This window comes from Podarcis bocagei (genome assembly GCF_964188305.1).
Source record: "Podarcis bocagei genome assembly, chromosome: 9".
NCBI classification, from domain to species: domain Eukaryota; kingdom Metazoa; phylum Chordata; class Lepidosauria; order Squamata; family Lacertidae; genus Podarcis; species Podarcis bocagei.
The window spans coordinates 61,789,149-61,925,546 of record NC_138134.1 but is presented as its reverse complement, the minus strand read 5'-3'; the positions used below and the strand labels follow the sequence as shown (position 1 = coordinate 61,925,546).

Below are 136,398 nucleotides of genomic sequence, written 5' to 3'. Positions count from 1 at the left end.
CAGGCAAGCAAGAGGGATGGCTAGAGCTCAACAAAACATCAATTGGCAAAAGCGCTCCAGGTGGGTGCAAAGCAGACCTGCTGAGAGGTGTGGCCTGGGGAAGGGGTGTGTGGCTGAAGAAGTGTAGCCTGGAGTCTCGGGGGTCAGACAGAGAAGACTGGAGGGCCACATTTGCCGCCGCCCCGCCAGAAGCAGTCTTTCCAGAACTGCTATATGCCTTATATGTATTTTTTGTCTCTGATCACCTCTCACTCTGAATGCTTCTTCCAGCCTGACCTATATTAGAACTCAATTACTAGCACATCCTCTCCCTACCCCAGTCTTTACCTTCCCGCCTCCTTTCTCCCTCTTTCACATTCCTTTAGCACCACTGCGATTTTTCCCCTTCAGTGTCCCACTTTCCCGGCTTTCCCCTCCCTTTCAGCATGCTCATCATTTTGATCCTCCTGACGTGAGTTGCTGTGCCCCCCACTCCCCTTTTGTCCGCGTTAAAGCCGTTTTAATAAGGTGGGCAGAGGTTAAGCCAGCAGAGGTCACGTCCATGTTAAAGCACTCACGTGGGCCCCAAAGCCTCATTCAGTAATGGTGCAATCTCAGCAGAGTAGAGAATGGGGGGGGGGACTGTTAGGTTAAGTGTGTGTTTTCCACCTCCCTAGTGTGCAGAAATAATGCTTCATTGCCTTCCTCTTTACCTTCCCCTGCTTGCAAAGACAGGCTCTGGCAGATTGAACGGGCAAGACCAAAAGTGGGTCCAGATGTCAAGAAGGCGGTTTCTGCATCTGCTGCAGAGAGAAGTGAGGGGCAGATGGGACTCGTCAGCCTGGGAAGGTAGCCCATCTAAGGGGATGGAAAACTGAACCTGATGCTCCACTGCCTTGCAGGACCGCTGCAGGAGAAGAAAGGGCAAGGGACTAAACACTACACAAATCCAGAGTGGAGTCCCTAAGATGGTTTGATGGTGCCTTGTATGCCTCCTTCCGGCAACTCCTGCAGCCAAGCCATATTGCTCTGCTTTCCTTTAGACCACCTTGGTGAGGCTGAGAGGGGGAGTTTTGTCAACTGGGCAGCACAGGCCCTCCACACACACGGCCCATGCTTGTCCTGAGGAGGTCACTTCACTGCTGCTAAGGCAGCTGTTTGTCTTCAGCCCTGGAGGTGCATCTCCACCCCCATCTCCCTTATGAACCACCCCATAGATCCTGTGATCATCATCTGTGGCCCTTCTTCGTGTGCCACCTCCATGCGAAGTCCCGGAGGAGGGTGGGAACAAAACCAGAAAAGGCCTTTTCTGCAGTGGCTCCCTGCTTGTGGAATGTTCTCCCTACAGAGTCTCACCTGGTGCCTTTATTACATAACTTTAGACACCAGGCCTTGGGCTGATTCAACAATCTATGGCCTTTGAAACTGTTGGGAGGTGGTATTATTTTTGTTTGCAACTAGATTATGTATAGGGACGCGGGTGGCGCTGTGGGTTAAACCACAGACCCTAGGGATTGCCGATCAGAAGGTCGGTGGTTCGAATCCCCATGATGGGGTGAGCTCCCATCGCTCATTCCCTGCTCCTGCCAACCTAGAAGTTCAAAAGCACAAAGTGCAAGTAGATAAATAGGTACCGCTCCAGCGGAAAGGTAAACGGCGTTTCTGTGCACTGCTCTGGTTTGCCAGAAGCGGTTTAGTCATGCTGGCCACATGACCCAGAAGCTGTACGCCAGCTCCCTCGGCTAATAAAGCCGCAACCCCAGAGTCGGTCACGACTGGACCTAATGGCCAGGGGTCCCTTTACCTTTTTAGGTTATGCATATTTGTGCCTTTCTGTTGCAAACAGCTCTGTGATCCTTGGATGAAGGGCAGTATAGAGATTTAATAAATAGCAATAACCTCTGTCTCCAGATCCTAACTGCTGTGGCATTGACAGGGTCTCCTATGTTCCAGGTTGGGGCCCTGAAATCTGAGGGTCTGGGATGCTCCTGACCTGGCAACCCTAAACTCACATGTGGTATTAATTCTTACTCGGAAGCAATGGGTGAGATAGCCATTCAGGTAAGTAGGGCACTCGTGGTGTCAAGAACCCTCAACACTACATCATTGTGCATTGGTTGGGCATGGCCGTCTGCCATGAGCAGCTGTTCACATTCAGAGGCTCTGTGACCAGGACAGTATGGCCTCGGGCTTTTAAAGTGAGTTTATTTGTTGTAGTTTTTTTTAAGTGAAACTAGTGCTTGAGCCTTCTCTGTTTTATAGTATCTTCTGCAGGCAAAGCAGATGCTCTGCCACTGAACTTCAGCGTTTCCCAAAGCATTGGAAGGCACCAAGTAGGGGGAGGCTGCATCATTATCCGGACCCATCAATGCAACAGCACTCCTGGTACGTGTTTTCTTCACCACTAACTCATAAATGCTTATTTCAAGGCAAAACGGAGCCAGCAGAAGCGCTGTAGAGGTGGCAGGCTGTCATGAGGAAAGGGCAAGGAGGGTTGCAAGGAAAACAGTTAGTTATTTACCTGGGCGTCAGATGATGAGTCTCTTAAGATTTGCCTGCTTCTCACTATGGCAGAATGAATTATCATCACGCAGAAATTGCCACTCTCTGCAACTTTGCCTTTGGGCATATCAAACACACTTGGCAGCCCTTCTATATCTCCTAAGAAAGACTGTTAAGTAGTGGCTTTTTTTAGGATCCCACAATAGCAAGGGAAAAGATATGCAGCCCCCTGGATCCATTTTTAAAAATGAGAGTTATTGGGAACAAAGTGTCATGAAGAAGAAGAAGAAGAAGAAGAAGAGTTTGGATTTGATATCCCGCCTTTCACTCCCCTTCAGGAGTCTCAAAGCGGCTAACATTCTCCTTTCCCTTCCTCCCCCACAACAAACACTCTGTGAGGTGAGTGGGGCTGAGAGACTTCAAAGAAGTGTGACTGGCCCAAGGTCACCCAGCAGCTGCATGTGGAGGAGCGGAGACGCGAACCCGGTTACCCAGATTACGTGACTACCGCTCTTAACCACTGCACCACACTGGCTCATGGGCCAGGAGTCGGCTTCACCTGCCAAGCAGCAGCCTGAAGGAGCAGAAGGCAGAGTGACTCTACCTGCTGCTGATCAGCCTTCTTGCTCCTGATGTTAACCAGCTGGCTCCAGCTTTCTTAAGGAAGGTTTCCAGCCTCAGTCAGTTGCTGGAAACGACATTCGTTGTTCCTGGCCAGACTTTGCTGCTTCTTGCTTCTCGTGACCTTGGACCCTCGGCTTTCTTGACCCCCGGATCGTCTGACTACGTGAACTGAGATACACCTGACCTTAGGACTGGGCTAAAGCTTGCATGCGGACTCTGCCTCCAGGCAAGTACCCCCTGAGACTCGGCTGGTTGGCTGGCCGCACAGGACTGTGACATAAAGTCTATGAGGAACTCATTTCCTATTCTCTTCTATAGTTTTTCAAGCTACATACAAGCTGAGAGCTATGAATAGAAAACACTTGAGAGAGTACAGCTCTCTCCCAGCTCCTTGGTTGGGGCCCACATTGCTTCTTCCAAGGAAGATGTTGCAAGCATTTTCATTTCTCTTTGCTTGCCTGCCCAAAGGCATGTCCTTTATATCATTCTGCGTCTGGTTCTCTCTTGTTGAATCCCACTGGGTTTCGAAGGGACATTTCCCATGTTCCCTTCCTTTCATTTTCAGGTTGTTCTCAGGTACAGAGTGGGCCTTTGGGATGGCACCATTTTAAGAGCTGCAATGTGTGAATGCTAAACATTATCACCAAAGGCCACTTGATTGCAAAGGCAAATTCCAGTTGGAAACTTGAAAGAAGTTTCTCAGCTGTCATAAATCTGTAGATTTATGGGATGGAGAACATTTGCAGAATGAGGGCCACATTCTCTTCTGGGGGCAGCGTTGCCAAAGAAAATGGTGGAGTCAGAGAAAATGTGAGTGGAGCAATGGATGCAGCTCTTATCTTTGTATAATCCAGCCATGCAAATCATACCCTCCAACATTTCTCTGAGGAAAATATGAACGTCCTAAGGAAAAGTGCAATGTTTCAGGATCAAATCAGAAACTGAGACTGCTTCTGTAAATCTGGGACTGTCCCTGGAAAGTAGGGACACTTGGAGGGTCTGTGCAAATGTCAGAGGTTTTTACACACACACACACACCTCCCTCCCTCCATTCAGGCAAACAAAAGACATTATCGCAGTTCCTTTAGCTTTTGCAGTGAGGGTTGTGGACTGGTGAACATGGCCATGGTCTTCTAAATCTAACCAGACAAGCATCAAGGAACACCAGAAAAATTCTTCAGGGCATTGAACTAGACACCAAAATGGAAGGGTGAGTAATTTAAAGCAATTTAAAGAACAACAAAAGAACCTGTTCCCCAAAACATCACTTTAATGAGATTCTTATTAATAACAGGGGGTTCAAAAAAGATGCAAGACGACAGCCAGCCTCTTCCTTAGGCTGTGGAGAAAAGCTGGACAGGGCTGATTCAGCCAATTCTCCTTCTTTCTCCACAGCCAAGGGTAGGCCTTTTGGTGGAAATGTCACCTTTAATTGCATTTTCCGCTCTTGCAAATTAGTTCCTACAAACCATGTTTGTTTATGCTGCAGCCATCATTAGGAACAAACAATCCCTAATTGTCAGAGCACCCAAAGGGCTCCTTTTTCACAAAATTTCAGGCAATTAAAAGGTCATCCATACTTGGAAAGGAGAAAAGAAAGAAAAAAACTAGTTTATTAGGGTTGCCATATTTCAAATAGTTGTTGAGATTTTTTTGGCAAAATCGCCAAAAAAGAAGCCGGTTTTGAGCTATTTTTATGGGAAAAGACACTGCTGATGACATGAGCTGCCATAGGTCTGGATTATCCTGAACATTTTGCTGATTCCTGCCTGGACACTGCTGCCAAATGCAGTATTCTGGATGTGTCTGGGAAATTCCGGACGTATGGCAACCCTAAGTTTATTTTTATGTAGCATATATATTTAAAGGTCTTGTAAAAAGGTCTTGCTCCCACTCATTTGGAGGACAGAACTCTATGATAACCTCTTTGACTGCATTCACACTCAATTGCTCTGCATCCAGTGCCCTTCCAATGTTTATTTAGAAGGGGGTGTACTCACAACATTAACCACAATCCACATCTATCCTACTTTTAACTACTATGATCTGATGATCAGCTTTGATCTGAATTTTAAAAAGGTAAACCTAGCTGTGTCTTAAGCTGCTTTGATTCTTAGCACAATTTTGTTTTAACATGTAATTAGCTGGGGTGTTAGGGGTGTTAGGAGATTAAGATTGCTGGAAGAAATATCAACAACCTCAGATATGCAGATGACACAACCTTGATGGCAGAAAGTGAGGAGGAATTAAAGAACCTTTTAATGAGGGTAAAAGAGGAGAGCGCAAAATACGGTCTGAAGCTCAATATATATAAAAAACAAAACGAAGATCATGGCCACTGGTCCCATCACCTCCTGGCAAATAGAAGGGGAAGAAGTGAGAGATTTTACTTTCTTTGGCTCCATGATCACTGCAGATGGTGACAGCAGTCACAAAATTAAAATACGCCTGCTTCTTGGGAGAAAAGCAATGGCAAACCTAGACAGCACCTTAAGACAGAAGGAAGTGGGACTCATCAACCTGGGAAGGTAGTCCATCTAGGAGAATGAAAACCTGATCCTAAACCTTCACTGCCTTGTGGGATATCTCAGAGAGAAGAAAAGGCTAAGGAGTAAACCCTACACAAATTCAGAGTGGAGTTGCTAAGACAGTTGGCTGGTGCCTCATACTCCTCCTCAGTGCTGCTAATTCAGTGGCTTGACTTCACCCCCATAGGCACACTCCATTGTCTGTCTTGGCAGATGGATGCCAATATGTAATTAGCTATCCTTGTAGGGTAACCACTTGCACATCACCCCAAAAGGGGACAACAGGAGACGTGGATTTGCATAAAATGGGGACTTGCCAATTAATGTGCTTTGATGCACGTTCAGAAATAGTTACTCTAAATAGAAATGCAATGCATGTGACTATAGTGGGGAAAACTGTGGCCAGATGATCTGTATGCCTTCTCAGTCTGCTATGCAGGTGCTGTTGATGGGCAACCTCAAAGCTTCTGTTTTCTATACCCCTTCATATTTTTAAATCGGGCCTGGATCACACCAGTGGAGGGTGGTCCATAAGGGTGAATGGCACACTGCCCAACTCACTCTGCTGACAGCCCCAATCTGTTTTCCTTCCACGACAAAAGCAGCCTACAGGATGGTGTTGTCTGTCAGCTTCCTCCTGTTTCAGTGCTGCCCTCATAGATCTTAGCAGGCAGGTGTATGGGGACAAAATAAGAATAAGTTGGTTCTGCCTCTCTTTGGCTCTGGCTGCGCCTATTGTTGGTCCCAGTTGGCACTGGCAATCACTGGATTGAACAGCCTTTCAAATAGAGGATTGTCTTCTGTAAAGCAAGGCACTTGTTCACTCAATACCACATTTATCTTTTCACTGCTAAAGCTCAGATGATTTCATATGCTAGTATTAACATGCAGAAATGCATGTTAGTGATGTTGCTAAGCTTGTAATCGCTTGATTTGACATGTGACCTGTCAGCTTGTAATGCCGTGCTACATTGCTGCCGGGGTTCAGCGAGGTCAAAAACAAGTAATATAATCAACAGTGGGCTGGTGTTCAGGTCCCAGAGTAGATAGATAGACAAGGATTCAAAAAGCCAGAGATCAGCTTCCATAGCAGCAGATATTAACCCATGGACAAGTTGCCCAGACTGAGGAATAAAGTCAGGAGCAGCAGTTATATAAAGCCAGGCAGGTTGCTATTAGTTCCTCAGGCTACCTGATCAGGCAAGGCTAATATGCTTTAGTAAACCTCTGCCCATTACATAGGCATTGTGCAACAAATAGCAGACAAATAACTTACTCAGCCTTAAAGGTACTCTGGTGGTGCAGGGAGTAAGATACCTAAGCATTTTGGGGGAGAGCTGTGGCTCAGTGGTAGAGCATCTGCTCTGTAGGCAGAAAGCCCCCAAATCACCCTCCCCCCCAAAAATCTCCAGATACAGTTGAGAATATTCCCTTTCTGAAACCTTGGAAAGACATTGGCAGTCAGTGCAGATAGACGGTACTGAGCTCAACTGGTCTGACAGTGTCCTATGTTATTAGTCCCCATTTTGATTCTCCTGGTGCCTTACATTTACAAAATGGAGTGTCATTTCTCCCAGAAGTAGAATTAAGTGGCAGAGATGCCCAAAGCTGGCAGCTTTCTAAGTAAATGTGCAGGCCTTTTTATTATTATTATTGAACAAATGCTTTGACAAAACGCTCAGTCACCATGAAACTAGAAACCAGCTGCTCTGTAGATCATGTAGAAAAAAATATTTAATGTAACCTCACCCAAACTCTTGTTTGGAATCAGACCACCCAATGAAGCAACCTTTTCTTTGGTGAATGTCTTTTCTATTTAGGTCAGTTCCCTTGACTGTTTCTTGAAAATATTCTGTATTGTCCCCAACTGCGGGCAAGAGCCCTCTTATTCCCAAGAAGAACAGCCTAAAAATACTGAAAATAGAAACTGGTCTCACTGGTTCACCCCAAATGTCTGGAAGAATAAGAATGTGGATGGGAAAAATTTATCCTTCCCTCATAACAATAGAACTTACGAACATCCAGTGAATGTTGGAAGATTTGGGACAGATAAAGGAAAGTACTTCTTGCAGTGTGGGGGACTCCCTGGTCCTGAATGGGGTAACTGTGCCCCTGAAGGACCAGGTGCGCAGCCTGGACTCACAGCTGTCCATGGAGGCGCAGGTTAATTCTGTGTCCAGGACGGCTGTCTACCAGCTCCACCTGGTACGCAGGCTGAGACCCTACCTGCCTGCGGACTGTCTCACCAGATTGGTGCATGCTCTAGATATCTCCTGCTTAGACTATTGCAATGCACTCTGCGTGGGGCTACCTTTGAAGGTGACCCGGAAACTGCAATTAATCCAGAATGCGGCAGCTAGACTGTTGACTGGGAGTGGCCGCCGGCACCACATGACACCGGTCCTGAGAGATCTGCATTGGATCCCAATACGTTTCCGAGCACAATTCAAAGTGTTGGTGCTGACTTTTAAAACCCAAACAGCCTTGGTCCTGTATACCTGAAGGAGCGTCTCCACCCCCATAGTTCAGCCCGGACACTGAGATCCAGCGCCGAGGGCCTTCTGCTGGCTCCCTCATTGCAAGAAGTGAGGTTACAGAGAACCAGGCAGAGGGCCTTCTCAGTAGTGGCACCCACCCTGTGGAACACCCTCCCTTCAGATGTGAAGGAAATAAGCAGCTATCTTATTTTTAAAAGACATCTGAAGGCAGCCCTGTTTAGGGAAGTTTTTAATATTTAATGTTGTATTATTTTAACACTTGATTGGGAGCCGCCCAGAGTGGCTGGGGAAACTCAGCCAGATAGGCGGGTTATAAATAATAAATTATTATTATTACTATGGAACTCATTCCCACAGGAGGCTGTGATGACCACCAACTTGGATGGCCTTTAAAGGGGATTAGACCAATTCATGGAAGATAAGGGTATCTGTAGTTACTAGCCATGACAACTATGTTCTACCAGCACTGTTGGAGGCAAAGAGGCTCTGAATAAGAATAAGAATAAGAATAAGAATAAGAATAAGAATAAGAATAAGAATAAGAATAAGAATAAGAATATCTTTATTGTCATTGCCCCCTTCAGGGACAACGAAATTACTTGACTGCTCCATAAAAACACTAATTAGACAATACAATATAATATAGCAAGGGAGATTAGATGACTTTCAAAGTCCGGGCTTCCCATTCAGGGCCGAGATCGCTCTGGAGAAGAAGCTGTTCTTAAGACAACTCGTTCTTGTCTTCATCGTCCTGTATCTCCGTCCCGACGGCAAGAGCTCAAAGAGACAGTGACCAGGATGCGATGGATCTTTTACTATGTCCAGTGCCTTCCTATGGCACCTTGTGGCATAAATCTGCTCTAAGGTGGAGAGTGGGCAGCCAACAATGCTCTCTGCTGCCTTAACAACCCTGCACAACCCCATCCTGTCCTGGGTATTACAGCTTCCGTACCACACACATAAGCCATAAGTGAGCACGCTCTCAATGGCACAGTGATAGAAGGCAAGCAGCAGTTTCTGCAGAAGATGGTTTTTCCTTAGTATTCTCAAAAAGTACAGTCTCTGCTGCGCCTTCTTCACAAGCCCCCTTGTGTTGACACTCCAGGACAGATCCTCTTGTAATTCAATGCCCAGAAATCTGAACGTTGTTACCCTCTCCACACAGACCCCATCAATCAAATGCCAGTTGCTAAGAATCACACATGGGGAAGAGCACTGTTTCACTCAGGTCCTGCTTTCAGGCTTCCTACAGGCGCCTGGTTTGCCACTGTGAGAACAGGATGCTGTGCTACATGGGCCTTTGGCCTGATCCATCGCGACTCTGCTTATGTTCCCAGTAATTAGGTAAGCTAAATCAATGGAACCTGCTTCCAAATAAGTGTACTTAGTCTGGCTGAGTTTCCATCTAACTAGTGTCACCATGCTTAGAGAGACCCGAGTTTCAGCAAGTACCAGCTAGATTTCCTTTGGTGGCAAAAATCAAGCCCCCACACCCATATGTCTGATGCCAAAGGCTGAAGCAAAAAACAACAACCAGCCCACTCATGAAATTCCGGACCATTTTCTTTACTCAGGTAACTGCTGTGTTCAATTTCTTTAAATTCCTGCTTTTTCCAGACACATTTATTGGCCTTTCTTCAGACAACAGCTTTCTATTTCGATGGGTAATTCCAGTTTCATAACTATATATGTGTTTTTTCTTATGAACCTCTTCAGGTACCTGAAATAGCACACTACTGGGAGTCACAAATCGTAGCTGCACACTTGCCAAAGAGACAGGATCTGGAAAAGTGTGGGGTGGGCTTTGTAGTTTTTGCTATAATGGCCACAAAGCCAATTTCTGCCATTACATAAACAAAGTGCTGCTGTGTTCCTTAATAGGTTTGTAGTTCAGAATATGCATTGAAAACAATTTCAAAATCACTACTGAAAAGATCTTAACAAGCCTGCTCACTTCTTTGACTGTATGTAGGAATGCAGAAAGTTGCCTTATACCAATTCAGATCCCTGAATCGTTATCCAGGGTTTCAAGTGGGGGGACATTTCCAGCCCTACCTGGAGGTGCCAGGAATCTGTTGCATAGAAAATAGATGCTCCATCACTGAGCCACAGCCCTTATCCAAAAGACTGTTTGACCTGACAGTCTAAACTCTAATGAAATGCCCAAAATGTGATAAAAAAGTTTTTTACTTTAAAAATTCTACTTATGCTGAAATTTGAAATGTGGGGGTCCAAAGATGGAGGCACTGAGCACCCTGCCAGACTTGTGTCAGCACAGGAGAACTGAGGGCCAATAGCCATTCTTGCATTCCTCTTTCCTTTTTCGATAGTTTCCTTGTTTTTCCTTGTACAGTTTCCCTCCCATTGGTATCCATCATTTGGGAAAACAATTATGGCAGCTCCAGGGATGGAGTCATTTGTTCCTTGTTCCAGGGGAAATGGGAAGGCTGTGGATTCCACAGGCTGGCACCACCACTAAAAAGGCCCTCTCTCTATCTAGCCACCAGTAACGGATCACTTCTTGTATAGCAAAAATAAAAATAAATCCCCAAAGCACCTTCATGATAGAAAATATTCAGAATACCAGGATGAATGAATTTCCTGCAGATCTACACAGTCAAACTCCAGGAGCTTCAATATGATGCCTTCTCCTTACTACGAAAAATGCCAAGCTAGTCAATAAAAATTTGTCAGTCATTCAAATTTATTTTCTAAAAACCACCAGTCATCACAAAAGCTAAGCAACCAACAAAACAAATTTGGATCAGAGTGATGTACATCCATTTATTTCCTTCCTGACTTTATCAGAACTGAAAGTACATTTGCAAAATTATGGAACACAATATATTTTCAGGAGCTGATGTCAATGCTTGTCTTCCAGCTTCAATACATTGAATTTGAAATTGAAATACAGGCTGTGGGAATCATGTCAAAGCTCAACAGACCAGTTCTATCAACCTCTCTCCTCAGAAGTAAAAACCAAAAAGAATCTTGTGGCACAATGAAGATTAACAAATTTATGATGGCATAAGCTTCATGGACTAGAGTTTGTTGGATGCATAAACCTTAGAGCCCCTCAGCAGTGCAACTCACATTTAAAAATGGCCAAAATTAGAGTGAGTGAGAGAGAGAATTTCTCAGTCAACATGAAGTGCAATGCATAAAAAATCTCTCCTGAATGTAGGTGTCAAAGCACTTGCTCAGTCAAGTACATCTAAATGCTTGTTTACTTCCCATTTAGTGTTTTTTTAAAAAAACTGTTTCCAATGGGGAATCTGCAGAGATGCTGTGCATATCCTTTTTTTTTCAAATGTACTTCCTATGCATTTCAAAGATTTCCTATAGTAATTTTGCTGTTATACTGACTGTAGAGAGGGATCTGCTTTTTAAAGGATTCACATAAAAATGACCATAATTCATATTACTGGGATGTAAAATTTGGGGAAATTGCCAGCTGATGTTTGAGTCACATTTGCACCCTGTTTATTTTCTAAGGGTGTGATATACACACGAATACAGTGTTCTTCAGCACTGGGTCCTCAGATATTGTTGGACTACAATTCCCATAATTCCTGACTAGTGGCCACATGAGCACAGCAAAAACTGCCAAGTTACAGTCGGGGTTTACCCAAGACTGACGTGAAGGAGAAGATGGTGTCTCCACACATAGAAACACACACTTCCATGTACAGTACCAGGCTTTGGAAATGGGGCAGTTGGAATCCTAAGTTATGTACGTAAGACATTCAGAACATTTCAAAGAGGTTTCCAGGAAAGGATCAGGCTACTTGCTTACCGATCCCTTTGAAGGATATGCAATCATTCTCCCCTAGTCTAAGTGGTATTTGCTTAATTTATTTGAAGATAACTAGGTTAATATCCTAAATTCCTAAAACTGGAAATGATTTGTATTGTGACGTTTGAGACCAATGCACTTAGTAACGAAATAAATTATTTCTTACAGCTTAAGCACTGGGTTAATGTGATCCACGACTGCCCACTATTTCATTCTGTAGCAGATGGTTATCGAGAATGAAAAGGAGAATCCTATAATGTCTCATTCTATGTGGCAAAGCAGGCCGAGTGTGCTTCTGAAATGCTGCCGAAATCCTTAAAGCAATTTCTAACATTTGTACGGTGCCCTTAGCATTTGTTTTATCTCCACAACAGTATGCTTTAAAAGGAGGTTCCACTGAGACAGTGATTTGCCCATGGCCACCCAGTAAGCTCTATAGCTAAAGGCTGCCTCACACTTCACTGGTATTGTAAATAGGTTTCTCCTGACTTTTGCTTCAAGGCAGGCTCCCAATTCTATGCCTTCCCACGGAAGCTGACACCAGAGGAAGTAAAGATTGGTTCTGAATCTTAATGGGAACTGATGCTGAAATCCAGAGTTCTAACTACACAGATGAAATGCTCCTACCCAGAAGCTGCTGTACAAAACAAACAAAAACCCAGTCTACAAATTTATTTTCCTCCTCCAGCTGCTTTCAGTACAGTGGAACCTCAATTGTTGAATGCATTCTGGAAGACGGTTCGACTTCCAAACATTCGACAACCGAGGCGCAAAGGGCTGTTGGCAATTTCAATGGTGAAAATTGAGAAACACGCCTCGGAGGCATGTTAAAAAACGGAAGGTTTTTCAGCGTTCGGGTTCCGAAACATTCAGCTTCCGAGACGCTCGAAAACCGAGGCTCCACTGTAGTTGAATGCACTGTGCTGTGGTAGGCTGCAGTCACGGATTGTAAGTGTTTGCCCAGGCTTCATGTTTGCCCAGACTTTGAGGAGACACTGGTGTCTTTATGATATATGTTTTATTTACATATATATATATTCAACCTGAGCCTAATGTGGAGAGATTCAGAGCACTGACTCCCCAAAAGGTCTTGCTTCTCCCATAGGCACAGTCCTGGATTCAAATAGGAATCAACCGTGCTCTGTCTCCTTTCTGCATCATAAAAACAACCCATTTGGTAGTGAAATTTTTCCCATTTTGTTTTTGTAGAGGCAAGTGGTTACTCAGGTCCTCCCCATTTTAAATTACATCTCCTTATGCCATTAAGATGCAATGTGATGTCTGTGTGTCCTTTTTGTCAAGACAGAAGAATGAATCAGCTTTATCCTGACCATACTATCATGGATGTGTCAGTAAATATTATGGTTAGTGAGCCACTGGTGTGTGCTAATGATTCTCCACAGCCTTTGCTGTTCCCAATCTCTTTGAATGTGGACAGGAGGGGAACATTAAAGAAGATGAGAACATTAATTAAATGGCATACTTTCTTGATGAATTCTGAGGCTCTCTTTATTTGAAAGCACCGACTAAATCCAGAGGAAGTCAGATGGATTAAAATTAAATCCCAAGATTTAGTTGGGCAGATGTTCGTTTTGGAAGGTTTGCAGGCTATTATTGGATCAGCAAATCATGGTACAGTTCTGTACAGGCTCCTTTCTCAATAGGCCTACAAATATTGTCCAATCACTACCCTGACCCCACCTCACCTCATCTCCACTTCCCCCTCCCCTTCAATATCAGTGGTTAACGGACAAGCCATATTATTCTTAATGCTCATTCCAGTGCAATGCTTCTGAAACAAGGCTGAAGACAGTTCATTCATCTGCAAGAGGTTTAACATAAAGCCTGCATTAAATCACAGCATTTGCATGGAGGGGAGGGAAGAGAACTTGGAAAGTGTTTCTGCTCCTGTAGCTGAATTTTAGCAATAATTTCTCCTTTGAGATATACATGGAATTTGGTGCTGTGAATAAGGCGTTTTTGGCCATCTGTCACCACGAACTATGTAGGAAGCAGAATGAAAACATTGGGCTTGCTAGGTGTACAGGGGCAGAGCAAATAGCTACATGTTGAAGACATGTACAGAGCCATAAATGCACAAGGTGCATGATGCATAGAGGCAGTCAAACTGGATTTTACCCACCCTGAGTTTGAGTTTTGGGATGGTGAGAGGAAAGCCAGGTACCATGATGGACCAATGTCAATGTGGGGTTCATCTCAAAGGAAGGCACCACAAAGGATCTTCCCTTTGGTGTCTCCCATTCTGTTGGAAAAAACGCCCTGGGTAGTCCTGTAGCCCTTTCTGTCCGAGCGTCCTCCGGTATGCACAGAAAGGCATTTCCCTTCTTCTCCAGTGCGCTCAGTGACATATACCAGATGGTAAAGGTAAAGGTAAAGGGACCCCTGACCATTAGGTCCAGTCGTGGCTGACTCTGGGGTTGTGGCGCTCATCTCGCTTTATTGACTGAGGGAGCCAGCATACAGCTTCTAGGTCATGTGGCCAGCATGACTAAGCCACTTCTGGCGAACCAGAGCAGCGCACGGAAACACTGTTTACCTTCCTGCCGGAGTGGTACCTATTTATCTACTTGCACTTTGACGTGCTTTCGAACTGCTAGGTTGGCAGGAGCAGGGACTGAGCAATGGGAGCTCACCCAGTCGCAGGGATTCGAACTGCCAACCTTCTGATCGGCAAGTCCTAGGCTCTGTGGTTTAACCCACAGCACCATCCTATACCAGATGGTATATGCACACTAATCTTCTAGCATCACACAGCAAGAAGCGTGAGACATCGTAGAGCTAATCTGTGTATTTATTTACACACTATGTACAGACAAAGAATTATGGCGTCCTCTCTCATCAGCTCCGAGAGAGAACAGGCACAAGTAAAACTGAAAGTACATTACAAAGTACATACAGTGGAAGAGATAAGACTGTCTTCCGTTTCCCACACTCTTCTCAGACAGGCATGTGATTTACACCAATCACAAATGCAGCATCAGAGGAGCGAAACTGCTAACAGATATCACCGCAATGGAAGTGGCAAATAGATGCAGGAAGGACCCCAAGAGGCAAGGTAAGTGAGGATCACCCAACATGAAAGACTGGAAGAGGAAAGGAACACTTACAAGTCAGACCTGGGATAGTCCATCATTTTCTGTGGGGGCAGAGGGGATTAACAGCTACTTTTGTATAGAGAAAAAAATTGTTGTTGTTCCCTGATTTTTAGGTTGTTGGTGTTAAATATGGATTATATTTTATACCTGTACTTGAGATTAATAGGTAATAATTTACGTTACAAAACACTGCATTTTACTATGTATTTCTTCTTCTTATAAATAACATCTCTCTAATTGTTTCAGTTTTTTGTACTGTATAGATATAATGTTATGTATGGACATGCAGCATGGGATTCAAGTAAGCTGGGTCCCTCCCTGTACCCCTAAATCTGCTCTGGTTTAGGGGGATGCAGGAGACATTCTATGTGTGTACTTGATTCCCTACGTTCAGAACCCACTTAGTGCTATGTTGAACGCCACCCATGTTGTTTTTTATGGTCTGTGTTGTAAATCAAGCTGTGGCCTTCTGATGAAGGACGTCATACAAGTTTAACAACTAAATAAATACCATATTAGATAAAGTCCAAGCATCCCCTGAGTCCAGTATTCTGTTTCCCACAGTGGCCAACTAGATATCTCTAGGAAGCTCACTGTTGTTGTTGTTATCTGTCTGTCTCGAGAGGCAATGGAGTGCAACCATGGAGGTGCAGTGAAACCACTTGGGAATCACAGCGCCTGCTGTAGCTGCAGAGACCAGTAATTTGTAACTGCTGCCTCCCACATTGTTTTTGCTGTGTTAGCAGCACTGAAGAGACGGAAAAGTTTGTTTTGCTGGGAAGGTTGGATCTTCCCAAGTGTTTTCTTTTTCTTTTTCCCTGCCAGCAAATGGTTAACAAATAGCAGCTTATGATTGGCTGGGGTTCCAGGAGAGGGGGTTGAAAAGGAAAGGATTTGGAGAGACAGTTTTTAGGTTGGGATAGAGGTTGGGAGAATAGGTTGGGAGATAGGGAGTGAGAGGAGAGAGAGAGTTGGTTCTGGGTAGAAACATCCATTCTGAGGAATATATCAAAAGCTAAAGAAAGGAGACTCTGAGCTTAGTGTGAAGGACAGTGTGTGGTGTCCTGTAAGAATAATTAGACTACGAATTAACTGGGAAGCTGTGGCTGAACCAGGAGAAGTAGAAGCTGTGAGAATACAGTCTACTTAGGACTCATTCCAGTCAGGAGGGAGAGATTATTCTAGAAAGAAAAGACTCCCAAACCAGTTAAAAGGGGTGTGGTGATCCCTTGAGTCTGTTACTTGGAGTACCTCAGGAGTAGGGTTGTCAAAGGGGTGTGTAACTGACAGGAAGTACCACCTTGTTTAAGAACCAAAGTATTAAGCAGCAATAGCTGTGCAACAACTGAGAAAGAACTGAAGTGAAATAACATTATAATCTGAAGTATCCTATGGTTTACCCTCTTTGTGTCATAAACTTCCTTTGTTTAATAAAATCTTTCTTGTTTATCTCCTGCCTGAGATTCCAAATTATAAAGTTTCCCCTCACACAAGTCCCCCACAAGATAATCTGGGGTATCTTGCAGGAATTCGTGGAATTGGTGTTCTGTGAGGTGGATGCACTAATATTTAAGTGAGGGCAGGCCCAACGGTGCCAGGGGTAAAAATGCTGTTGCGTCATCGCAACCTCTCCGGGGCTCAGGCCTGGGCAGTGTGTATGAAGGTCCTGGGCTGTGCAGATGCCAAGACATCCCCACCCCTGGCCTTGCTGGTGTGGTCCAAAGGGAACCAGAGCAACATGTTTGGCATTAGCTTGACTGCAGCTTGCTTTCTTAATGGCCCGTCACCTTTCCTTTGTTTTATTAATGGTTGACTACGTCATCAGGAAGCTAGCATGGCTTATATTTTAACACTTGCTGTGTCCATGAGTTGGAAAGGTCTGGCACCCACAAACCCCTAATGCTATGTTTTCTGTTTTGTTTGTCCAAAATTGTCTGCTAATCAGTTTCATTGGAAACTCTCTGGAATTATTTGGAAAGGGAGAAAAATCTATGTTTGTCCATTTTAGTTGTCCTATATCTAAAATGAAAATTGCAAACTTTTGAATATGTGAGCCAGGCCTGAACAGAGGTAAAGGAAGAAAAGGCAGGTGATAAGGTATACCTGCAGCCTACGGACTGGTGGGGTGGGAAGAGTGGAATACAAAAGGAGATTGTCAAGGACTTAAGGTCAAAAGGCTCCCTGGTTGCTGTCTGTCTGCTGGTCTCTTCTTTAATTTTCTTAACAAACTGTAAATTCCCTTGTTGCTCTCTAATGGATGCCTTTTAGGTTATGTTATGAATTGACACTGAGTTTCCCCCTGGCACATGGCCCTTAAAAATGCATTGTCTCGATATGGTTTCTCACTTTAAAAATTAATAGCAGAATTATCTGACCTCTGGAAATGTCAAGAAGAGGGTGACATATAATTTTGCAGGAAAAGAACATGCAACAATAAATAATCTCTGCAATGCATAAAGCCCAACACACTTTGATTAATCCCTGTTTCCATGAACCATCCGATGTCAAAGGCTTCCCTGGATTTCAAACCAAGGAAGCACTCGTTTTCTTAAAGAGACAAATGTGTCAATTCCCTCATGCATTCTGCAAAGTTTTGTGATTTCACACATCCTCTTTTTTAGCTGTAGTGTTCTTAATTTTTCACCCTCCATTTAAAAGCAAGTAGGATATAATGGAGGGACACGGGTGGCACTGTGGGTTAAACCACAGAGCCTGGGACTTGCCAATCAGAAGGTCGGCGGTTTGAATCCCTGCGATGGCGTAAGCTCCCATTGCTCGGTCCCTGCTCCTGCCATCCTTTTTAGGATATAATGGAAGTGCAGCATCTCATTTGTCCATATGGACTAGTCTCCAATAAATCAATCAACAAGTTGGAAGGGAAGTTGGAGGTGATCCAGTCTAACTCCTTGCTCAGTACAGGATCTGTGATGCAGCAGGATACAACCACAGCATCCCTGACAAAAGGCTGTATAGTATTTGCCCCACATTGCATCAGAATGCAGCAATCTCCAGAGTCCAGAAGCACTTACTGCAATGATATCTCTCCTAGTGTTCAGCTGAAATAGACTTCCCAGCAACGTCCTCCCTTGGGTTCTGTGTTCTGGAGCAGTAGAGACATCTTTAAGAAGGTACAGGCAGGATTGGGTATTGTAGCTATGTGTGACTCCTGAGACAAAGATGTACAACTGGGGAGTTCATGGTAAATTCAAGAGTTTCAACCTCATTTTTTTCTTGTTATTATCCCTAACTTTCATGTCTGCAAAGATATGGGAGAAATCAGGAGTTAAGCAATCAAGCAAGCAGTAAACTATGGAGCTCTATTGTTATTTTAAACTTTATTATTATTTTTAAGGCACATGGTATAAACTGCATGATGTTTTAAGTTGCAATTCTTCTCCCCCACTTTTAGGAATAATGTCAAAATAAGGATATTTGGGAGTTGGGGTTCTTTCAGGATGCCATTTATTGGGTGGGGGAGATTAAATCACATGCTGGCAAATTAAGGTTGATTTATTAGAATTGATAGGAAGGTCTTGTGCAACAACCCACTCACCCCCAAGCTTGGACTTTCAATGGGAAGTGTGAGAAAATGCTTCTTTTGATGCATCATCAAACCATACCACAAACAGATAAGAACGAATGCTCGTTAATAGCTAGCATTGACTAATCACACTATAAATAAACTAGACTGAATGCTGAATAAACAGGTCTTCTGGGAGCATCATTGAACATGTCCTCTAACTGGCAGCTGACAAGGAGTAACATTATGAGGAAACCAGAATGGGGGAGTCCCAGACCGCCCTTTGTTCCTCCTGTATTTCAGATTACATGTAATTTCATTTTTATTTCACGTCCCGCTTTGCCACAAAAGAATTGGACCCAAATCATCTCATCGTACATAAGCATTTCATAGCATAACAGTAAAAACTCTGTCAGTGCTATCCATATCTACTCATTGAGCTCAGTAGGACATACCGTATTTTTTGCTCTATAAGACTCACTTTTTCCCTCTTAAAAAGTAAGGGGAAATGTGTGTGCGTCTTATGGAGTGAATGCAGGCTGCACAGCTATCACAGAAGCCAGAACAGCAAGAGGGATTGCTGCTTTCGCTGCACAGCGATCCCTCTTGCTGTTCTGGCTTCTGAGATTCAGAATATTTTTTTCCTTGTTTTCCTCCTCGCAAAACTCTTGTGGTCTGGTGCGTCTTATAGAGCGAAAAATATGGTAATCCCAGGAAAGTAGCCATAGGATTGCAGCTGTAGTGACATGTGGTTAACATTTCACTGAAGAACATAAGAAGAGCCCGGCTGGATCAGTACCAACCAGATGCCAGTGGGAAGCCCACAAGCTTTAAATAAGCATAGTAACAATACATCCATATGCAAATTCAATAAGCAACTAAACATTATATAAACACCTCACTGTAAATGAAATATATCACCATTTCAGTAATATTCGATCTGATCAGCTCTGCAACAGCAGCGGGGGGGGGGGGGAATGGAAGACGAAAGATGGAAGTAAAAGAAGCAAAATCATTTCCAGTGGAGTAAATTGCATATGAAAATCAATCAGCAGTGGGAAAGCTATCATATAACACTCATGGAAAAGTAACTGGCATATTTTTTCCATAAGCAAAAGTGGCGTGTGGGAAGCAGCTTTGCTTAATATGCAATTATTCCTCATGAGTGTATATATGTATACCGTGACACTGAATCAAATTATTCAAACATGCTGGGTGAAACAGAAACATTTTCAGGTGACACCGTATCACAATTGTAGGTGCCGATATGATTTCAGTAGGAACAGAGTTCCAGAGTATTTGTGCCATTATGCTAAAAGCAGGTATATATAGGAATCTGGTTAAATGCTTTGAAAATGACCCCTGCCACCACACAGATTTCTATAGTAGTTTCCCCCACACACACACCCTAAGTTAGACCAGAATGGTATAATGACTTAGATATAAACATGGGTTTTTCCTTGACCTGTGGCAAAAGAAAGAACTGAAGAGGAAAAGGTCAGTTCAGCACCTCCTTATACGTATGGAGAAGTAGAAAGAAAATCTGAAGAGGAATTTAAAGTCCAGTCTGTCAAGGATATTTGCTGTCCGCTGGAGAAGGGTTTCCAGATGGGCATTTGGGTCTTTTTTTGTCTCTGTCTGGTGCTGTTGCCATGCAGGGAGGCAAATGTGTGAAGTAGTACATCACATCTTTCCCCTGCAATATTCACCTTCCACATATCACCAAGGACAAAGTGGTGGTGTTTATCTTTTTGGCTGCCCTTGCTGGATTCAATCTATCCTTCTCCAGCTTCCTCCTCTATCTTATACCATCTGTTTACCCAGGAAATGGTTGTCTTATTTTCATTTCAAATACCTGTCTTTCTTTCTTGACCGTGTTGTAGCTTTACAGCCTATTTCCCAGATGGCTGGTGGAGATCAACAGGCACTCAGTTGAACCTCTGTTCACATCTTGCTCCACACTGTGTATAATGGGGCCCTGCTTTTGGCCCCACCGTTCCCATCCCACTTCCAGTGTTTATTAGGTCTGCTGTGAGATGCCTTCGCAAAGGGCTGCAGGTTCTCCATGCAGTTGAGAGCACTCCATGATACAGAATCCTGATCTCATGGACCAGTTGCACCTGCTCATTTAAACACACATAGCTGCCCTCTGAACAGGGAGGAGAAGAAGAAGAGTTTGGATTTGATATCCCACTTTATCACTACCTAAAGGAGTCTCAAAGCGGCTAACATTCTCCTTTCCCTTCCTCTCCCACAACAAACACTCTGTGAGGTGAGTGAGGCTGAGAGACTTCAGAGAAGTGTGACTAGCTCAAGGTCACCCAGCAGCTGCATGTGGAGGAGCAGAGACGCGAACCCGGTTCACCAGATTACGAGTCTACCACTCTTAACCACTACACCACACTGGGAGATACAGTATTACAAAACTCAGTCAGCATAGTCCTGCTCCATCCTCCACACATTAGCTACACACATGGAAAGCTATATGATTAGGGATCACGTCTCATTGCAACATATCACTGGTGCAATCACTCTTTTGAAGAGGGTGGTGAACCACCAACTCCAGGCTTTCCCACCCCACCATAGCTGCCCAGCAGAAAAATGTATTGAGTTTTTGCTAATGTGCTGAATGTCCATCCTAATCCCGATTAGCGCAGGTGGTTTTCAGCAGCATTTCCTGAAGTCAATTGCTTTTTTAAAAAATGTAAACATTAAAAAATTATTTGAAGGTCAGTTTAAGGTTGTTGGCATCCATCCTTCTTGGGAAACAGTGGAAGAGTGTGCCTTCAAGGGTAAAGTCAAACTGTTGGAGAGTTACAGCGCCTGCAGTGGCTGTAGAGCCAGGAGAGATGGGTTTTATTGCAGGTGGGGCAGATGAAGGCATCTAGTTTTGCTGCCGCAGGTTTACCATGACATTTCGTCTGTCTGCACTCCTCCCAGCAGTCATTCCTCCTCTGGTAACCACTGTGGATAAATGACCTGACTGTCTGCCAAAAGCATACAAATCAATCTGGCTAACCTGATTCAAATACATGCACACACACCACTCGCACACAAAAATAAATCTCACTACAGCCACCCAAATACAAGCAACCACAACCTAGGCCACTCCCCAACTTCTCTCACCACCAAGGAAGCACAACAAGCAAATAGTAAGAGAACCCATACAAGTAATGCTGACACAATATCCCACACATAGACTAAGTAGAAGACTGGAAACATAACCACCCCACCCCACTCACCCCCCCTTTTCTTCCTAACCTAACATTGTATGTAACACTAATGTCTCACAACAAATGAAACTGAATTTTAGAAAACAGAACTTGAAAAAAGAGACAACGCACGTGTTTTTGTACACTAAGAAATCTATATATTAATCACTTGTCTCCAGGCACATCTTCAAGGGATTCCCGTATGGTTGGGGTTAATGTTGGCAGCCTTCATATCATGTTTGCAGACTTCTTTGTAACACAGAGTTGGTCTGCCAGCAGGCCTAGTGCCTGAAGGTAAACTAGGTAAACCCCTTGGAACTATGCTGGGCGTAGGAAATCAAGCCAATGGATAAAGACTTAAAGCTCATCCTTCTTTAGAAACAGCAGGTGGGCCATTAATATAACAAAGTGCCTTGACTGCATACAGTAGCTGTTCTACAAAATCCTTTAAATATCTGTAATATTGTCTTACCAGGAAGTAAGCGCCAAGAGCTCTTTAGCATTTGTATCAGAACCTACCAGCCCTTTTTGACATTATATTTTATGTGCAGCAGCCATTGCACCACAATTCCTTGCTGCACTGGGAAGGTAATGTCAGGAGATGACATGAGAGGAGACCATTTTGCCTGCTGCAGAAACTGGTTCAGTGCTGGCATGAGAGGGACCTATGTTATGGTCATGGATTCATCCCTGTGACCTCAGACTTCTAATATTACCTCCACAATATGAGATGGAACACCACTAAAGTGAATTCCACACAGTCAAGAAAATTTCAGAAGGAGCCCTAAAAGAATAATAAAAGGTAGAAGGAGGAGGAGGAGGAGTTTGGCTTTGATATCCCACTTTATCACTACCCTAAGGAGTCTCAAAGCGGCTAACAATCTCCTTTCCCTTCCTCCCCCACAACAAACACTCTGTGAGGTGAGTGAGGCTCAGAGACTTCAGAGAAGTGCGACTAGCCCAAGGTCATCCTGCAGCTGCATGTAGAGGAGCGGGGACGCGAACCCGGTTCACCAGATTACGAGTCCACCACTCTTAACCACTACACCACACTGACTCTGAGATATGATCAAATGCAATGAAAGTTTTGCTGATAATGAACGAAGTTTATGGGTAGAGAAGATGAATCCTAAATTTATTTCAGCTGACAAATTGTTCCATGACTGGAACTATCTTTGACCTAGCTTCCTGCATGGCCTATTAAGCCAATGTTAATCAATGAGAACTAATTGTGGTTACTCATGGGCCTGTGAAAGCTCTGCTCCCCATACTGTGCAAATCGATGTAAGCATATGCAAAAGCAGCTGAATCAGAGTAATTCAAAAGATACCAGATCTGCTCAGGCTACTATTGAAAAAAGATACAACAGATATTACTCCACTTTCATTCCTTCACCAAAGGAAAATCTAACTTGTTCCTTAAATGTATATGAACATCTTTTCCAGTTAGAGTATGGAAGGGGTTTCCTTTTGAGTCTCAGACCCCAGCACATCTGATAAAGGCCTTGAGCCATAATTGTCTGTCTTACAGCCCCTCAATCCGCCAGTCATTTAAGTCCTATTCAGTCTTTTTTAAAAAAAAAGTCCGAGGAGCACTCGTGAGGGATCTAGGTTTCTGCCCTTTCCATGTGTGTTCAATAAATGCCTGAACAGAGCTTCTGCACATACAGCTGTAAATGGAAGTGGTTTCAGATGTTTAATGAACACATGTGCTGAGGGAGAGGAGGAGCTTGCTGCTGCAATGCTGTTCCCTCCCCTTCTACATGCATAAATTGAATACTGTTGTTGAATGAGTGAACAGGGCACCAGTCAGAAGGGGGATTCCTCAAAGACCTTCCGGGGCGAGGAATGCCTATTATGGCAGCTCAGGTAGAAGGAGAGACAGAATCATCCCTCCAAGGAACCCATTCAATAGTGCAAAATTCAAAGCCAGTCAACAGCAACAAAGGCCTTGGCTGTTTTCTTTTTAACTTTTCAAACCAAATACGTTTTAAGTAACTTTTTTTTGTTAAGAGAACACAACAGATTGATTTTACAACCAACCATGAAATTAGACAAATCCAATAGGTTTGTGAGAAACTGTGTCTGATCTAATTAAGATCAATGTAATGGGCTGCTTGCAGCCTAGAAGCAAATAAGTTATTCGCTTTAATTTGATTGCATTCTGATACAACTTGGGATTTTAGAAAGATTTGTCACTAAACTACAGTAGTTCATTTTAACATAGAATACTCTCTAACCTCATTATTTTTGTCTTACAACTTTACTAACAAACAGCTTTATTTATCATATTATTTACTGTTGATGTCAGTATAATGTTGATGTAATGAAACATTGATAGTATTGTTGTTCTTGGCATCTGTCTATCTTGAAAGACAAAGGAGTACGCCTCCAGGGGTGAAGTCAAACCAGGAATAGCCAGAAGGAGGCACTCTGGATTTGTGTCAGGTCTACCCCTTAGCATTTTCTTCTCTAACAATATCTGGAAGGCTATTGTGAGAACAGAATGTTTGACTGGAAGGGTCTTTGGTTTGACACATATTGGCTCGTCTTATGATCCTTGTCCCTGCTCTTAGAAAGCCCAATCCCTCTTCAGTAATTAATAAACAGTCAGAGGGAGGCATAAAAGCATCCGTTGACCACCTTCCTCCTCACACATCCTTGTTCTCATTTCATTATATCTAATGGGCAAAAAGTAATATGATAGAATAGGCCAAAAATATGTGTTCTTTCCTGTCCCACTTCCCAAAATGCAACCCTTACACTCCTTTATACACATTTATAAATAAAAATCTATTTGTTGGGAATACTAACACAGAAGCCCTTTCCTCCCCCTGCACAGTTCCAGAGGATGAAATGCCTAACACCTGAGAGTGAGATTATTGTCTCAGTACCTGGTTCTCTAATCTAACAATTGTGGAGCATTAGATGGGAAAAGGACATAATAGCACTTCTAACTGTGTCAAAGTGCTGATCCGCTTACCACATAAGCTGTGCAGCCATTTCTGCATACTTCAGCCAAAGTTATGTCTATTTCCCTGCTGACGGGCTTCCCAGGAGCACCTGTCTGGGAAACAAGATGCTGGACTAGTTGTAGCAGGACTCATATTATGTTCTTTATCTCACTTGAACCAACCCAGAACCTCTGATATTCATCTGGGACCTCTCTTTGTATGCCTATTCCATAGGAAGTCTGGAGGGTAGTAGTACAAGAATTGGCCTTTTCAGTGATGGCTCCCTGCTTGTGGAGTACTCATCTCGGAGAAGCTCACCTGGTGCCAGCTTTTTCTGTTTTTAGGCACCAGGCAAATACTTTCTTTTTTATTTGTGCTTTTGGCCATTGATTTGAAGGGATTCCTCTATCAGTGGAGCAGGATCTGCAATACCTGTCTTTTGTTTGGAGAAATGTGGTTTTAAGGTTGTGTTTGTTCTAATTGGTTTTAATGCTTATATTGTGTTTGCAGGTAGCTTTGGGTCATTATCATTATTAATCCTGCAAAGGCACTTATGTATATGCCTTATCTAAGTATTACAGTAAAAAATAGGAGCTGAAGTAGCCACTGCAATCTTCCAAGAGCAGTTCTGCCTTGACATTTTTTGAGCGATCTCAAGGGATCTCTAATCTTCTGAGAATTCTTTCCATGTGCATTTCTTTGCTCAGGTAGGCATAAGCAAAATGCTTCTGATCTTCTGCCCAGATTCTATATTTGTGTTTTGGTTTTCCACCATTGTGGCTCCTGATTCACCATCCCTCTTGATATATACCCTACAGGATATCTAATCTGACCTCAGTATGCCCTTTTGCGACCAATATTGGTTCAACAATTCATAGCCTCAGAAAGGAATTGAACAGTATTTTGCTGGCTGATCAACTTGAGCAGCTACAAGGCCAGAAGCTCAGCTGTGAGTGTTGAACTTTAGCTGCAAACGTTGAAACACTGATTCTCCCTGACTTCAGAGGCTGGTGGTAAAGAAGCAAATGGTTAGAAATAAAATGAAAGCCAGTGCTTGAAATTAAAAATATTTTGAAGAATGAAACTTCACTGTGCTACAGAAGAAGCCTTTGTCTTTTGATTCTCTAATGATTCCTGCTAGACTTCAGTTGTTATCTTGGCAGTCCCAATGAAATTTCTGTCACAGGGCATTGTCAAATTACCTCTGGCAATCCTAGCTTCCATCTTAGCTGGGATTGTGGCTCATTTCCCAGCCTGCCACCCCCACCCCAATTACCTCTGCAAGTTGCTTTGTCCCTTCTCACACAGGTCAGCCCAGCCCTTGCCTCTCCTGTGGACCCCCACCCTGCGGTGTCTTTCAGTGTCATGGGGTGGTCACTTCAGTGCTGCTAACACAGCAGTTTGACTTCACCCTTGGAAGATCACTCCATTGTCTCTTGATGCAGATGGATGCCAACAACTTACAAAATTCAGATAATTGCAAAATTTGCTATTGCAACTTGCAAAATTCAGATAAGTGCAAATTTTGAATCATAGAATCATAGAGTTAGAATAGACCACAAGGGCCATCGAGTCCAACCCCCTGCCAAGCAGGAAACACCATCAGAGCACTCCTGACATATGGTTGTCAAGCCTCTGCTTAAAGACCTCCAAAGTAGGAGACTCCACCACACTCCTTGGCAGCAAATTCCACTGTCGAACAGCTCTTACTGTCAGGAAGTTCTTCCTAATGTTTAGGTGGAATCTTCTTTCTTGTAGTTTGGCTCCATTGCTCCGTGTCCGCTTCTCTGGAGCAGCAGAAAACAACCTTTCTCCCTCCTCTATGTGACATCCTTTTATATATTTGAACATCGCTATCATATCACCCCTTAACCTCCTCTTCTCCAGGCTAAACATGCCCAGCTCCCTTAGCCGTTCCTCATAAGGCATCATTTCCAGGCCTTTGACCATTTGGGTTGCCCTCCTCTGGACACGTTCCAGTTTGTCAGTGTCCTTCTTGATCTGTGGTGCCCAGAACTGGACACAGTACTCCAGGTGAGGTCTGACCAGAGCAGAATACAGTGGCACTATTACTTCCCTTGATCTAGATGCTATACTCCTATTGATGCAGCTCAGAATTGCATTGGCTTTTTTAGCTGCCGCGTCACACTGTTGGCTCATGTCAAGTATGTGGTCAACCAAGACTCCTAGATCCTTTTCACATGTACTGCTCTCAAGCCGGGTGTCACCCATCTTGTATTTGTGCCTCTCATTCTTTTTTGCCCAAGTGCAATACTTTACATTTCTCCCTGTTAAAGTTCATCTTGTTTGTTTTGGCCCAGTTCTCTAATCTGTCAAGGTCGTTTTGAAGTGTGATCCTGTCCTCTGGGGTGTTAGCCACCCCTCCCAGTTTGGTGTCATCTGCAAATTTGATCAGGATGCCCTTGAGTCCATCATCCAAGTCGTTGATAAAGATGTTGAATAAGACCGGGCCCAAGACAGAACCCTTTGGCCATCTTCTCCAGGATGAAGAGGAAGGACGGCTATGCTTTGGTTTGTGCATTGTTTCAAGAATTAAAAATTAAACCTAGTTCACCTTTAACTGTGAACTGGTTTGGATGTCCCCCCCATCTCTAGGTAGCCAATATCATGCCAGCACATTGATGGGCACCAGCTCATTGACCATTGGCCATGCTAGCTAGAGTTCAACAATGTCTGGATGGCATCATTTGGCTGTCCCCAGAACCATTGTCTTGCCATTGTCTTCACTCCCATTGATCCACTTTTGCCTGAAACCTCTTAACAGTGCTTTTGAGTTTTAGAAAACGTTGACGGAACGTAACCCAGGATTGGATGTAAGAACTCATTTGGCAACTAAATAAGCCAGAAAACTGAAGGAGAATTTTGGATGAGGGTGAAAAAATGACACAGCATATTTTATAGAATTCTCTCTGTGTGCCAGTTTCCCTTTATATGAAAGAGACTTGGTTTCCTGCTCAGTGAAATGTTGGCAGTCCCCTTCTTTTTCTCTCACTGTAGATGAATTCATTAGCTTGCTTTTTGGTCTATCTTGCTATTGCAGCATTCATTAAGCCTTTCCAAAGCTGTGCCTGGCTGGTTGTTGGTATTCAGAGTGCAGCCTGGTTCCTGGATTGATCCTTGTGTTACACTAAAAAGCTGTAATTTTCAAAATGACGGCTCCTATTAGGTGGCTGCTTGCTTTAACTAACTGTTCAGTGCTGGGCATACTGAACATAGCCCAGGGAAAATTAACTGCATATTAAGTCTCACTGAAATAAGTGTCCAATTTAAAACTTTATTATGATTTATTTTTGGTGGGAACTCAAGTATTCAGGCATTGTGAAGTAACTGTGCACTGCCCCTTAAGGACAACCCAGCCTGCAGGCTTGCCTCCATCTCCTTCTCATTTCATCCTAGGAAAAGCCCTGCTGCAGTCCTGGATAATGAGTCCTGCCAGTGAGTTGTATAGAATCCTGTGTATAAACCATTTAAGTTAGAATCAGCATGGAGGCTGCCCATTCTTACACTGTATTTGGAAATAATTTCAGCCAAAGATTTCATAAGTTTCATACTTAACCACAAGTTTGTTTTGTGAGTTGTACATCTCAGGCAGGAGCAATTATGAAGGTTAATAGTGCCGCATTTTATAATCACAATTTAAATGGCGATGTTATTCATATCACAGCAGGAAGATGTATAATTTGATCTGAATAAATCCCATGGTAAATGTTGATGGTGTGTGGTGTGTGTGTGTGTGTGTGTGTGTTACTTCAGTCGTTGTTGAGCATCACCCTCAATGAGATGGAACTTTGGCCTAGTTTATTTGGTTAAAAGAACATCTTTATAAACTATCTGTCTCCACCGGGAATAGCGAATGCATCCTCTGTAAATCTGTTCTTTGGCTTTACAAAAGTTCTGCTTGTGTTGGAAGCAGCTGTATCTTAAACCACTAACTTCCTATTTAGGGTTCTGCAGAATGGGACAGAAGTGCTATCTATTTTAGCACCCAGCATATCTCCACCAAAAGGAGGTCATTAGTCCTCCCTAACACGGCCTTAGAGGATCAGACAAAATGATGGTGATGATAATAAATGTTAGGCCAATTCTATCATAGAAATTAATACTCCGCCTTATAGGCTTTGGTCCTTTGCACACACCCCCATAAAATATTTGAGGGAGCTGGGTGCCCCCAAAGTTGATGGGCATTGCCATTCAAATGGTGTGCATATGCTGCATCTTCTGATTATGTGGGGTGGGGCTTCCCTGCCCCCCCAAAAAATATTTGATTCAAGTTGGCATCCCTGCTCACACTTCAGATAGTAAAGCTGTCTGGGAGTATACTAGATCCTTGTCATAACTATGCTCTTGCCATGGTTAACAGCATTCTTGAGCAGCATGGTGGCCTAAGAGAATACTTAGTTCTGAGCTTTATTGATTAGTCTATTGAACTCTCCGTGTGTGAGTATTTACACAGCATGTACAGGAGCCAATTGTGCAACAACGTAAGGCTAACTCAGAAACCTTCCATGAGTTCTCTGCAGACAACAGGCCGCTGATTTTATGTTACAGGAATTCAGGTGGCAAAGTCGTGGGGCCTCTTTTCTTTATATTTCACAATGAACAAAAGACATTTCATAACCTTTACAAATAAGGAAGAGGAGGGCCAACTTGTGCCACCGGCATTCTGGGCTATCTGGCATTGTATGATTTTTTTTTGTATTCAGCAATGTCTTTGTACTTAAATTGCTTAACCCATGTAATGAACAATACTTACCTTGGCATTGTTGTGTGCTGCATACTGTTGCCTGAGGGGGGAGCTGGGCTTTTACTGTAAACCAAATAACATATAAATAAATAAAACAAGGAACAAAGCACTAAGATGCTCTCTTTTGCATGCCAAAAGTCCCAGCTTCAGCCCTCAGCATCTCCAGGTAAAATTGGGACCCTGGAAACCATGGAGAAATGCTGCCAATCAGTGTTGACAATACTGAGTTAGTAGACCGATGGTCTGATTCGGTATAATAGAGGAACCTCCTATGCTCCTGACAGAACTGCTGCTTTTAAAAATGGGGCGGGGGGTTTCACCTCTAATGCTGTGGCCTTTATAGCTAGAATGACTTTATTAGGAGTGAGATAATTTAAAGACAAGGGACGTGGGTGGCGCTGTGGGTTAAACCACAGAGCGTAGGACTTGCCAATCAGAAGGTCGGCGGTTCGAATCCCCACGACAGGGTGGGCTCCTGTTGTTTGGTCCCATCTCCTCCCAACCTAGCAGTTCGAAAACACGTCAAAGTGCAAGTAGATAAATAGGTACCTCTCCAGCGGGAAGGTAAACGGTGTTTATGTTAGGATATTTCCGTTCCACCTTAAAAGGGAGCAGGCTTTGTGAGTTACAGAGTCTGCGTACTTCCGGCTCACAGGAAGTTTCTCTTTTGTATATAGCTTTTGTTTCTCTCTCTGTGCCTGGACATCGAAGCAGGCAGTCATGTTTTCTTTGTTCTGACCAACGCTGAATAAAGTTGTAAATAATGCTCTCCTGAGTGCATCTTTCGTTGTGCGAACTCTGCAAAGGGCATGCACAGTCCTTGGAATGTGGAAAGCTATTTCTGAGGCTTGTGTCGCTAATTGACTGATACTGCGTTTCTACGGGAGGTTGATGGATCGTCCGGAGACGGCGTGGAGGCATGATGGCCTTTGTCTCCCTGGCAGTATCCCAACAGTTTCCGTGTGCTGCTCTGGTTCACCAGAAGCGGCTTAGTCATGCTGGCCACATGACCGGGAAGCTGTACGCCGGCTCCCTCGGCCAATAAAGCGAGATAAGCGCCACAACCCCAGAGTCAGCCACGACTGGCCCTAATGGTCAGGGGTCCCTTTACCTTTACCTTTAATTTAACGGCAAGAACAAGCTTAAGGATCCTGGCTGGCCCTGTGGGAGGAGAAGAAGGTAGAGGGAGTCTGCATGACCTTGAGGCAGATTATGGCTCTTTCTTGCTCATGCATGTTGTGTCATGTCATGCCGCATGCACATTGGACCAGCAAATGAATACAGTATTGGAACAGGAACACAATTCACTTAGTTGCTTGCTGATATCTAGTCCTGATAGTCAGTTGATGTTATTTTCTAAAGCAAAACTGAAGTTGCTTGTTCAGTGGCTTTCGATGGGTAGATTTTTCTTCAGTAAGATTGTTTCTAGTGCTTCTAAATCTCACAGTATATAAACTCAGGGATGCTAAGCCTTATGGTGCCTGTCCCCTTTACGTTCTGGGCAGGCTTCTCCAATAAGGGGGCTCCGTCAGGTATTTTGTATCAGCTTCTCAGCTGGCATATTGGCTTTCATTTTAGAAATAAGCAAAACTGTACCATTTTGCTTCAGGGGACTTGTTCGGAGCCTCTGGTTTGCTGCTGGAGTGCTAAACTGATAGCACTCTGTCAATGTCCCTGTCCTATAAGTGCCAAAAAAAGAAAAACATCACCACAGAATTTTAAGAACCATTTGTTTTGAGCAAGGAAAAAAGGAAGAGATAAAATCTTCCCCGCATTATACTGGTGCTAAGTGTTTATAGTGAACAGTTGGAATTTAGCCTACAGGGTTTGTTGCTTTTGGTGTCGCTGCTGAACGAACAGAAGCTGGGCTGCTAAGATCCCTGCAATGCACAGTGAAGTCAGTGTGATGTGGGGGGGGGGGCTGGAATATTGAGTCCTATCGAATTCAGTGGGGCTTGCTCCAAATTAAGTGGGTTTAGGATTCCAACACAAGTCATGCTTAGCATACCCCCATTGAAATCAATGGAACATAATGGCGCACTTAACTCCCACTCACTTCAAAAGGTGTACTCTAAGCATAGCCAAGTCTGGATCCAATCCATTAATTGGGCAATGCATCTGCCTCTTGTTTAATACAGTGGTGCCTCGCAAGACGAAATTAATTCGTTCTGCGAGTTTTTTCGTCTTGCGAATTTTTCGTCTTGCGAAGCACCTCTTCAAGCAATGCACCCTGGGTATTAACAGTTTTAAGAAAAAGGAAACAAACTTGCAAGACGTTTTCATCTTGCGAAGCAAGCCCATAGGGAAATTCGTCTTGCGAAGCAACTCAAAAAACGAAAAACTCTTTCGTCTTGCGAGTTTTTCGTCTTGCGAGGCATTTGTCTTGCGAGGTACCACTGTATCAGTGTCTTATCAATGCATCTGCCTCTCATTTAGTATCAGTGTCTAAAATAACATGTGATTCTGCCATGTGATCATCAGAAACTGTAGGTCAAGCTGATCTTCATTTTTTTTAATGCTATTCTTCCTGCTTGCATTTATGCAGTGTTACTCATTTGCCTTCTGTGAGGCTTGATAAAAATTTAAACCCGACAACCCTTTTAAAAAAGCAGATTCAAATATATCTAGAACACAACTGGAAACTCAATGGGGTAGAACTATGTGATTAACATTCATCTGATTAGCCTTTAGGGCTAAAACAAAATCAATGAGTGTCTGTTTGGTTGATGGGTTTTGGACAAGGAGGTAATTTTTAAGGATCGTTCCAATCAGATCTGCATCATTGCTAAGACATTTTAATCACCTTCTGCAAAGAGGTGATGGCGATTATGAGAGTTTACTATGGAAAGTGTTTTGCTTTTAAAATCAACCAGCGGAAGCTTGGTGCATTGTTAAGTCTACTTGTAGGACTCTTCTGACATAAATCGGTGCTTCTACAAATTGCCAGAAATCAGGAGCTGTGATGTCATACCTCTAGCTATGCCCACTCAGCCATGTATTCTTGGTCCTGACAATCAAGTGAATGATTTATTCCACCTTCCTCGTACTTGTTACCTTGGCATCAACTTGGAAAACATAACACAACCACAGCCCTGCACATGATGCACATTACACTGAAGCATTGGATTACTTTTATATGGTAGGGACTCTGCACAATATAAGACTAGGGGAAAAGTAATGATTGCAAATGCTTTTTACTTTTTGGTGATATAATGGGAAGGGGTATAATTTATGTGCTTTTTTGTGGCACCTACTAACTTCAAATTGTTAACATAACTCAGAAGCTGTGGCTCTTTGAGGAGCTGGGTGGGAAACTGCTGTTTTGCCAGCACAGATAGGGCATGCCTTCTATAGGATGGTTTCATTCTTTCCAGGTGTGCAGCTGGAATGCAGATGAGGTCCCTTGAAAAGGTAGGTGCATTTGAAATGGAGTGACCATTGCAATCGCTCAAGCTGCGTATGAGAGAAGTAATTTGTCACAGATCTTTGCCCTGCTGCTAAGCTGTTGGACCAAGAAATTGTGGCACCTCTTGAAAAACATTCATATGCAAGCACTTCATTTGCAGCTGGATCTGCTACTATTTGCAAAATGTATATGAATACATCTTGGCAAACACATATCTATAACAAACACTGGGGCACTATCTTAGATAACTATAAAAGGAATAATTGCTTGAGAAATATTCATATGCAGTATTTCAGATGCAACTATAGCAAATAGTTAAGAATATAAAGACATAAGAAAAGCCTGCTGGATCTTTGCCTCTTTCACCAAAGTTGTACTCTGAGGTCACGTTTACTAGAGCCCAATGGTTTTTGTCCCACTGTGAGATGAAAGGCAGCACCCCATGTTGATTTGATTGCCGTTCTGGGCATTAGTACAATACTGCTCACACTAATAAGTCATACATTAAGACAAGCACCCCGCACATCAGCCTATCGACTAGATAGAATAACTGCTGCTGCTCTAATCAATTAATGCTCATTGCAGTCACTCCAGCTGGATATGAGAAGTAATTTGTTGCAGATCTTTGTCCTGCTGCTAAACCGTTGGACCAGGAAATTGTGGCACCACTTGAAAAATATTGATATGCAAGCACTTCATTTGCACCTGGACCTGCTACTATTTGCAAAATATATATGAATGCATCTTGGCAAACACACATCTATAACAAACACAGAGGGCACTATCTTTTTTAAAAAATAATAATCATCAATTAGATAACTATAAAAGAAACAATTGCTTGAAACAAAAAGAAAAATAAATCACTTCTTAGACTACATAGCTATATTAACCCGTTGTTTCTATTGGACCAACACCTTGGCATTTTCATGATTTAAAGCACTGCACCAGAACTACACCAGATGATTGCAGTGCCTGGAGGGAGACAATCAGGTTGTGTATCCAGAGCAGGAATGACAGCTGGAAGGAGTGCAGAGAGAAATGTCATAGTGCATCTGCACCAGTGAAACTGGACTCCTTTATCTGCACTACTTCTACAGCCACAGCAGGTGCTGTAACTCTCCAATGGTTTGCTTAACCCCCGAAGGAATCCTATTCCGTAGACAGACAGGTGCCAACCAACAACCAACACAGACACCTGGTCATTTCAGGAGTCTTCAATATAAAGTCTGTGACCTCTATCCAATATATAAAATTAAAAGCAAAGGCATAAAACCTTCTAACAGTATAGAGACAGGAGCTACAGTAGTAGATTTAGCAGCAGGACCATATTCTGATGGATGCGTAGAAATCCTGCAGTGCTTTCTGCTAGATGAGGAGTGATAACCCACTATTCTGAACAAATTCCACTGGTGGTAACTTTACTAAGCCTTCAGACAGTTACTCTGTTGTCTTCATTGGACAGAGTAGTCTCCCAACTGCCAAAATGCACCCCAGTGAGGACAGCTTTCTGGAGCTGATGAAATAATATTCCTTGCTAAATTTGCTAAGTACTTTGGAGGTCTTCAGGGGTGAGAGGTGCTATAGAAATGGAGACGCCTTCCTGATTCGCTGAACTTTCTTTTCCAGAATGAAAATAAAAATTGAAGGGATGTTGTTCAATATGTGAACAAGAGTGTTACCTATGCACATTTTTTACAACTCTAAAAATTCTGGAGTTGGATTTTATTAATATACACATTTTTTCATCACGTGTTGAAGCATGTGGCAGTGAGAGAGCGGGGCATGCAACATTCTGAATCCAAAACTGTCAGGGAACTGCCATCGGCTCAGGGGCGAGAGGGGGAAAGCCGAATGGATTACAGTGAGCCCCCAAAGATCGTGGGAAGCAGCACTTCCTCAGCGGAGGAAGGTAGCCACGCCTCTAGTGGAGAGGAGATGCAGGGCTCGGAGGGGGCGAGGCAGTGCCAGGACACCTCGCCTGAGCAAAGCGGGGAGGAGAGAGGTCCCCTGTTACCCATGGCTTCCTTGCACAGTAGGCTTCTGCGCAGAGAGGGGAGGCGCAGACTGGGCGTCAAGAAACTACTCTGCTGGGGAAGGTTTAAGGACTGCCCACTCTCAGATTCTGCCAGTGAATGAGCAAGACACAGGATAGAGGCGCTCCGCTTTCCAAAGGCTTTTATCACTGATAAGAAAGCTTTAAAACAGACTATTGCAGCATATTGCCTGATTGCTCTCGAGCAACCAACCTATACCTCTAACAAGAACTCTCAATCCATTAGGGATAGGGACCCTCCAGGACTCTCTGTCTTGCCCACAAGACTCTCCTCAGGCCACACTCGCACTGGTCCTGCTCCACACCCTCCTTGACCTGTAATAACATCCTTCAGCTGTGAAAATGCCTCTGGCATGCCAGGTGGAAGACGAAAAGTTAGGGGTGTGTGAGTCATTTGGTAAAAATGCATACTAGATGCACTCCACCTTTCATCTTGCTTTGAGATGCCATTTCCTTCCCTTCAGCTGGGGTGGGAACCTGTGGCCCTCCAGATGGTGTTGGACTTCAATTGGCATCAGTCCTAGGCAGTGTAAGTTAGTGGTAAGGGATTAGGGGATTTGTTGTCTCCCAACTTCTGCAGAACAAGTTTCCTCAGCCCTGCTTCAGAACATCACTGGTTGGACAAAACATTACCACTGGACAAGAATATTGGTGATACCCAAAATTACTCATACTTATAGTAGAGTACATTGACATTAATGAGTTTAACTAACAATGAATTTCATCCCCCCCAAAGGAAAAATCTGTGGGTAAACAAATGGGATATGATTTCCTTAATGTTATCTTGAAATCTGCCTTCACGTTGGTAGCTTTGATGTTATACTTCAGTGCCTCATTCTGTTTGTTGATACTTGATCAATTAATTTCTCATTTTGCTATATCTAAAAGGTCTAAATCATCTTGCAAATGATAACACATATTTTAAAAATATTTTTTTCATATAATAATTATAATAAAGGCAACTTTTTACCACATTATTGCTTCAAATACCCTCCTTCGCAGGGCCAGCCCAAGACATTTGGCTGCCTGAGGTGAAAGACAAAATGGAGCCTCTCTCCATTGCATGTCCATATGCTGACCAGGCTGGTCATAAAGCACTGGCAATCAATAAATGTTCTCCAGTACACCTGAGTGCAGCAGGTTTTCTTAGGGGACATAGGGCAGGAAGTACACACCACCTTCTGTCTAAGGCAGCTGCCTCACTCTGCCCAATGGTAGGGCCAGGCCCACCTTGCCACAAAGCTTCAGTGGTATTTTATTCAGCACATCACAGCACTGTTTGTAAATTTAAATTTCAGAAAAATCTTCCTGGAATGATGCTAAGCAGATGAGGAAAAATCTTGATCTAGAAATGGTTCATTCAAAACATGTACTTTTCCAACTTGCAGTAGCTTTGAACAAACAATGAAAAATAATGATGAATGGCTCTGAAAAGCAAAAATGTGGATCATGGGGATCAAGGAGACAGATGTGAAGTAATGCCTGAAGCCTGAGGAACATGCCAAGGCACAGCTGGCTGCAAAAAGGGAAATTTAATGGAAAGAATAAGCTGTCAAGTCAAACAGTTGATTGGAAATAGCCTTCAATAGCTCATGAATGGTGACAAACAAGGTGAACAGTAATAATATATGCCATTCTTTCTTACAGTACAATTTGTCTACTCAGAAGTAAGTTCTGCTGAATTCACTTGAGATTCCTTCCAGGTAGGTGAGTAAAGAATTGAGCAGACATGTATAGGGTTGTGCTCCTAATGTTGTAAGTACTTGTGCCATTACAAAGTACTTAAGAAGCAATATATATGTGTGTACGTATACACACACACACACACACACACACAGAGAGAGAGAGAGAGAGAGAGAGAGAGAGAGAGTGTTTCCAAATTAATCTTAACTGGAAGGCTTCAAACTTGTTATCAACTTGCATAAAAAAGTCCCATTTGTTTTTGATGAATTATAACATAACACCCTACACTAAATTTAAGCAGAAAGTAAATTTAATCTATTCATTTCCTATTGAATTCAGTGGGGCTGATTTCTGAGTAGGCATGAATAGGATTGTGCGCTTAGATTGCAACAGTAAATTGATTGTGGAGGTGAGTGTTATCAATAGAAAGACTTGTTCATTTATGTCAGGGGTGAAGCGCCTGTGTTCCTCCAGGTATTTTTGGACTCCAACTCCCATCTTCCCTAACCATTGTCCAGTCTGTCCAGGACTGAGAGGAATTGGAGTCTACCAACATCTGGGTCCCCATACCCGGTTTTTATTTAAACTTTAGCCCTATATCACTCATCATTCACCCTTATTTTATCTGTAGCCCCCTTTTCTTTACATCCAAAAGGAAATCCAAAGCAACAAATACAGCAACAAGAAGCAAATGATATGAAACAGTATATGAAAATTCAGTTAATCACAAAATACATAAAACAACAACAATTTATTTATACCCCACCCATCTGGCTGGGTTTCCCCAGCCACTCTGGGCACCATCCCAAAAAAGATTTAAAATACATTAAAACATCAGTCATTAAAAACATCCCTAAAGAGGGCTGCCTTCTAAAAGTCAGGTAGTTGTTTATTTCCTTGACATCTGATGGGAGGGTGTTATGTACTGAGTTGAACGTTCCACAGGGCGGGTGCCACTACCAAGAAGGCCCTCTGCCTGGTTCCCTGTAACTTTGCTTCTCGCAGTGAGGGAACCACCAGAAGGCCCTTGGCGCTGGACCTCAGTGTCCTGGCTGAGTGAGGGGGATGGAGACGCTTCTTCAGGTATACAGGTATAAACAAGAAAGGGATCATGAAATAATACCCCATATTTTAACCAAAAATGCACACATATCCCTTCTCCAAAAAGTCAGCATGCAAAACCATTCAGATACAACACTCAGGAAGACAAATGTACCCTACAGCCAGTGAAAGCCAATGGCTGATAAGGATAAAAATGTTCACTGCATACCAAAAAACCCTTCATTTCACAACAACCTCATACACCACAGCTGAATACAGAGACTTCATATTTAGTACTTTTTAAAGTGCTTCCTGAGATTGAACTTTGTGTGAACTTTGCGGAACGGAGACAGTTCAGTAACCTGTTGGCCTCGTGCCACTAAAAAACAGACGTAGTGCACTGACTTGAAATCTTCATAAATGGGATGGCAAAGAAAAGGCAAAGGGATTATGTGTCCATCAAAGCTTCCCCTTCGGTACTATAGTTGTGCTCTGCAAGCAAGAGAAACTCTAAGTTGCCTTTTATTATATTGTTATAAGTTTGCAGGTTGTGCAGATTTCCCAAGATTCTTAAATTTAATAAATGCTAGACACTGGATTAGCGAAGTGCTAAAATATAGGTGAGACCAATTTCCTGGGACCAGGAAGCTGCCTGACAGAGGGCCCATGAGGAAGTGATTAACCTAACAGGAGAAGCAGAGAAGTGATCAGCACAACTAAGGCTGTGCGCCAGCCAGCAAGTGGCTGGGTAGTTTGGAAGGCGGAAATTGCCAAGGTTACGGGAGTAATGGCACAGGAAAATTGTGCCTTTTGCACCAAGTTTGGAATGGCTGAGGCTGAAGGGGAGGGGCTGCATTTGGCAGGGGTTCTGGCAGGAAGGACAAGGAGTTGGGGACTGAAGGGAAACAGACATTAGATCTGGATGGAAAGCAGGAATAAAGGGATGGTGCTTAGGATGGCTGTGTTTCCAAACTGAGCTGCTCTGCAGGACTCTGAGTATATTTCAGCTGCTGTGAAGAACAAGCTGCTCTTGAGATGACATTGCTGTAAGATCTGCAGCCCCTTTATCTAAATTCAAGCATAAATATGTGTAATTAAACCATATTTCTTAAAGGCAGCCTTCAGTGCATCTTACTTCTCAATGGAAATGTGGCCCGGGGTGAGACCCTGGGACCCCTTGGTATCTTGGCAAAGATTGAGGGAGTGGCGTGAAACCTTTGTAACAACAATAGGTGCAAATAATGGTTGTACAGTTAAGAGTGGCAGACTTGGGGTTCTCAAATGTCAGTGGTGCCCATGTGCAATGCTAAAATCTGGTGCAAACCCCACAACCACCACCACCTCTTGTGCTCTGTTCTACAGCATTGTTGTGGTGCTCCCTGCAGCATGGCACCCGGTGAGGCCAATCCAGTTGAGTTACCCTAAAACCACCTCTGAAGTTAATTATTGGGTCTATAAACATTAAGTACATAGAGCCCGTCCACACCATACATTCGAAACCTAATGCTTCCCCCAATGAATTCAGGGAACTGTAGTTGGTCATGGGTACTGGGAATTGTGCTTTAAATGTATGGTGTGGATATGACAGAGAGCGATCGACTAGCCAAAGGTGACCCAATTAACTTCATTGCTGAGTGGGCATTTGGATTTAGGTCTCCCTAGTCCTGCATTCTGTTATGCCATTGATATATGCACAAAAATGTTAGGAAGATAATATTGCCATTGTGATATGTGTTGCTCCCAGTCCATTACTCTATATGTAAAGTGAACATAATAAGTATAGATTCAACTATTATTTTAGACAATGGATAAGATTAATGGATAACTTTCCTAACTAAAAATAGCATGACATCAAACTTTACAGGACATTTGGGCAAAAAGTGAGACATATGATGATATCAAAATGATGGATTTATTCTCTCCTAAAATCTCTCTGACCAAGTTTTGATCAGTTCAGCCAATATCTTTGGACTTTAAAATCTCTAGGGACTTGTTATTTTCCCAGGAATATGATTCGAGGGTCTGACTTTTCTTGCTAGGAAATAAGATGTTGAAAATAGAATAAATACTGGGGTGAAACAACAAACACTTTCCACAGTTCCCATTATCTGCAAAAAGAATATCTGCAAACCTTACATCATGAGACACTTCCCATTATCTGCAAAAAGAATATCTGCAAACCTTACATCATGAGACACTTGGGGTTTTGTATGCAGCTACTCTAAGTACACTAAATGAAATCAATGGGCTTACTCTGGGTATTGTTATGAGGCACAGGTATCACCCCACTTAGGTGGGGGATATATCCCAGGGCCCCATGTGCATAAGTGAAATCGCATAAAGTGAGGACCCTCAAAAAAGCCTCTAAATGTCTATTTTCTCCTGCTATCTCTCCAATCCAGAGCAAAATAACTAGAGTTAAAGCTCTGGGACCAGCTGGAGGCTGGAGGATGCATGGAAAACCAGATATCAGCTGCTAAGTGGAGAGGGTGAGCAGCTTAAACAAAGCCCCAGTGTGCCTCAGGTCTCTTCAGGGCTTCCTCTGCCCTCTTCGGGCTCTGGGGTCTCCTCGCAAGCCACGAGGACTTTCCAGCTGTCTCCCACCATTTTCTGGTAGGATTCTATTTATTTATGTATTTTCCAGCGCTGCAGATATATGCAGCCTTGTATGAGTAGAACACAACTAAGTGCCTGTATACATCAGATCCACATATGTATCCACCATGTTTATAGATCCAATGTACACTTCTGAGAGGAATGGAATCTTTTGTGGGGAGTAAGGACATTTGTCCATTAAAAATACACCTTTAACCGTTATGCCCAATAAAGAACTTGTCACACCAGGAAAGAGAAGAAGATTGGTTTATTTCTCAGAAATGATAGAGACAAGAGAATATTGGTGTTACTTTAGACAGCAAGGTTGCAGGTATGTGGGGAGCAAATAATGCTTCCCCCACAATTTTGAAATCCTGTATCAGGAAGGCAACAGAGTCTCTCACCAATTCCTTTCATCTGTGTGGTTCAGGAAAGGGTAGGGTTGATCCCTGAGATCACTGAAGAGCAAAGAGGCCCAGTGTGCTTCAGGTCTGTTTGGGGCTTCCTCCGCCCTCCGCCCCCTTTGGAACTGTGAGCTAACTAACAATTGAAAACCTGTAATTTAAGTATACCTTGATTCTAACTTCCATGGACAGGGGAAGGGGCTTCCTTTGAATTATTGTGTCTTCATTCTAGTGTACTATTGTGTTTTGTGAGATACATTTGAATTGAAGAGGACACTGCCTTAATTTTGGGAAGACCACATCTTTATCTTTGCAGTTCCTGAATCATAAAGTAACTTTAAAAGAGATTTTCATTTTCTGTTCCTGCTAACAGGAGATTGGTAACTAGATATTTCCGGCAAATACAAGGATTAGTGTTCCAAACATTTCTGCAATCTGTACGATCAGGGTGTTATCATAAGTGATAGGAGCTTGCACCAGGTTCACATATAGCTCATGAGTTTTATTACATACAGTGGTACCTCGGGTTAAGAACTTAATTCGTTCTGGAGGTCCATTCTTAACCTGAGGTACCACTTTAGCTAATGGGGCCTCCCGCTGCCGCCATGAGATTTCTGTTCTCATCCTGAAGCAAAGTTCTTAACCCGAGGTACTATTTCTGGGTTAGCGGAGTCTGTAACCTGAAGCATCTGTAACCTGAGGTACCACTGTATTAGGTATTTATTTCTTGCATTTATATCCCAACCTTCTTCAAGGAGCTCATGGTTCTCCCCTCCTCCTTTAATTCCCACAACACCCCTGTGAGGTAGGACAGGCCGAGAGACAGTGAGTGGCCCAAGGTCAACCAGTGAGCTTCTTGGAATTTGAACCCTGGTCTCCCAGGTCCTCCTAGTCCGACACTCTAACCTGCGCGTGTCTGAAACTCCTAGCAAACGGCTAGAACCAGCCATAGCAAGCCAAGGGCTGGACTAGAACTTCGCTGCCTGGCATGTGTGTGTGTGTGCTGCTTTTTCAACTCGCAGGGAGAGTTCCTCATAAGCGAGAACATTTTTAAAAAACTGTTTCGCTCTCAGGCGGCCCAAGGGCTAGAGCGCTTGAAACCACCTCGTCGTGTGACATTGACACAAGAGAAGCATCTGGCGCTGGTGCTTGAGACTGAGCGCGCCACGCCTCACGTCCTTCCGCGGCGGCGGCGGCGGCGTCTCCCTCTCTCCCTCCTCGCAGCTGCTTCTGCCCTCATTTGCTTTCCCGCCTGATGGGCCCTCGGGGAGTTTGGAGGCGCGCGAAGCGGCGCGCGCGCAGGAAGGGGGGGGGGAGAAGTGTGTGGAGAGCCCCGGCCGCGCTTTTGCCTCTCATTTATTATGATGACCAGCGCGCTGGCGAGGTTAAATAGTCGCCAAGGCGCCAGCAGCCCGACTCCATCTCCTCCTCCTCCTCCTCCTCTCTGTCCGGGCGGGAACTAACGACCCCACACAACAACTGCTGCGAGAGGAGAATCACGTTGTTCGAAACAGCTTCGCCTTCCTTCTCCCTGAGGCACTTTTCTCCCTGGCCGAGCAGCTCGAGGCGGCGGCGAAGCCGGCCACGGAGGTCTCCGCCCCCTGCCCCCTGAGGAATGGAGTCGGGGGAAGAGTGAGAAGGGAAGCGGGTGTCGTTGGCTTCGCTCCTCCGGCGGCGTCTGCGTTGGGGCTGCGGCGGCGGCGCGGGAAGCATGGCAGAGGCGCACGAGCAGGTACAGGCGAGGCGCGCGGGCAGGTGGGAAAGGGCATTCGGGACGAAGAGGCTCCCTCTTCCTCCTACGGGATCCAGAAATGGAGTTTTCCTCCTCAGACAGGGGCACGTAGGTGGGCCGAGGGAGATGCATGTCGGGGGGTGGGGTGGGCGACGACTTTCTTTCCCCACCCACCGGCCTCTTCGTGGGTCTGGGGCGGGAGCGAAGGAGTTTCAGTGTGCAGAAGAAGAGCGCCCCAAACAGCCAATCTCAGGGGCGCGCTGCGCTGCGAAAAAGTGTCTCTCACTGCGTCTTTTTTTAAAAAATGCATTATATATTTATTTAAAGGGACTTGCTGCCCTTCTCTCTTCAGTTTGAAAACGAGACGGTCAGAGCAGCTGGCGTCGAAACGCAACAATTAACCATAAGGACGAGGTTTCTGCGAAGTTCCTAACATCGCAGCAGACTCCAACAAGCTGCACACACTCTTGGCCGCACCTGGAAAACTTGTTCCACAATAGCACAGTGCGTCTCTGGGTGTGGTTGCTCAGAAGTAAGTCCAGCTGGGTTCAGTGGGTCTCCTTTCCAGGTAAGTGGGTACAGGAATGCACCCCGGTAGTGCAATTCTAGCCATGGCTATCTGGAAGGAAGCCCCATTGAGTCCAGTGGGATTTACAGGATCACAGCCTTATTCTTTTAGTCTTTAAGGTGCTATATGATTTAATGGTCAGGGGTCCTTCATCTTTTTGACTCTTGCACACTGTGCATTTGTCTTTGCTGGTAGGATAGAATCCCATCTGCTCTCATTCCTACTGATGAGCAATTAGAGGTGTTTCTCCTGAGCTGGGGATTGCTTTAGAGGGAACTTGGGCAATTTCTTAGGGAAACAAGGTTTGTGCCACTTGGCTTCATAGCTCAACATTTCCGTTGACTTTTATAGGGAGACTCTGCTCTGCACCCTTTGTGAGTTGTAGATCATTTTGAGGAGGAGTCTTCAGAACTTGGTGGTGATGAAGTGGCAAAGTGATTGAATTGTTGCGTGGCATCACTGAGCTCATCCCTCAGACTGGCTGTGGTGTCCACTTCGGTAAAAAGAAAAACGTTACATAAAAAGGACATGAACATTATTCAGAGCGTATTCATTCATTCATTCAGGATTGATTTTTATGCTGTATTTGAGAGCATTCCTAAAAATCTTCTTCAAAGCAGCAAGATAAGTGACTGCACTGTGGTCCTTAAGATGTTGCAGGTTTCCCACTTCTATCAGTCCAAGGCAGCATAGGAGGTGATAAGGGATCATGGAAGTTGTTTTCCATTAACTTCTGGGAGGGGTTTGCAGGTTCTCCCCCTTTTTTAAAACAAAGAATGGCTTACTCTCTTTCCCTGATTTTAAATAAAGAACTGTGATTATGTGATAATATTTTTTTTAAAAGAAACAAAACAAAAACCAACCACAGGAATATTCACTAGGAAAACTTAGATGGTTTATGGGTCAGGTCTGCAGCACAGAAGAACTCCTGTCCTAGAGTGGCAGGGACAACCCAGTAAGATGGGCAGGATATAAGTAATAAATTATCACCATCATCATCTGTCAGGCTAGTGAACCATTGCAACTCCTTGTGTCCATGTTGTGGTTTATAAAGTGGATGGGAGGATATGAATATTTTTGTTGTTTAGTCTTTTAGTCATGTCCGACTCTTCGTGACCCCATGGACCAGAGCACGCTAGGCACTTCTGTCTTCCACTGCCTCCTGCAGTTTGGTCAAACTCATGCTGGTAGCTTCGAGAACACTGTCCAACCATCTCATCCTGTGTCGTCCCCTTCTCCTTGTACCCTCAATCTTTCCCAACATCAGGGTCTTTTCCAGGGAGTCTTCTCTTCTCATGAGGTGGCCAAAGTCTTGGAGCCTCAGCTTCACGATCTGTCCTTCCAGTGAGCACTCAGGGCTGATTTCCTTCAGAATGGATAGGTTTGATCTTCTTGCAGTCCATGGGACTCTCAAGAGTCTCCTCCAGCACTATAATTCAAAAGCATCAATTCTTCGGCAATTAGCCTTCTTTATGGTCCAGTTCTCACTTCCATACATCACTACTGGGAAAACCATAGCTTTAACTATACAGAACTTTGTCGGCAAGGTGATGTCTCTGCTTTTTAAGATGCTGTCTAGGTTTGTCATTGCTTTTCTCTCAAGAAGCAGGCGTCTTTTAATTTCGTGACTGTTATAGAACCCCTAAAATGATTTATAGACTAGTAAGCTGGGAATAGCATTAACTGATCTGATGGAAAGTAGCTATTAATAACTATAATGATTTTTTTAAAAACCACGATTGAAAACAAACATTGTTCAACTTATAATGAATATACAGTCGTACCTTGTATCCCAAATGCCTTGGTATTCAGACGTTTTGGCTCCCAAACACTTGGAAGTGAGTGTTCAGGTTTGCAAACGTTCTTTGGAACCTGAACGCCCAACAACACTTCTTTGGCTTCTGATTGAGTGCAGGAGCCGTGTCTTGGTTTCCGAACATTTTGGAAGTCCAACGGACTTCTGGAACAGATTCCATTCAACTTCCAAGGTATGACTGTACCCTCTTAGGTTTTCTAGAAGTTCAAAATCTAAGGGCAGCATTACTGGAATCATTAGTATTTTTTATTAAATTTGTATATCACCTTTCATCTGTAGATCTCAGAGCAGTTCATAACATAAAAATACAGTATAAAAGAACAGCTTTACAAAGCCTCACAAACCATCATGATGATTATTTTGTACTTTTTAAATGGTGTTTTAATTTTTATTGCAAACATATTGTTGCACATTGCCCTGACATTTTATGAGATGGTGGGGTTTAGATACTTTTATAAATAAATAAATAGTTTTACCAGCAAGGCTGCAGCTATGTTCGTTTGATTTAAACAATTTTAATGCTGTATTTTATGTTGTTCTAACCCACCCTGGGACCTTCTCATGAAGAGTGGGTGGTAGTAGTTGTAGTTGTGGTAATAATAATTAATAATAATAATAATAATGTAGACTGTGTGTTTAAATAGGCACTCTAAATAAGAATACGTCTTTAGATTTCTACTCTGTCCTGACACAAGATTTTTTCTTATATCCTTTCAAGTTTGTTTTTAAAAAGAAGAGAGATGGATGTTGCTTTATGCATGACTTAGAGCAAAATTTCTCTATTTCATAAATTACCCTGCCAGGAACAAATCTAGGTTTATTCTGTGGACTCTCCAAGGAGCCAGTTCTCTGATGTCATATTTGAATTTCAAAAACACATACCTAAAATAAATAGCAACATATGAAGAGGCCCAAAGTGCCAAGTGAATCTTGTTTGAGAGCTGCAGACAAGTGGTTAATTTTCACCCCCTTGTGTTCATTGAATGGGCTGGAAGACCTTTCCATTCTGCTCATCACAGGAGTCTGTACCCCTATGCTTTGTGTGAGTTATCTGTGCTGGGAATCAGTGTTGAAATGTTCCTTTTCTTCATAAGGTTTTGTTTCTTTTGGACTTTATCCCTTCACATTTTATACTTTCCTAGGTTCACCAGGCTCTGTTCCTTCTCTCAACCTTTACTTTGATTTCTTTTATACTCTGGGCAAGGGTAACCACTGGCAGGTTAAAACATTTATCATTGTTTTATCCCATGCTTGAAGAATCAAAGAGCACAAGAAGAATCCTCCTGGTTCATACCCAAGGGTTCGTCTAGTCCAGTATCCTGTTCCAGTCATCCGGTTACTTCCAGGAAACCTACAGGGTTTGAAGGCAACAACTCCACACTGTCCTGTCTACACTGCCTTTGAAGTTGGAGCTTCCATTTACTTATCATGGCTAATAGAGGTTGATAGGCACCCTCCATCAATATGTCTAATTCCCCCTGTAAATCTATCTAAATCAGCAGCCATCACCATGTCTTGTGGTAGCAAAACTCGTACTGTTTCCCCCTGAAGATTTTGTTTGTTTAAAGGCTGTTTAGGAGACAGGCTTGGACTGAGTTGGCGAGATCTATGGACCAGCAAGATCACTCTCTGCTTATATAAGAGAAAATGCACATAAGGTTTGTCACGGGTGGTGTATGACCTTGGTCAAAATATTTCGTGTTACTTCCAAACTAGCTCCAGAATATTGACATGTCTGTGGAGGCTAGGGTACCTATTTCCACCTGTGGTGGGGGTGTCCTCCAGTGCAGAATCTTTGGTCTGCACTATTCCGGGAAATCTGCAATATAACAAGAGACCATATACAGGTTACACTACATTTACCACTTCTGCCTGTGTTTGAAGATATATGGATGCTCAGTTTAGGGATAGATTGGTTTCTTTGTTAACCATAGCAAGGTTGTCAGTTCTGACTTGAATCTTTTTCTTTAGCTTAAAAATATTTGGAACTTGAATCATTTCAGGAGAGGGGGAATACATGCCACCTATGAGTGCTAAAAGGTACTGCAACACATGATGCATTTCATGGTGTTTGGTGGAACAGCAACATATGTAATAATTTACAACAGGAATCACCAGCATTGTGCTTTGAGATCTGGAAGCCTTGAAGAAGTAATATACACTGATATTATATAATATTTTATTTCCTTTGATTGCATGTTTTGTACTACTGCATGCCTTCCCCCACACCTGCTAATATATTTATTTGTGCTTGAGTGATGCCAGATTGGCTAATTAGGAGCAGTGTTCGGAGAACTGAACTCTAGCTCCCCTTTAGTATGTGATCCTAAAAAGATGCTTGTCCAAGGAAATTGCCCTGTGTGGAGGCTTTCCTGGGCAGGTGGCATACTGAGGCTGTTGGTTGCTGCTGTCCTAGTATAAGAATCATTGCTAGCTTCCTGCACCAAAGTAAGAAGGTGTTTTAATCTAGCTGTATCCCATATACATTTGTGGACTGTTCTTATAGCTCTGGTGAGGGGATGAAAAGCTTTTGTGTATGAAGGAGCCCCTGATAGTTTAACTGGCATGTCTTCATACAATAACACTCCAAAATTATACGTCTCTTTTTAACATTAAAAATATTGTTTGCTCGCAAGACTTCTGTAGATGGGCTGGTCCATGTTATCTTATCTTGTTGCAAAATACAGCTTAAAAAATCTTCTGTTGTTGCTGTTAATGAGAAAAAATAAATTATTCAGTCCCTTGGAAAACTTTAAGCATACCAGGGTTGGGTGATGGTAATCTCTTAAATCTTACCAGTATGATTAATTGGTCTTGGTTCTACTTCCATTCAAAGATAATAGAAAATGAAATCTTTACATATCAGAAGATAAGACTGCTGGAATTGTGGTTCTGACAGAATGAGCATGGTGGGAAGTTTGCCATTTAATTAAATAAGAGAGCTGTGATTTTATCTGTGAAACAAAAATGGCAAAAACTGATCAGCTACAATACATTCTACTTTTAGAAGCATCACTGTGGTCTGTTCACAAATGGATGTTGGTAATAAGCCTGGTTAAATTTAAGGACAACAGGTGAGGGAAAGCTGTGCAAAAACTGCCAGCAGTACAATCAGACAGTGCTTAAAATACTTAGGCTCCCTCTAGATTCTTAGAAAAGCTGTCATTCTCCAGCCAGACATGCTTGTTAGGCACCATTAAGAGTTGGCTGCTAAGTAGTGCAATTCAAAGCATGTAGTCAACAACTTGCCATTACAACTTTACAGTATGATGAATTTTTTTTTGTTTGGCATTTTTACTCAGATATAATGGAAAACAAGAGTGGAAAAAAAAATCCTATTGCTCATGCAGTCACAGTTTACTATTGACAAGTTTGAATAAGAACAAAACAATAAGATGTGTGTCTTAAGTACTAATTAATATAAGCAGACATTGCTCAGTTATCTGATCCTAATGGTAAATATTTGTCTCCTAGCTCAATCTGCCTACAGCACTGGAATAACATTTTTACAATGCCATACAACTGTGTAGTTTGTGCCATTACGCTTGTGCAGAATCAGTGTGCCCTAGTCTAACATGCTTCATTGCCTTGTTTAAATTTATGTATCCAGTTCCTGTGCTTTCACTACAGAGTTATGATGACGGAGTTGCACCTTCTCTCTAATAGTATCACAGAAATAAGTTTTTCATGCAAACATTAGCCCTTAGTTTCTTATATTGAACTCTGTATCTACCTTAATATGAAAGAGTCAGGAGGATTTTTATTGACTTACAGAATGAATCTCAATAGTCAAGAACAACTTGTGATCTATGTAGTTAAACACAACCCATGAGTCATGTATGGCAACCCAGCAGAGTTTTGACAAACTTTCTGTATTTGCTGCCTAATTGAACTTCAAAAAGAAAAAGAAAAAAGAAGGTTTTAAGCACTTGGTGCACTGCTATGGATGGTTGAAAGGCTAAATTCTGCATATTGAGTCAAAGAATGTTTGCAGATGTTGCTTTAAAGTATTATGCCCTTATTGTAAAGTTTTTGTACAAAAGACATGTTGCCCCTTTTGTACTTGTCTGTTTATTTGGTTCGGTTTCTGACCTCTACTATTTTTATCCTGAAGTTCACATACAAGAAGCAGCTATATTAACCTTGGGAATAGTCACATGGATTGGTTTGTGACCCAAACCTTGCTGATAATATTTGGCAGATAGGAATGTAGATGGGGAAATGACACATTTCTAGAATAACTTCAGTTTAGGGGCCTGTATTTTCCTGCAACACCAAGAAACCATGGTTTAATTATCATGAATAAGCCCAAGTCTTGGGTTTCCAACATTTCTTCTCTCTTCATCATTTGTGTGTGAGAGTGAACTATAGTTTCATGTAACATACACACTTAGAACTGTATTTTGTTCTAACTCTAGTCTGTTTACAAATCTGGTTATCAAACCATTTTTTTTATTAAGTGGAATTCTTTGCTTGTTTGCCATAACCTAAACCATGGCTTAGGAGATCTTTTGAATTTAACTTGTAATTTGCAGTGAGTAGTTTATATTAGTTAAGCCAAAGTAATTGGATTTAAGCTTATGTTGTCCCATTGATAGAATTAGTGCAAAGGGATGATATTACTTTACCCGGGTTGTAGATCAGGATGAATGAAGGCTTTTCTGCTAGGGTTTATTCCAATTTCTGAATGGAGGTTAAGAGAAACAACTGGACAATGGCCAGCAAATCCCACTGTATTTGCTGTTCTTACAGTTCTTTGGAGTCGGTGGCGGAGCTAGCTGCTCTGGCACCCGGAGGGCAGGGCAAGCCACCCACCCAGGGGGGTGATCGGCATAGCGATGGGTGCCCCTTGGGGGCGATCAGCACAGCGATTGGTGCCCAGGGGGGTGGTGCGGCGATCCACCCAGGGGGGATTTTGTCACCCTCTCTCAGGGATGACACCAGGGGCAATCTGCCCTCACCGCCCCCTTCCTATGCTGCTGTTTGGAGTGAGCTATGGCACTTGTACTGGCTCAGATTTGAACCATTTGCCTTACATAAATCATATGCATTGAAGTTAGTAAAACTTCTAGGTATGTTACGGGCTACATTGTTATTTACAGACAGGACTACGAGAAACTAAGCCAGATATACCTTGTGGAATTATGTTGGGCTAGACTGAGTTAAATCAAACCCTGGTCACATCATTAGTCAGACCAGTGGTAAATTTGGTATCTACACTGTCTTGCTCAGACTTCCTGTTTCAGACAGAAGTCTTTCCCAGCCCTAAGAGGAAACTCCAGGGATTGGATCTGGGGCCTTTTTCATGTGGTGTATCAATGAGGTACTCCCCCACCTCAGATTGTCACCCCCGTGCCTGAACCAGTGTCCTATCAAATTTTAGCACTTTAACTTACCCCCCCAGTATTGTACAACACTTCCTTTGACATGTATCTATGACCCTGCATGCAACACTTTAGTTTTTTTAAAATCTATTTTATTATTAAACAAACAGTGGCCAGTACAAAGCTTTATCTAACTCTTTCCCAGCTTTGATCTAATGGAAATATAGGCTCAAAGGAAAGCAACTGCAAACTTGCTTCAAAGATTGCTTCTGTCTCCAGAGATAGCAGAGTTCCCAAACCTAAATACAAATGAAGCAGAAATATAAACCACTCTTTGATTATCAAATTAAAAACTTTCTGATGTCTGCAGGCTTATTACTTTTAGTTCTTAAGCTCTAAATAATTATGTTGCAGTTTTTCTGTTGTTGATACTGGCCAAGAACCAAAAATAGTGTGGATTTCTGCACATAACACAATGGCCTATTTTGTATGTAGTTTCAAACCATGAATTAGCACTATGTATAAAACTCTTGTCAGTCCTGCAGTCTCTGACTTCTTCCTCAAGTGCAGGTACAAGGAGTCTGAATGTGTCCAATTCTGCCCTAGAAGCTAGAATTTGTCAATGGCTGTTTGTATGTAAGGCTGAACCATGGTTAGTATTAAAAGGACAAGCTATAGTGAACTTGTGCTTCTTTTTTTATATTAACTGCAGCTTGTGATGTCTGGGCTTTGAAAAATTGCAGTTAGTCTATGGTGAGCTAGCTTATTCTCACTAAACATAGTTATGATAAACTAGTTAATACAATTTAGGGTTCAGGAATAATGCTGAAAGAGAAATAAAAGCTTCATACTTCTTTGTAGCTGCACTGGACTAGGGGAAAACGAAGAATATGAGCTAGAAACACCTTGTAGCTCATTTTTGTTTTGCTAAACGACAGTTTTGTATTGTGTGCAAACTTGGTGATTATATCCAAACTTAGGAGAACACCGGTTAGTTGAAGCTTTGGATTTCTTAATGAGTATGAACCGTGGTTAACGAACATAACTGATGGTTTGATGTTGGCTTTCTTGAGCAAATCATTGTGTCCACGCTCATTCCTGTAGTGCTTGACAATAGTTAACATTAGTCTCATCAAGAAGGTTACCCTCAGCAAATCTTGAAACAAAGTGTTTAGGATGAGACAGTGTCTAAGACACAGATGGGGAACCTTAAAGTAGAAGTGGGGAACTTGTGGCCCTTAAAACATTGCTGCGCTGCAACTCCCATCAGCTCTAGGCAGTGTGACCAGTGGTCAGGAATGATGGGAGTTATAGTCCAGCAACTTCTGGAGGGCCATGAGTTGTATATCCCTGATCTAAGGTGTGTTGAGCCCACCCATGAGGCAAGGTGAGATGACCACCTCAGGGATCAAGATCCACATGACAGCAGATCCCAATGCAGATCTTTATTCCCCACCTTGTTTCTGATGTAGATCTTCACTTACTCCATCTTCCCTGGTGCAGGGAGCAAGGGGGTACCATTTTGTGGTTCGCCTTAGGTGCCAAGGTATCTTGGGACAGTCCTGGTTGAGCTTTATCCTTTTAGGGATTAAAACTCATACCCTGGATGTTGCCCAGAGGAGGACAGAGAGTCAGTGCAGATGTTGGAGTACTAGCATAATACACTGACAGATACTCAGCCCATTTACAGGACATGCTCGTTTTTGCATAAACTAAAGTTTCCAAGTGGATTTCAGAATGTGTTTAAGACACTACAAATGTAAATGAAGAATGTAGGGACTTCACAACATAGAAATGATTATGCATAGTGGGTAGGAGGTGTTCCTGGCTATCTCTGCACCTGTCATAACATTATTTTATCCCCTGATTGATCCTTTGCATTTTGAACATAGAAGACATTTTCAAATGTTCTTTCTTGACAGCTATATTTCATTTCCAGCCTCTCCCCCTCAATTCTCTCTCGCTTCTCGGCAATCCACTATGGTTTTGTCATACCTCTTACCCAGAGCACTCATTAAACAGCTGTATAAAGTAACAAGCCATATATTTAGTGCAATCTAGTGCCTTTAAACGCTGCTTTCTTAACTCAGTTGAGTTGTACTACAGAGAAAGTGCAAAGAAGATGAGGGATGTGTGAATCAAAGATTTGAAGTGACTGCTAAAGAGGCCTTAAAGACAGCTACTACACACATAAAACACTGTAAAGAAAAGCAAGATGAACACGAGTAAGGTGTCAAATGGAATAAGAATTTGTTTGGGTGCAAAAAGAGAGAGAAGGAACTCCAAATTCTCACTGGCTAAGGGTATGTGCTAGCTTTAATTTGGACATGCACAAACATCTGCACACTGGCATAATAAAACAACCTGATCTTATGTATGATTACCACCAGTCACCAAATCCAGTGAGGCTCACCAAGTATAAAATCACAGCCAAAATCCTTTTGAGGCCTTAGTGGGAGAACAGTTATAAGTTAAGAAAATCATGTTCTCAAATAGATGCCTTGCAAATATTTGCAATGAGCATGCAAAATTCTGCCTTCACTCGCCTTTCCCCTTTCCTCTTCCTTCAATTTCCAGTTTAGAATTCAGAGTTATTTTTATTCACATGCTGTGGTAATTGCATTATAGGAAAAGCTGGGGGCTGAGAAGTAGATTTTCTGGTTTGCAGTGTAGTTTGCAAATCCATGCTTTTTTTGGAAGAGATTGTCACAATTGTGGGCCTGTTCCCCTAATTGTTTTGCCTGCTGTTTACAAATAGAACCATCACAGAGAATAAATCCTCATTTCTTGTGATACGCTCCATGCTGCATGAGACCTTTGATATGCCTACGTAACAGGATTATATACCATTTATCAATTTATGAATTGCATGTGTTCTTATGTAAATACAATTTTATTATAATGTATTTTTGTTTATGCTCATAAATATGTTGTGACCAAGAGTCATTTTTTGTGTAATGAGCAACTAGCAAGCTATAACAATGACAATCTCAAGGCACGTTCTAAACTCACAACCAGCCTTGGACACGGAACTGAAGAAGTCATGTGCTTGCAAGGAGAATGAAAACTAATTTAGAGATAAGCAGGTGGAATCCTTTGTGAAGAGCCTGTCTATCATTTGTAGACCCAGGAACCAGCAGTCAAGATGACATAAGTTTTACAAGCAATCACTTTGCCTTTTGTCAAGATCTCTTGTTCACCTGTTCTTTCTTCCCAGACATATCAGTAGACCTACAGAGAAAGTGCTGAATAGCAAAGAAGTGCTTGGCATTAGGCTGGAGTACTGAGATCCATTCATGAATGAATTTAAGGTGCTTGAATGGTTTCTTGTTGCTCTGGAACAAGTTGTCTTCTGCCTGGGAACCCTCCACAGATCTGCTGATTACCTGCTGCTGCTACCAAATTTCCTTTGGTGGTGGGCTTCCTGGAAAACTATTGCCATCTCTGTGGAGCTCTGCCTCTGGGTCACAGCCATCTGCCACCGCCTATTCATCTCTGATTGGCTTTAGTCAGGCTTCAAGGGCTTTGTCGTGCTGCCTGTAGGGCTTTGGCTAGCCAAATCAGGCACCAAGCCAGCTCTCCCCAGCTGTTGACAGGGATAGAAGAGGGGTTATGTTACTGTTCGCCTGCTTAACCCCTGTGCTTCTTTCTTCTTGACCTACATTTGACTCAAGTAGGGCTGGGTATGGTGCAGCCACATCAGCACAGTTGAATTTGCATGCATGAAATGCCACCACTTATTATTTTGCATTGGTTCAAGTGTTCCTGAATTTAAATTTAAATTTGCACTCTAAACAGTAGGATCAGATTCTTACGATTGCAACTTCACACTAAACATTCTGGACAGAACATTTAAGATACACTCTTTGCAACTTACTTCTAGATAAGCATGTTTATAGCTGAGTAGTAAAATAGTGTATTTTGATGTGTATAACACGTCCCCATGTATAAGACAACCCCTATTTTTTTGGACCGCAACAATTTTTTTGAGCTTTTTTGGGGGAGAGATTTCCCAGAGAATTCCCAGCCTGCCTGCCAATGCAAATCGCACGCATCGCCACAGCCACCAATCATACAAACGATCGCCGCCAAAACCCCACCTGCCCATTCAACGCAACCACAGCTGATTGCATGCACGCCTCGCCACTGCCATAAATCGCACACCCAATTGCCGCAGCCAATTGTCAGCAGCCCTTATCGCAGTGACTAATCACACGCCCAATTGCCACTGCCAGTCTTCTGGCTGCTGCCACCAATCACCCGTCGCTCCTCTGCTATCCGTGTATAAGATGACCCACAATTTTTGCCTACTATTTTTAAGGGGAAAATATCGTCTTATACATAGAAAAATACGGTACTTCTACTTTCTATTCGTGATCTACTTCATGAGCTTAGATTTCAGTATATTCTAAATCTGAAAAGAAATGCTGTATGTGTGAACTTTGTCAAGTCTTAATGTTAACTCTGTATACCTAGACCATGCTTTGAAGGACAAACAGGTGAAAAACAACTGACCCTGTTAGAGTTCATTTTGCTGAACTCAATATATTTTAGCTTCATGCTCATAAAAATTCATGAATACTCAAGTTCTGTTGGATATCTGATTGACAGGATTTGGACAATAAATGTTTAAATGGCAGACCTTTCCAAATGCCATGGAAACTCATAAGCGAAATTTATTGTTGGCTCTAGATAGCACTTCCACAAAGTACTTCTATATTATTAAGGTCATCATCTGATGCACAAACTATAAACATACCTTCTGCTACAATTAATCTTCAGTAGATGTTAAGTAACTTAAATGCACTAATGTATGCCAGAAAATGTTAAATATTCTTCAAAGATGGTGAAAATATTAAGTGTTGGGTGTTTTTCTTTGATTGCTGCCATTTAGTGAAATAATGCCATTCAAACTTAAGCATAATCAGCTTTTGGCAGAGCTGACCCTAACATGAAGCTGGCTGAAGTGATTAATTTGGGTGGCACCATGAGAATTGGAAGAAGATCACAGAAGGCAGGAAATGGTGTCTGAATGGTACATCAAATGCTTGAATAGCTCAGTTGGTACTCATAATCTCAGGGTTGTGGGTTTGAACCCCATGTTGGGCAAAGATTCTTGCATTGCAGGGGGCTGGGCTAAATGGTCTTCATGGTCCCTTCCAAATTTACAATTCTATGATTCTTTATTTTTAAAAATGTTGGTCTACTAGACTGGGGGCATTTGGGCTGTGCTTCTGTGGCACAATGTTTTGATTCAGCCCTAGCATTCGGCCGGTAGAATGAAGGGCCAACAGTGTAGCCATAAGTTGCTCAGGCACGTGAAATGTTATAAAAGGGAAAAACAGATGCAGCCACATCAAAGCCCTGCTCTATGATACTGTACAGCAGGCTTCTGATCTCTTTGGAATTTTCTGGAGAAGCTGTCCTGCAGACTGCAGTTCCCTACTGTAGCCCACTATAAGTGAGAGGGAAAAGTTCTAGTCCTGCATCCCCTAGTGATCCATTATGGTCCAGTTGTTCCTCATAAATTGTTGTTAAATTTGAAACTGATTTAATACAGAGCGTTGGCTTCATGAACCCTCTTCCCTCCAAAGTATTGTCTGCTTCATCACTGAGCACATGATTGTTCTGTTTTTTAAAAGGTTATTCCCATTGTAGCAATATCATTCTCTCCCTCCTTTCCTCTCCTTGTCTACTCCTTCATCATGGAAAACAGGCCTACTGATGCAAACATCCAGCTCTCGTGAAACAATGGGAGAGGATCTTTGTCCTGAAAATGCCCAGTAGGCCATATTGGATGTGGAAGACATAGAAGGTTTTTCCGTAAAAGCTCATTATTCATTACTGAATATGTTAGTCTTAAGACATGTAAATTAGCACATTGCAAGAAACCAAGCTTCAAAACTCACATGCTTCTAAGGTGTTTAATTGAATATGCAGCTTAGTTTCTGGAAATTTATCAGCAAAGTTCTCATTGGATTATAATAAAAATGTATTATTTGTACTCCGCCCATCTGACTGGGTTGCCCCAGTTTTACTCTGAAATGTTTACCCTAAATTTCAAAAACAAAAACAAAAAACAATTCTAAATTATCTCTGATCTGAAGAGTGGTAAAAACAATACACTTTGACAAGCCGTCAGAAATAAGGTAATAAAAGAAATCACTTTACTGTCACATGTGCAGTAACCTGCATTTGTGGGGCTCCAGAAGTGGTATTTTTTTAAAGTGAGAATTGGGATTTTGATGGCCGTTTTAAATCATCATTCTGACATGATGATGATGATAATGATTTAGTGCATCAAGTGGGGCTGTTTGGTGTTTCATATGAGTCATATGTTCCTGTTCCGTGAATTCAGTTGCTGTGCAAGGACAGCTCCTGAGCTTGGAAAATTGGGAGGAAGCTGTGCAAGTGGGGGAAAGGGGAACAGCGTTGGTTAGATGGTCCTTCAGTTTCTTGTTTATTTAGAAAGTGTATTTAGAAAAGATATGTCCCATCCTTCCACTAAACAGATACAGTGCTGATAATGGGTTGCACATTGATAACAGGGCTAGGGAACCCTAGGGTCCATTTTCAGAAGAACTGATCGTGTTGGAGTGCTGCATCCTTTCTTCTCTGCATCAAGCCCCTTGCAAGATCTTCCCCTGAACAGTGTCTTAGAGCCCTGAACAAGGGCACTCAAAGTATATGCATGACAACATTTTGTTGCAGTACCTAAAGTGTGTGTGTGTGTGTAACCCCTTTCCTGAGTTCCTAAATAAAAAAGTGTGTTAAAGAGGAAGAACTCAACAAACAGGAAAACAATAACATCAGTAGGTGCCTTCTTTTATTTGTATTGATCAGGTCTGTGCACCGTGATGCTTTGATGCGAACCACATTTATAGCTGTCATGTTCTATTAAATACAAAACAGCTGAATTCAGAAAGAACCTCACACATTGATTCATGAGCGTCAATATCTGAGGGATCCTGGGGTTACTGCTGGGTGATGTTGGTTGTATAAATTGAGCTGCTCTGTTCGTGCCCTGCTAAGTTGAAATGCAGTATTAATTGGTATCATTTGTTAATTACAGTTATATCAGTTTGCTTGTCTCAAAATAGAGATAATGCTTTGCAGCCATTGTCTCTGTATGATCTTGTGCAGCATCATTATTCTCATTGAATAGGTTGGTAATTGAAATTTACCAATTAACTCACTGAACCTTTTATTGTTATGGTTGTTGTTTTGTTCCCTCCTTTCCCAAGTCCGAGGCAGCTGAAAGAAAATAATTTTTAAAAAGAATTTATTTTATTTCACTGCATTTCCATCAACCACACTCTTGGGGTAGTTTGCAAAAAATCAAAAAATATAAAAATGCAACCCAAGCATCAGAATAGCATACAAAAACAGCACAAAAGGCATAAAAACAGACCAGCACAATATCAGGATAAAAACTGGGAAGTAATTTAGTGCCCATAGCTTACTGCACTAAATCATATAATTAAAATGACTAGAAGAGTACAAAAGAAAGTCTTCACCTGACACCAAAAAGCCCATAATGTAGGCATCAGGTGATTGTTTCTGGAGAAATGATAGTCACCAACCTGGATGGCTTAGTATAGGATTAGACAAATTATGAAGGATAAGGCTATTAATGACTACTGGTCTCAATGAATTTTGCATTCAGGTCCTGCTTCTGGGCTTTTCATGGGCGTCTGATTGGATGCTCTGAGAAGACGCTGCTAAGTAGATGGACCTTTGGGTTGATTCAGGGCTCTCCTTACAGTCTTAACTAATGTTTTATACATTAAAAACCTAGAGCTATAAAACAAAGGGTGTTGCTTGTTTGTTGCATTATTAAGAGCCACAGCAATAAGAAATGTTTCTGCTTAAAAGCACTATAATAGTCTGTGGGCGTGTTTGTGTGGTAAAATGAGTTACTATAGTAATGCTGTAGTAACTGCTTTTTTAAATCATTTTTATTAAGTTTCCCATTTTAACAATCCAATCAAGTCACATTGAATGTTCCAAATTATAAAAATACATATCAAATATTCTGCCTAAATTATAATTTTTTGTTGGGACTTCCCATGCTTCAAGTTTGGGGGGGCTCTGATCATCTCATGTCTCTGCTGCCTTGAATAGTCTTTCCAATAGTTCATTTAAATCTTCCTGTTGTTAACCTTCCTTCTTTCATGGCCTCTGAGTTGTTTCCACAAGCAAGTAATGCTGTAGTAACTCCTGATCTCTGCAATCCACTACTGAAGTCGTATGGTAGCAGAATGTTTGATTCTTCTATTTCCGTTGCTCTCTTGCACTACTCTTTTAAAGTTATATGGGTATGGGAAGTGTGTGCCTGTGCATCTGTGCTGATCTTGCTATGAAACAACAGCACACATCACTAAATTCCCAGCATGTTCTGGCAGAAATATGTATGTGTAGGGCTTTTACCAGAAGTGCCTTTTCTTTGCGTCTTCAACAGCTTTCAGGGTGTCCTGGTTTTTACTTTTTGAAATATAGCAACCCGATTTGTGCATTCGTGATACTGGATTAGGCAGCTACTGTTGCATTCCAATAAAATAAATTCTTGAACCAGGGTATCTTGTAAATATATGTATTGGGGATAAATGCTCCTTGGTTTTTATCACTTACATCTGACATAAATTGCCAACCATAGCTTTTTCATGGTGGTCTTTAAAAGTTAGCGTTTTTCAGTTTTGTTAAAATAAACAAGAACCAATTGCCTCAAAAAACAATACCCCCCTATATTATTATAGCCACATGGACCAAATTCTATGAATCTTTGCAAACAGGGAGAGATAGCAAGAGAATGCTGTGATTTAACCCTCTCCTTCTCAGCCACTTGTCAACTCACTCTGTTCCATGCTTTTATCCTTGAGATATCATAGATTCATAGAATTGGAAGGGAACACAAGGGTCATCTAGTCCAACCTCCTGCAATGCATAATTTTTTTTGCCCAACATGGGGCTCGAATCCATGACCCTGAGATTAAGAATCTCGTGCTCTACCAACTGAGCTATTCCAGTATGGCCTTTATGTTTTATGTCTCTGTGAGAAACGCATCTTGGAAGTGGTTGTTTTGCTTCCTATATCTGCCATTCCACTGGTCACTCTGAAACTCCCTGTTCTCTCCCTGCAACAGCTTTGCTTGCTAGAAAGAGACCCTGAGGAAAAGAATAGCAATTTGCCACAAAAAGGTGTTCTCCGCTGAGATTTTATATATATTATATGACTGAGGAGTTTTCCATTTGTGTTATTGAAACTTGAAGGTGGCAATTCCATCTAAATGTTTTTACATGATGTTTTGATTGATGTAGCAGCCAGCAATCTAGTCTTCCTCTTCTTCTTCTTTTAAATCATTCTTTGACAAATTAGAGTATGTAAAGCTTTCTGGCATGCAAGCAGTCCACTGACAAAAGGTTTTTAGCCATGAGTGCATTACAGCGATTGTGACATAAAGTAGAGGTTTTAGCACCTCTGTATTATATTTTGGCTCCCACACCCCTTTAAGCTTCATATTTCAGGCAGCTCTGAATGGGAAAATACATGGATTCCTCAACTCTTACCACCAGCATTTTTGTGCAGTGCTCTAGGTGCTTATAGAAAGGAAGATACAGACTCCTCAGGCGTGTGTGATTATTTTTTTAAAAGAGATGGTACAATTGGCTGCATGAGCATGGGCTGCATAGTTCATAGAATCATAGAATCATAGAGTTGGAAGAGACCACAAGGGCCATCGAGTCCAACCCCCTGCCAAGCAGGAAACACCATCAGAGCACTCCTGACATATGGTTGTCAAGCCTCTGCTTAAAGACCTCCAAAGTAGGAGACTCCACCACACTCCTTGGCAGCAAATTCCACTGTCGAACAGCTCTTACTGTCAGGAAGTTCTTCCTAATGTTTAGGTGGAATCTTCTTTCTTGTAGTTTGGCTCCATTGCTCCGTGTCCGCTTCTCTGGAGCAGCAGAAAACAACCTTTCTCCCTCCTCTATGTGACATCCTTTTATATATTTGAACATGGCTATCATATCACCCCTTAACCTCCTCTTCTCCAGGCTAAACATGCCCAGCTCCCTTAGCCGTTCCTCATAAGGCATCGTTTCCAGGCCTTTGACCATTTTGGTTGCCCTCCTCTGGACACGTTCCAGTTTGTCAGTGTCCTTCTTGAATTGTGGTGCCCAGAACTGGACACAGTACCCCAGGTGTGGTCTGACCAGAGCAGAATACAGTGGCACTATTACTTCCCTTGATCTAGATGCTATACTCCTATTGATGCAGCCCAGAATTGCATTGGCTTTTTTAGCTGCCACGTATGTACTGCTCTCAAGCCAGGTGTCCCCCATCTTGTATTTGTGCCTCTCATTTTTTTTGCCCAAGTGCAATACTTTACATTTCTCCGTGTTAAAATTCATCTTGTTTGTTTTGGCCCAGTTCTCTAATCTGTCAAGGTCGTTTTGAAGTGTGATCCTGTCCTCTGGGGTGTTAGCCACCCCTCCCAGTTTGGTGTCATCTGCAAATTTGATCAGGATGCCTTTGAGTCCCTCATCCAAGTCGTTGATAAAGATGTTGAATAAGACCGGGCCCAAGACAGAACCCTGTGGCACCCCACTAGTCACTCTTCTCCAGGATGAAGAGGAACCATTGATGAGCACTCTTTGGGTTCGGTCAGTCAGCCAGTTACAAATCCACTGAGTGGTAGCATAGTCAAGACCGCATTTTACCAGCTTCTTTACAAGAATATCATGGGGCACCTTGTCAAATGCCTTGCTGAAATCAAGGTAGGCTACATCCACTGCGTTCCCTTCATCTACCAGGCTTGTAATTCTGTCAAAAAACGAGATCAGGTTAGTCTGACATGACTTATTTTTCAGAAATCCATGCTGACTATTGGTGATCACAGCATTCCTTTCTAGGTGCGCACAGACTGTTCACTTAATGATCTGCTCCAGAATCTTCCCTGGTATTGATGTCAGACTGACTGGGCGGTAATTATTTGGGTCCTCTCTTTTCCCCTTTTTGAAAATAGGGACAACATTTGCCCTCCTCCAGTCTGCCGGGACTTCGCCTGTTCTCCAGGAATTCTCAAAGATGACTGCCAGTGGTTCTGAGATCACATCTGCCAGTTCTTTTAATACTCTTGGATGCAGTTCATCTGGCCCTGGAGACTTGAATACATCTAAACTGGCCAAGTATTCTTGTACTATCTCCTTAGTTATTCTGGGCTGTGTTTCCTTTGTTGAATCATTTGCTCCAAATTCTTCAGGTCGGGCATTGTTTGCCTTATCGGAGAAGACTGAGGCAAAGAAGGCATTGAGGAGTTCAGCCCTTTCTGTGTCCCCTGTTTGCATTTCACCATCTTCTCCTCTGAGTGACCCCACTGTTTCTTTGTTCTTCCTTTTGCTACGAACATACCCATAGAAGCCTTTTTTGTTGCTTTTAACCTCTCTAGCAAGCCTGAGTTCATTCTGTGCTTTAGCTTTTCTGACTTTGTGTCTACACGTGCTGGCTATTTGTTTGAATTCCTCTTTGTTGGTTTCCCCCCTTTTCCATTTTTTGTACACATCCTTTTTTAATCTTAACTCAGTTAAAAGTTCTTTAGATAGCCACCCTGGCTTCTTTAGGCACCTTCCATGTTTCCGTCTCATTGGTATTGCCTGACGTTGTGCTTTTAGTATCTCCCTCTTAACAAACTCCCAGCCATCATGAACTCCCTTTCCTTTTAGTATTACTGTCCATGGGATCTCACCCAGCACTTCCCTAAGTTTTATGAAGTCGGCTTTCTTAAAGTCAAGAAATTGAGTCCTAGTATGCTTGGCTGCTCCTTTCCGCTGTATAGTAAACTTCAGAAGAGCATGATCACTCTTCCACTAATGATCCTTCCACTTCTACCCCACTAACCAGATCATCAACATTGGTTAGGACCAGATCTAAAATGGCTGTTCCTCTTGTTGCTTCTCCCACTTTCTGGACAATGAAGTTGTCTGCAAGGCCAGTGAGGAATCTGTTTGACCTTATGCTCTTGGCTGAGCTTGACATCCAACAAATATCCGGGTAATTGAAGTCCCCCATTACTACTATCTCCCTTCCTTTTGCGTGCTTGGCCATCTGTTCCATAACTTGGCCATAGTTATCCTAAAGTTGTCTTAATTTGGTTCTGGTTCGACCAAGAAGGGTTTAGTATCCAGTTTGGCACACCTTAACTAGTTCAGCTTCCATGGGGAAAAGTAAGCATAGGAATGTGAATTGCAAAGTAAGTTGAAATAAGTTAATGTGCCTAATTCTTTGGCAAAACAACTATAACTATTCCAGCCTTTAGGTCAGAGAATAGAAATAAAAGGTTTTGTCACCAACATTAACAGTTACAGAGACGGAGTGGTCATTATGGCATGGTAGAGGCACACCAGAGTTCTTACCTCATTTCTCTACCGAGCTTTTCATCTTTGCAATAGGCAGGGAATTCCAACAGAGTAGAATTCTGGAAATGAGTAGACTGTCTTGCTGTCTTTTCCAGCCCATTAAGAGCTCTGACTACAGAAGTCCAGATGAGCCATAAAACTATATTATTCAAACATAGCTTTATCCAGATACTGGGTTTTTGTGTGGTCTGTATTCTGTTTGAAGCTAGCAAGTACACTACAATATCATTATTTAGTTAGCTAGTCCTGTGCTTATTCCACATCATTATTTATCCCCCCCCCAATTTGGGTTCAACGATGTAAATACGTTCAGGTTCTACTACAGCTAAAAAAACAACAAAGAGTTTGCACCAGTTTTTAGTTCCCTGCTGATTAATTACGCATAATTTTCATATATTTGTGGAATACTTCACTTATTACAGTATTTTCTTTTATTTGAGACAGTGGGTGTCATCACTTTTTATCTTACCTCTGATATGTTCACCAAATAACAGGTTAGTTTGGTCTTATTCACTCTGTGTAGCTAGGTACGCAAGATGCTCTCCAGAAAGATGGGTTGCAAGCTTCCTCCTGACCCATTTCCACACCTCTCCTCCCATGTACCAGTCTGGTGTCTCCGATACCTGGTGTCTTCCCATCAACCCTGATCACTGGCCATGTTGGATGGAGCTGGTGGGGGGTCCAGGCATCTGGAGGGCATCAGGCTGGAGAAAGCTGCCATATGCCATTGCATATGGAAAATAATGTCTAAATAAGGAGACCCCCCCCCACACAGTTATTTGATTTGGGATACGTCTTGCCATGGATGTTGTTGCACTTAGACACATTTAACTTGTGTGCATTTAGCTTTATGTGCTTGGCAAAAAGGGGAAAGGGGGTGGGTGATCGGAGTGGGGAAAAGTTTGGCAATCCCACCTGCTATTGAACACAATGTTTTTTGGCTTTACATGACTTTGTAAGTTGACAGTAGGGATACCGGTAGCGCTGTGGTCTAAACCACTGAGCCTCAGAAGGTTGGCAGTTCGAGTCCGCGTGAGCTTCCATTGCTCTGTCCCAGCTTCTGCCAACCTAGCAGTTCAAAAGCATACCAGTGGAAGTACTGTAGATAAATAGGTACCACGGCAGAGGGAAGGTCAGTGGCGTTTCTGTGTGCTCTGGCGCTCTCCATGGTCCTCCGTGTGCTAGTATTGATTTAGTCATGCTGGCCACATGACCCAGAAAATCTGTCTGTGGACTAACACTGGCTCCCTCAGCCTGAAAAGCAAGATGAGCGCCACACCCCATTGTCGCCTTTGACTGGACTTAACTGTATTTCATAATAAACTCCCAACAGCTGCACTGATACCATAATCCATAGAAATTAACCATGTAAAAAGTCCAGACCAGCACCCATTGTTACATATCCATTCCAAGGGATTAATGAAGTGTGCTTATATGAGAATAACATTTGTCAGCTTTTCTGTTGTAAACTCTCCTTTCCATGGTTTTTTTTTAAAGCTATAAATATTTGATTGACTAAAATACTGCAGTTATCTGTGGGTAAGTAATGTTGCATGGCATGTTTTAATCATTTCAATGAAAACACATAGATTGGGGTGACATTTTGTTTCCTCTTCTGTTCCCTCCCCCCTCCTGCTTTCAGACACAGAATATGGGAACTCAGCACCGAATAAAAGTAGATGTTCCTGATCGTGTTCTTTACACTGTAGGCTCCTGTGTTCTTGTCATTGGTTCCATTGGAATCACAGGAAATCTCCTTGTTCTCTATGCATTTTACAGGTATGGTTTTCTCAGGCCGGGGATAAGTTTGAATAGGGGTTTTTTTTGTACTTTTTAAATGAAAGGGGGAAATCAACAACCTGAAGGGCTGTTGAGGTATCCATGTGTCTCTCGTCTCACCTCCACATGCAGGGAGATACGGCTCTTATACCTACCTGCAAGTTGAACATTCAGGATCAGGGTATATCTCAGGATATATCCCTGCTTACTACTGTTTGATGAATGAAACAGTGGTGCTGTATTCAAAGGGATGGTGAGAAAACAAGAGGCTGGTTCAAAAGCCTGCTTGGAAATATAACCAACAGGCACCAGAAAGCAACAAAGTGAATATGAGAGAGGTATGACTAGGCAGGAATGGGAGATGTGCAGAATTTCAACAGGCACTCTGAAAAGCACCATTATACTAGAGAAGAAACATACACAGGATTGCAACTTCTATGTGAAAAGGATGTGCTTGAAAATAAATAAATAAATAAATAAATAAATAAATAAATAAAATACCAAAATACTGGCAAGCCCTATCTGTTCTAGCATTAATACTGCCAACACAAGTAGGTATTTGCACATATAATTGTGAATAAGATTTTTAGACTGTGTATATCGTAGTGGAATGCTTGATGAAATTCACATTCCAACTTTCTATTATGTTTTTGTTACCTCAATAATATACAATGGTAAACAGAAATACAGTGGCCAAGTTAACCACTCGTATAAGAATTTCAGTTTTGAGACTTTCTGTTGTGAGAGATTGAAATGACTTATTTTAAAAACATTTTCTCTGATTCCATATAGGAGGTCAGAATTTGCCCTGATTTGTTTTGTCCAGGTAATGGTTTTTCTATTGCTGAAACAAGTTGCTCATTATCTTTTAACATTGCTCTGAGCTCAGGCACTGAAAATAAAAGCATGTTTTGTTTTAACATCTTACTGGTGTCACATCACAGTGTCACATATAATCTTTATGAAAGGCTACCATAAAAACAGTGATAGACTGTTGTGAAAATATCACTAGAAATTGAGGGTGATACCTCCTAGGTTCTAAAATTGTCACAATATTTTGAGCCGGTGATGGGATGTTCTTTTGCACAACAGCCTTGTTCTGCATGTCATGTGTGCCGTTCTTTTAAATCTCATCAACATTTCCTCCCAGCAAATCACACATTTGCAAAATATATCTATTTAAGTGGGAGAGAGACGACTTGAGCTTGGGATATTTTAGAATTTGAGTTCCAAAAGTAGTAGCAATGGGGGCAAATGTACCTTCTGAACATTAATTTGTTTATGACTAGGTTGCCTTCCAGATATAAGGGAGTTCAGGCGCTGTGCCCTGATATTCTGATGAACTTTCTGTGGACGTTGACAGCTGTGGCTTTGAGTTCTAGGTGAACTGAAACTGCTGAGTAATGCCACATGGATCACTGAGCAGCAGTCAGATAGTAATGACTTTTGGTCATGCTTAAACAAGGAAAGATTTGACCTAGTGACCTAAAGAAGCAGTACTAGAGTTCATAATTTATTCTCTTTCCTTCTTATTCCTTCTGTTTTGTCTTTGCCTGCTAACGCTGCAGGGTCTGTCAAAAACAAGCACAACATCAAAGAGTAGTATATCATGCCAGCATCTGTAAAGATGTGGCTCAGGAGCTACCCAGGCTGCCTGCTGAGAAGATGTAATGTGGTATGAAAGCAATGCAATGTTGTAGAGCAGGTCTATAAAAACAATTTATTTGGTAAATTTTCTTGTATTGTGATTTTCTATGCAGGTAGGATTCAGAAAGTCAGGGACAATTTTTCCACCAGGGGACAGTATTCCTATCTTTTTAGTGAATGAGAGCATAAGTTGATCCATAGGAATACTAATGTGAAATGATGCACCAGTAGCACCCATGGCAAATAAATGGTGGATGGTTTTAACAGTTGCGCCAAGGGATAGTTTAACCTACCGATTTTGCACTAATGTTTCCGATTCAAAAAGTAGATTCACACATGCCTACAACATACTCAGGTTGATGCCCCCCTCCCCAATTTCTTTGTAAGTATACATTACATACAGACATTCAGGCAAAGGTTCAATTTCCATTCATTTCTTCATGCATAGAGAGATCAAAGCAATGAAAAGCAACTTGTATTATCTCCATGTTAGCAGAAATGATCCAGTCACACACATACCTTTATATGTGGAGGGAGAAGCATTTCCCAAGCATTATATGTGGAGGGAGAAGCATTTCCCACCCAAGATAGATAAATATGTAAAATTCTGCTAAGCTGAATCCAGTATAAAACTACCTTGATGGTGCTTTGAGTTTGAAATAAAAATATGGAATAAGTTGCTGTTACAACATTTTAGTACTATGATTGCCAAGGTGATACTATGTTTGAAGCATCCGCAGTGTCCTGTTCTGTGGATGCTTAAGGCTGTGAAGGTAAGCAAGTATATTGTACATGGTTCGAGTGAGGGGTCATATAAGAATACCTGTATAAATGAATGAATGTCCTAGAAAGTTGAGGCATGTGGAGTCAAAACAGGCAAAGTCAAGTGAGTCAGAAGCTCACTTCAAACAATGATCAAGTTGAAACCAAAGTAGGACCTTGGATAGCTCCAAGTGGATTAAGCTCTCTTCTAATAAGGTAACTGTAGGAAAATATTGTCCATGTGGAGAGGAAAATCCAGCTGAACCTTTTTTAGGCTGATAAGCTCCCTGGTATGGTTAGCTCAACAACCCTGGCTGGGTTGTTGTTGAAGAGGTCCTATCTAATTTTGGAGTCCTTGACATTTGTGAGTGTGGGGAAGTTGCTGTAAGGGACCCATCCAATGAGTCTTGAGTATGGTGACAGGGTTTATTTAGCAAAACTAAATAAATGTGGTTTATTTTATTTTATAAACTGAATTATAATTAAAGATAAACTCACTCTTTTGCTTTCTTTCACCTTTTTGGGGGCACCATGATGATGCTTATTAAGCAACAAGCGGCTGAGGACACCGGCAAACTATTTCATAATGAATTTAGCGGCAAGTGATTTTCTGATGTCTGCAACTCAAGCTCCAATCTGCTTTCTCAACAGCATGCACACAGAATGGATACTCGGAGACATAGGTACTTTTCCAATGCTGTTTTGCACATGAACCTCTCCCTATTTCATGGAACTTGTCTTTGTGGCATGAGAAAGTTGTTGAAATCTATTTGCTGCTATAGACAAACTGACCCTGTTTTAAGAGTTACTGAGCATATCTGTCTTTTTGTCACTAAAGTCAGTTCCTCCTCCCTTCTGCTTCTTTTTAATGAAACCGCCTGTGAAAGGTGAACCAGGCAGTACAGTGTCCCCACCCCAGTACCATCATAGTATATAAGCAACCATGTCAGTCTGTGAAAAGATATGCACGATTATTTTGTTTTGTACCTTCTCCCTCCCCGCATTTCAAAAATGAAAACCTTGCACTCTCTTCTTTCTGTTTTAGGTTGTAACTTTTATGCTTTTTGTGGGGCACTCTTTGGAATAACTTCAATGATGACTTTATTAGCTATTTCAGTTGATCGCTACTGTGTGATTACTAAGCCTCTGCAGTCTATAAAAAGGTCTTCAAAGAAACGCTCGTGCATCATCATTGCCTTTGTCTGGCTCTACTCGCTGGGATGGAGCGTATGTCCTCTCTTTGGATGGAGTATGTTACTTACTCTTTTCTTAATGTATATACTGTCTTGTGTGCATTGTCTTTGCTTTCTTAAATATGTGTGGGACGGCTAAGTGACATTAGCAAATGGGGTGACAGTTAGCATTTCTAGGGCATTATTGCCAATGAGAAATCTGGTTCTTTTATAGTGGTGGAGTCCTTATTTTCAAAGTGAATCAGCTGGTAAAAGTAGATGAACAGGTTTATATTAACACTTGTCCTAGATAGCAGAACCGGTAGGTGTTCCTCAGGTTCCTCATTAAGAGAGCTGCTGCATCAACAGAATGCCTAAGTGGAATCTGACTTACTCTATGTCTGCATCTCTTCATGTAGCTATTTGAAAGAAGAGCAGGAAGAGGAAGACTTTAATAAAGAATGGGGGAAGCCTTATAATCTATTTGAAAAACTGTTGTAAACAATGACACAGATTGGTAGGATTAACATAAAACTTGTAGTAAAAATTTGAACTATGGAATGATAAAGGCTTTACAGGAATAGAGTTATGAAGGAGATGCAGAGGGGGAAATTGTTATATTAAGATTCACAATGGGGTGGGGAGGGAAATTAAAGGGGATTTTATGTTTGTTTTTATTTTGCCTGTATATGTAAAATAGAAAATGGAAAGAAAGAAAGAAAGGAAGGAAGGAAGGAAGGAAGGAAGGAAGGAAGGAGCAGGAAGGCACTAGCTGCAGAAAAAAAATAAGGGAAAGAAATCTCAACGTGTCAAGTTATTTTTCATGGGCAGTCTTGCAGCTCTGTGAAGTATCCAGGCTGTAATTGAAACACATTTTGAAACACATTTCCTGTGAACCTGTTGTTCTTCTTCCTTTTCTTTCACCTGTATCTATTAAATTGTCATATTTAGATAAGCTGCTTTGACAGGCAGGTAAGATAGCCCTCAAGATCCTTTTCATCTCTATAGTTCTATGATACTTGCACTGGGATAATCCCACAGAGGTCCCACAGTTAATAGACAGCATATATCTAGTAGCATAGCCGTCAATGTTGCCAGAAACTATGGTTAAGGGCTCTGTGCAGTCAGGTGTGGGATAAGTAAGAGGGATGGAGTGCCTCTCATGAAGACTGGAGCAGCAGAATGGTGCTGTTCCGCCCACCGCTACCTTCATAGATGGCACATCCCAGTGAGGAAGTGATGCCCTTCCTCAGGGTTGTATCCAGTACTGAATGAGCAGCATTCTGCTTGTTCAATGGGACTTTCTGCTTGTATGCCCCCAAAATCTTATTCAGAGGGTCCCCCAACCCCCTGGAGCAGATTTTGAGGGTTCACAGGCTGCTGGGGAAGACAATGAAATTGCATTGCACAAGCAGACAGATGTTGCACAGGTCGAATGGCAGAGTTGCACACAATCCAAAGCTGCCACTTCTCTGTGGAAGCTTTCAGCTTCCTTCTGCCCCCACCTCACCATCTGCCACTGGTTGTATATGGAGGGAAAACCCTAACAGCTGAAGAAGCCTATGGGATTTTGTTCTTGAGTTCTGCTGTGTGTTCCTGCTATGTCTATTTTGTTCCATTGTTAGTGTTTTTAATCTGATTTATATTTTTTTACTTGTAAGCCACTCTGGAGTAGTGAGAAATTTAACACCCATAAATGTGAATATATGACAGATAATACCATAAATATTACAAATATTTGGAAACTAAAGATATTTATATCTTTTTATTTTTATCTTTATCTGTTTTATTGTTGTTAGCCGCCCTGAGCCTGGCTTCGGCTGGGGAGGGCGGGATATAAATAATTATTATTATTATTATTATTATTATTATTATTATTATTATTATTATTATTAATATTATTATCATCATCATCATCATCATTATAAGAAGCACAATGGCCAGTTATTATGCACATTAACCTCTCAGTTTAACATCCCCTATAGATATAGAAAGATAAATTTCCAGCATAACTTTTTGAAAGTTCAGGGTTGTCAAATCAGTGATTTATGATTTAATTTAGAACAAAAGCCCCTGCTAGAAAAGCCTTGAAAGACCCATAATGAAAATGGCATTAACCACTAGGACATGCAGAGCAGCCTTATTAATAAATGCTATCAAATTTGTCTAAGAAAAAGGAGCTGACCCTATCTCTATTTGCCAACATCATTTTCAGAGGGTTTCTTGCCTCCCAGGAAGCTTTCAGCGTGACCATGTGAAGATTTTCAAAGGTTGCTCATGGAAGATTGGCAGTTTTCTGATTACTTGTGCATAATACATTTGTTCGTAATAAGAACTGATCTTAATAAGGCCCAGTTGGGTGACTGAATGCATGCCATTTTTAGACAGCAGAAGCATAACTGCCTTTTCTAAGACAGACTTGAACTCTTCAGCAAGAAAGCAAACATACTTCTCCCTGAGACTGAAAACTTTTGCGGGGGATGTACCGTCGAGCTTCAGACAAGTGTTTGCATGACTAGCAGGTGCAAACCTATGCACATTGATTGTACATGTCTATTCAGAAGTAAGCCCCATTGAGATCAATGATATTTACTCCCAGTTATGGGTAGGATTGTGGCCTTAGACTATCATCCTGTGTGTCACTTACCTTAGAGTAAATCCAACTGAACTCAAAGGGGCTAACTGCCTAGTAGATATGTGCATGATTTGATGCACGTTATTGATTTTATTCAAATCAGGGGCAGTAGACACAGTGGCCTCCAGATGTTGCTTGGATGCATTTCCCATCATCCCTGATCATTAGCCATGCTGGTGGGAGTTTGGGATATCAGAACAACACACAGCCAAAATAATAATAATAATAATAATAATAATAATAATAATAATAATAATAATTTTATTATTTATACCCTACCCATCTGGCTGAGTTTCGCCAGCCACCCTGAGAGGCTCCCAATCAAGTGTTAAAAACAGTACAGCATTAAATATTAAAAACTTCCCTGAACAGGGCTGCCTTCAGATGTCTTTTAAAGATAGGATAGCTGCTTGTTTCCTTCACATCTGAAGGGAGGGCGTTCCACAGGGAGGGCGCCACTACTGAGAAGGCCCTCTGTCTGGTTCCCTGTAACCTCACTTCTCGCAATGAGGGAACCGCCAGAAGGCCCTCAACGCTGGATCTCAGTGTCTGGGCTGAATGATGGGGGTGGAGACGCTCCTTCAGGTATACAGGAAAAGCAGCAATTAGATTAAAAGTGAAAACCAATCTGCAGTATGAAATGGCACAGCCAATGAGAATTGAACCTAAGACTTGCTTTCTTACAAGTAACTTCCACTGAACTATTTCTGAGTGACTATGCATAACAACTAAGTTATGCCAATGTGCCATTATGCTATTGTGGCAAAATGGCTAGAAGCTGTCTTTCACAAGAAGTGATCTCTGGCCCTTGAAAGCTTAAGCCACAATAAGTTAATAGTGTCACAAAATTATTTATGTTTACTGCAGCAGACTATAACAGTCTCCTGTGAAGTAGTGCTGTTTTTTCTTAATAGTCAAGCTCCTGCATCTGTTCTTATTTATGCATTGTATTAATAATCATGTTTATTCTCAGGTTCCTATATACCTGAAGGTTTGATGATATCTTGTACATGGGACTACGTATCCTATTCTCCAGCAAACAGAAGTTATACGATGATGTTATGTTGCTTTGTGTTCTTTATCCCTCTGATAATAATCTTCCACTGCTATCTATTCATGTTTCTGGCCATTAGAAGTACTGGCAGGTAAGCAGAGCGCTGAAAAATATTCATATAAATAGATAATTATTTTGTTGGTTGTTTCTTCTTTTTAATCACAGTTAACTTGCTGCTTATGGCTTCAAGATTTTGTAAAGGAAGAGGAGAATCAATGGCAAGAAATATCTATTTTTGTGGGAATTACTTTCCTTTCTGTCCCTGATGACTTTTGACTGGGGCAGAGCAATCCAAATTCCTGATCTGCTGGAATGGAGGGAGTATGGATGAGACTTCTGGAGGTGTCCCCTCTGCCTGGCTCTACCAGTAGGGAGACTCTACAGCAGACATCCCTCTGCTAACTGCCCAAAACACAGATGGGCAGAAGCTACTGTCAACAGAACCCTTGTCAGCGATAGTCAGGAAGTGGGTGGACCTGAGTCAGCCAAGGAGCTGCTGGACCCTAAACTGGTCTAGCTACCAGCAAACTGTGGTGAGGGGCCCAATCCAGGCTTGTTTGGGTGCAGGAAACATGCACACTTTCCCTTCCTCTCCACCTTCTTCTACCTTGGTTGGTATGAGCAGTGGGGGGGGGGTCTGAAACCTGCTGTGGCCTACCAGAGGTTAGACGTCTGCCCTTAATTGGGCAGTCTTTTTGAAGGTGTTTGGACTTATTGGTTGGTTATATTTATTGTATCGGTCTAAGAGAATGTGGATACAAAGGAACTTAGTTAATACTTTTCATTGAACCATTTTCTATAAATATGGAAGAATCTCAGCTTCATAGAACTAGGCTGGAATAGTGCAAATAATCCTTGTACAGTGGTACCTCGGGTTAGGAACTTAATTCGTTCCGGAGGTCCGTTCTTAACCTGAAACTGTCCTTAACCTGAAGCACCACTTTAGTTAATGGGGCCTCCCGCTGCTGCCATGCCACCACCACACGATTTCTGATCTCATCCTGAAGCAAAGTTCTTAACCTGAGGTACTATTTCTGGGTTAATGGAGTCTGTAACCTGAAGCATCTGTAACCCGAGGTACCACTGTATGTATACAACAATTCCTTGTTCTGCTTGCATCTTTTGCAATACAGTGGTACCTTGGGTTACATATGCTTCAGGTTACATACGCTTCATGTTACAGACTCCACTAACCCAGAAATAGTACCTCGGGTTAAGAACTTTGCTTCAGGATGAGAACAGAAATCGTGCAGCGGTGGTGGCACGGCAGCAGCGGGAGAATCCATTAGCTAAAGTGATGCTTCAGGTTAAGAACAGTTTCAGGTTAAGAATGGACCTCTGGAACAAATTAAGTACATAACCAGAGGTACCACAGTACTCCAAAGTTCCGCAGCCATCTTCATTGTGTGGTGTGCATGTTTTTGATGCAAATCTCACCATGTGTAAGAGCCACTTTACAAACCTTACGCTGAATGTAGGGAATGGAAGGAGCAATTAGTTGTACTTCCTGTCCTGCTCTCATCCACCTCAAAGCTGCTACCAATGTAAGCTAGCTCACAAAAGTTCATGAGACCAGTATATCAGGTGGGGGAGGGGAACTAAATATAATTAGGAGAACACACATACACGTTCTCTGCCTCTTTTTCTGAAGTGCTGTTTTAAGAGAAGCTATGCACCATTGCATTTACTGCTAGTAATGCCTTTCATACGCTGAATGAAGTGTTTTTTCCTTAAAATACCTCCTGCTGTTTCTTTCATAGGAACGTTCAGAAGTTAGGATCAACCTATAACCGGAAGTCGAATGTTTCGCAGTCAGTGAAGAGTGAATGGAAGTTAGCAAAAATTGCCTTTGTGGCTATTGTGGTGTTTGTTCTGTCCTGGTCCCCATATGCTTGTGTCACTCTGATTGCGTGGGCAGGGTAAGTGGCAAGCCACCAATGAATCAGTTTCAAGGGTGGATAAGGATTATGGGTGTGTGTGTAAAATATCAATCCTGAAACTTCAGTTCCCTTGAGGAATGTAAGAACTTTTTTCTCCCTCGTTTGCTTTGTGAATGAGGCATAATTGTAATAAATGCTACCATCTACAAGGCTAAACATCTTTACAAGTGTCCCCCCACTTAGGCGCAATAGACTCATGTGCGACTGCATATATGCATGATGCCAGGAAGTAAATGAATAATTCGATTCAAACCTGGGGATGGTGGGAGAGACCTGGAGAGTCCTCGTTACTCACAAGGAAACCCTCCCTGGAGCCCAAAGAGGATGTCAGTGATGGCAGAGGAAGCCCCAAAGAGACCGGAGGTGCAGCAGGGTTTTGTTTAGGCTGCTCAGCCTCCCTGCCTAACAGCTGATGCTCGCAATAGCGCAGCAGCAGCCGCTTCTCCATGTGTCCTCCAGCCAGCCCCAGAGCTTCAATTCTAGTTGTCAATATTTTTGGATACAGTGTTTTTGGTCCGGATTGGAGAGAGAGTGTCAGAGAGGGCTTTTAAAGGCTGTTTCGAGGCTGCTCCCCAATTAAGCGATATTTGCTTATTGTATAAGAGCCTGGAACGTAACCCCTGCATAAGTGGGGTGGACAACTGTATACAGAAGCTAGAGTAAACACCTAGTTAGAGGTGAATTACCCACCCCCTTTGGAATGTTCCTGCAGAGAAAATTGAGTGTGATGCACCATTCTACTTCACATTAAAGTATCTGATTTTCTACCTGTTTTCCTATAAAAATGTCCACCCTCACTTTTGCAGATTTGTAGATAATTGCTTGTGCATGTAATAACCCACACATTCTGATTCAAAAACAGAACGCTGCAAGCAATTGCAAAATGCCTATCATCTTTTGTTTGGAACCTATAATGTGATATGCAGTGAAGAATATAAAAAGACACCTAGAGTGCAGTTGATATTGAGCATGTTTCCATACATCTGGAGTAATTGCTCTTTTCGCAGAAATCCTGATGTTTAATACCAGAAAAAAATATTAAATGTGGTCCTCCACCCTACAGCATTTCAACCTCACATCAGTCAGGAAATTTTCAAATAATTTTGTGCTTCATTGATAGCGTTGGTCCTTTTAGTTATTACCTTGTATTTTAATGCTGTGGGTTTTTTTCTTGTTTCTAGCTACGCCAAGACCTTAAATCCATATTCTAAATCTGTGCCAGCTGTTATTGCCAAAGCTTCTGCGATCTACAATCCCATAATCTATGCAATCATTCACCCAAGATACAGGTAGTGTGTATGCATCCCTATGGTAATATTTTATACAGAGATATGTATTGTTTTGAATGAATTCACCATTGGATGGTAAAGAGAACGTATTACTTGAATCACTGCACTGTGAGTATTTCCTTCCATTTGGATGTGTGTACACTCATGGGCATTCATTCTGCAGAATAGAGTTGCACGCTGGGTATTTGGTGAAAAGCGTGTCACAGACCTTGCAAGACCGGGCAAATTCCTAAGTATAGAAACCTAGTAAGCTTCTAGCCAGGCCATTGGTCCATCTAGTTCAGGGGTCAGCAAACTTTTTCAGCAGGGGGCCAGTCCACTGTCCCTCAGATCTTGTGGGGGGCGGACTATATTTTTTTTGGGGGGGGAATGAACAAATTCCCACTGTATGTCCCACAAATAACCCAGAGATGCATTTTAATTAAAAGCACACATTATATGCATGTAAAAACACCAGGCAGGCCCCACAAATAACCCAGAGATGCATTTTAAATAAAAGGACACATTCTACTCATGTAAAAACATGCTGATTCCCGGACTGTCCGTGGGCCGGATTTAGAAGGCTATTGGGCCGCATTCAGCACCTGGGCCTTAGTTTGCCTACCCATGATCTAGTTCAATTTTGTCTACACTGGTGAGCAGCAGCTCTTCTGCACTTCAGGCAAGAGGCTCTTCCAATCCTACCTGGAAATATGGAGGACAGAACCATCTGCATGCCAGGCATATGATCTACCACTGAGCTAGAGCTCTTCATTAAGATACTTCACTAGCATTGTACACTTCACTCCTCCTTAGTACAGGGCTGCTAGTACGATGGCCTGGTGCATACCAGTGATATAATCAGAAAGCCTAGAAGCCTCGACACCCATCAGCCTTCTCTGCTTCCCTATGGCAGGGTCCAAGATAAATTGGGACAGGGAGCAGCACTTTGTACCATTAGGATTATACAGTGGTACCTTGGTTCTCAAACACCTTGGTACTCAAACAACTTGGAACCCAAACACTGCAAACCCGAAAGTAAGTGTGGCAGTTTGCAAACATTTTCGGAAGTCGAACATGCTCCGATTTGAGTGTTATGCTTCTGTTTTGAGTGCCACACTTTCGTTTTGAGTGTTATGCTTCCAATTTGAGTGCCACACTTCTGTTTTGAGTGTTACGCTGAGGTCTGTCTGTTTTTGCTATTTATTTTGCGTTTTTGTTTGTGACTGTGTGGAACCCAGTTCACCTATTGATTGATTGATTGATTGATTGATTGATTGTGTGACTGTAGTACATTGTTTATTGCTTTCATTTTATGGGTCAATAGTCTCATTAGATAGTAAAATTCATGTTAAATTGCTGTTTTAGGTGTGTTTTTTAAAAGTCTGGAAAAGATTAATCCATTTTGCATTACTTTCTGTGGGAAAGCACACCTTGGTTTTGGAAGGGACCTCCGGAACGGATTAAGTTTGAGAACCAAGGTACTACTGTATTAGGTTCTATGGCTCTGAATGCTTTTGTAAGGATCATGTGAATATGATTTGAAATCTTTTACTCCAGTTTGCTATCACTCCTTTTTCAGTTCAGCAGCCAAGTCTGGTTAACAATTAAAGACAAGTAATTTGTAGTGTCGAAACACAGTCAAACTGAGTTTTCTGCTGAGCTTGAAATTGCTTCTATATTCAGAAATTAATGGATTCTGTTAAAGTACTTTACAGTTCAGGTATCTCCCTTTTAAACTCCGCCCCCCCCCCCCCCAGGGATGTGTTCCTATTTTCCCAGTTGCTGGGAGATTTTTCAACACAGAATCTTTATTAGCCCAAATACTGCAATGCATTTTTCTCCCATTTAGGGAAAAGCAAGTACAAGAACAGAAACTAGAGGGGCCTCCATTATTCTTAACTCTTTGCCATGACTAACAGAGAAACATTAATTGTGCACGACAAGCAAATATACAGTATGCATGTTTGTTTGATCCGTATATAGAATTGGTTTGCCTTGGTGTGCAGATTTTTGATTATTTTTTATTGCTTTAAGTCGAGAGGGGGGAACATATGGCTTGCAGGCAAACTTGGTTTTCCAGGGATTCAAATTTTGCCTTGAAGGGCATTTTCCTCAACTACACCTGACAGAGATACAGCTGCCAGTGCACAATCAGAAGCCTTAAAGCATGGATAGGCAAACTATTTTTTTTTTAAAAAAATATTTTTTTATTACATTTTTTCCAGATAAAGATATACAGTACAAGAAAACAAAGAAAACAAGAAAAGAAAAGAAAAAAGATAACTCATTTCCAAAGCTTATCTCAATCTTATCTCCTCTCCAATCTTATCTCCACCCTACAGCATTTCAACCTCACTTCAGTCAGGAAATTTTCAAATAATTTTGTGCTTCATTGATAGCGTTGGTCCTTTTAGTTATTGGGTGATTTGTGGGGCATAGGAATTTGTTCATTTTTTATTTTCAAAATATAGTCCGCCCCCCCCCAAGGTCTGAGAGACAGTGGACCGGCCCCTGCTGAAAATTTTTGTTGACCCCTGCCTTAAAGTGTGCTCCAAATTGTTCATTGGCAAAGGAAAGCAGGCTTCAGCTCTCCTGCCCATCATCTGGTTGAGCTGAAGCCATGTGGCTTGGTTGCAGGAGCAAGTTTCCCATCAGGAAAATTGCAGATGGGAAGGGTGCTGTTGTGCTGAGGTGTTGATTGCAGGCATGGAGTGGTTGCCCACTGTAATAACAGGATGATGGACTAGATGGGCTATTGACCTGATCCAGTAGGCTCTTCTTGTGTTCATAAATGGTGTGTATGTGTGTGTGAGAGAGAGAAAAAAGAAAGAGAGAGAGAGAGAGAGATTCTGATACTGTCACAAACAAACACTGTCAATGCACCATCTCCAGAGTTATTAGATTCAAGGACACATAACTCTTTTGAATCATGGCCAATAGATAAATGACTTTGTTTTACTTCTGTTTTACTAAAAGGAAATGCCGCATAAAAGTTTTAAACAATAGATACATGATTCTGCCACAAGGTGGCAGCATAAATCATCTGTGTGATTTTAGCCTCGGCAGCAAATGTAACCACTTAATCTTTTAATGGATATAAAAAGTTTGTAGTATACTAACAGCATTCTGTGACACATAAAGGCCATTCTTTTCATCACTTGTTTGGGTGAATTTCTTCATAACTTTTTGTTTGTTTATCAAAACATTCATGGATTTCAGAATGCAAAGTTTCTTAAATTTGGGTATAACAACAGCAACAGTAACAACAACAATTTATTATTTGTACCCCGCCCATCTGGCTGGGTTTCCCAGCCACTCTGGGCAGCTTCCAACAAAGATTAAAAATACATTAAAATGTCACACATTAAAAACTTCCCTAAATAGGGCTGCCTTCAGATGTATCAGATATTTACGTTGCCATCCTATATTCCTCTTAGACCAGCTGGATGGATGCAGGATTAATTGAAACATTAAATTTGAATTGCGAGAGCTTGATATTTCCTTAAATGTTCAGCTGTTTCTATACGTACTGACTGATGCATCCTAGTTTTATTACTACTGATGTCCCACAGATTCCTGCGGTGATTAAGCAAGCAATCAGTTACAGAAGTGCAGCCTTTGGGCTTCTCTAAACAACCTATGTATCCCTTATTCATCCTGATTTGTTTCAGCAGAATTTATGTGGAGATTAGATTATATCTTGTCTTCCATTGAGCATTTGTTCTGGTGTGTTTGTAGGGCTATTATGAGACAATGATTATTCTGCACTTATCATGGTTTGCTTGCAGGTTGTTCACATGTCTTCCCCTTGGTCATTTGTTTATCCTACACTTTTTGAAGCATTTCCCCATCACATTACAAACCTCAAAAGTCTTGTTATTTTTAAAGGGGGGTTTGTATTGCACTTTAACCCTCTTTAACTATGCAAAGCTAAAGTTCTGGTATGTACTTGAAACCCTTCTGCAAAATAGTGATAGACCAGAGGCGCTCTTATATTTTTACTCTATTCCATCTCCCAAAGAATCAGGGCATGTAACTATAGTTACTGAAAAGCCCCTTAAAAATAAATATTGGGATGGATCTAAAGGTCTCCTTTCACTCACAGAAGAGTTATTTTATATCTTGAGCTAGAGAGGGTTGCACAATACAAGTGACAGTCTCAGTTGGCAGATCATGAGACTCTTAATCCTAAAGTTCTGGTGTTGAGCCCCATGTTGGACAACAAGATTCCTGCATTGCACGGGGGCTGGACTAGATGACCCTTGTGGTCCCTTCCAACTCTACAATTCTGTGATTCCAAGCTCTGCTTGTGCAAATGGAAGAATAACTTGTTTATGGAACATACACACGATAGCACTGTGTGAATTACCTCTGAAGCACAGGCACTGAGCTCAGAACAGGTGTGGAGGGGAGAGAGGCTATTTACATAGACTCATTTATTTGCAAGTAACTTATACTGATATATATTTACATAAGCCATTCTTCTGCTAGTTCTGATTAATGAAAAATATCTAAATACTGTTGTTTGGGGGCTTGTTCCCAAATGGTGGGAAGAGGTTAATTTGTCACTCGACTTCGTTGGAATGAAAACCCACCCCACAAAGAACTAAAGAAACGCTCCGTTCCATGCACAGCCAGCAATCAATTATTCTTTAGTAGCTTACAGACAATTTTTGCCTTCACTGTAGAATGGTGCAGTGGTTAGAGTGCCAAACTATGACAAAGGGAAGCTGAGTTCCCTAGGAAGCCCCCTGCATGACCAAACTTCCTCTCTCAGCCCTGTCCTCTACCTCACAAGAGCATGAAAGGGAATGCTAAGCATGTATGCTGCCCTAGGGCTGCTTGAAGGAAAGCTTGAGATAAAAATGAAGTCAATAAATAATACGTGGAAAGGAGGCACAGGAAATGTCATTGATAAAAAGTTCCCATACAAGTTCATTCTGTTTCTGTAATGCCCAAGGAAGTGACTGCTTTAGATGAACTTAATTTTAAAAAATGTTCAAGGTTTAAGAAATAGCGAGGTTGCAGTCCTGGGGAAAAGGAGTGTATTAGGACCAAACTGTACACAATGGGATAGCCACACTTGCTTATTCATACACCTGACATGTTAAGCTGTGAGCAGAAGCTTTGTTTGTTTTGTTTTTGCAGATGAAGTGTAGCTCAGTAGCAGAGCATTTGCTCTGCATTCATAAGATCTTTGGCTCAGCCTACAGGTAGAGCTAGGGACATGGGTGGCGCTGTGGATGCATTCTTCAACGTGTCCTTGATGCAATAATAGCGCATTTGTGGTAGATTCATAGTGGCCCATCATCCATGCATCATTCTGCTTTATCAGTTGTTCTTCAATGTGTGCCTAGAGTTATCATATTTTTGCTGCCTGGCAGGGCACTCTTACATTGTAGCACAACAGAAACGAGGCAAAAGGAAATCTGGAACGTTTCTGGTATAAAATGTTTCAGCAAGAAGTTACAGGACTGATTGGAAATGAAGCAGTACGTCCATCTCAAAACATTTTCAAGCCTTTTTCAGCATTGAGAAGGGGATTGCATGTAACACACCCACCCACCCACACAATACCACCACCCGCAATACTGCCACAAGAACAAACAATCATGAAGAGACAATAAAAAGGACTTCTGGAGATGCCTATAGTCTTTGAACTGGCTCTTATATACATGGGGTTAAGAGAACCAAGACTTAACTCTTTTCTATACCATACAGCTAGGTCTCCTGAAATGTGCAGTCTGTTGTTTCTTTCGAAGTATTCTCCAAACTCTGTTTTCATTCACTGCGTTTTTATTTATTTTTTGCTGTTCTGTTTCACAGTATTTTTATTATGTCTTTTAGGAGAACTATTCGAAGTGCTGTCCCTTGCTTGAGATTCCTTATACGGATCTCACCAAGTGATCTTTCAACAAGTTCTGTGAACGAGTCGTCATTCAGGGCTTCTATGTCCAGCCGTCACTCTTTTGCTGCCAGGAACAAGAGCAGTTGTGTTTCTTCCATTTCTGCAGCAGAAACTGTAAGTTTGGCGTGGGTGACAGTCTCCCAGGTCTCATCCTTTTGCTTCACATAAAGGTGGCAGACTAAACCGCTGGATGGCACTCACCAACTCGAGTTCACTATTAGAAGGAGTGATGATAGGAAAATTCATATTCATTAAGCACTTCTTAACCTCACTGAGAATCCTTGGGATCCCTTACAACTTTACAGTTCAATGGTTCTGTGATATTAGTGGTAGAATCAGACATGTGCTTCGTTTTAACCTTTAAGCAGCCACAGGATTCCTTGCTCCCCGCCCCCTTGCAAAAAGGTTAGCATGGCTACACACTCACACAAACACTTACTTTGCAAGGCTTTGTGTGCCTGATAAAGTTTGTCTGGTTAAAAAATCAATCTGTGGGGAAATGGATTGACTGGGTGGGGTGGGGTGATTGCCACAAAAGCCAACTAATTAGATATTAATATAACAGGATTTTGTGAGAAAGGGGAAGAACCAGTTTCTCCCAAGTTTGGTTCTTCAGGGAAAGTTTCCCAAATACTATGAAATTTGCGGCAGCTAGACTGGTGACTGGGAGTCGCCGCCAAGACCACATAACACCAGTCCTGAAAGACCAACATTGGCTCCCAGTACGTTTCTGAGCACAATTCAAAGTGTTGGTGCTGACCTTTAAAGCCCTAAACAGCCTCGGCGCAGTATACCTGAAGGTGCGTCTCCACCGCCATCGTTCAGCCCAGACACTGAGGTCCAGCTCCGAGGGCCTTTTGGTGGTTCCCTCACTGCGAGAAGTGAAGCTACAGGGAACTAGGCAGATGGCATTCTCAGTGGTGGCACCCGCCCTGTGGAATGTCCTCCCATCAGATGTCAAGGAAATAAACAACTACCTGACTTTTAGAAGACATCTGAAGGCAGACCTGTTTAGGGAAGTTTTTAATGTTTGATGTTTTGTTGCTTTTTAATATATTCTGTTCAGAGCCGCCCAGAGTGGCTGGGGAGGCCCAGCCTGATGGGCAGGGTATGAATATTATTATTACTATTATTATTTCACAGATTTCAGCTGCATGCAGCCTTGAGACTCCTTTGTTTGCATATACCATCAACAAGCAGCTTTCCGTTGTAGTTTTCCCACAGCAAACTAAATGAGGGAGATTTTGTTTTTAAAAATGAATTACTACAAGAGATTGATTGGTCAGTGAACTCCAGCAGCAAAGGAATTGAAGTTATCTTAAGAGGAAAAGGGGTTATAAGCAACCCAGTTATTCAAATACTGGAAACCCATATACGGGCTTACTGGTAAAATACTGCAGGGCAAGTTCATTAAGGAAGATGTGTAAAAAAGAAAAAAAGTTGACAGTGTTCATAAAGAAAATATGAACAGACCATTATCCATCAAGAAAAATAAAGTTGTATAAAAAAACACTTTGAGAAATAATTGCAGTTATGAATAGTTTCTAAATAATGAGTGGTCTTTAGAAAGTTTTAAGGATTGTGAAATATGACTGTGGTTCTGCACTAGGTTGGTTTCAGTGGCTCTGTACATAAATGAGTGCAGGATTACAATGCAGATAGACTGAAATCAAAGGTTCCTGAATCCTAGAATTTAAATACACCCACTGAGACAAAGCTGCACCAATATATACTGATACAGTAGGGATGTGAGATGATTTCTCTGTTTCAAAAAAACTAATCTATCAGAGTTGTGGTATATTGTGATAACTTATCAGCCAGGTCCGTCTTAAGGAGAGAATGATCACTTGCCAAGGTCGTTGGAGCCTCTTCTCTCACCATAAATTATAGACCAACCTGCCGTAGAAATTGCTCTCTAAAATGATTTCTTACAACAGACATGGAGAACCATTGGCCCTCCAGATGCTCTTGGACTGTAGCTTCCATAATTTATTTTTACTTACTTACTTACTTACTTACTTACTTACTTACTTACTTATTTATTTATTTATTTATTTATTTATTTATTTATTTATTTATTTATTATCTTGCTAATTCATTAAAAAAGAACAATTGTACATAAAAACAGTGTTGATCTCTGAATGCACCCCTGAAGATACAAACAGATCCACCGTAATAATACAGTGCCTCTGATATCCTTCCCACTGTGTCAGTCCAGGAAGATACCATGGTCAATGGTACCAAAAGCCACTGGGGAGATCAAGCAGGGTCACAGTGTCCCATCCCTTTCATGATAAAGGTCATCCATCAATGGGGCTGATGGGAGTTGTTGCTTGTCTAGAAGTCATTAGACTCCATCTTAGATATAGCTAGGCACCAACATCCTGGAGGTTCTGATGTCCTAAAGGTAAAGGGACCCCTGACCGTTAGGTTCAGTCGCAGACGACTCTGGGGTTGCGGCGCTCATCTCGCATTACTGGCTGAGAGAGCCGGCGTTTGTCCGCAGACAGCTTCCGGGTCATGTGGCCAGCATGACTAAGCTGCTTCTGGCGAACCAGAGCAGTGCACGGAAATGCCGTTTACCTTCCCGCTATAGCAGTACCTATTTATCTACTTGCACTTTGACATGCTTTCAAACTGCTAGGCTGGCAGGAGCAGGGACTGAGCAATGGGAGCTCACCCTGTTGCGGGGATTCAAACCACCGACCTTCCGATCAGCAAGCCCTAGGCTCTGTGGTTTAGACCACAGCGCCACCCGCATCCCGTTCTGATGTCCTATTCAACCTTAAAGCCGAATTCTATGCATCTTTACTCACAAGTCAAGTCCACCGAATTAAATGCAATTTCTCTTTCCCAAGAAATGGTATATAGAATTGTAGCTTCCAGGGATTTTTGTTCTAATTCAGCATTTGTTCTATGTGTGATAGCTCCAGGATAGCTCCCAACAAGGAGCATATTCTACATTTTCTGTAAGAGAGGGGTGTGTGTTCTTTTAATATATTCTTTTGCTTGCGGGACTCAGGTCGCTCTGTTTAATTTAAAGAGGACTGGCAGGAAAACACATGAGGATAAAGGATCACACAGAGAATTGGGGCATTTATCTGCAGTGACCCGCCTTGTTATGAGAATCAGTGAAAGTACTTTGCCAAAATAAATTATGGTAGCCATAACATGGGCTGCTTGAATAAAAAAGCAGGCAAAGAGAAAAACAGTCATGCACTTAACTACTTTATTGACTTTCTTTCTATTATTTCATCCTATACTTAATTTTCTTTCCAATCACCAAGCATCAAATGAGATTCTAAAGTGTTACACAAGAGTGTCTTACTCCATGTTTCTTATCCGTGCTCAGGCCTTGTAAAACATGTTCCCTTTCATCACAATGGATAATGTTTTAAGGTCTCAGTCTTGTCTAATCCTTGCTCACAGGGTTCCAATAAAAAGACTTACTGGTGCAGCTCTGTTTTTAAAGCTTTTTGAGTCAAGCATCTGTGTTGTATTTCAGTCTAACGGCATACGTTTTGCATAGGTAAGATATTGGGTTCAATACCTGCTATCTCCAGGCAGAGCTAGGAAAAACTCCTGCCTGAAACCTGTAGAACCCCTACCACTAGATGTTACTGTGGGAGGAAATATAAATATATTAATCCCTGTGGGCCCACATATGTAGGTGAACAACAAAAGAAAATGGCTGGGTGCCTAGATTCAAAATGTGGGGCTTTGCACTTTCTCCTGCAGGGAGAGAGCTCCAGTAGAAGAGATTAAATTTACAAAAATTAAGCAGCAGTATAGCATTATGAATATAGGTTGTTAAACCTTTTTACCCCATTCAGCTGCACATAGCAGCTGACTCCTCTCCTACCCCTCTCGCAATGTGCAGACCACACACTGTTAAGTATGCTTTACTTACAGATTCAAGGTCTCAGTCATGCATTGTTCCATGCAGCAGCAAGGATAATACAGGCAAAATACTCTTGGGTAGACAATACAGAATATAGTTCTAAACATGTGCTATAAACTTGGGAGCAAGCTTACAGATGTACTCCTTCATTGGTTACATGATGCAGAGAAAAAGAGAGAAAAAGGAAGAGTAAAGAAGCTTCCCTTCCTCTCCAGAGGAGAGGGCACATGACCTATCTAGCAATGCAACTCTGTGTTCCTTAATCCCCTGCTGCACTAACCAGCAGTCATGCATGGTTCTGTTTAGGGTTGCTATATTTCAAAACGTAAAATTTCTGACACCCGCAAAGTCGTTGAGCTTTTTCTATTTTAGGAAGACCCCAAACATTTAAACTATAGTTCCCATGATTCTTTGGAGGATGCTTTAAATGTATGGTGTGTATGTAATCCTGGTTTTAATTTTATGGGAGGTGGGGAGAGGTCTGTTCTTCCTCATGCTACCCGGTCTGCTTTTTTTTACTGTTCATATTTATATCTTACTGTTTACATCCTCTGTGGATGGTTTGATTTTTGAACTAGAAATATGCAATATATGTAACTACGTACTTGCTGAAAGACCTGAGGACCCAGCGTGTTATAGTGGTTAAGAGTGGTGGACTCGTAATCTGGTGAACCAGGTTCGCTTCCCCACTCCTCCACATGCAGCTGTTGGGTAACCTTGGGCTAGTCACACTTCTCTGAAGTCTCTCAGCCTCACTCACTTCAGAGTGTTTGTTGTGGGGGAGGAAGGGAAAGGAGATTGTTAGTCGCTTTGAGACTCCTTAAGGTAATGATAAAGCCAGATATCAAATCCAAACTCTTCTTCACTTCAGAACCACATTTTATAGGGAAATCTCACTATCCTACCAGGAAAGGTTGATGGAACGCATTGTGCTTAGTCTACAGAATAAAAGATTGAGCTGGAGTGGGATGAGTATATGATAGTATTCTTAAAAATGTAAGAAAAGCCTGCTGGATCAGGACTGCTCATCTGCTCATGCATGTTTCCACGCCCTTGCCAAATCTGCTGTAGAAGCCCCACAACAAGTGCAAGGGAAGTCCTGCTGCACAAGTGTAAATCTTTCTGCTGGTGGTGTGGCTGCTTAGCGCTACATTTGATACAAGCCTATGATTCTACATTTCGGTAGTGGAACACCTCATGTACCCTTGTTCCCAGTGTAGTGCAAGAGCAATTATATATATATAATCTCAGTGGGCAAGAGGCAAAATTGCAGCCTATTGATTGTTTGTGTATAAACATCTCAGTTTCCTTTTTTAGGCTTGGAGTGACATGGAGCTTGAGCCTGTGGAGGCAGCCCATAAGAAACAGCAACCCCATCGAAGCCGCTCTTTCTCAAAACAAGCAGAAGAAGAGACTGGGTTGCTCCTAAAGACCCAGAGCTGTAATGTGCTGACTGGAGAAAAGGTTAAAACAGCAACCATTTTTAATTCTCCTTAATAATAAAGTGACTGATCCTCAGCATATACATACAACCTGGACTCAGTTCTCCCTGATTATTCCTACCCAGCCCATTACAGTGATGTCCATATGTTACTGTATTAGAAGCAGTTTACTAATCCATTTCAGTATGCTTTTGTCTTGTGTTGCCCAAAAGGGCAAGGCAAAACATATTATCCAAAAGTCAAATCAGATGCTCCTCCATATATAGGTGAGTCCAACAATCATATTGCTTCTCCGTGCTTTGATCTCCAACATTTCCATTCTCTGTAGTTCATTTACTGAGTTTCCAGTAAAGTTAGCTTTACCTCCCATCTCCTTCAAATCCCATCTTGGGAATTGATACAAAATGGTGGGACCTGCTTTTTTTAAAAAAAGAAATCTTGTCTTTGAGGGGGAAGATGAAAAAGAAATTCCTATTTCTCACTGACAGTGGGAGACTCTGGCAACTTCCACCTTCATGAAACTGAAAAGGGTGAGTACCGAACGCATCATGCATTGATGCAAAGAAAGGAACTGATGGCTTGTTGGCCACAGTTCAGTGTCATTTTCTGAAAGGTTCCTTTGCACATTTGGAAACTTCAGGCAATGACATTATGGCCCGTGTGCAACTTGCACACGCTGAATCCAATTCAGGTAGCGCTTCTGTGTTCCTTGTTTCATTTTGCCACAAAGGTGTAATGTCGATTAACAGTAATTATATTCGTTGTCTTCTTGCTTCTGTATTTCCCATACAGGCAACTCCCACTTAAGAAAAACAAGTGGGGGCCCCATAGCAGATAAGAACCACAGGAAGAATGTTTAGTTTCAAAATTCCTGGGTGAAAATTGCTCTGCTGTCCTCCAAAGTTTAGCCTTGACAAAAGAGTTGTCAGCTTCAAAAGTTGGGTTGTTTTTTTTTTTTTAAAAAAAAAAATAGAGCGAAAGATAAAGGCTGGTATTCGTGTTCCCATCCTTGTTTATTTGATTTGACAATATTTTTTATATTGCTTGGATAAACAAAACCCTCAAGGGGGGGGAATCAAAAGTTTTAAAAAGCAAACATAAACAATAAAACTTCATGTCTGGGGTGGCATTTCTAAACTGAAAACAATGCATTGAAGACAATCTCAGGATGCTGGTGAATGTTGCACAATTGCACTCAGTTGCACAAACATTGTTGGCCCCATAAACTCCCAGAGGCCAAAAAGCAGGGGTTGCCACTGTCAGCTGAATGAGCCAACTGAATATGACAGGTATGTAAAATATGTAGCAACTGTTCTGGAAGGACTGTGTAATTACTGCTGAAGAAGGCTGAGTATGGAATACTGATTCTCTCCCCATCCCCATTTTCTTTGCCATAGGTTGCAGTGTCCTCCATCAGTCTGCATGACCCATTTGAGAGATCATTTGGAGAGAATGCCCCAGAACTGCTGCTCAAACCCAGTTGTTTGAGAACATCATCTCTTCCATTTGGCTTGAATAGTAGCAGCACAGAAGAGGATGCAAACACTTCTGACATGGAAGTTCAAGAGCAACAAACAGATGGAAGCCTCAACTCATTAATGAGCCCCACTGTCCCACAAATAGTTATCGTTTCTACCTCAGAGACCACCCTCTCTGAGGGGCAAGATGAGCTGGAAAATGGACAGGCAGAAAATTCCGGTGTATTATTTTCTCCAGGAAAGAATCACCTGTTGGACATAGGAAGGCTTAGCCCCTCTACCAACCTCATTGAAGCAATTGAGAAGCTTCTGTCCTAAATATGGAAGAGAACAACTATTTGGTCTTTTTGCTGCTTCTTTGCATTATTATACCAAAAAAAGGGGGGAGGACCCACATGAAGAACTCTGAGCCTTGTAGATTAAGCAGATAACTTTATATATAATTTTTTTGGTAATGCAATCTTTAGCCCTTCTTGAATTTTATGCACTTTGCAGAAGCAAAACAACAGCAATAGATGCTGAAGGCGCAAAGCATCCATAGCGTAGATAACAAGTGTTTGCCAGCCAAAACACCTAGTAAATATTTCTCTGTATCTGTATTCAGGATAAGTTTTCATGCTTTCCAAGCAGTTCCATGGAGTGCCCAGCAACCACAAGCCCTGCTGTATTGCCAGATACTAAGATTGGTTCCGGAAAGAAATATCAGCTACGCGTTCCTCAAGAAACCTGGTCCAAGAATTGGTCATTCTCCACCACTTTAGCCACCAGCTGAAAGATGGTAGATCAAGTGGAGATGTTTGAGGTGGCACAAGCAGCCATTGTCTTGCAACCAGAAACCAGTTGACTTTTTGTCCTGACTCAACACAACAGCTAGTTTGCCATCTCTTCTACGTAACTGAAGCTATGACTAGAGGAGGAAGAAATGAAGATGAGCAACCTTTAAGACTAAACTTCCCAATTACTCACAGGTTAAATGAGTCCACTTTGAAAACAATAGCCCTCAGGAATGAGGCCAAAACTATGCACAAGAAATGTAATATAGCATAGCACTTGTTAAGTCCAATGTAAAGATCGATGTCAACCCTTCTCAGTCACAAGGGAAAGTGAGACTGTTGTGCAAAGCTATTGCAGTCATTCCTGTCTTATCCCCATAGGGTGTCAACAGTGGCAAAAAAAATAAAAATCACCTTAGGTTGTGGTTAACAATATGTGTCAATAGTAATGAGCTCACTGTTGAATTCTCACAATAAGCTTTACTCACGAATATCAATAAAACCACTTAACTGCTATAATACAGTTGTTTCTTTAGGACTGATTGCAAGCTTTTCATGTTTCCCTTGGGAGTGTTTTTTAAAAATATATATAATCCACAGATTTTGCTCTAAAGGAAGAAACGGGGACAACTGTCTATTTCAGCCTTCAGACTGCATAAGGAAGATGGAACAAAATATGGGTGGCCTACAATTAGTTACAGTTCTGTAACTTATAATACTAAAAGTGGAAATTTATTGGCTGTATACGTATATGAAACAATATCTGCTTGGATCAGTAATTCCCAAACTGCGGTCCAAGTATTGACAGAGTTGCCAATGTACTTATCACTAGGGAAAATAACCTATAAAGTTGTAAGCAGGTCTTTTATCACTTATACAGTGCTTTTTTGGGTATAATAATAATAATAATAATAATAATAATAATAATAATAATAATAATAATAATAATAATAATAATAATGAGGTGCTGGTACTCATATTTTGGATGCCAGCACAAAATGACTGGCATGGGCAGCAAAAAATAAATAAATGCTGGTACTCTACTGTGAATACTATTATGAAAAAGCACTGTACCTATGTCACTAACTTTATTGTGTACTCTGGTTCTTTGGTAGTTGACAAAACGGCAGCATCTTCAGCAACTTTGCTGTGCCTTTCCCATTCCCTCTCCTAAACTGGATAGATATATGATTGTGCTCACTTGCAGTGCTTTTGATGCCTTCTTGTGAGGGAAGTGGCTTAGCTCTGGTGCTGCAAACCTCTCTAGAGGCCCAACAGTATTGGAAATCATCATGGACTCCCCCACTTTCATCTTTACCCACAAATAATAGCCACAATAAGAATATCCTTATGTTGAACAATAATGGAAACATTCAGGCCTCCTTTTTGAACAATTTGTTCAATTATGAACCAGTTAAAATGAGGTTTTACCATCGTTTAGGTATTCTGCTTTGGCAAACATCCTTGGGTTGGGAAAGGCTACCTTAAGGGGTATCCCTGATCAATACTATCTCTGATATATTTGACTCTAAATTGGAAAATAAATTATCCGGACACTGTGTTCCCTTCTAGTGCTATTTCCTTCATGATCATCTCTGCTCTACTGTCAGTAAAATAAGCCAGCTACAAAACCAGATTCCAATTTCCTTTCTAAATTCTGATGAGGAAATGCTTCCAAAACAGCACCCTGGAGGTTGAGACTGATTGCATCATCCCTTGTAAGTAAGGATCAGAGTGAGCGAGAGAATAATTAAAAGGAAATTGATCGTAGATAAGCTTCAGCAGCTGATGAGGATTTATTTTTTATGATGCTACACTAGACCAGAGTAATTCCACATCTATTTAATCATCAACAAATGCCACAGAAGTTAATGTGATATACCTACATACCATATTTTTCCGTGTATAGCACGCCCCCTATTTGGGGGGACTCCAAATTAAGAAAATGGGGAGAGATTGCCCAGAGTTGCTATGCTCTTTAGGGGGAGGTTTGCCCAGAGTTGTTGAGGTGCCACTCACACGAGTCGCAAAAGCCAGCTATTGTTTGTCCCATTCCCATCGCAGACAGGAGCCGCTGATCGGCTGTCCAATTGTCGCAGTGACAGCCTATCAACACCAGCCCTTGCAGCAGCCACCAATAACAAGACCAATAGCCACTGACAATCTCTGGCTCACAGCAGCAACCAATCTCACAATCCCCCCAATGCACTATCAATGTATAAGACGACCCCAATTTTTAACATCATTTTTTAATTAAAAAAAACCATCTTATACAGTATAAAAATCTTATAAAGTATGGTATATATCTGTTGCTGATCTGTATGGAGGCAACATTTGTACAGTCCTTACTGAGAACGGAATAAGTCCCCACCCAGAAACTTGGGATGCTCCACCTGTGATCCTTCCCTTATATCTGTGCTTTCAGTGGAGGACACGACTTGTCTTGAGATTTTTACAGATTGCAATGTAGTAGGAAGCCTAATCCTGATACTTTCACAATTTAAGACGATTAGAGTTCAATTTGCAATGTTGTAATGCCCTTCCCTCCCTCTTACACATGAACATTCCTACATACAGTTGCTCCTAGGTCCATTAGACCCACTATCCATACCTTTGTAAATGTTTGCCTTTGCAAATGGCAAAAGGAAAGTGGAAAAGTAGCTCTAGATTCCTCTTCAATTATGCCTGCTCAAAGTACAGTGGTACCCCGCAAGACGAATGCCTCGCAAGACGGAAAACCCGCAAGACGAAAGGGTTTTCTGTTTTGGAGGCGCTTCGCAAGACGAATTTCCCTATGGGCTTGCATCGCAAGACGAAAGCCCATAGGGAAATGCTGGCGGTCGGGAGCAAAGACTTTCGCCCACAGCCGGCCTTCAGAAGAGGACCTCTTCTGAAGGCCGGCGGGGGGCAAAAGTCTTTGCTCCCCCCGCCTGCCTTCCCCCCCGCCTGCCCCGGGCAATCTTAAAATGCTGGCGGGCGGGAGCAAAGCGTTCGCTGCCGACCCCCAGGATTTTAAAATCTCCAAGGGACAGCAGAGAAGTCTCTGTCCCGGGGAGATTTTAAAATGCTGGGGGTCGGGAGTGTTCGCTGCCGACCCCCAGCATTTTAAAACGCTGTTCCGAAGCGGGGGGCGGGAACATCTGCCCCAGCCGCCCCACTTCGGAACGATGTTCCGAAGGGGGGAGGGGGGGCGGGAACAGCTGCCCCAGCCGCCCCACTTCGGAACGATGTTCCGAAGGGGGGAGGGGGGGCGGGAACAGCTGCCCCAGCCGCCCCACTTCGGAACGCTGTTCCGAAGTGGGGAGGTGGGGCGGGAACAGCTGCCCCAGCCGCCCCACTTCGGAACGATGTTCCGAAGGGGGGGGCGGGAACAGCTGCCCCATCCGCCCCACTTCGGAACGATGTTCCGAAGGGGGGAGGTGGGGCGGGAACAGCTGCCCCATCCGCCCCACTTCGGAACGATGTTCCGAAGGGGGGAGGGGGGCGGGAACAGCTGCCCCATCCGCCCCACTTCGGAACGATGTTCCGAAGGGGGGAGGGGGCGGCGGGAACAGCTGCCCCAGCCGCGCCACTTCGGAACGATGTTCCGAAGGGGGGAGGGGGGGCGGGAACAGCTGCCCCATCCGCCCCACTTCGGAACGATGTTCCGAAGGGGGGAGGTGGGGCGGGAACAGCTGCCCCATCCGCCCCACTTCGGAACGATGTTCCGAAGTGGGGAGGGGGGGCGGGAACAGCTGCCCCATCCGCGCCACTTCGGAACGATGTTCCGAAGGGGGGAGGGGGGGCGGGAACAGCTGCCCCATCCGCCCCACTTCGGAACGATGTTCCGAAGGGGGGAGGTGGGGCGGGAACAGCTGCCCCATCCGCCCCACTTCGGAACGATGTTCCGAAGTGGGGAGGTGGGGCGGGAACAGCTGCCCCAGCCGCCCCACTTCGGAACGCTGTTCCGAAGTGGGGAGGTGGGGCGGGAACAGCTGCCCCAGCCGCCCCACTTCGGAACGATGTTCCGAAGGGGGGGGGGCGGGAACAGCTGCCCCATCCGCCCCACTTCGGAACGATGTTCCGAAGGGGGGAGGTGGGGCGGGAACAGCTGCCCCATCCGCCCCACTTCGGAACGATGTTCCGAAGGGGGGAGGGGGGCGGGAACAGCTGCCCCATCCGCCCCACTTCGGAACGATGTTCCGAAGTGGGGAGGGGGGGCGGGAACAGCTGCCCCATCCGCCCCACTTCGGAACGATGTTCCGAAGGGGGGAGGGGGGCGGGAACAGCTGCCCCAGCCGCCCCACTTCGGAACGATGTTCCGAAGTGGGGAGGGGGGGCGGGAACAGCTGCCCCATCCGCGCCACTTCGGAACGATGTTCCGAAGGGGGGAGGGGGGCGGGAACAGCTGCCCCATCCGCCCCACTTCGGAACGATGTTCCGAAGGGGGGAGGGGGCGGCGGGAACAGCTGCCCCAGCCGCGCCACTTCGGAACGATGTTCCGAAGGGGGGAGGGGGGGCGGGAACAGCTGCCCCATCCGCCCCACTTCGGAACGATGTTCCGAAGGGGGGAGGTGGGGCGGGAACAGCTGCCCCATCCGCCCCACTTCGGAACGATGTTCCGAAGTGGGGAGGGGGGGCGGGAACAGCTGCCCCATCCGCGCCACTTCGGAACGATGTTCCGAAGGGGGGAGGGGGGGCGGGAACAGCTGCCCCATCCGCCCCACTTCGGAACGCTGTTCCGAAGGGGGGAGGTGGGGCGGGAACAGCTGCCCCAGCCGCCCCACTTCGGAACGATGTTCCGAAGGGGGGAGGGGGGCGGGAACAGCTGCCCCAGCCGCCCCACTTCGGAACGATGTTCCGAAGGGGGGAGGGGGGCGGGAACAGCTGCCCCAGCTGCCGGGCTTCGTAGCGCTGCTGCGAAGCCGGGCGGGGGGGTGGGAACACCTTCTGAAGGCGGGCAGGGGGCAAAAGTCTTTGCTCCCCCCTGCCTGCCTTCCCAGGGGCTTTTAAATCGCCCCGGACAGCGGAGAAGTCCTCCGCTGTCCGGGGCGATTTTAAAATGCCGCCCGCCTGTATTCTGGTCTGTATTCTGTTTGAAGCTAGCAAGTACACTACAATATCATTATTTAGTTAGCTAGTCCTGTGCTTATTCCACATCATTATTTATCCCCCCCCCAATTTGGGTTCAACGATGTAAATACGTTCAGGTTCTACTACAGCTAAAAAAACAACAAAGAGTTTGCACCAGTTTTTAGTTCCCTGCTGATTAATTACGCATAATTTTCATATATTTGTGGAATACTTCACTTATTACAGTATTTTCTTTTATTTGAGACAGTGGGTGTCATCACTTTTTATCTTACCTCTGATATGTTCACCAAATAACAGGTTAGTTTGGTCTTATTCACTCTGTGTAGCTAGGTACGCAAGATGCTCTCCAGAAAGATGGGTTGCAAGCTTCCTCCTGACCCATTTCCACACCTCTCCTCCCATGTACCAGTCTGGTGTCTCCGATACCTGGTGTCTTCCCATCAACCCTGATCACTGGCCATGTTGGATGGAGCTGGTGGGGGGTCCAGGCATCTGGAGGGCATCAGGCTGGAGAAAGCTGCCATATGCCATTGCATATGGAAAATAATGTCTAAATAAGGAGACCCCCCCCCACACAGTTATTTGATTTGGGATACGTCTTGCCATGGATGTTGTTGCACTTAGACACATTTAACTTGTGTGCATTTAGCTTTATGTGCTTGGCAAAAAGGGGAAAGGGGGTGGGTGATCGGAGTGGGGAAAAGTTTGGCAATCCCACCTGCTATTGAACACAATGTTTTTTGGCTTTACATGACTTTGTAAGTTGACAGTAGGGATACCGGTAGCGCTGTGGTCTAAACCACTGAGCCTCAGAAGGTTGGCAGTTCGAGTCCGCGTGAGCTTCCATTGCTCTGTCCCAGCTTCTGCCAACCTAGCAGTTCAAAAGCATACCAGTGGAAGTACTGTAGATAAATAGGTACCACGGCAGAGGGAAGGTCAGTGGCGTTTCTGTGTGCTCTGGCGCTCTCCATGGTCCTCCGTGTGCTAGTATTGATTTAGTCATGCTGGCCACATGACCCAGAAAATCTGTCTGTGGACTAACACTGGCTCCCTCAGCCTGAAAAGCAAGATGAGCGCCACACCCCATTGTCGCCTTTGACTGGACTTAACTGTATTTCATAATAAACTCCCAACAGCTGCACTGATACCATAATCCATAGAAATTAACCATGTAAAAAGTCCAGACCAGCACCCATTGTTACATATCCATTCCAAGGGATTAATGAAGTGTGCTTATATGAGAATAACATTTGTCAGCTTTTCTGTTGTAAACTCTCCTTTCCATGGTTTTTTTTTAAAGCTATAAATATTTGATTGACTAAAATACTGCAGTTATCTGTGGGTAAGTAATGTTGCATGGCATGTTTTAATCATTTCAATGAAAACACATAGATTGGGGTGACATTTTGTTTCCTCTTCTGTTCCCTCCCCCCTCCTGCTTTCAGACACAGAATATGGGAACTCAGCACCGAATAAAAGTAGATGTTCCTGATCGTGTTCTTTACACTGTAGGCTCCTGTGTTCTTGTCATTGGTTCCATTGGAATCACAGGAAATCTCCTTGTTCTCTATGCATTTTACAGGTATGGTTTTCTCAGGCCGGGGATAAGTTTGAATAGGGGTTTTTTTTGTACTTTTTAAATGAAAGGGGGAAATCAACAACCTGAAGGGCTGTTGAGGTATCCATGTGTCTCTCGTCTCACCTCCACATGCAGGGAGATACGGCTCTTATACCTACCTGCAAGTTGAACATTCAGGATCAGGGTATATCTCAGGATATATCCCTGCTTACTACTGTTTGATGAATGAAACAGTGGTGCTGTATTCAAAGGGATGGTGAGAAAACAAGAGGCTGGTTCAAAAGCCTGCTTGGAAATATAACCAACAGGCACCAGAAAGCAACAAAGTGAATATGAGAGAGGTATGACTAGGCAGGAATGGGAGATGTGCAGAATTTCAACAGGCACTCTGAAAAGCACCATTATACTAGAGAAGAAACATACACAGGATTGCAACTTCTATGTGAAAAGGATGTGCTTGAAAATAAATAAATAAATAAATAAATAAATAAATAAATAAAATACCAAAATACTGGCAAGCCCTATCTGTTCTAGCATTAATACTGCCAACACAAGTAGGTATTTGCACATATAATTGTGAATAAGATTTTTAGACTGTGTATATCGTAGTGGAATGCTTGATGAAATTCACATTCCAACTTTCTATTATGTTTTTGTTACCTCAATAATATACAATGGTAAACAGAAATACAGTGGCCAAGTTAACCACTCGTATAAGAATTTCAGTTTTGAGACTTTCTGTTGTGAGAGATTGAAATGACTTATTTTAAAAACATTTTCTCTGATTCCATATAGGAGGTCAGAATTTGCCCTGATTTGTTTTGTCCAGGTAATGGTTTTTCTATTGCTGAAACAAGTTGCTCATTATCTTTTAACATTGCTCTGAGCTCAGGCACTGAAAATAAAAGCATGTTTTGTTTTAACATCTTACTGGTGTCACATCACAGTGTCACATATAATCTTTATGAAAGGCTACCATAAAAACAGTGATAGACTGTTGTGAAAATATCACTAGAAATTGAGGGTGATACCTCCTAGGTTCTAAAATTGTCACAATATTTTGAGCCGGTGATGGGATGTTCTTTTGCACAACAGCCTTGTTCTGCATGTCATGTGTGCCGTTCTTTTAAATCTCATCAACATTTCCTCCCAGCAAATCACACATTTGCAAAATATATCTATTTAAGTGGGAGAGAGACGACTTGAGCTTGGGATATTTTAGAATTTGAGTTCCAAAAGTAGTAGCAATGGGGGCAAATGTACCTTCTGAACATTAATTTGTTTATGACTAGGTTGCCTTCCAGATATAAGGGAGTTCAGGCGCTGTGCCCTGATATTCTGATGAACTTTCTGTGGACGTTGACAGCTGTGGCTTTGAGTTCTAGGTGAACTGAAACTGCTGAGTAATGCCACATGGATCACTGAGCAGCAGTCAGATAGTAATGACTTTTGGTCATGCTTAAACAAGGAAAGATTTGACCTAGTGACCTAAAGAAGCAGTACTAGAGTTCATAATTTATTCTCTTTCCTTCTTATTCCTTCTGTTTTGTCTTTGCCTGCTAACGCTGCAGGGTCTGTCAAAAACAAGCACAACATCAAAGAGTAGTATATCATGCCAGCATCTGTAAAGATGTGGCTCAGGAGCTACCCAGGCTGCCTGCTGAGAAGATGTAATGTGGTATGAAAGCAATGCAATGTTGTAGAGCAGGTCTATAAAAACAATTTATTTGGTAAATTTTCTTGTATTGTGATTTTCTATGCAGGTAGGATTCAGAAAGTCAGGGACAATTTTTCCACCAGGGGACAGTATTCCTATCTTTTTAGTGAATGAGAGCATAAGTTGATCCATAGGAATACTAATGTGAAATGATGCACCAGTAGCACCCATGGCAAATAAATGGTGGATGGTTTTAACAGTTGCGCCAAGGGATAGTTTAACCTACCGATTTTGCACTAATGTTTCCGATTCAAAAAGTAGATTCACACATGCCTACAACATACTCAGGTTGATGCCCCCCTCCCCAATTTCTTTGTAAGTATACATTACATACAGACATTCAGGCAAAGGTTCAATTTCCATTCATTTCTTCATGCATAGAGAGATCAAAGCAATGAAAAGCAACTTGTATTATCTCCATGTTAGCAGAAATGATCCAGTCACACACATACCTTTATATGTGGAGGGAGAAGCATTTCCCAAGCATTATATGTGGAGGGAGAAGCATTTCCCACCCAAGATAGATAAATATGTAAAATTCTGCTAAGCTGAATCCAGTATAAAACTACCTTGATGGTGCTTTGAGTTTGAAATAAAAATATGGAATAAGTTGCTGTTACAACATTTTAGTACTATGATTGCCAAGGTGATACTATGTTTGAAGCATCCGCAGTGTCCTGTTCTGTGGATGCTTAAGGCTGTGAAGGTAAGCAAGTATATTGTACATGGTTCGAGTGAGGGGTCATATAAGAATACCTGTATAAATGAATGAATGTCCTAGAAAGTTGAGGCATGTGGAGTCAAAACAGGCAAAGTCAAGTGAGTCAGAAGCTCACTTCAAACAATGATCAAGTTGAAACCAAAGTAGGACCTTGGATAGCTCCAAGTGGATTAAGCTCTCTTCTAATAAGGTAACTGTAGGAAAATATTGTCCATGTGGAGAGGAAAATCCAGCTGAACCTTTTTTAGGCTGATAAGCTCCCTGGTATGGTTAGCTCAACAACCCTGGCTGGGTTGTTGTTGAAGAGGTCCTATCTAATTTTGGAGTCCTTGACATTTGTGAGTGTGGGGAAGTTGCTGTAAGGGACCCATCCAATGAGTCTTGAGTATGGTGACAGGGTTTATTTAGCAAAACTAAATAAATGTGGTTTATTTTATTTTATAAACTGAATTATAATTAAAGATAAACTCACTCTTTTGCTTTCTTTCACCTTTTTGGGGGCACCATGATGATGCTTATTAAGCAACAAGCGGCTGAGGACACCGGCAAACTATTTCATAATGAATTTAGCGGCAAGTGATTTTCTGATGTCTGCAACTCAAGCTCCAATCTGCTTTCTCAACAGCATGCACACAGAATGGATACTCGGAGACATAGGTACTTTTCCAATGCTGTTTTGCACATGAACCTCTCCCTATTTCATGGAACTTGTCTTTGTGGCATGAGAAAGTTGTTGAAATCTATTTGCTGCTATAGACAAACTGACCCTGTTTTAAGAGTTACTGAGCATATCTGTCTTTTTGTCACTAAAGTCAGTTCCTCCTCCCTTCTGCTTCTTTTTAATGAAACCGCCTGTGAAAGGTGAACCAGGCAGTACAGTGTCCCCACCCCAGTACCATCATAGTATATAAGCAACCATGTCAGTCTGTGAAAAGATATGCACGATTATTTTGTTTTGTACCTTCTCCCTCCCCGCATTTCAAAAATGAAAACCTTGCACTCTCTTCTTTCTGTTTTAGGTTGTAACTTTTATGCTTTTTGTGGGGCACTCTTTGGAATAACTTCAATGATGACTTTATTAGCTATTTCAGTTGATCGCTACTGTGTGATTACTAAGCCTCTGCAGTCTATAAAAAGGTCTTCAAAGAAACGCTCGTGCATCATCATTGCCTTTGTCTGGCTCTACTCGCTGGGATGGAGCGTATGTCCTCTCTTTGGATGGAGTATGTTACTTACTCTTTTCTTAATGTATATACTGTCTTGTGTGCATTGTCTTTGCTTTCTTAAATATGTGTGGGACGGCTAAGTGACATTAGCAAATGGGGTGACAGTTAGCATTTCTAGGGCATTATTGCCAATGAGAAATCTGGTTCTTTTATAGTGGTGGAGTCCTTATTTTCAAAGTGAATCAGCTGGTAAAAGTAGATGAACAGGTTTATATTAACACTTGTCCTAGATAGCAGAACCGGTAGGTGTTCCTCAGGTTCCTCATTAAGAGAGCTGCTGCATCAACAGAATGCCTAAGTGGAATCTGACTTACTCTATGTCTGCATCTCTTCATGTAGCTATTTGAAAGAAGAGCAGGAAGAGGAAGACTTTAATAAAGAATGGGGGAAGCCTTATAATCTATTTGAAAAACTGTTGTAAACAATGACACAGATTGGTAGGATTAACATAAAACTTGTAGTAAAAATTTGAACTATGGAATGATAAAGGCTTTACAGGAATAGAGTTATGAAGGAGATGCAGAGGGGGAAATTGTTATATTAAGATTCACAATGGGGTGGGGAGGGAAATTAAAGGGGATTTTATGTTTGTTTTTATTTTGCCTGTATATGTAAAATAGAAAATGGAAAGAAAGAAAGAAAGGAAGGAAGGAAGGAAGGAAGGAAGGAAGGAAGGAGCAGGAAGGCACTAGCTGCAGAAAAAAAATAAGGGAAAGAAATCTCAACGTGTCAAGTTATTTTTCATGGGCAGTCTTGCAGCTCTGTGAAGTATCCAGGCTGTAATTGAAACACATTTTGAAACACATTTCCTGTGAACCTGTTGTTCTTCTTCCTTTTCTTTCACCTGTATCTATTAAATTGTCATATTTAGATAAGCTGCTTTGACAGGCAGGTAAGATAGCCCTCAAGATCCTTTTCATCTCTATAGTTCTATGATACTTGCACTGGGATAATCCCACAGAGGTCCCACAGTTAATAGACAGCATATATCTAGTAGCATAGCCGTCAATGTTGCCAGAAACTATGGTTAAGGGCTCTGTGCAGTCAGGTGTGGGATAAGTAAGAGGGATGGAGTGCCTCTCATGAAGACTGGAGCAGCAGAATGGTGCTGTTCCGCCCACCGCTACCTTCATAGATGGCACATCCCAGTGAGGAAGTGATGCCCTTCCTCAGGGTTGTATCCAGTACTGAATGAGCAGCATTCTGCTTGTTCAATGGGACTTTCTGCTTGTATGCCCCCAAAATCTTATTCAGAGGGTCCCCCAACCCCCTGGAGCAGATTTTGAGGGTTCACAGGCTGCTGGGGAAGACAATGAAATTGCATTGCACAAGCAGACAGATGTTGCACAGGTCGAATGGCAGAGTTGCACACAATCCAAAGCTGCCACTTCTCTGTGGAAGCTTTCAGCTTCCTTCTGCCCCCACCTCACCATCTGCCACTGGTTGTATATGGAGGGAAAACCCTAACAGCTGAAGAAGCCTATGGGATTTTGTTCTTGAGTTCTGCTGTGTGTTCCTGCTATGTCTATTTTGTTCCATTGTTAGTGTTTTTAATCTGATTTATATTTTTTTACTTGTAAGCCACTCTGGAGTAGTGAGAAATTTAACACCCATAAATGTGAATATATGACAGATAATACCATAAATATTACAAATATTTGGAAACTAAAGATATTTATATCTTTTTATTTTTATCTTTATCTGTTTTATTGTTGTTAGCCGCCCTGAGCCTGGCTTCGGCTGGGGAGGGCGGGATATAAATAAATTATTATTATTATTATTATTATTATTATTATTATTATTATTATTATTAATATTATTATCATCATCATCATCATCATTATAAGAAGCACAATGGCCAGTTATTATGCACATTAACCTCTCAGTTTAACATCCCCTATAGATATAGAAAGATAAATTTCCAGCATAACTTTTTGAAAGTTCAGGGTTGTCAAATCAGTGATTTATGATTTAATTTAGAACAAAAGCCCCTGCTAGAAAAGCCTTGAAAGACCCATAATGAAAATGGCATTAACCACTAGGACATGCAGAGCAGCCTTATTAATAAATGCTATCAAATTTGTCTAAGAAAAAGGAGCTGACCCTATCTCTATTTGCCAACATCATTTTCAGAGGGTTTCTTGCCTCCCAGGAAGCTTTCAGCGTGACCATGTGAAGATTTTCAAAGGTTGCTCATGGAAGATTGGCAGTTTTCTGATTACTTGTGCATAATACATTTGTTCGTAATAAGAACTGATCTTAATAAGGCCCAGTTGGGTGACTGAATGCATGCCATTTTTAGACAGCAGAAGCATAACTGCCTTTTCTAAGACAGACTTGAACTCTTCAGCAAGAAAGCAAACATACTTCTCCCTGAGACTGAAAACTTTTGCGGGGGATGTACCGTCGAGCTTCAGACAAGTGTTTGCATGACTAGCAGGTGCAAACCTATGCACATTGATTGTACATGTCTATTCAGAAGTAAGCCCCATTGAGATCAATGATATTTACTCCCAGTTATGGGTAGGATTGTGGCCTTAGACTATCATCCTGTGTGTCACTTACCTTAGAGTAAATCCAACTGAACTCAAAGGGGCTAACTGCCTAGTAGATATGTGCATGATTTGATGCACGTTATTGATTTTATTCAAATCAGGGGCAGTAGACACAGTGGCCTCCAGATGTTGCTTGGATGCATTTCCCATCATCCCTGATCATTAGCCATGCTGGTGGGAGTTTGGGATATCAGAACAACACACAGCCAAAATAATAATAATAATAATAATAATAATAATAATAATAATAATAATAATTTTATTATTTATACCCTACCCATCTGGCTGAGTTTCGCCAGCCACCCTGAGAGGCTCCCAATCAAGTGTTAAAAACAGTACAGCATTAAATATTAAAAACTTCCCTGAACAGGGCTGCCTTCAGATGTCTTTTAAAGATAGGATAGCTGCTTGTTTCCTTCACATCTGAAGGGAGGGCGTTCCACAGGGAGGGCGCCACTACTGAGAAGGCCCTCTGTCTGGTTCCCTGTAACCTCACTTCTCGCAATGAGGGAACCGCCAGAAGGCCCTCAACGCTGGATCTCAGTGTCTGGGCTGAATGATGGGGGTGGAGACGCTCCTTCAGGTATACAGGAAAAGCAGCAATTAGATTAAAAGTGAAAACCAATCTGCAGTATGAAATGGCACAGCCAATGAGAATTGAACCTAAGACTTGCTTTCTTACAAGTAACTTCCACTGAACTATTTCTGAGTGACTATGCATAACAACTAAGTTATGCCAATGTGCCATTATGCTATTGTGGCAAAATGGCTAGAAGCTGTCTTTCACAAGAAGTGATCTCTGGCCCTTGAAAGCTTAAGCCACAATAAGTTAATAGTGTCACAAAATTATTTATGTTTACTGCAGCAGACTATAACAGTCTCCTGTGAAGTAGTGCTGTTTTTTCTTAATAGTCAAGCTCCTGCATCTGTTCTTATTTATGCATTGTATTAATAATCATGTTTATTCTCAGGTTCCTATATACCTGAAGGTTTGATGATATCTTGTACATGGGACTACGTATCCTATTCTCCAGCAAACAGAAGTTATACGATGATGTTATGTTGCTTTGTGTTCTTTATCCCTCTGATAATAATCTTCCACTGCTATCTATTCATGTTTCTGGCCATTAGAAGTACTGGCAGGTAAGCAGAGCGCTGAAAAATATTCATATAAATAGATAATTATTTTGTTGGTTGTTTCTTCTTTTTAATCACAGTTAACTTGCTGCTTATGGCTTCAAGATTTTGTAAAGGAAGAGGAGAATCAATGGCAAGAAATATCTATTTTTGTGGGAATTACTTTCCTTTCTGTCCCTGATGACTTTTGACTGGGGCAGAGCAATCCAAATTCCTGATCTGCTGGAATGGAGGGAGTATGGATGAGACTTCTGGAGGTGTCCCCTCTGCCTGGCTCTACCAGTAGGGAGACTCTACAGCAGACATCCCTCTGCTAACTGCCCAAAACACAGATGGGCAGAAGCTACTGTCAACAGAACCCTTGTCAGCGATAGTCAGGAAGTGGGTGGACCTGAGTCAGCCAAGGAGCTGCTGGACCCTAAACTGGTCTAGCTACCAGCAAACTGTGGTGAGGGGCCCAATCCAGGCTTGTTTGGGTGCAGGAAACATGCACACTTTCCCTTCCTCTCCACCTTCTTCTACCTTGGTTGGTATGAGCAGTGGGGGGGGGGTCTGAAACCTGCTGTGGCCTACCAGAGGTTAGACGTCTGCCCTTAATTGGGCAGTCTTTTTGAAGGTGTTTGGACTTATTGGTTGGTTATATTTATTGTATCGGTCTAAGAGAATGTGGATACAAAGGAACTTAGTTAATACTTTTCATTGAACCATTTTCTATAAATATGGAAGAATCTCAGCTTCATAGAACTAGGCTGGAATAGTGCAAATAATCCTTGTACAGTGGTACCTCGGGTTAGGAACTTAATTCGTTCCGGAGGTCCGTTCTTAACCTGAAACTGTCCTTAACCTGAAGCACCACTTTAGTTAATGGGGCCTCCCGCTGCTGCCATGCCACCACCACACGATTTCTGATCTCATCCTGAAGCAAAGTTCTTAACCTGAGGTACTATTTCTGGGTTAATGGAGTCTGTAACCTGAAGCATCTGTAACCCGAGGTACCACTGTATGTATACAACAATTCCTTGTTCTGCTTGCATCTTTTGCAATACAGTGGTACCTTGGGTTACATATGCTTCAGGTTACATACGCTTCATGTTACAGACTCCACTAACCCAGAAATAGTACCTCGGGTTAAGAACTTTGCTTCAGGATGAGAACAGAAATCGTGCAGCGGTGGTGGCACGGCAGCAGCGGGAGAATCCATTAGCTAAAGTGATGCTTCAGGTTAAGAACAGTTTCAGGTTAAGAATGGACCTCTGGAACAAATTAAGTACATAACCAGAGGTACCACAGTACTCCAAAGTTCCGCAGCCATCTTCATTGTGTGGTGTGCATGTTTTTGATGCAAATCTCACCATGTGTAAGAGCCACTTTACAAACCTTACGCTGAATGTAGGGAATGGAAGGAGCAATTAGTTGTACTTCCTGTCCTGCTCTCATCCACCTCAAAGCTGCTACCAATGTAAGCTAGCTCACAAAAGTTCATGAGACCAGTATATCAGGTGGGGGAGGGGAACTAAATATAATTAGGAGAACACACATACACGTTCTCTGCCTCTTTTTCTGAAGTGCTGTTTTAAGAGAAGCTATGCACCATTGCATTTACTGCTAGTAATGCCTTTCATACGCTGAATGAAGTGTTTTTTCCTTAAAATACCTCCTGCTGTTTCTTTCATAGGAACGTTCAGAAGTTAGGATCAACCTATAACCGGAAGTCGAATGTTTCGCAGTCAGTGAAGAGTGAATGGAAGTTAGCAAAAATTGCCTTTGTGGCTATTGTGGTGTTTGTTCTGTCCTGGTCCCCATATGCTTGTGTCACTCTGATTGCGTGGGCAGGGTAAGTGGCAAGCCACCAATGAATCAGTTTCAAGGGTGGATAAGGATTATGGGTGTGTGTGTAAAATATCAATCCTGAAACTTCAGTTCCCTTGAGGAATGTAAGAACTTTTTTCTCCCTCGTTTGCTTTGTGAATGAGGCATAATTGTAATAAATGCTACCATCTACAAGGCTAAACATCTTTACAAGTGTCCCCCCACTTAGGCGCAATAGACTCATGTGCGACTGCATATATGCATGATGCCAGGAAGTAAATGAATAATTCGATTCAAACCTGGGGATGGTGGGAGAGACCTGGAGAGTCCTCGTTACTCACAAGGAAACCCTCCCTGGAGCCCAAAGAGGATGTCAGTGATGGCAGAGGAAGCCCCAAAGAGACCGGAGGTGCAGCAGGGTTTTGTTTAGGCTGCTCAGCCTCCCTGCCTAACAGCTGATGCTCGCAATAGCGCAGCAGCAGCCGCTTCTCCATGTGTCCTCCAGCCAGCCCCAGAGCTTCAATTCTAGTTGTCAATATTTTTGGATACAGTGTTTTTGGTCCGGATTGGAGAGAGAGTGTCAGAGAGGGCTTTTAAAGGCTGTTTCGAGGCTGCTCCCCAATTAAGCGATATTTGCTTATTGTATAAGAGCCTGGAACGTAACCCCTGCATAAGTGGGGTGGACAACTGTATACAGAAGCTAGAGTAAACACCTAGTTAGAGGTGAATTACCCACCCCCTTTGGAATGTTCCTGCAGAGAAAATTGAGTGTGATGCACCATTCTACTTCACATTAAAGTATCTGATTTTCTACCTGTTTTCCTATAAAAATGTCCACCCTCACTTTTGCAGATTTGTAGATAATTGCTTGTGCATGTAATAACCCACACATTCTGATTCAAAAACAGAACGCTGCAAGCAATTGCAAAATGCCTATCATCTTTTGTTTGGAACCTATAATGTGATATGCAGTGAAGAATATAAAAAGACACCTAGAGTGCAGTTGATATTGAGCATGTTTCCATACATCTGGAGTAATTGCTCTTTTCGCAGAAATCCTGATGTTTAATACCAGAAAAAAATATTAAATGTGGTCCTCCACCCTACAGCATTTCAACCTCACATCAGTCAGGAAATTTTCAAATAATTTTGTGCTTCATTGATAGCGTTGGTCCTTTTAGTTATTACCTTGTATTTTAATGCTGTGGGTTTTTTTCTTGTTTCTAGCTACGCCAAGACCTTAAATCCATATTCTAAATCTGTGCCAGCTGTTATTGCCAAAGCTTCTGCGATCTACAATCCCATAATCTATGCAATCATTCACCCAAGATACAGGTAGTGTGTATGCATCCCTATGGTAATATTTTATACAGAGATATGTATTGTTTTGAATGAATTCACCATTGGATGGTAAAGAGAACGTATTACTTGAATCACTGCACTGTGAGTATTTCCTTCCATTTGGATGTGTGTACACTCATGGGCATTCATTCTGCAGAATAGAGTTGCACGCTGGGTATTTGGTGAAAAGCGTGTCACAGACCTTGCAAGACCGGGCAAATTCCTAAGTATAGAAACCTAGTAAGCTTCTAGCCAGGCCATTGGTCCATCTAGTTCAGGGGTCAGCAAACTTTTTCAGCAGGGGGCCAGTCCACTGTCCCTCAGATCTTGTGGGGGGCGGACTATATTTTTTTTGGGGGGGGAATGAACAAATTCCCACTGTATGTCCCACAAATAACCCAGAGATGCATTTTAATTAAAAGCACACATTATATGCATGTAAAAACACCAGGCAGGCCCCACAAATAACCCAGAGATGCATTTTAAATAAAAGGACACATTCTACTCATGTAAAAACATGCTGATTCCCGGACTGTCCGTGGGCCGGATTTAGAAGGCTATTGGGCCGCATTCAGCACCTGGGCCTTAGTTTGCCTACCCATGATCTAGTTCAATTTTGTCTACACTGGTGAGCAGCAGCTCTTCTGCACTTCAGGCAAGAGGCTCTTCCAATCCTACCTGGAAATATGGAGGACAGAACCATCTGCATGCCAGGCATATGATCTACCACTGAGCTAGAGCTCTTCATTAAGATACTTCACTAGCATTGTACACTTCACTCCTCCTTAGTACAGGGCTGCTAGTACGATGGCCTGGTGCATACCAGTGATATAATCAGAAAGCCTAGAAGCCTCGACACCCATCAGCCTTCTCTGCTTCCCTATGGCAGGGTCCAAGATAAATTGGGACAGGGAGCAGCACTTTGTACCATTAGGATTATACAGTGGTACCTTGGTTCTCAAACACCTTGGTACTCAAACAACTTGGAACCCAAACACTGCAAACCCGAAAGTAAGTGTGGCAGTTTGCAAACATTTTCGGAAGTCGAACATGCTCCGATTTGAGTGTTATGCTTCTGTTTTGAGTGCCACACTTTCGTTTTGAGTGTTATGCTTCCAATTTGAGTGCCACACTTCTGTTTTGAGTGTTACGCTGAGGTCTGTCTGTTTTTGCTATTTATTTTGCGTTTTTGTTTGTGACTGTGTGGAACCCAGTTCACCTATTGATTGATTGATTGATTGATTGATTGATTGTGTGACTGTAGTACATTGTTTATTGCTTTCATTTTATGGGTCAATAGTCTCATTAGATAGTAAAATTCATGTTAAATTGCTGTTTTAGGTGTGTTTTTTAAAAGTCTGGAAAAGATTAATCCATTTTGCATTACTTTCTGTGGGAAAGCACACCTTGGTTTTGGAAGGGACCTCCGGAACGGATTAAGTTTGAGAACCAAGGTACTACTGTATTAGGTTCTATGGCTCTGAATGCTTTTGTAAGGATCATGTGAATATGATTTGAAATCTTTTACTCCAGTTTGCTATCACTCCTTTTTCAGTTCAGCAGCCAAGTCTGGTTAACAATTAAAGACAAGTAATTTGTAGTGTCGAAACACAGTCAAACTGAGTTTTCTGCTGAGCTTGAAATTGCTTCTATATTCAGAAATTAATGGATTCTGTTAAAGTACTTTACAGTTCAGGTATCTCCCTTTTAAACTCCGCCCCCCCCCCCCCCAGGGATGTGTTCCTATTTTCCCAGTTGCTGGGAGATTTTTCAACACAGAATCTTTATTAGCCCAAATACTGCAATGCATTTTTCTCCCATTTAGGGAAAAGCAAGTACAAGAACAGAAACTAGAGGGGCCTCCATTATTCTTAACTCTTTGCCATGACTAACAGAGAAACATTAATTGTGCACGACAAGCAAATATACAGTATGCATGTTTGTTTGATCCGTATATAGAATTGGTTTGCCTTGGTGTGCAGATTTTTGATTATTTTTTATTGCTTTAAGTCGAGAGGGGGGAACATATGGCTTGCAGGCAAACTTGGTTTTCCAGGGATTCAAATTTTGCCTTGAAGGGCATTTTCCTCAACTACACCTGACAGAGATACAGCTGCCAGTGCACAATCAGAAGCCTTAAAGCATGGATAGGCAAACTATTTTTTTTTTAAAAAAATATTTTTTTATTACATTTTTTCCAGATAAAGATATACAGTACAAGAAAACAAAGAAAACAAGAAAAGAAAAGAAAAAAGATAACTCATTTCCAAAGCTTATCTCAATCTTATCTCCTCTCCAATCTTATCTCCACCCTACAGCATTTCAACCTCACTTCAGTCAGGAAATTTTCAAATAATTTTGTGCTTCATTGATAGCGTTGGTCCTTTTAGTTATTGGGTGATTTGTGGGGCATAGGAATTTGTTCATTTTTTATTTTCAAAATATAGTCCGCCCCCCCCCAAGGTCTGAGAGACAGTGGACCGGCCCCTGCTGAAAATTTTTGTTGACCCCTGCCTTAAAGTGTGCTCCAAATTGTTCATTGGCAAAGGAAAGCAGGCTTCAGCTCTCCTGCCCATCATCTGGTTGAGCTGAAGCCATGTGGCTTGGTTGCAGGAGCAAGTTTCCCATCAGGAAAATTGCAGATGGGAAGGGTGCTGTTGTGCTGAGGTGTTGATTGCAGGCATGGAGTGGTTGCCCACTGTAATAACAGGATGATGGACTAGATGGGCTATTGACCTGATCCAGTAGGCTCTTCTTGTGTTCATAAATGGTGTGTATGTGTGTGTGAGAGAGAGAAAAAAGAAAGAGAGAGAGAGAGAGAGATTCTGATACTGTCACAAACAAACACTGTCAATGCACCATCTCCAGAGTTATTAGATTCAAGGACACATAACTCTTTTGAATCATGGCCAATAGATAAATGACTTTGTTTTACTTCTGTTTTACTAAAAGGAAATGCCGCATAAAAGTTTTAAACAATAGATACATGATTCTGCCACAAGGTGGCAGCATAAATCATCTGTGTGATTTTAGCCTCGGCAGCAAATGTAACCACTTAATCTTTTAATGGATATAAAAAGTTTGTAGTATACTAACAGCATTCTGTGACACATAAAGGCCATTCTTTTCATCACTTGTTTGGGTGAATTTCTTCATAACTTTTTGTTTGTTTATCAAAACATTCATGGATTTCAGAATGCAAAGTTTCTTAAATTTGGGTATAACAACAGCAACAGTAACAACAACAATTTATTATTTGTACCCCGCCCATCTGGCTGGGTTTCCCAGCCACTCTGGGCAGCTTCCAACAAAGATTAAAAATACATTAAAATGTCACACATTAAAAACTTCCCTAAATAGGGCTGCCTTCAGATGTATCAGATATTTACGTTGCCATCCTATATTCCTCTTAGACCAGCTGGATGGATGCAGGATTAATTGAAACATTAAATTTGAATTGCGAGAGCTTGATATTTCCTTAAATGTTCAGCTGTTTCTATACGTACTGACTGATGCATCCTAGTTTTATTACTACTGATGTCCCACAGATTCCTGCGGTGATTAAGCAAGCAATCAGTTACAGAAGTGCAGCCTTTGGGCTTCTCTAAACAACCTATGTATCCCTTATTCATCCTGATTTGTTTCAGCAGAATTTATGTGGAGATTAGATTATATCTTGTCTTCCATTGAGCATTTGTTCTGGTGTGTTTGTAGGGCTATTATGAGACAATGATTATTCTGCACTTATCATGGTTTGCTTGCAGGTTGTTCACATGTCTTCCCCTTGGTCATTTGTTTATCCTACACTTTTTGAAGCATTTCCCCATCACATTACAAACCTCAAAAGTCTTGTTATTTTTAAAGGGGGGTTTGTATTGCACTTTAACCCTCTTTAACTATGCAAAGCTAAAGTTCTGGTATGTACTTGAAACCCTTCTGCAAAATAGTGATAGACCAGAGGCGCTCTTATATTTTTACTCTATTCCATCTCCCAAAGAATCAGGGCATGTAACTATAGTTACTGAAAAGCCCCTTAAAAATAAATATTGGGATGGATCTAAAGGTCTCCTTTCACTCACAGAAGAGTTATTTTATATCTTGAGCTAGAGAGGGTTGCACAATACAAGTGACAGTCTCAGTTGGCAGATCATGAGACTCTTAATCCTAAAGTTCTGGTGTTGAGCCCCATGTTGGACAACAAGATTCCTGCATTGCACGGGGGCTGGACTAGATGACCCTTGTGGTCCCTTCCAACTCTACAATTCTGTGATTCCAAGCTCTGCTTGTGCAAATGGAAGAATAACTTGTTTATGGAACATACACACGATAGCACTGTGTGAATTACCTCTGAAGCACAGGCACTGAGCTCAGAACAGGTGTGGAGGGGAGAGAGGCTATTTACATAGACTCATTTATTTGCAAGTAACTTATACTGATATATATTTACATAAGCCATTCTTCTGCTAGTTCTGATTAATGAAAAATATCTAAATACTGTTGTTTGGGGGCTTGTTCCCAAATGGTGGGAAGAGGTTAATTTGTCACTCGACTTCGTTGGAATGAAAACCCACCCCACAAAGAACTAAAGAAACGCTCCGTTCCATGCACAGCCAGCAATCAATTATTCTTTAGTAGCTTACAGACAATTTTTGCCTTCACTGTAGAATGGTGCAGTGGTTAGAGTGCCAAACTATGACAAAGGGAAGCTGAGTTCCCTAGGAAGCCCCCTGCATGACCAAACTTCCTCTCTCAGCCCTGTCCTCTACCTCACAAGAGCATGAAAGGGAATGCTAAGCATGTATGCTGCCCTAGGGCTGCTTGAAGGAAAGCTTGAGATAAAAATGAAGTCAATAAATAATACGTGGAAAGGAGGCACAGGAAATGTCATTGATAAAAAGTTCCCATACAAGTTCATTCTGTTTCTGTAATGCCCAAGGAAGTGACTGCTTTAGATGAACTTAATTTTAAAAAATGTTCAAGGTTTAAGAAATAGCGAGGTTGCAGTCCTGGGGAAAAGGAGTGTATTAGGACCAAACTGTACACAATGGGATAGCCACACTTGCTTATTCATACACCTGACATGTTAAGCTGTGAGCAGAAGCTTTGTTTGTTTTGTTTTTGCAGATGAAGTGTAGCTCAGTAGCAGAGCATTTGCTCTGCATTCATAAGATCTTTGGCTCAGCCTACAGGTAGAGCTAGGGACATGGGTGGCGCTGTGGATGCATTCTTCAACGTGTCCTTGATGCAATAATAGCGCATTTGTGGTAGATTCATAGTGGCCCATCATCCATGCATCATTCTGCTTTATCAGTTGTTCTTCAATGTGTGCCTAGAGTTATCATATTTTTGCTGCCTGGCAGGGCACTCTTACATTGTAGCACAACAGAAACGAGGCAAAAGGAAATCTGGAACGTTTCTGGTATAAAATGTTTCAGCAAGAAGTTACAGGACTGATTGGAAATGAAGCAGTACGTCCATCTCAAAACATTTTCAAGCCTTTTTCAGCATTGAGAAGGGGATTGCATGTAACACACCCACCCACCCACACAATACCACCACCCGCAATACTGCCACAAGAACAAACAATCATGAAGAGACAATAAAAAGGACTTCTGGAGATGCCTATAGTCTTTGAACTGGCTCTTATATACATGGGGTTAAGAGAACCAAGACTTAACTCTTTTCTATACCATACAGCTAGGTCTCCTGAAATGTGCAGTCTGTTGTTTCTTTCGAAGTATTCTCCAAACTCTGTTTTCATTCACTGCGTTTTTATTTATTTTTTGCTGTTCTGTTTCACAGTATTTTTATTATGTCTTTTAGGAGAACTATTCGAAGTGCTGTCCCTTGCTTGAGATTCCTTATACGGATCTCACCAAGTGATCTTTCAACAAGTTCTGTGAACGAGTCGTCATTCAGGGCTTCTATGTCCAGCCGTCACTCTTTTGCTGCCAGGAACAAGAGCAGTTGTGTTTCTTCCATTTCTGCAGCAGAAACTGTAAGTTTGGCGTGGGTGACAGTCTCCCAGGTCTCATCCTTTTGCTTCACATAAAGGTGGCAGACTAAACCGCTGGATGGCACTCACCAACTCGAGTTCACTATTAGAAGGAGTGATGATAGGAAAATTCATATTCATTAAGCACTTCTTAACCTCACTGAGAATCCTTGGGATCCCTTACAACTTTACAGTTCAATGGTTCTGTGATATTAGTGGTAGAATCAGACATGTGCTTCGTTTTAACCTTTAAGCAGCCACAGGATTCCTTGCTCCCCGCCCCCTTGCAAAAAGGTTAGCATGGCTACACACTCACACAAACACTTACTTTGCAAGGCTTTGTGTGCCTGATAAAGTTTGTCTGGTTAAAAAATCAATCTGTGGGGAAATGGATTGACTGGGTGGGGTGGGGTGATTGCCACAAAAGCCAACTAATTAGATATTAATATAACAGGATTTTGTGAGAAAGGGGAAGAACCAGTTTCTCCCAAGTTTGGTTCTTCAGGGAAAGTTTCCCAAATACTATGAAATTTGCGGCAGCTAGACTGGTGACTGGGAGTCGCCGCCAAGACCACATAACACCAGTCCTGAAAGACCAACATTGGCTCCCAGTACGTTTCTGAGCACAATTCAAAGTGTTGGTGCTGACCTTTAAAGCCCTAAACAGCCTCGGCGCAGTATACCTGAAGGTGCGTCTCCACCGCCATCGTTCAGCCCAGACACTGAGGTCCAGCTCCGAGGGCCTTTTGGTGGTTCCCTCACTGCGAGAAGTGAAGCTACAGGGAACTAGGCAGATGGCATTCTCAGTGGTGGCACCCGCCCTGTGGAATGTCCTCCCATCAGATGTCAAGGAAATAAACAACTACCTGACTTTTAGAAGACATCTGAAGGCAGACCTGTTTAGGGAAGTTTTTAATGTTTGATGTTTTGTTGCTTTTTAATATATTCTGTTCAGAGCCGCCCAGAGTGGCTGGGGAGGCCCAGCCTGATGGGCAGGGTATGAATATTATTATTACTATTATTATTTCACAGATTTCAGCTGCATGCAGCCTTGAGACTCCTTTGTTTGCATATACCATCAACAAGCAGCTTTCCGTTGTAGTTTTCCCACAGCAAACTAAATGAGGGAGATTTTGTTTTTAAAAATGAATTACTACAAGAGATTGATTGGTCAGTGAACTCCAGCAGCAAAGGAATTGAAGTTATCTTAAGAGGAAAAGGGGTTATAAGCAACCCAGTTATTCAAATACTGGAAACCCATATACGGGCTTACTGGTAAAATACTGCAGGGCAAGTTCATTAAGGAAGATGTGTAAAAAAGAAAAAAAGTTGACAGTGTTCATAAAGAAAATATGAACAGACCATTATCCATCAAGAAAAATAAAGTTGTATAAAAAAACACTTTGAGAAATAATTGCAGTTATGAATAGTTTCTAAATAATGAGTGGTCTTTAGAAAGTTTTAAGGATTGTGAAATATGACTGTGGTTCTGCACTAGGTTGGTTTCAGTGGCTCTGTACATAAATGAGTGCAGGATTACAATGCAGATAGACTGAAATCAAAGGTTCCTGAATCCTAGAATTTAAATACACCCACTGAGACAAAGCTGCACCAATATATACTGATACAGTAGGGATGTGAGATGATTTCTCTGTTTCAAAAAAACTAATCTATCAGAGTTGTGGTATATTGTGATAACTTATCAGCCAGGTCCGTCTTAAGGAGAGAATGATCACTTGCCAAGGTCGTTGGAGCCTCTTCTCTCACCATAAATTATAGACCAACCTGCCGTAGAAATTGCTCTCTAAAATGATTTCTTACAACAGACATGGAGAACCATTGGCCCTCCAGATGCTCTTGGACTGTAGCTTCCATAATTTATTTTTACTTACTTACTTACTTACTTACTTACTTACTTACTTACTTATTTATTTATTTATTTATTTATTTATTTATTTATTTATTTATTTATTATCTTGCTAATTCATTAAAAAAGAACAATTGTACATAAAAACAGTGTTGATCTCTGAATGCACCCCTGAAGATACAAACAGATCCACCGTAATAATACAGTGCCTCTGATATCCTTCCCACTGTGTCAGTCCAGGAAGATACCATGGTCAATGGTACCAAAAGCCACTGGGGAGATCAAGCAGGGTCACAGTGTCCCATCCCTTTCATGATAAAGGTCATCCATCAATGGGGCTGATGGGAGTTGTTGCTTGTCTAGAAGTCATTAGACTCCATCTTAGATATAGCTAGGCACCAACATCCTGGAGGTTCTGATGTCCTAAAGGTAAAGGGACCCCTGACCGTTAGGTTCAGTCGCAGACGACTCTGGGGTTGCGGCGCTCATCTCGCATTACTGGCTGAGAGAGCCGGCGTTTGTCCGCAGACAGCTTCCGGGTCATGTGGCCAGCATGACTAAGCTGCTTCTGGCGAACCAGAGCAGTGCACGGAAATGCCGTTTACCTTCCCGCTATAGCAGTACCTATTTATCTACTTGCACTTTGACATGCTTTCAAACTGCTAGGCTGGCAGGAGCAGGGACTGAGCAATGGGAGCTCACCCTGTTGCGGGGATTCAAACCACCGACCTTCCGATCAGCAAGCCCTAGGCTCTGTGGTTTAGACCACAGCGCCACCCGCATCCCGTTCTGATGTCCTATTCAACCTTAAAGCCGAATTCTATGCATCTTTACTCACAAGTCAAGTCCACCGAATTAAATGCAATTTCTCTTTCCCAAGAAATGGTATATAGAATTGTAGCTTCCAGGGATTTTTGTTCTAATTCAGCATTTGTTCTATGTGTGATAGCTCCAGGATAGCTCCCAACAAGGAGCATATTCTACATTTTCTGTAAGAGAGGGGTGTGTGTTCTTTTAATATATTCTTTTGCTTGCGGGACTCAGGTCGCTCTGTTTAATTTAAAGAGGACTGGCAGGAAAACACATGAGGATAAAGGATCACACAGAGAATTGGGGCATTTATCTGCAGTGACCCGCCTTGTTATGAGAATCAGTGAAAGTACTTTGCCAAAATAAATTATGGTAGCCATAACATGGGCTGCTTGAATAAAAAAGCAGGCAAAGAGAAAAACAGTCATGCACTTAACTACTTTATTGACTTTCTTTCTATTATTTCATCCTATACTTAATTTTCTTTCCAATCACCAAGCATCAAATGAGATTCTAAAGTGTTACACAAGAGTGTCTTACTCCATGTTTCTTATCCGTGCTCAGGCCTTGTAAAACATGTTCCCTTTCATCACAATGGATAATGTTTTAAGGTCTCAGTCTTGTCTAATCCTTGCTCACAGGGTTCCAATAAAAAGACTTACTGGTGCAGCTCTGTTTTTAAAGCTTTTTGAGTCAAGCATCTGTGTTGTATTTCAGTCTAACGGCATACGTTTTGCATAGGTAAGATATTGGGTTCAATACCTGCTATCTCCAGGCAGAGCTAGGAAAAACTCCTGCCTGAAACCTGTAGAACCCCTACCACTAGATGTTACTGTGGGAGGAAATATAAATATATTAATCCCTGTGGGCCCACATATGTAGGTGAACAACAAAAGAAAATGGCTGGGTGCCTAGATTCAAAATGTGGGGCTTTGCACTTTCTCCTGCAGGGAGAGAGCTCCAGTAGAAGAGATTAAATTTACAAAAATTAAGCAGCAGTATAGCATTATGAATATAGGTTGTTAAACCTTTTTACCCCATTCAGCTGCACATAGCAGCTGACTCCTCTCCTACCCCTCTCGCAATGTGCAGACCACACACTGTTAAGTATGCTTTACTTACAGATTCAAGGTCTCAGTCATGCATTGTTCCATGCAGCAGCAAGGATAATACAGGCAAAATACTCTTGGGTAGACAATACAGAATATAGTTCTAAACATGTGCTATAAACTTGGGAGCAAGCTTACAGATGTACTCCTTCATTGGTTACATGATGCAGAGAAAAAGAGAGAAAAAGGAAGAGTAAAGAAGCTTCCCTTCCTCTCCAGAGGAGAGGGCACATGACCTATCTAGCAATGCAACTCTGTGTTCCTTAATCCCCTGCTGCACTAACCAGCAGTCATGCATGGTTCTGTTTAGGGTTGCTATATTTCAAAACGTAAAATTTCTGACACCCGCAAAGTCGTTGAGCTTTTTCTATTTTAGGAAGACCCCAAACATTTAAACTATAGTTCCCATGATTCTTTGGAGGATGCTTTAAATGTATGGTGTGTATGTAATCCTGGTTTTAATTTTATGGGAGGTGGGGAGAGGTCTGTTCTTCCTCATGCTACCCGGTCTGCTTTTTTTTACTGTTCATATTTATATCTTACTGTTTACATCCTCTGTGGATGGTTTGATTTTTGAACTAGAAATATGCAATATATGTAACTACGTACTTGCTGAAAGACCTGAGGACCCAGCGTGTTATAGTGGTTAAGAGTGGTGGACTCGTAATCTGGTGAACCAGGTTCGCTTCCCCACTCCTCCACATGCAGCTGTTGGGTAACCTTGGGCTAGTCACACTTCTCTGAAGTCTCTCAGCCTCACTCACTTCAGAGTGTTTGTTGTGGGGGAGGAAGGGAAAGGAGATTGTTAGTCGCTTTGAGACTCCTTAAGGTAATGATAAAGCCAGATATCAAATCCAAACTCTTCTTCACTTCAGAACCACATTTTATAGGGAAATCTCACTATCCTACCAGGAAAGGTTGATGGAACGCATTGTGCTTAGTCTACAGAATAAAAGATTGAGCTGGAGTGGGATGAGTATATGATAGTATTCTTAAAAATGTAAGAAAAGCCTGCTGGATCAGGACTGCTCATCTGCTCATGCATGTTTCCACGCCCTTGCCAAATCTGCTGTAGAAGCCCCACAACAAGTGCAAGGGAAGTCCTGCTGCACAAGTGTAAATCTTTCTGCTGGTGGTGTGGCTGCTTAGCGCTACATTTGATACAAGCCTATGATTCTACATTTCGGTAGTGGAACACCTCATGTACCCTTGTTCCCAGTGTAGTGCAAGAGCAATTATATATATATAATCTCAGTGGGCAAGAGGCAAAATTGCAGCCTATTGATTGTTTGTGTATAAACATCTCAGTTTCCTTTTTTAGGCTTGGAGTGACATGGAGCTTGAGCCTGTGGAGGCAGCCCATAAGAAACAGCAACCCCATCGAAGCCGCTCTTTCTCAAAACAAGCAGAAGAAGAGACTGGGTTGCTCCTAAAGACCCAGAGCTGTAATGTGCTGACTGGAGAAAAGGTTAAAACAGCAACCATTTTTAATTCTCCTTAATAATAAAGTGACTGATCCTCAGCATATACATACAACCTGGACTCAGTTCTCCCTGATTATTCCTACCCAGCCCATTACAGTGATGTCCATATGTTACTGTATTAGAAGCAGTTTACTAATCCATTTCAGTATGCTTTTGTCTTGTGTTGCCCAAAAGGGCAAGGCAAAACATATTATCCAAAAGTCAAATCAGATGCTCCTCCATATATAGGTGAGTCCAACAATCATATTGCTTCTCCGTGCTTTGATCTCCAACATTTCCATTCTCTGTAGTTCATTTACTGAGTTTCCAGTAAAGTTAGCTTTACCTCCCATCTCCTTCAAATCCCATCTTGGGAATTGATACAAAATGGTGGGACCTGCTTTTTTTAAAAAAAGAAATCTTGTCTTTGAGGGGGAAGATGAAAAAGAAATTCCTATTTCTCACTGACAGTGGGAGACTCTGGCAACTTCCACCTTCATGAAACTGAAAAGGGTGAGTACCGAACGCATCATGCATTGATGCAAAGAAAGGAACTGATGGCTTGTTGGCCACAGTTCAGTGTCATTTTCTGAAAGGTTCCTTTGCACATTTGGAAACTTCAGGCAATGACATTATGGCCCGTGTGCAACTTGCACACGCTGAATCCAATTCAGGTAGCGCTTCTGTGTTCCTTGTTTCATTTTGCCACAAAGGTGTAATGTCGATTAACAGTAATTATATTCGTTGTCTTCTTGCTTCTGTATTTCCCATACAGGCAACTCCCACTTAAGAAAAACAAGTGGGGGCCCCATAGCAGATAAGAACCACAGGAAGAATGTTTAGTTTCAAAATTCCTGGGTGAAAATTGCTCTGCTGTCCTCCAAAGTTTAGCCTTGACAAAAGAGTTGTCAGCTTCAAAAGTTGGGTTGTTTTTTTTTTTTTAAAAAAAAAAATAGAGCGAAAGATAAAGGCTGGTATTCGTGTTCCCATCCTTGTTTATTTGATTTGACAATATTTTTTATATTGCTTGGATAAACAAAACCCTCAAGGGGGGGGAATCAAAAGTTTTAAAAAGCAAACATAAACAATAAAACTTCATGTCTGGGGTGGCATTTCTAAACTGAAAACAATGCATTGAAGACAATCTCAGGATGCTGGTGAATGTTGCACAATTGCACTCAGTTGCACAAACATTGTTGGCCCCATAAACTCCCAGAGGCCAAAAAGCAGGGGTTGCCACTGTCAGCTGAATGAGCCAACTGAATATGACAGGTATGTAAAATATGTAGCAACTGTTCTGGAAGGACTGTGTAATTACTGCTGAAGAAGGCTGAGTATGGAATACTGATTCTCTCCCCATCCCCATTTTCTTTGCCATAGGTTGCAGTGTCCTCCATCAGTCTGCATGACCCATTTGAGAGATCATTTGGAGAGAATGCCCCAGAACTGCTGCTCAAACCCAGTTGTTTGAGAACATCATCTCTTCCATTTGGCTTGAATAGTAGCAGCACAGAAGAGGATGCAAACACTTCTGACATGGAAGTTCAAGAGCAACAAACAGATGGAAGCCTCAACTCATTAATGAGCCCCACTGTCCCACAAATAGTTATCGTTTCTACCTCAGAGACCACCCTCTCTGAGGGGCAAGATGAGCTGGAAAATGGACAGGCAGAAAATTCCGGTGTATTATTTTCTCCAGGAAAGAATCACCTGTTGGACATAGGAAGGCTTAGCCCCTCTACCAACCTCATTGAAGCAATTGAGAAGCTTCTGTCCTAAATATGGAAGAGAACAACTATTTGGTCTTTTTGCTGCTTCTTTGCATTATTATACCAAAAAAAGGGGGGAGGACCCACATGAAGAACTCTGAGCCTTGTAGATTAAGCAGATAACTTTATATATAATTTTTTTGGTAATGCAATCTTTAGCCCTTCTTGAATTTTATGCACTTTGCAGAAGCAAAACAACAGCAATAGATGCTGAAGGCGCAAAGCATCCATAGCGTAGATAACAAGTGTTTGCCAGCCAAAACACCTAGTAAATATTTCTCTGTATCTGTATTCAGGATAAGTTTTCATGCTTTCCAAGCAGTTCCATGGAGTGCCCAGCAACCACAAGCCCTGCTGTATTGCCAGATACTAAGATTGGTTCCGGAAAGAAATATCAGCTACGCGTTCCTCAAGAAACCTGGTCCAAGAATTGGTCATTCTCCACCACTTTAGCCACCAGCTGAAAGATGGTAGATCAAGTGGAGATGTTTGAGGTGGCACAAGCAGCCATTGTCTTGCAACCAGAAACCAGTTGACTTTTTGTCCTGACTCAACACAACAGCTAGTTTGCCATCTCTTCTACGTAACTGAAGCTATGACTAGAGGAGGAAGAAATGAAGATGAGCAACCTTTAAGACTAAACTTCCCAATTACTCACAGGTTAAATGAGTCCACTTTGAAAACAATAGCCCTCAGGAATGAGGCCAAAACTATGCACAAGAAATGTAATATAGCATAGCACTTGTTAAGTCCAATGTAAAGATCGATGTCAACCCTTCTCAGTCACAAGGGAAAGTGAGACTGTTGTGCAAAGCTATTGCAGTCATTCCTGTCTTATCCCCATAGGGTGTCAACAGTGGCAAAAAAAATAAAAATCACCTTAGGTTGTGGTTAACAATATGTGTCAATAGTAATGAGCTCACTGTTGAATTCTCACAATAAGCTTTACTCACGAATATCAATAAAACCACTTAACTGCTATAATACAGTTGTTTCTTTAGGACTGATTGCAAGCTTTTCATGTTTCCCTTGGGAGTGTTTTTTAAAAATATATATAATCCACAGATTTTGCTCTAAAGGAAGAAACGGGGACAACTGTCTATTTCAGCCTTCAGACTGCATAAGGAAGATGGAACAAAATATGGGTGGCCTACAATTAGTTACAGTTCTGTAACTTATAATACTAAAAGTGGAAATTTATTGGCTGTATACGTATATGAAACAATATCTGCTTGGATCAGTAATTCCCAAACTGCGGTCCAAGTATTGACAGAGTTGCCAATGTACTTATCACTAGGGAAAATAACCTATAAAGTTGTAAGCAGGTCTTTTATCACTTATACAGTGCTTTTTTGGGTAAATAATAATAATAATAATAATAATAATAATAATAATAATAATAATAATAATAATAATAATAATAATAATGAGGTGCTGGTACTCATATTTTGGATGCCAGCACAAAATGACTGGCATGGGCAGCAAAAAATAAATAAATGCTGGTACTCTACTGTGAATACTATTATGAAAAAGCACTGTACCTATGTCACTAACTTTATTGTGTACTCTGGTTCTTTGGTAGTTGACAAAACGGCAGCATCTTCAGCAACTTTGCTGTGCCTTTCCCATTCCCTCTCCTAAACTGGATAGATATATGATTGTGCTCACTTGCAGTGCTTTTGATGCCTTCTTGTGAGGGAAGTGGCTTAGCTCTGGTGCTGCAAACCTCTCTAGAGGCCCAACAGTATTGGAAATCATCATGGACTCCCCCACTTTCATCTTTACCCACAAATAATAGCCACAATAAGAATATCCTTATGTTGAACAATAATGGAAACATTCAGGCCTCCTTTTTGAACAATTTGTTCAATTATGAACCAGTTAAAATGAGGTTTTACCATCGTTTAGGTATTCTGCTTTGGCAAACATCCTTGGGTTGGGAAAGGCTACCTTAAGGGGTATCCCTGATCAATACTATCTCTGATATATTTGACTCTAAATTGGAAAATAAATTATCCGGACACTGTGTTCCCTTCTAGTGCTATTTCCTTCATGATCATCTCTGCTCTACTGTCAGTAAAATAAGCCAGCTACAAAACCAGATTCCAATTTCCTTTCTAAATTCTGATGAGGAAATGCTTCCAAAACAGCACCCTGGAGGTTGAGACTGATTGCATCATCCCTTGTAAGTAAGGATCAGAGTGAGCGAGAGAATAATTAAAAGGAAATTGATCGTAGATAAGCTTCAGCAGCTGATGAGGATTTATTTTTTATGATGCTACACTAGACCAGAGTAATTCCACATCTATTTAATCATCAACAAATGCCACAGAAGTTAATGTGATATACCTACATACCATATTTTTCCGTGTATAGCACGCCCCCTATTTGGGGGGACTCCAAATTAAGAAAATGGGGAGAGATTGCCCAGAGTTGCTATGCTCTTTAGGGGGAGGTTTGCCCAGAGTTGTTGAGGTGCCACTCACACGAGTCGCAAAAGCCAGCTATTGTTTGTCCCATTCCCATCGCAGACAGGAGCCGCTGATCGGCTGTCCAATTGTCGCAGTGACAGCCTATCAACACCAGCCCTTGCAGCAGCCACCAATAACAAGACCAATAGCCACTGACAATCTCTGGCTCACAGCAGCAACCAATCTCACAATCCCCCCAATGCACTATCAATGTATAAGACGACCCCAATTTTTAACATCATTTTTTAATTAAAAAAAACCATCTTATACAGTATAAAAATCTTATAAAGTATGGTATATATCTGTTGCTGATCTGTATGGAGGCAACATTTGTACAGTCCTTACTGAGAACGGAATAAGTCCCCACCCAGAAACTTGGGATGCTCCACCTGTGATCCTTCCCTTATATCTGTGCTTTCAGTGGAGGACACGACTTGTCTTGAGATTTTTACAGATTGCAATGTAGTAGGAAGCCTAATCCTGATACTTTCACAATTTAAGACGATTAGAGTTCAATTTGCAATGTTGTAATGCCCTTCCCTCCCTCTTACACATGAACATTCCTACATACAGTTGCTCCTAGGTCCATTAGACCCACTATCCATACCTTTGTAAATGTTTGCCTTTGCAAATGGCAAAAGGAAAGTGGAAAAGTAGCTCTAGATTCCTCTTCAATTATGCCTGCTCAAAGTACAGTGGTACCCCGCAAGACGAATGCCTCGCAAGACGGAAAACCCGCAAGACGAAAGGGTTTTCTGTTTTGGAGGCGCTTCGCAAGACGAATTTCCCTATGGGCTTGCATCGCAAGACGAAAGCCCATAGGGAAATGCTGGCGGTCGGGAGCAAAGACTTTCGCCCACAGCCGGCCTTCAGAAGAGGACCTCTTCTGAAGGCCGGCGGGGGGCAAAAGTCTTTGCTCCCCCCGCCTGCCTTCCCCCCCGCCTGCCCCGGGCAATCTTAAAATGCTGGCGGGCGGGAGCAAAGCGTTCGCTGCCGACCCCCAGGATTTTAAAATCTCCAAGGGACAGCAGAGAAGTCTCTGTCCCGGGGAGATTTTAAAATGCTGGGGGTCGGGAGTGTTCGCTGCCGACCCCCAGCATTTTAAAACGCTGTTCCGAAGCGGGGGGCGGGAACATCTGCCCCAGCCGCCCCACTTCGGAACGATGTTCCGAAGGGGGGAGGGGGGGCGGGAACAGCTGCCCCAGCCGCCCCACTTCGGAACGATGTTCCGAAGGGGGGAGGGGGGGCGGGAACAGCTGCCCCAGCCGCCCCACTTCGGAACGCTGTTCCGAAGTGGGGAGGTGGGGCGGGAACAGCTGCCCCAGCCGCCCCACTTCGGAACGATGTTCCGAAGGGGGGGGCGGGAACAGCTGCCCCATCCGCCCCACTTCGGAACGATGTTCCGAAGGGGGGAGGTGGGGCGGGAACAGCTGCCCCATCCGCCCCACTTCGGAACGATGTTCCGAAGGGGGGAGGGGGGCGGGAACAGCTGCCCCATCCGCCCCACTTCGGAACGATGTTCCGAAGGGGGGAGGGGGCGGCGGGAACAGCTGCCCCAGCCGCGCCACTTCGGAACGATGTTCCGAAGGGGGGAGGGGGGGCGGGAACAGCTGCCCCATCCGCCCCACTTCGGAACGATGTTCCGAAGGGGGGAGGTGGGGCGGGAACAGCTGCCCCATCCGCCCCACTTCGGAACGATGTTCCGAAGTGGGGAGGGGGGGCGGGAACAGCTGCCCCATCCGCGCCACTTCGGAACGATGTTCCGAAGGGGGGAGGGGGGGCGGGAACAGCTGCCCCATCCGCCCCACTTCGGAACGATGTTCCGAAGGGGGGAGGTGGGGCGGGAACAGCTGCCCCATCCGCCCCACTTCGGAACGATGTTCCGAAGTGGGGAGGTGGGGCGGGAACAGCTGCCCCAGCCGCCCCACTTCGGAACGCTGTTCCGAAGTGGGGAGGTGGGGCGGGAACAGCTGCCCCAGCCGCCCCACTTCGGAACGATGTTCCGAAGGGGGGGGGGCGGGAACAGCTGCCCCATCCGCCCCACTTCGGAACGATGTTCCGAAGGGGGGAGGTGGGGCGGGAACAGCTGCCCCATCCGCCCCACTTCGGAACGATGTTCCGAAGGGGGGAGGGGGGCGGGAACAGCTGCCCCATCCGCCCCACTTCGGAACGATGTTCCGAAGTGGGGAGGGGGGGCGGGAACAGCTGCCCCATCCGCCCCACTTCGGAACGATGTTCCGAAGGGGGGAGGGGGGCGGGAACAGCTGCCCCAGCCGCCCCACTTCGGAACGATGTTCCGAAGTGGGGAGGGGGGGCGGGAACAGCTGCCCCATCCGCGCCACTTCGGAACGATGTTCCGAAGGGGGGAGGGGGGCGGGAACAGCTGCCCCATCCGCCCCACTTCGGAACGATGTTCCGAAGGGGGGAGGGGGCGGCGGGAACAGCTGCCCCAGCCGCGCCACTTCGGAACGATGTTCCGAAGGGGGGAGGGGGGGCGGGAACAGCTGCCCCATCCGCCCCACTTCGGAACGATGTTCCGAAGGGGGGAGGTGGGGCGGGAACAGCTGCCCCATCCGCCCCACTTCGGAACGATGTTCCGAAGTGGGGAGGGGGGGCGGGAACAGCTGCCCCATCCGCGCCACTTCGGAACGATGTTCCGAAGGGGGGAGGGGGGGCGGGAACAGCTGCCCCATCCGCCCCACTTCGGAACGCTGTTCCGAAGGGGGGAGGTGGGGCGGGAACAGCTGCCCCAGCCGCCCCACTTCGGAACGATGTTCCGAAGGGGGGAGGGGGGCGGGAACAGCTGCCCCAGCCGCCCCACTTCGGAACGATGTTCCGAAGGGGGGAGGGGGGCGGGAACAGCTGCCCCAGCTGCCGGGCTTCGTAGCGCTGCTGCGAAGCCGGGCGGGGGGGTGGGAACACCTTCTGAAGGCGGGCAGGGGGCAAAAGTCTTTGCTCCCCCCTGCCTGCCTTCCCAGGGGCTTTTAAATCGCCCCGGACAGCGGAGAAGTCCTCCGCTGTCCGGGGCGATTTTAAAATGCCGCCCGCCAGCATTTTAAGATCGCCCGGACAGCGGAGAAGTCCTCCGCTGTCCCAAGGTTTTTTAAAATGCTGGGGGTGGTAAGAAAAGCCCTTGTCCCCCCCCCCAGCCTTCAGAAGAGGTCCGGGGACAGACTGTCCCCGGACCTGGTCTGAAGGTGGTTTCCCTAGGAACGCATTACAGTGGTACCCCGCAAGACGAATGCCTCGCAAGACGGAAAACCCGCAAGACGAAAGGGTTTTCTGTTTTGGAGGCGCTTCGCAAGACGAATTTCCCTATGGGCTTGCATCGCAAGACGAAAGCCCATAGGGAAATGCTGGCGGTCGGGAGCAAAGACTTTCGCCCACAGCCGGCCTTCAGAAGAGGACCTCTTCTGAAGGCCGGCGGGGGGCAAAAGTCTTTGCTCCCCCCGCCTGCCTTCCCCCCCGCCTGCCCCGGGCAATCTTAAAATGCTGGCGGGCGGGAGCAAAGCGTTCGCTGCCGACCCCCAGGATTTTAAAATCTCCAAGGGACAGCAGAGAAGTCTCTGTCCCGGGGAGATTTTAAAATGCTGGGGGTCGGGAGTGTTCGCTGCCGACCCCCAGCATTTTAAAACGCTGTTCCGAAGCGGGGGGCGGGAACATCTGCCCCAGCCGCCCCACTTCGGAACGATGTTCCGAAGGGGGGAGGGGGGGCGGGAACAGCTGCCCCAGCCGCCCCACTTCGGAACGATGTTCCGAAGGGGGGAGGGGGGGCGGGAACAGCTGCCCCAGCCGCCCCACTTCGGAACGCTGTTCCGAAGTGGGGAGGTGGGGCGGGAACAGCTGCCCCAGCCGCCCCACTTCGGAACGATGTTCCGAAGTGGGGAGGGGGGGCGGGAACAGCTGCCCCATCCGCCCCACTTCGGAACGATGTTCCGAAGGGGGGAGGTGGGGCGGGAACAGCTGCCCCATCCGCCCCACTTCGGAACGATGTTCCGAAGGGGGGAGGGGGGCGGGAACAGCTGCCCCATCCGCCCCACTTCGGAACGATGTTCCGAAGGGGGGAGGGGGCGGCGGGAACAGCTGCCCCAGCCGCGCCACTTCGGAACGATGTTCCGAAGGGGGGGGGCGGGAACAGCTGCCCCATCCGCCCCACTTCGGAACGATGTTCCGAAGGGGGGAGGTGGGGCGGGAACAGCTGCCCCATCCGCCCCACTTCGGAACGATGTTCCGAAGTGGGGAGGGGGGGCGGGAACAGCTGCCCCATCCGCGCCACTTCGGAACGATGTTCCGAAGGGGGGAGGTGGGGCGGGAACAGCTGCCCCATCCGCCCCACTTCGGAACGATGTTCCGAAGGGGGGAGGTGGGGCGGGAACAGCTGCCCCATCCGCCCCACTTCGGAACGATGTTCCGAAGTGGGGAGGTGGGGCGGGAACAGCTGCCCCAGCCGCCCCACTTCGGAACGCTGTTCCGAAGTGGGGAGGTGGGGCGGGAACAGCTGCCCCAGCCGCCCCACTTCGGAACGATGTTCCGAAGGGGGGGGGCGGGAACAGCTGCCCCATCCGCCCCACTTCGGAACGATGTTCCGAAGGGGGGAGGTGGGGCGGGAACAGCTGCCCCATCCGCCCCACTTCGGAACGATGTTCCGAAGGGGGGAGGGGGGCGGGAACAGCTGCCCCATCCGCCCCACTTCGGAACGATGTTCCGAAGGGGGGAGGGGGCGGCGGGAACAGCTGCCCCAGCCGCGCCACTTCGGAACGATGTTCCGAAGGGGGGAGGGGGGGCGGGAACAGCTGCCCCATCCGCCCCACTTCGGAACGATGTTCCGAAGGGGGGAGGTGGGGCGGGAACAGCTGCCCCATCCGCCCCACTTCGGAACGATGTTCCGAAGTGGGGAGGGGGGGCGGGAACAGCTGCCCCATCCGCGCCACTTCGGAACGATGTTCCGAAGGGGGGAGGGGGGGCGGGAACAGCTGCCCCATCCGCCCCACTTCGGAACGATGTTCCGAAGGGGGGAGGTGGGGCGGGAACAGCTGCCCCAGCCGCCCCACTTCGGAACGATGTTCCGAAGGGGGGAGGTGGGGCGGGAACAGCTGCCCCATCCGCCCCACTTCGGAACGATGTTCCGAAGGGGGGAGGGGGGGCGGGAACAGCTGCCCCATCCGCCCCACTTCGGAACGATGTTCCAAAGGGGGGAGGTGGGGCGGGAACAGCTGCCCCATCCGCCCCACTTCGGAACGATGTTCCGAAGTGGGGAGGTGGGGCGGGAACAGCTGCCCCAGCCGCCCCCCTTCGGAACGATGTTCCGAAGGGGGGAGGTGGGGCGGGAACAGCTGCCCCATCCGCCCCACTTCGGAACGATGTTCCGAAGGGGGGAGGGGGGCGGGAACAGCTGCCCCAGCCGCCCCACTTCGGAACGCTGTTCCGAAGTGGGGAGGTGGGGCGGGAACAGCTGCCCCAGCCGCCCCACTTCGGAACGATGTTCCGAAGGGGGGAGGGGGGCGGGAACAGCTGCCCCAGCCGCCCCACTTCGGAACGATGTTCCGAAGGGGGGAGGGGGGCGGGAACAGCTGCCCCAGCTGCCGGGCTTCGTAGCGCTGCTGCGAAGCCGGGCGGGGGGGTGGGAACACCTTCTGAAGGCGGGCAGGGGGCAAAAGTCTTTGCTCCCCCCTGCCTGCCTTCCCAGGGGCTTTTAAATCGCCCCGGACAGCGGAGAAGTCCTCCGCTGTCCGGGGCGATTTTAAAATGCCGCCCGCCAGCATTTTAAGATCGCCCGGACAGCGGAGAAGTCCTCCGCTGTCCCAAGGTTTTTTAAAATGCTGGGGGTGGTAAGAAAAGCCCTTGTCCCCCCCCCCAGCCTTCAGAAGAGGTCCGGGGACAGACTGTCCCCGGACCTGGTCTGAAGGTGGTTTCCCTAGGAACGCATTAATTGATTTTCAATGCATTCCTATGGGAAACCGTGCATCGCAAGACGAAAAACCCGCAAGACGAAGAGAATTGCGGAACGAATTAATTTCGTCTTGCGAGGCACCACTGTAGTTCAAATATACTTTGAAATTATGTGACCACTAGATGTCATCAGCAGAGCGGCTTTCAAAGTAACTACTGTTCACCAGCATTGCTACTGCTGATGAGTTGGGGGTTTCCCCCACCCCTCTCTCTAAAGATGCCCATAAACTTTTGAAACTTATTTTTCAGACAGGTTGACCAAGATTTTAAAGTTAAACCATATGCCTTCTAATGCAAAATGATGTCAGAGAATCAGAGCCAGTCCATGACAGGTCTTGTCAGCTAGTTGCTTGAGCAATTCTTCACATAGATAAACCAGCTGCTAAAGTCCATGCCAGCAAACATACGAATCAAGCACCCAGAGGTAGGGAAATGACTTAAGGGAAAGAGATCTTTTGTCTAGTGCATTGGGCTGCAACTGGTGGGTTGGGATCTGCTACCAGGTCACAGTCTGATCTAATGTTGGTCTTACCAGCAGCACTGCCACCATACAAATATATGATAAAAGATTAAAAACTGAGGGCCCCCCAATGTATGTTTGGGTTAAAGGTGGGTCCTGAGTTGGTAAAGGTTGAACGCTATTGATCTCGTGCTCAGTGACAATCTGTATAGTGAAGAACCAATCTCAAGCATTGGTTCCAAGCCTTCCAGTTAACAAACAAACAAAAAAACAACCCCTACTTAGCATGTATGTTAAGCACAGGGAAATGGACAAGAAAGGAGAATGGGGAGCTGAAATGTCTAAGCACGATGAGGCAAGGAACATAACATACTTGATTTTTATGTAGTGGACAGTGGACTGCTGAAATTGTGCAAACTGGCTCCATCCAAAAATATTTCATTTGAGGTGATATAAACACTTTTATCTCTGATGCCGAGTGTGCAATTAACAGCCCATTCAGATATGCAAGCCAGCACTTCATGTGGCAGCTATCAAGTTATGAATGTATGTATTCGGTCCAAGCCGAAATATCCAAGAATATACTTACATAAATGTCTGGCAAGAGACATTTCGAATCATACAAGATTAAGGGCAATGATAACTTTTAAAATATTTATATTCCAGAGCTATCTTGGCCTGGAAGATACAACCTTTTGACAGATACTTGATTATTCAAATAAGCTCTTGTCAGAAAAGATGTTCCAGCCTTGGGATTCCTTCATGTACACATGCAAGTCTTGGCTCTACACGTGATGTTTCTGACCCACCTGTCTACTCCTTATTAGCTTTGTCTATTTCTCCACTTTGACCTGTTTTATGTGCTTACTGCCCAGAGGACTTCTGGGAACCTTTGAGGTTTGGCCTTACCCTCTCTTCCATTCTGACTTGCATTGAATAATACAGTTGTACCTTGGTTTGACTTCTGAAAAGTTCAAAAACCAAGGCACAGCTTCTGATTGGCTGCAGGAGCTTCCTGCACTCAATTGGAAGCCGTGGAAGCCATGTCAGATGTTCGGGTTCCAAAGAACGTTTGCAAACCAGAACACTCACTTCCAGGTTTGCAGTGTTTGGGAGCCAAAACGTTCAAGTTGCAAGGCGTTTGTCAGCCAAGGTACGACTGTACATGAAAAGCTTTGTACTTCATTCATTCAGCATTTCCTTGGGTATGTGTCCTTCCCCTAGTATGGGTGAAATCTAGTTTTCTCACATTAATGTAGCAAGGCCTGGTCTATACATGCAGCATATGAACAAAGGAAGCTGCCTTATGCCTCATATCTTTCCCAGTCTGCACCTGTACTGGAATTGTTTTTAGATGTGTTGATTGGTTCATTGTGCCTTGGCCGCCCTGGGCTCCATTAGGAGGAAGGCTGGAATATACAGTGGTGCCCCGCAAGACGAATGCCTCGCAAGACGAAAAACCCACTAGACGAAAGGGTTTTCCGTTTTTGAGCTGCTTCGCAAGATGAATTTCCCTATGGGCTTGCTTTGCAAGACGAAAACGTCTTGCGAGTGTTCTGATTTTTTTCCGCTCCCCCCCTTTTTCTAAGCCGCTAAGCCGCTAATAGCCTTTAAGCCGCTAAGCCTTTAATAGCCGCTAAACCGCTAATAGCACTAATCCGCTAAGCCACTAAGCCTTTAATAGCCGCTAAACCGCTAATAGCGCTAAGCCGCTAAGCCGCTAATAGGGTTGCTTCGCAAGACGAAAAAACCGCTAGACGAAGAGACTCGCGGAACGGATTAATTTCGTCTTGCGAGGCACCACTGTAAATGTATTAATAACTAGTCACACCATTGGTCTGTCTACCTCAGCATTGCCCACACTGACTGGCAGTGGCTTTCCAGGGTTTAAGATGGGGAGCATTCCCAGTGCTGCCTGGAGTTGTGGAAACCTTCTGCATGCAGAGCAGATCCTCTACAACTGGGCTATAATACAAGGTGGCAATGGGGGGGGGGCTTTTAATGTTATCTTACCTGTGCAGGAGCTGCTCACATAAATCTTGCTCCCACAAAGGGCCACAGAGTGTTGACTTCTGGGAAGAAAGAATGGCTGCACTACTTCAATCTGCACCGAGATATTCTATTTTCAATGCTTCCCTCCTGGGAAAGACTCCTCTCAAGCAGAAGAGGGAGAGGACCGGCATCAGATGCCATGAAGAGCTCAAATTTCCCATATGAACCAACCCAGACCCAGGAGGAAAGGGACTGCTTAATTAGATGTCTTAATTCTTCCCCAGGTGGCCAATCTACCGACAGAGAAAATATACAGAGCCTCCATCCCTCCTCCTCCAGATAAGAAAAACCTGAAAATAGATCTTCCCTGAGCCTCTCATTATTTTGACCTCCTGTTGCTGCATTAAAAAAAATGAGCTACCCATCACCTCTCATTTGGGAGAAGTAAACACCCTTAGGATCATGCTTTTAGGATTATCAAAGTAACTAAGATGTCAGCAAAGAGTGATACAGGAACCGGTTGATTTCCTTCCTGCCTCTGATTTGCCTTCGCATATTTCATCTCTACAAACGAATAATAACGCTGGCTATTAACTCTCTGGCAAGACATGAACGATGATTTCTATATTTGAAATGTTAACCATGGGAGTGTCTCATTTGTTTATTTGTTTCTGTTTTGGGACTCAGATCACTAAGGGCTCTTTTCATCCTGAATTAAAATTCTGGGTGTGGTGGGTATGAGCAGCAGAGGCACCAGAGCTTCCTTGACTTGGCACTCACTGTGCCAAACCTTTTTTAAAGCTTTGGGAATGTGACAATCTCAGGTTCCTTATGAGATGGGGCACCTGGGAGTGGTGCCGTCTCAGGCCACATGTGCCTAAGGGACATGCCTTCTGAGTGGTGCCACCAGTAGAATGCAAGCCAAATGTTTCTGACTTGAGTCCATGGGGTATGAGGCCAACTCAATCAGGAGGTAGGGCGAGCTTTCTTTTGTTTATTCATTTACTGCAGGATGTATAAACCACTCTACTGTCCGAGAACACATTCTGAGTATGATGGACAGAAATAGAAAATAGCATACAAAACAGATCATGGTATTAAAACATAAAAACCCACAAGAATTAAAAGCAGCAGAAATAAAGTAGACTAATTTCAGAAGGCTGGTGGGGGAGGGGGGAGAAAAGTTTCCAGTAAACTCTGATAATGTAATGAAGGAGCCCAGGGCAGGAAACACAAAAATAATAATAAGATCCAAAGATATCTAAAAACAATTCCAATACAGATGCAGACTAGGAAAGATCTCTCCTTGGGGGGGAAAAGGTCTTTGGTAGGTGGTAAAAAAAACAGCAGAGACAGTGCCTGCCTGATATTTAATGGGAGGGGATTCCAAAAGGTAGGTGTCACAATACTAAATTTCTATATTGTGCGGAATGGACCTTGCAGAATGATGGGATTTGCTTCATTTTTAAAGGTTGCGCAATACAGAAAACACAAGACTGAGTCACAGCATGCTTTACCGCAGAGGAATGTGGCCCCATCAATGGCTCTCCATCCACAGATCTAAGTGACAGATGGCATGAGGACTGTAGGGTGAGAGACAGTATCTCACATGCCACATCCTTATTGTGATCCATTGGCTGAGGGATAAGTAGTCACAAGCTTTTCTTTCACATTATCAAGAGTGCTTGCTGCTGGATATTAGTGAATACTACCACATACAAAAAACCTCTTGTGTTATCGACAGGGACTAAGTTTAAAAACACCCAAAATCAATTCACAGTACCTCAGTCCCATCTTTGAGAGATTTGCCACACCTTACACCTGACGTCATTGTGACTTCAGGTGATGACAGGTGAGCAACCCTGCCCACCAGTCACATTTGGCCTGCAAAGTCAATCCTGATGAGGATCTGACTTGTGGAGTCTAAATGATTCCTTGCCCCTGGATTGGAGCATCTGAGCTCTTAAATCTAAGCATTCAAGACAGAAGTTGGTGGTGAAGTATGAACAAGCTCACAAGCAAGTCTGGAAACCAAGCCTTATGAGGAACAGTTGAAAGAGCTGTATATGTTTAGCCTGGAATTGAGAAGAGTGAGAGGAGGTAGGATAGTCACCTTCAATATCTCAAGGGCTGTCACATGGAAGAGGGAACAAGCTTGTTTTCTCCTGCTGTGGAGAGTAGGACCCGAACCAACAGCTTCTAGTTACAAGAAAGGAGATTCCAACTAAACAGGAAGACCTTTCTGACAGTGAGAGCTGTTCAACAGTGGAACAGACTTCCTTGGGAGGTTGTGTACTCTCCTTCATTGAAAGTTTATAAGCAGAGATTGGATGGCCATCTGTCTTGGATGCTTTAGTTGAGATTTCTGAATTGCAGGAGGTTAAACTAATTGACCCTTGGGGTCCCTTCCAACTCTACAATTCTATGATTCTAAGCAAGTGCAGAGATAGGGCTAGTCTTCAACGAGATAGGGTAGGCAAAAGATGATGACGATGGAATCATATGGATACAAAACAAGAGAAGGCTCTGGAGACCAAGGGCTGGGCTGCAGTATGCCAATCATTCTAAAAATTCTTTCCAGGTTAACAAAGCCTCCATAAAATCTCACGATAAATAAATACAACAGCTCATGATCCATTTATTCATTTGGTGGTGACCTCCCTCCTTTCGCACAGCAGTTCTGTCAATCATCAGGATTGGCCCCCACAAGCTTATAATCCTGGTGCAATGTTACTGCTTTTGCCGCTCATAGTTTCAAGCAATCCTTTTGCGTTAGTGGAGAGACAATCTACAATTCCTCCCTCTGTAATTAAGCTTCGTGTGGAGAAAGGTCAGCAATGGAAGGGCATAGCTTCTGTTTTGTTTTTAGTTAGTGACATGGGCTCTCTCCATAGGCCTATATGGGAAAGACATCTGGTAACCATTTGTCCATTATGTTTTCATGATTTATTAATGCACACACACACACACACACACACACACACACACACACACACACTGGTGTAGAACAAAAAAGCCAAAACACAGAGCCATCCAAAACAATAGTATGCTCCTGGATGCTAAAACAGAACTATTTTCAATACACATAGAGAAAAACTACAACAATTTTTTTCACTGTAACTCTACCGAGGGCCTGTCTGCTGACTTGGGATGTAGCTGCACAACAGAAAAGTGTTCACACATTACACTGCGTTCCTTCCCTCCTTGTGGAAGAGCTGTAGAATGCAAAAAGCCAAGGTTCGATTTCCAGACAGGGCTACAACAGACCCTTGGTTGAAATCCTGGAGAATTGCTTTCTGTTCATGCTCACAATATTGAGCCATATATACCAGTGGTCTGACTTGTCATAACATAGCTTCCTATGCTGTTAGAACATACCCCTCAACTGCCCCAATTAAATTGGGACATCCCATTTTGATGGGCTGTGCTCTCCACATTTCTTTAGCAATTTGCAGATTTCCTTTTTTAAATAGCCATGAAAACTCTTCAGCGTTTCAGTGCAAATTGATCCAAATAGTCAAAACTGCATTCAAAAATGCATTTAAGGCACACATTTTTGCAGTTTCTCATAGTATAATGCATGCTTATATTTTTTATTGGTATGTTGATTTTGAGGCATACTTTTCGTTAATACATGCACTTTTGGAAACAGTCTTTTATTGGGGAATTGCATTGCAAAATTCAGACATATGCAACTTTCAAAGCATAGTTGTGTTTTGATTCTCATATTGTTTTAGAAACTACAAGGTCAGTAGATTCAACTTAAAATGCAGCCTTCATCAGATTCCCCCCCCCCATTCCTATGTGCAAACCAGTATGAGTAAAAAAGGGGGAGGAGTGGCAAAGATTCTTTTAGCACACATGCAACCTGTATCCAGGTTAACTAACACACCTCAATATTATCCCCTGCAAGTTGCATTTTCTGAAGAGACCAAAGACATGGAGGTACCCCTGCCCGTAGGGGCCAGTCGTGACCGACTCTAGGGTTGTGCGCTCATCTCGCTCAAGAGGCCAAGAGCCTACGCTGTCCGGAGACACTTCAGGGTCACGTGGCCAGCGTGACGAAGCTGCAGCTGGTGAGCCAGCACCAGCACCGCACACGGAAACGCCGTTTACCTTCCCACTATAAAGCGGTACCTATTTATCTACTTGCACTTAGGGGTGCTTTCGAACTGCTAGGTTGACAGGAGCTGGGACCGAACGACGGGAGCTCACCCCGCCGCGGGGATTCGAACCGCCGACCTTACGATCAGCAAGTACTAGGCACTGAGGTTTTACCCACATCTCCACCCGCGTCCCAAAGACATGGAGACTATACAGTAAAAGAAAAGAAAAAAGGTAAAGGACCCCTGACAGTTAAGTCCAGTCCCAGACGACTCTGGGGTTGTGGCGCTCATCTCACTTTACAGACCAAGAGAGCCAGCGTTTGCCCACAGACAGTTTCTCCGGGTCATGTGGCCAGCATGACTAAGCCAGTTCTTGTGCAACAGAACACCGAAACCAGGGCAGCGCATGGAAACGTCATTTACCTTCCTGCCACAGCAGTACCTATTTATCTACTTGCACTGGTATGCTTTCGAGCTGCTAGGTTGGCAGGAGCTAGGACAGAGCAATGGGAGCTCACCCCATCGCGGGGATTCGAACTGCCGACCTTCTGATCAGCAAGCCCAAGAGGCTCAGTGGTTTAGACCAAGTGTGTCCCATAGTAAAAGAAGCCCCAGTCTTTCTCTGCTCCTGACACAAGAGGTTGCTTTTTGGGGGGAGGGGGAAGGTACCATTATAACAACTGGGGAAAGTTAGAACTCCCTGTGCTCTGTAGTTTTGTCACATGTAAAAAGCATTTGGGGGAGACAGAGTCGCACAGGGCGTTTCTTCTTAGTGACTGATTCCCTTCTATCTCTCTAGAGTTTGGGCTGGACATCATTGCATCTTCCACAGAATTTCTTCATTGGACCATGCAAACAGTGATTATTCTGGCTGTAGAACCAGATTACTGACATGTTCATTGCAAAAGCTCCCTGGCAACATCAACAGAAAATATAAAGACCAATAAATAAATGCTCAATGTCAGTATATTTTCCTTAAGGTGCAAATTAATAAGACAAAAAATTCTTCCACACCTATGATGTGCAGGTGTGGATAATAGACATTCCCATTGCATTCCAAAGTATCCCAAGACTCTGGTTGACCTTGGATGAACTCTTTTGGGGAGGCTTGCAGACACTTCATTATATTCATTGTTGTGGCATCTGCATGAGTACAATTTAAGCTAGGAACCGGCAGGTCTCTGGCTTGTAGGATCTACTTTGTCTTTTACTACAACCCCAAAATACACCAGCTGGAGCCTGGTGCAAAAGACATAAGACGTAGAATTAAAAAATTATGAGCCCAGGAATCAGTTGTGAGTGTCAGAAATAAACAGAATTCACAGTTCTTCCACACAAAAATAAGACTCCTGGTTGCTCCAAGCTATTTTCACTTTAGCAGTATAATTGAGGGATGGGGAGAGTCCTGTTGCTGCTGTTATTAAACACTTTGGAGTCAAGAATTATTATAAATGCAAATATTAAATTAATTAGAATCTCTATGCAGTGTGTTAATCTGCTAGGAATACCCCTTTTAGTACTTATTTCTCCTCTGAAGGAGTATTATTTGAATATTAGGGACTACTGCCCCTACCCACGTTGCTCACCACCCCTGCCTAACCTGCTTATACTTCATCAACCCTCCACTTCCATAACAGCTTGCACCAAACCAGCCCTTCCCATCCCTTACAAACAAGTGGAGATGTTTGCAAAGGCTTTTCAAAGCTCTGTGGGGTTTTGAAAAAGATGGAAGAAAGCTCCCATCTGCCCATCATCTGATGGGCAGATGGTTGCAAAACCTTCAAATGTCCTCCTCCATGCTTTAACTTCAAACCTCTGCAGAGGGTTGAAATAGGGGGCGGGGAGGGAACATTTGCAAGCCTTGAGAAAGGCCCACTCTCAACACCCATCAGCTGATGGGGGTGAAAGGGTACCTTCAAGCTCCCCCCACCCACATTTCTCCTTCAAACCTCGTGTTGTCGAAGGCTTTCTTTCCTTGGTTCTTTTCCATCTCCTGTCCCTGCAGCTGCACCAGCCAAACCACTCTCTGAAGCAGCGTCTCTCTCCTGTTAACGCCACTCCAGCAAGAGCGGATGGCCACAGCTCCCGAGAGGGGTTTGGCTTTTTCTGTGGAGAGGGCGGCACCACTTCAGAGAATAGTTGGGTTTTGCAAGGCTCCCGGCTCACCACACCCTTGCCAACCTCTGCTGTCTACTCCATGGCGCTCTCCCCCCCAAAAAAAATTTATTTTATTGGTTTTCCAAATTTGTAACAAACATAAAGAAAAAAAAAGAAAAAAAACATTACAATATAAAAAACCATACAAACATTTATCCTATTATAATTATATTTTTATTACCATTATTGAATGACTTCCTCGAATCCTTCAAGCTGAGTTTCCAGATAACTCATTGTAGCAGTTTTCCAATACTATTTTCCAATGAAATTAACTTGATCAATTAACATCTTTCTTTCTTATCCTATTCACTTATATCCATAATATTATACAATTTAAAACATGTAACTCCTAAGCCAATTTGGTACTCACAAATGGTACTACTTATGTTATCGTTGAATATTTTGCTAAATAGTCCTTAAATTTCTTCCAATCTTCTTGGAATTTCCTCCTTCTGTTCGCAGATTCTGTGGCCTCTGCCAGCCTCTGCCAGCCTCTGCCATCCAAACACCCACTTTCTTCCTCATTGGCCTCCGCTGCCAAGCCGGCTACCCACCATGTTTGTCTTCCCAATGTATTAGGCAGCACCAGCTATCAGAGGTCATGCAAACTGCAGTGTGACAACCTTTTTAAAAAAAGAATAATATTATACAGTAAGAAATGTAGGTGCATTAAAGATTGTAAGACATTCGCAGACTATGTAAATCACATTATCTTGTCTCGCAATCTTTTTTGGAGAAAACCATAAATGCCTATCTATTCTTCTTTTGCAGTTCTGCCTCTCAATTAAGCCCTTTGGC

The 136,398-nt window shown here is 43.2% G+C and overlaps 2 protein-coding genes across 6 annotated transcripts; both read left to right on the top strand.

The window, feature by feature from the left end:
* Positions 1-41,917: 41,917 nt before the first annotated feature.
* LOC308594968 (melanopsin) lies at positions 41,918-88,813 on the top strand. 4 transcript variants are annotated; one of them, XM_081208536.1, is made up of 11 exons: positions 41,918-42,407; positions 42,760-42,939; positions 64,175-64,311; positions 67,270-67,403; positions 67,766-67,969; positions 71,501-71,672; positions 73,342-73,500; positions 74,703-74,810; positions 80,640-80,814; positions 85,919-86,065; positions 87,441-88,813. In XM_081208536.1, the coding sequence occupies exons 3-11, from the start codon at positions 64,184-64,186 to the stop codon at positions 87,837-87,839; spliced, it is 1,626 nt and encodes a 541-aa protein (XP_081064662.1). In that variant the 5' UTR covers positions 41,918-42,407; positions 42,760-42,939; positions 64,175-64,183; the 3' UTR covers positions 87,840-88,813. The 4 variants fall into 4 exon arrangements, with proteins under 4 accessions (XP_081064662.1, XP_081064661.1, XP_081064660.1 ...); XM_081208535.1 differs by having other exon boundaries at positions 42,735-42,939; XM_081208534.1 differs by lacking the exon at positions 42,760-42,939.
* A 6,002-nt stretch (positions 88,814-94,815) lies between these two features.
* On the top strand, positions 94,816-119,449 carry LOC308594224 (melanopsin). 2 transcript variants are annotated; one of them, XM_081207133.1, is made up of 9 exons: positions 94,816-94,949; positions 97,908-98,041; positions 98,404-98,607; positions 102,137-102,308; positions 103,978-104,136; positions 105,339-105,446; positions 111,276-111,450; positions 116,555-116,701; positions 118,077-119,449. In XM_081207133.1, exons 1-9 carry the CDS (start codon positions 94,822-94,824, stop codon positions 118,473-118,475), a joined length of 1,626 nt encoding a protein of 541 aa, XP_081063259.1. In that variant the 5' UTR covers positions 94,816-94,821; the 3' UTR covers positions 118,476-119,449. The 2 variants fall into 2 exon arrangements, with proteins under 2 accessions (XP_081063259.1, XP_081063260.1); XM_081207134.1 differs by lacking the exon at positions 98,404-98,607.
* Positions 119,450-136,398: the final 16,949 nt, after the last annotated feature.

Bases quoted from the DNA above. Each gene is read 5' to 3' on its own strand.
- LOC308594224 (XM_081207133.1), top strand. From the start codon at position 94,822: ATGGGAACTCAGCACCGAATAAAAGTAGATGTTCCTGATCGTGTTCTT. The intron at 111,451-116,554 runs GTAAGTTTGGCG...TTCCTTTTTTAG, and splicing joins CCATTTCTGCAGCAGAAACT to GCTTGGAGTGACATGGAGCT. The intron at 116,702-118,076 runs GTTAAAACAGCA...TCTTTGCCATAG, and splicing joins ATGTGCTGACTGGAGAAAAG to GTTGCAGTGTCCTCCATCAG.
- LOC308594968 (XM_081208534.1), top strand. From the start codon at position 42,387: ATGGCAGAGGCGCACGAGCAG. The intron at 42,408-64,174 runs GTACAGGCGAGG...TCCTGCTTTCAG, and splicing joins TGGCAGAGGCGCACGAGCAG to ACACAGAATATGGGAACTCA. The intron at 64,312-67,269 runs GTATGGTTTTCT...ATGCTTATTAAG, and splicing joins GTTCTCTATGCATTTTACAG to CAACAAGCGGCTGAGGACAC.